General features: G+C 42.1%; 3 protein-coding genes across 9 annotated transcripts; 1 reads left to right on the top strand and 2 right to left on the bottom strand.

Annotated features, from left to right (window-relative positions):
* The first annotated feature begins 32629 nt into the window (after positions 1–32629).
* ZNRF2 (zinc and ring finger 2) lies at positions 32630–91523 on the top strand. The gene is made up of 5 exons (XM_063155540.1): positions 32630–33104; positions 63719–63814; positions 83561–83666; positions 84381–84458; positions 85576–91523. Exons 1-4 carry the CDS (start codon positions 32630–32632, stop codon positions 84436–84438), a joined length of 735 nt encoding a protein of 244 aa, XP_063011610.1. The 3' UTR covers positions 84439–84458; positions 85576–91523.
* A 7864-nt stretch (positions 91524–99387) lies between these two features.
* Positions 99388–124806, bottom strand: NOD1 (nucleotide binding oligomerization domain containing 1). Of its 7 annotated transcripts, none has more exons than XM_063155500.1 (12): positions 124690–124806; positions 117756–118094; positions 115731–115905; positions 112724–114533; positions 110616–110699; positions 109543–109626; positions 107919–108002; positions 106218–106301; positions 104106–104189; positions 103406–103489; positions 101265–101348; positions 99388–99856 (listed from the first exon to the last, which is right to left on the bottom strand). In XM_063155500.1, exons 2-12 carry the CDS (start codon positions 117969–117971, stop codon positions 99784–99786), a joined length of 2862 nt encoding a protein of 953 aa, XP_063011570.1. In that variant the 5' UTR covers positions 117972–118094; positions 124690–124806; the 3' UTR covers positions 99388–99783. The 7 variants fall into 7 exon arrangements, with proteins under 7 accessions (XP_063011570.1, XP_063011553.1, XP_063011580.1 ...); XM_063155483.1 differs by lacking the exon at positions 124690–124806 and adding an exon at positions 124552–124606; XM_063155510.1 differs by lacking the exon at positions 124690–124806 and adding an exon at positions 124459–124533.
* Positions 124807–125106: 300 nt separating this feature from the next.
* Positions 125107–135195, bottom strand: GGCT (gamma-glutamylcyclotransferase). Its single transcript, XM_063155461.1, has 4 exons — positions 135042–135195; positions 131726–131871; positions 128481–128616; positions 125107–126607 (listed from the first exon to the last, which is right to left on the bottom strand). Exons 1-4 carry the CDS (start codon positions 135162–135164, stop codon positions 126458–126460), a joined length of 555 nt encoding a protein of 184 aa, XP_063011531.1. The 5' UTR covers positions 135165–135195; the 3' UTR covers positions 125107–126457.
* Positions 135196–135715: the final 520 nt, after the last annotated feature.

The following is a 135715-nucleotide window of genomic DNA, read 5'->3' as shown; positions in this document are numbered from 1 at the left end:
CCAGCATTACAAAGCAGACCCTGATGCTGAAGTTTGCTGCAAGTGTTGTCTTGTGCAAACACATTGCTCTGTCAGAAGCAGAACAAATAGATATTTAATTCTTACAGATTTTTGTCCTTTTTCCCCTCATTTGCTTCTAGACATGCCCTTAACAACACTCCCAGCTTCCACCCAGGTCATCTGATAAAGTAACGAGGTCTGTGATGGCATCCTTTTTGAGTCCATGCACTGAAGGAAACTAGGATTACAGAGGGCTGATCTCTAAGTTGCTGTTTATGCATATGGTTTGCAATTTCACCACTTGTGGAGGAGGGGCAGGCTAAAAGGAAGGGTCAACACATGCAGTTTTGCACCACTGCAGAATCTGGTATGGTACAAAACAACATTGCAGACACAAAGGCTTTGCCTCAGAGACCAGAGGAGGAAAGGAGTTGTGTGCCAAATTGTCCTTTTTGATATCAATGACAAGCTTTGAAATCCTCTAATTTAAAACTACTTTGGCACATTTCTTTCTCTTTCTCAGGCTTGTTGGTGATGTTCAGTCTTGAATCCAACTCGCAGTTTGCTCCATCCCTGGCAACTACCGAGTTCCACCTGCATGCCAGCAATTGCACCTACTGTGGGCAAAAGGGTTTAGAGATCCAACTTGCCAAGTCGTACATTGTTCTAGTTCAGGGGCTATCCATTTTTATGAGCACTCACAGACTGTTTAGATTATTATTCTTAACTATGCAAGTTCCCAAATAGAAATATTATTACTTATATCCATCAAGTCTCTCACTAATTCAAATTCTGCCCTCTAACAAAAAAACCATAAAATGACTCCTAAGGGAGGAGGTTGCTTCTGAGTCACTGACAGAGCAGCTTGTTCCCTGTTCTCATGGGCTTCCCATGCATATCTGGCCTTATTACCCTCTCTTTCTGGTTTTATGAGTCCTCTCTTGGATTACAATCAGCTGCCAGAGTCCTGCAAGGTGGCAAGAAATGAACCGGAACATCTGGGTATTTCTCTTAGAGCTGCCAATCACTGTCACTGCTGAGTAAATGACCTGAATGGTGCTCATTCACACTGCCAAGCAGCACTGAACATGAGTTTGGGGCATCTTTCAGTAAAGAATTGTAAAATTATGTATCTGTCCTTATTTTTGTGTTTTGGAGGCTGTTGGTCTGAAGTGATTAGGCATTGGAGTGTGCATGTTATGATACAGCATGATAGCTAGCCATTCAGTGACCTAGCTAATGAGGAAAGATGATCTCACTCTGTTTACGAGAAGCAAAATTCTTCCTGCAGTGTCCAGATGGCAAAACAACTTGGTGTGTGGTAGCATTTCACTTCCCTGTGACTGGGTGAAATCCTGTGTGAAAAACAACCATCCTGAGCCTTAGCCCTGGAAATCCTCACATGTGCCACGCTCTCACCATAGAGGCAGAGCCTTTTGAGCCAAGAGCAGAACTTTGGCCTCACCTTTAAATGCAGTAGCCAGGCTTGGGATTGCCTGCAAAGGCAAGTTACATCCAAGAGCTTCTTGCTGCTGGAATATGAGGACCATGGTGGGCTGTGGTATTTTTAGGGACCCCCGTCAAAGGAAGGAAATTATGATTCTGACTCCATGTTCTTAGAAGGCTAATTAATTATTTTAATGTATTTATTTTATACTGTACTAAACTATACTAAAGAATAGAGAAAGAATACAGACATAAGGCTAAAAGATACTAATGAAAAACTCGTGACTCTCTCCAGAGCCTCAACACAGCTGGGCCATAACTGGCCAATAAGTAAAAATAATTCACATGAAACCAATGAACAATCACCTGTTGGTAAACAATGTCCAAACCACATTCCAAAGCAGCAAAACACAGGAGAAGCAAATGAGATAATATTGTTTTCCCTGTTTCTCTGAGGCTTCTCAGCTTCCCAGGAGAAGAATCCTGGTGAAGGGATTTTTCCAGAAAATATGATGGTGACAGTGCGCCACTGCTGCTGTGTGGCTTGCCATTCTCTTGTGACAGTGATGAGTGTCTCTAGTGAACATCACAGTTGCTCCCCATCTCAGATGAAGGCAAGAGCAGGCCTGACTAGACATGTTAGCATCACTGCTCACTTTCTGGCAAGCAGGACACTAACTGATTGTGACATGGGGAACAGCGAGATTGGGTTTGTAGTTTCTGCTTGTTTGTTTTATTGTTTAAGTTAAGAGAACTGTAATGAGATAAAGTACCCTCTAGGAAAAGCTAATTGGATTTGAATAGCTTAATTAATGGAGACAGTCACCTACATAACCCCCTTTTCCCCCCAAGTAATGGGGATCTGCAGTCTGCAAGGAGTAAAAATCAGCACAGTTTGTTATACAGCACTCGAGTATTGGTTAACAATGTTATTAATGGTTGGTGAGGAACTGGAAATAGTTTTTCTGTTCAGGTAGGACATACATATATTTCAATATCATGAGCCATACAGCAAAATATTCACCACCAAGAGGTGGTGATATATATTATATTATACCTCAGATTATATTCTGAAGTGTTTTTCTTTTCAAAAAAATACAACCCAGTTATAAATAAGAATTAAAATATGACAAAATGATGAACAACCAGCAGATATCTACTTCATGTTTGGAGTGCTGGTTAAAGGTCTTCATCTGAAATGAAAACATTTCCCATTTAACCTGAAGAAATTTTCTTATGATTACTGTTAATATTGATTAAGCTGATGAACTTGCAATTGTAGCATTCTTGGCCACAATTTAATGACAGTGAAAGGAGAACATTTGTGTCACATTCCTGCTGCCTGTTGGAGCAGGAAAAAGATATAATCCAGGAATGGTAGTAGAGCTGTGGCTGTTCTCTAAACTGTCACCTCCCATAGTCTTCAGGAATCACCTGAACCAGGCAATGCTTAGCTGATAGTAAATTTGGTAATGTCTTTCTCAGAGTAAATGGGGAATTTACAGAGAAGGAGCAGAATTTCCCCTCCCTCAGACTCCACAGGAAAGAGGTGTCAGGAAAGAAAGAGCATTGCTTTAGGCTGCTGGGAGGGAGGAGAGAACAATGATGGGATGGGACACACACTGTCTTGGGAGGGACTTCAGAGATGCTGGGATAAATAGGCTAAAATACACATTAATGGAGCGTACAGGCTGTTTGAAATATCCTTTCAGACTGCCTAAAGTATGGCCTGCCAGATTGGTACTTTGACGGACCAAGGGACGGAGTTAAGGTTGTAATACTGAAAATTCCAGTGCTCAGTCATGGTACTCCACACCATTTTCTCAATGTTAGGTGGGATGTTTCTAGCAAACACAACTCTTCTGTTTCAGTAGGGTTTTCCTTTAAAGTAGAACCACACTCTTAGCAGAAGTTCAACATACCCAGGACTTACCTTCTGTCCTGCTGGAAGGAAGCTTCAAGCTGTTGAGTCAGCTGGAATGTTCCTGCCTCCTGAGGTATCTCTGACTATCTCCATGATGAGGGATGGCTTCTCAGAGACTCAGAGACTCTCTGTTTTGGCACTTACATACTGCTGATTGTAGTGCTGACGGACTGCCTGATGAAATCAAGCATCTTAATTGTCTTGCAGGATTTAGAATTTTTAAGTGCTCAGTGCTTATACCCTCTGTGGAGGTCTCTTTGGAGATGAAGTTTATCAGTATCAGATTGCCTTTCAAGTGCAAAGTACAAAAAATGAGCTACTGTGCAGCAGTGTAAGAGAACATCTCTTCCCATTGTTTTCCCTTTGATTAAGAGACAAAGGAATCCATGGCTGAACTTCTGCCACTTGTTAGATGTCCTTTGGCTACCCTGCTAAACTGCGTGGAACACCATAATTTGATTTGCTTACTCTTTTTTTATTATTTTCCCTTTTTTTAGTCATAGTGGCCTAATAGTGAGAGGAAATATTTGAACCCTATTGTTCAGCAGATTTCTGGACATTTTAACAAATGCTTCATGAAAAGTCATACTGATATGGTGAGGTAATCAAGTGATCTTAATGTCACTCTAATATTTCAGATTTCTGCAAGTCTGTTGAAAGTGTATCCTTCTGAAAAGAAGCTCAGAATACCTTTAACCTATGTTACAGCTTTTTGAGCCACTAGGCACAGCTTCTAACATACATGATACCTAAGCTTGGCTCCTACTTCTCCTTTCCTTTTTTTTTTCCAAATCTTATTTGTTTTCACCCCTACATTTAATGCATTGAATGTCCTGAATATCCTTAACAGACTAAATATGTAAAAGGCCTTGTGCTCTTGAAGCATCCTGTCACAAAGGGATTTTCCTTAGAATACAAATGACACCTTCAAATTTGTCTTCTTTACGCCAATAAATATTCTAATGAGATCATTTGTGCCAAGAGCATTTTCTGTCCCCCAGTGTTAATCTCCTTGCAGGTCTCCTCAGGTCTTAGGAGCAATCAGGCCCATCATTGTTGATAATCAGTCACAGCTCCCCTGAACAAACATGGGCCCTTGGTCCACAAACCAATGCCAGGCTAATGAGGCAGCATGAGCAGGGCTTTTTTCCTTGACTGAGCTTTGGGAATGCAAATTCCCTTCTCGCCCTCCTTAAGCAATTTGGTTTTTGACAGATGTGGCAGGGAAACTCTGGCAAGATACAGCTCTCTTTAAAGCAGTACTTTTACTTTATCATGAGCATTTGCCTACAAGAATGCCCAGGTTTTGTGCTGCAAAGTGTAGTCATAAAAATGGACAGTCCATGCTGAGACAAGAGACCCAGTTGCACTGTACACAGAAAAGGGATTTAAGACATAAGTGGAGCATGAAGGGGCCAACCATCTGACCAGGAATTATACAGCGAGTTCCCAGCAGATGTCCATTTCCCAGACTTAAGAGAAAACCTTGGGAAGCAGAAGATAATGTAGTCAGGCCTTGGAGCCCTGTTGTCTAAGATGTCTGGAAAAAAAAATAGAGCTTTTCCCACAGCTTCACTCCAGGTACCTAACTCAGTAGGAACAGAACTCAGATTTTTATTAGTGCAGAGCCTTATGTTATGTCTGGTAAACAAATTTATACATCTTATTTTGCAAACCTACAGTCACAGAGATTAACAAAGTCCAGAAGTGACAAAAGTATTTAAATTAAACTCTTCCTAAGCAGCCACTAACTCTACTGCTTTCAAAATGAAATGTATAAAAGTATATACTTGACTATGTTTATGTACAAGAAGAGAGTCTGTGTCTGCAAAATGTCCATTTACATAACAGCCAACTCTTTTTCTGAGAACTCACATAGGGAAACTACTAAAATAAATCACAAAGTTAATTAATAATTCAGACATCTCATTTGTATGAATCCACTTCATAAAATATGTGCATGTGTGAAATGGAAGTCCACTGACCATAAAACAAAGCAAAAAGACATGAACTCACTGTGGAAGGAAAGCTATTTTTAGTCAAGTTTTAAAGAAGTGCATTCTATTCAAGGCTTCATATCATGCTCTATTAAATTATAAGAGTGAAAACAGGTTCTGATTTAAGAAGAGATAGCACAGCAAGATGCAACGTGTCAGAAATGTAATTGTGTACTGTGTGCTGATGTTCTGCTTGTCTTCAATTTGTTGGAGCTGACCAAACAGGGAAGATGATCATAGCCAGGAGAATCTTAACCCCCAAGAGTCCAATTCCACAGCTCTTACATACAGCAGCAATATTTCCCCCGTTGTGTAATCAACAGAGCAATTATTTAAAAATTCACAGGAAGTAAATCCCCCAAAGTACAATTTTAGTCACTGGGGCTGGAGGAGACAGCTATCTTTGAAAATTAGGCTATAAAGATTAAATTCACAAATAATATTGGCATCGCTAGGGTACCTCTCAGTGCCAAATGAACCCTGGGTGTCATGCAACTAAATGTGTATTGCAAATCTGGCTCCAAGTGCTCAGACCCATCCCCATCTTACCATGTTCCAGCACAATTGGTGGAATTCTCCAAGGAGCTTGACTTGTCCCTGAGACACTCATGACTTCTTTTGTGGCACAGCAACCTCTTCTAGTCCCTGTCCCACACAGTTCTTTACCTGTCAAGGTTGCCAAAATCTGACATACAGGCAGCTTGAGCAGAGGCAAAGAAACGTATGTTTAAATAAGAAAACTATTCTGGGGTTAAAATGCTATCTCCAACACAAGGTTTGACAGCCCTGATCATTTGAAGGAGAGAAAGGAAAGAGAGGTTTTGACTTCTGTAATCCAAAATGGCCTCTTACAACAAGAAGCCTCTTAGGCTTCTTACAACATCTCTGGAGAAAGGCAATGCCCAAGAAACAGAGGCTGCAATGACAAATGAGGGGTTACAGTGACCAAGCAGGGTTCAATCTGTGGTGATCCAGTCCAAAGTATTAATAAAACCTTATCATGTAGGAGAACATTCATTTTACCCAAATTTAGTCTTCTAAATACCAAGCATCTACACAAACCTTGATCCAAAGTTTGTTTCTATAGCCTGTGGAGCCCTGTCCACCACCAGGGGCAATTATCACATCCTAAAAAAGGAGTGTAAGTTTGGTGGGCTGAAAGGCTTTTCAAGTTAACCATTGACCAAGTGGAGGATGACAGCCTTTTCCTCCTTAGCCTCAGGACAGATTTGCATTCAGAAAACTACCTTTCTGACTAAGATTTATAATTCCAGCCTGTACCACAAGATAAACGCACATGTAGAGAAAAGAGAGTACATTGCAAAAGAGGCTTCCTTGCCCAGAGCTTTTCAAAACCACTTGAACCACAGTTTCTTCTCAAACTTCCCAGTTTTGATGAGATCCCCAGGTACCTCTGGAGTGAGGAAGGAGCAGCCTGTTCAAGACTATTCTTCCCTACAGACTCTGAGAAAGCACTCCTACAGTGACAGAAAAGGGACTTACTGAAACCCAGATGCCTTCATCCTTCTCTTGAGGTTCCTTCTTGTGCAGCAGGCAGGTGGCAGGAGGTTCCGGCTAGAATTTGCCATCAGAGGCTCCTCTGTGTCCTCTTCAAGGTTAATAACTGTTTGTGCCCACAAGCTGTACTGCTTTAGCCATTCCAGCACAAACACAAATGGGCACAGCTAACCTGAAGAGAACATTTAGGACATACATCTATACTGCCCTGAAAAGTACAGGAAAAATACCTAAAATTGCTTTTGAAGTTATTCCTGTGTCTCTTTTCACTGCCAAGTCAGAGAAACAATTCATTGGTTCCCTACTGACAGGACTTTTCTGATATTTCTGATTTTCTTCACTGATAAGTGACTTTTCATTGGAAAATAGATGCTCCTGGTGACTTCTGAGGGTGTTGCAGAAAACTGTTGGAAAACTAACAGGTCCTTAATATTTGTGTTCTTATGGTTATAATCAGGGTGAGGAGGACCAGGGAGAGGCCCTCACTATGCCAAACAACTCAGCAACTGTTCCACATTGTTCACAAATTAGGACATCTTGTATCTAGAGAGGAGTTGAATAATGGACTCATTAAGCTTCGATTCATAATGCTTTGCTCCTGTACTGCAGTGGTCAGGAATGGAACAATTCTGGAAAATTCAGCCAGAAGAGCCAGCATGTGGTTCCAAAGTACTCCTATTTACCAACACAACTATTCTGAATAGGTAGCAAATCCAAAGGCAACAGGAAAAATGGGAAGAGAGGGAAAAGAACTGAACATTTAACTTGATAAACATCTCAGGAGGCCTGCCTGAGATTAGAGATTGTTGAATACATGGGCTGCTTGGCAGTGTGCTTACGTCAACCCTTGCTTTTTTCCTAGGCTTTTCCTCTTAACCCATAATATGACAGGGCCGTATTTATTTGGTGTTGCCCACACAGCTTAAGGTCATTTGTTGATGGGTAAAAGTTAAAGAGGAAATCTCAATAAATGTCATTTGCAATCTGAGGGAGGGAATAACAAGAGTGACTCATTTTGAGAACACTGAGCTTTCTGAGCCAAGGTATCCATTTACCTGGAGGTCTGATGTAGCTCATCTTTGCTCCAGAATTTTGTCTGTGCTGGGCTCTGACTTGCAGAGTTCTAGGAAAATAAGTTGGAAGGAAAAACAGATCAGGTGGTTTTCCTCTCTTGCATTCATGCTGCCAAAGGGAAAGATAAGCAAAACCTGCAAAAACTCTCAGGAGACCTGTTTCCCTTCAAATTGCTCTATGCTTAGTATTGGTGTTTTTCTGCAAGTTGTCTGTTGCATATGAGTAGGTCATTTCATCACAAGCATGTATTTTACAAGCCATAAAACAAAATTTTTAGCTCCCTCAAAGTTCCTGCTGCTTGTCAAAAGCTTTGCTTTCCCTTTAAAATTGCTCACATGCTTTGAATGCAGAGTGCCCAGTGTCTGACTTTACAACTCCATTAGACACAGAGAGGGCAGATCAAGGGACATAATGGGGCAACAGATTGGCCAGCGTGTGTGCAGGGCTGGAATTGCCTGTTCCTGCCTCCTCTGGAAACAATGGAGGAGCAGAAGCAGCTGCTCTGCAGAGGAGATGAGGCGTGACATCTCCCTGGGAGCTCTGCCTGCCCAAGCACCCCTGGCCCTGCCATCCTGGCGAGGGCAGCCCAGCTCCAAGGGCTGCTTTGGGCTCTGGTCTGTTCCTGTCTGGCTGCCATTTGTTACCATTGCCCAGCATGGGCATCTTGCTCCAATCTGCTGCACTTCTCCAGCAGTTTGGAGCAAGCCTCACAGTGCTGGTTCTGACAGGAGCAGCAATGATGCTGGTGGGGTTGGGCACTGGACAACCTTGGAAAGTGAGTTTGGCCCTCAGTGTGTTACAAGAGGAAAACAAACAGCATAGAAAGCACCAAAGTGTGGCTGAAACAAAAAGACTTGCTAAAGACTTGTCTTTTTTCATGTCCCCAGAGGGACTTGCTGAGTTCATTGATTTTAATGGAGTTATTCCAGCCTACCTAGCTGAGATTACAGCCCATTAGATGATGTATTGCCATGTAACATTCCAGTGAGTGGTACAGTTTATTTTCCCATTTGTTGGTTCTGCCATCTGGCACGGCTTTCTTATATCCTTCTCCATTCACTATCCTCTGAAAATATATTTTGTGTTCTCTACAGACTGTCACTTTTCCCTTGCCAAATATTAGCTTCATGACTGAACACTTCTGGTTCCTTTTGAAATCACTTCACAACATCACTTTTTTTCCCCAACAATACCCTCAGGTGTCTATTATGAGATGCTGGATTTTGTTGCCAGGTGTACTATGAGTTAAAAGAATACAGCTCCAGTTTGGCAAACATTTGTGCAGCTTCACAGCTTTAATGGGTCCTGGTGACTATAAATAATAAAGGGAAACTAAATAATACACTACTTCTTGTAAGTCACATGTAGGTTGGCTCCATTTTGGAATTCACCTCCTGAGAGAAGAAGGTTTGCCTCCATTTTAGGACAGACAACTGTCCTGTCTGATGGCACAGGATCATCCTGTAGTGGATGAAAAGTCATGGATGTCACATACTCCAGAAGGACACATTTAAACTGTAAACTCTGTGATTGATACAGAACATGTTCTCCCAAAAAGGCTTGTGCTCAGCTACTGAGGGGTGAGATTTGGAATTTTCCTGCAAATATTCCCACATATAATTTCCTTTGACTGGATAGCTGCAAGAGGTTGTTCTAAGTATGAAAGAGTGCTGCTGAGCTCTTCTCTCTTTGAGACACACCTGAAGAAATGCAACCACAGGTACTGGTGGGTACCTGTCAGCTGATGCTTGGCAAACAGGAAAGGTGGGAAGCAGAAGCATTGGGGTGAAGCCTCGCAGTGCTGCTCTGACAGAAGGGTCAAGGCACAGCACAGGGGGTTACTCTGAGCCCTCAGCTCTCATGGAAGTGGGAAGTACTCAGCAATTCTTGGGTGGTCCTCAGAATCTCAGAATGTTTCAAAGCCAGGTCTTTTTTTTTTTTTTTTTTTTAGGACATTATGTATGGGCTGAACCACTCAGAATGGGTAAACAGCAATTTTAACATAAATTGTGAATATAATATTCAGGGGAGGTCACCTCTAAGAGCAAATAAAGCAGAACTTTTTCTGCCTTGGAGGGTGTCCTTTGGTTGAGTCTGTGTTTGTAAAATGATTAGAGAAAATGAGATATATTTAAAAACACCAGGAGCAGCAAGAACCAAACACAAGAGAAAACGTTTAAACACAAAGGCAGGGTGGCAGAAGGGCCATGCACAGAGCTCTTCTGCATTTCATTGCTGCTTCTTTCACACTTGCAAACACACCACTGAGAGATTAACTGAATGAAGTAAAAGCAAGGATGGAATGCAAAAAAGAAACTGTGATTCCCTAATAACTGACTGGCAAGCTGGTGTAGTGGGTCAGTGAATGCCATGAATCATTTGCAGACCAAGATCAGCGAGTAAAGGGGACACAGTCCATTTAGCTGGGCATCTGTGCAGGGCTTTGACTAACTGAAGCATTCAGAGCACCTTTGTTTCTTCTCTTCTCACTTATAACCTCTTTTCACCTCTGTTCCTTCCAGATAAAGCCAAGTACTTGTTAGTCTACCTTGCCTAGTTCTTACTTTGTTTCATCATGTTAATGGAGAAGCTGAATTTCAGTTTGTTTCACTTGTTTTTTACCAAGAGGAAATCACACCTAAGCATTTCTTATAACATATTTTGTTCCATTTCTTCCAAGTGCTGAACGTTTTATTGGGTGAAATAGAAAAAAAAATCTCATATTGGGAAAAATACGCATTGACTGGGGCTGTGCCTGACACTACTTCATATTTTGCCTCCATCTGATTGTAGCATCTTGTAATTGGAACACCTATGGAACTTGCAATCAAATTATTCTGGTGTACATGGAGTTCATATCCAAAGAGTCAGATATGGGCATCCCATAAACATAAATCAAATAAATCTGTAGAGCAGGAGAAATTTGTCTTATCAAGATATCCAGAGCTGTCTGAAATCTCTCCTAAAATCAAAGTGTCATGCATAGCAAGTAGCTTGGAGGAAGAGTAGCAATCAATACATCAGAGACAGACAAGAAATGGAAAACAGGGCTGTAAATTTAAGCATCCCTAATGCCACAATGCTTCTGAAGCAAGTTTGACACACCTCTCATGCTTTTACATGAGATACAGCTAAGTCATGGCCAAGATTTTCAAAATCCCCACTTGAATCTGCATTTCTGTCAGATCTAAGCTGACCAAGGTTGCTGTTACCTCTTGACTACCTGCCCCTCTGCCTCGTGACACTGATTGGATTTTTCACTTCTCCCTCGCACTGGCAAAAACTAATCCTGCAGTGAGTTGGAGAGGTAAACTGGAAGAAAGTGCTTCTTTTCCCCTCTGAACACCTCAGGAAATGATTTGCTTGTTTCTCCCCTTTAATTGGCTCTCTGTATGATCACACAAGAGAAGAGGAGAAAGAGAAGGAGAAGGAGAAGGAGAAGGAGAAGGAGAAGGAGAAGGAGAAGGAGAAGGAGAAGGAGAAGGAGAGGAGAGGAGAGGAGAGGAGAGGAGAGGAGAGGAGAGGAGAGGAGAGGAGAGGAGAGGAGAGGAGAGGAGAGGAGAGGAGAGGAGAGGAGAGGAGAGGAGAGGAGAGGAGAGGAGAGGAGAGGAGAGGAGAGGAGAGGAGAGGAGAGGAGAGGAGAGGATGCAAAAAAGGAGGAGGGCAATCCCACTTTAGGTCATATACTAAAGTGCTGTGGAATTGCAGCTTTAGGAACACAGCCCCACTCCCAGTCATGCATATTTGTGGATGAGGATGTTCCAAAAGGACTGCACATCCACTTTACTGCCGTGGCATATGTTTTCTTTGATACGGGGTTCTTGAAACACTGGGTCACCTTGAGTCGTGAGTTAACCATAGAGAACCACCATATTCTTTGGCATTTATACTTCCATTAAAGTACAAAAATTGTTCTTATCTCTCATGGCTGTTCAGGAAATGTTCCTAGTAGGTCCAAACTGTGCAGTGTTTCCTTTGTTCAGTCTAAAAATAGTCTGAAATTGTACTGATGAGATATAAACACTGCCCAGTTTGCTTGTTTCTATTTGGGCTTTGACTCAAAACCTTATTGACAACATTATAAATGTCAACATTTGATACATAATACATGAATACATTTTAGCAGATGGAGAGGAATAGAAATGAAGCCAAGATGCAGTTGAGGCTGGGCTTGGAATTGCTGGAAGGAGAAAGATGAAGAAAGGAGAGATGCCAAGAAGGAAGTAGAGCAGAAAGAGAAAAAGGAAGATGGGAAGGAAGGGAAGAGAAATCACTCCTACTGAATTTTGCTGAATCAAATACTAAAAGAGGGAAGGGATAATAAACAGTCCATTACTTCCTGCAGCAAAAGGTGAGCCTTTGCCTTTGTTCATTCTGCAAAGCTCTCTTTGAGACAAACAGGAGCTATGCAATGGACAGAAGGCAGTCTCCTTGTCCATACTCATACTACAGCCCATTCTCCTTATCCAGGGTGGACTTTGCTCTCTTCCACAGGATGAACAACGTACCCCCTTGGTCAGAGACAGCTCAAGTGAAACAGCCTGTTAACCACCAATTTTGGATTAGCAAGAGTAACCCACTGCCTAGAACCAACAGCTTATACCAATACTACAAACTGCACTAAGCTTCTGGATAAAAATAATGATCATTCTAGATTAAACAGATATGGAGTGCTACCATTCATCACTCAGTCTGTAAAAAAATTCAAACTATTTTAAAAGGCTAATTGCTGTGCAGCAGAAACACATGGCATAGGGATGAGCTGCCTGCAAAACAGTCATTGCAATCTGCCAATGCTAACTATACTTTTAGGGGCTAACAAAAAGATGCCAGAGGACAAGATGAGAAACAAGGTGAAAGTAAAAGGTAAACTTATGGTTTTGCATTCTGGGAACCAGTTACCAATAACTATTATCACTAGCTGTGCATCAAGCAGGCACAGAATGTGATTTTCAGAAACCCCTTCACATTTTCTAAAAAGGAGCTCTATGATCTTTCTCTTCTTTTTCCTATGTTGTTTCTGTACTGAATATTCACACTTCTTCTCTTAGAAAGACAGGTGATTTGTCCCAAAGTGTCTGCATTTAAAATATAAGTGTATTACTTCTGATGTTCATTATTCCCATGCTTTTCTTTCTCAAAATTTAAAACAACAGCAGCAGTGCAATACTAAGAGGAAATTTCCCTAGGAAAACAAGGAATCTTTTCTATTTTAGACCTTGGTAGCTCCATTTTCAGAGCCGATCAGTTTGTCTGCTTTCGGTCTCAGAATTGCTTTTCTAGCCTTCAGCAAGTGCAATGCACAAGTAAAAGTCTGACAAACTTGATTTATGTTAGGAAATAATTTTTCTGTTGTCATAGAAACCACTGCAAGACAATCCAGGCATGAGTAAAAAGTAACAATGAAAAGCAGGTTGCTGGTTTCACCAATGAATTTCTCTTCATTGCTGATGTCCCATCAGTAATTTCCTTGACCTCTAAGGCAAAAAGGGCAAAGAGATGGTATCCAGAAGATTGGCTGAGAGGAAAAATTTGCCTAGAGGGAGGCTTCATTGTCCTGAGACAGGCACATCTCAGCCCAGAAGAGGGTGTGCAGCCAGCCCAACTTCTCCTGCAAGGCTGCAACAGGGGAATGTTCTTTCCATTTGGGAGCAAAGCCAGACTAGAAATCCCTCAAGCCTCTTATAAAGATGTCCATGCCATGGTGGAATAATTTCCTTCTCTTATGCCATGGGTTTTCTTCCATCAGCAGGAATGAATCATATCCACATTTTAATGTTTGCACGGCTCTTGGCACCGTGTTATTCATAAACAATTTCTGCTTCAATAAGAGGAAGCATTCACCTGCACAGCAACAAAAACAAGGGAGTAAAAGCATCAATGAATGTTGAGGATCACGACATGCTCACGTAGAACCTCTGCACCCAGCCCAGCCCCAGTTTGTGTCAAGCCTGCCCACGAGCTCTGTGGCACAGCACAGGCAACTGCACCCTGCCCAACAGAAATGATCACTCCATGCCATTTTTGCTCTATGAGAGCACAGGACTGCGCACTGTGTACTACAACACCTACCCTCCACCATCAGGCACGTTAGGGGTGTTTATCCCCAAGATTTACAAGGGCAATGAGCATTGCTAACACTTGCCACTACAGCTGTCAGACTGACTTGACATTATTTCCCAAGGGAAATCTGTTTCTGCATCTGCTACTGTTGGTTCAGTTTACAACAGGCTTTCAGCTAAAGGGCTGTTGCTGTGCATCCCTGGCCTCACAAAAAGGCAGAAGGACAAAAGTATTACTGCAAAAAAACCAGAAAGCCTGCAACATTTTGTGCGGCCTTTGAGTTCCTTTAAGTAGAAAAGCCAGAGGATTTCAGTCCAGAATGCTCCACTCCCAGTATTAGTACTGGGAACAGTCCAAAAAGAGGAGGACATGGATAGATTGTAACTTTTTTTGCCTCTCATGCTGAGAAGTTGCAGTATGTCAATAATTAGAAAAGAGTTTTGTGAACCAATATTGCCACTTTTTCGGCTGGTACACTGTCCAGACAGTATTGTTTCTGTGTATTATTTATCATTTGAAAATATCTGCCAGACAATCTCTCAAAGTCCTTTCTGAGATGAAGCTTACTGGTATTAATTTTGCAAGTGTAAGAAACAGAGGCAGATCTAGCATTGGTTCTGATTCCTGATAAAGTGGAAGCGGATTTTAGCACTGAGTGTGCCATAGATTATGAAAAGGGAATTCTGAACTGGTATTTTCCAATGTTCTCTGTAATATGCATTCTTTCCATGCAGCATTCTTCTTCTTAATAAAGAAAAAAATACAGACTACAAGGGGCAGCAGGACAGATGAAATAAATATGCCTGATCTTATAAATGGGTATTAGTGGACATTTTTGACAGGGCTCGCTGAACCTTAGTTATAAGAATCTGAATAGAAAGCCTCATTTGCTCCTGGTCATTTGCTCATTGTAAATGACCATTTGCAATGTGGTCATTTGCTTCTTTTCTCGAGAGACACAAAAGTGCATGGAGGATGGAAAATAAAAAAGAATTCAGTTATTGTCATGGTTATTGTCACCAGATTATAAGAAATCTGCCACTTCTCCCGTATGTGCACATGTACATGTCTCTTTTTATGTTCACTGCCTGTCCACAGCTTGTCTCACACATGCATCTCGTTACGTCTCATTATCACATTTCATTCCCATGCTCTTTACAGTGCAAAACAAGTGTGCACTTGGTTATGAAAATGCTAGAGGGGGTTGAGGGCAGTTTTGCATGGGAGATGCTGTATTACCATGTCAATCACTGCTCCTTCTCTTTCCCAGTCTTTGCAGATGAATCCTGGATGAGCCTCAGCTGGGGCACCGGGGAAGCTGAGATTCAGAGAGCAGGTTCTCAGCCCAGGTCCCCTGGCATGTGGCTCACACACTGCTGTCAAACTTGCACTGAGAGGCCTGAAGGTCCCCTCCCACCATGCTGAACACCAAGTTTAGAGCTCATAAATTTATGGATGTAAATGTATGGGTTGCTGCAGGAAGATGGTCCTTCCCAGTTGAACTCTTTCACTCTAGGCCCACATATAACCCTTTTATTTTTATTTTTTTCCAGAGGGAAGGCTGTTGACTATTAACCAGCCTAGCTACCAAAAGGGCAGTAGGGTGTCAGAACCCAGGACATTCCTCTGGCTGCCCTGGAGGACTTGAGACTGTGGCAGGGGGCTCAGAGACCTTGGCACGGAGTCAAAGACACCTGTGCCTTTGATTTTAGCCCATGGAAACAATTACCAACTTTGTGTGAAGAGTTACAAGCCACAAGGGTTTGAATAGAATGGTAGTGAATTTATCACAGGGTGAGAATGTAGGTTTTAGAACGGGGGTTCAAGAGGCAAGATGGAGGAATCTGGGAGTGTCCTGTCCTTCTTCTTCTTGCCCTCCATCTTCTGCTGTGATGGTGACACTTTTGGGTTGTTTTAGAGACAAACTGTCTAACATAGGTGATAGGTAATGGAAAATTATTGTAAATAAAGTACATGTAGTTTTTAGTATAAAAAGTTAACACCACCCCAAGGCAGTCACTGTGCCTCAACCCAACCTGCCAGACAGACCTTAGTGGGTAAGAAAAAGATTGTATGAGATAAGAGAAAATAAACAACCTTGAGAACCAGAACTGAGCAATCTCGACTTCTTCCTCGATCGCGGGGCTGGGAAAAAGACTTTTTAATTCCTCGGGAGCCATTTCAGCAACACAAAATCCAGGAGTAGGGGAGGGACAGCACAGGCTTTTGCTGCAGCATTGTGCTATCCACCGGTGCTATGCCATTCCTAGCTGTCATCCAGGCTCCTGCTGCAGTTTGTCCCCTGTGAATGTGAGTACTGATGAACCTTCTGCTGCTGCTGCTGATCTGCTTCTCCTTTCTCTTGTGATGTGAGCTGTGTGTTTTGACCTGTGTTCAGCAGGGGATGCCATTGCACATCAGGACCCAAAGTCTCTTGGAGGAAGTTTTCTTTTCTTGGAGGCAGCAGGGCATGCAGAGGGACCATAGTGGGAAAGGATGTGGCATCTTCCCTAAGGGAGGGGAGTAGGAATGATTTGAGGCAGAACTGCAAAACAAAACCCATTCAACTAGAATAGCAAAGGCTGCTGAGCAACGGTGGCTGCTGTGACCTGAGCTGTGGGCATTGTGCTCAGCTGCATGAGCTGCACTCCCAGAAAAAAGTGACCCCTGGAAATAAGTGCTGAAGTCACCTGTGTGCTCCTCAGAAGGCACAGCCGGGACTGCTGCATCCTGGGGCAAATGTAGATCCAGCACATTCATCAGCTGTTGGTAGAGACTCTTACGGAGAGATGGCAGAGGAGAGTGGTTGTGGAGACGTGGAAGAGGAGAATGCCTGCACTAATAGGGGAGTAGCAGCAGCAGGCGGGTTGGTGGGAGAGAAGGTGTTGCATTTGCTGGGATATGGATATAAAACGCACAGCTGCCAAATCAAACCGTTCCCCCTGTTTGTTTCCTTTTTTCTTTTCTTTCTTTCTTTTTTTTTTTTTTTTTTTTTTTTTAAATTTTTATTTAACGAATAACCAGCGACTTAAAGAAAGATAATAGTATGCCCTCCTTTATATTCCGGAGCGTCCCCCTTCTTCGTGGTGTTTGGCAGCGCGCCCATCTCCAGCAGGCACTTTGAGATGCAGATTTTCCCTGAATAGGTGTGGCGGGGCTCTTTGTCCTCATGTCCCCACCTTCATTAGCGGCCCTGCTGCTCCTGGGGGGCCTCCTCAGCTATCACAGGCACCAGGGCCGGCCGAGGAGCGGAGCAGAAAAGGCTCCCTTCACACTGATTCATTACCATACAAATGAAGCAACACCCCAGCGATGCAGAGGGCGGTATCTGTCTAAACCATGCGTAAATAGCACACAAAACAATGATTACACTGCGCTTATGCTCCGGTTAAAATTCATCCTGGGTAGGCTGGATAAGGCATATCCATATAGGATAACACGGATTCGCTCTGGATCTGCAAATGGCTCATAGATATCTCTGGAGATAAGGGCACTGCCTGGGGCATGGGGGACCTGTCTGGGTAGGAACCTCTCAGCAAGCCGTGACAAGAAGACAGATGAGGAGAGGAGATGATTCCCGGTGTGTCTGCTGCCCTGGTCCAGGCTAAATGTTGAAAGATGAGACATCCGTGTATGAGACATCTGTGTGCGTCTGGCTCAGAGGCCACTCGTCCCACATAAATGGTGTTTGGAGGTTTGTGTCAAGCAAGAAGAGTCTCAATCATCAAAATTTGCTTTAGGTAGGAGAGGGAAATGCTGGGTAACTCGTGTGTTCAAGAACCAATAACCAAGCCTGGCTTTAAATTGCTGTTGGTGAAATATAATCTGACCTTGTGCTTAGTGAAAATAGTATATAAGGAACACTGTGAAAAGTCTCTTTTATATGAATATATTAATTCTGTAGCTTTATTGATGTGTGAATGGTAACACCATATAGAAAAAAAGTATTGCATGGTGAGAACACACTCCTGGATGAACATGAGATGGGATGTCATACGGTCAAGACAAGGAATTGTAAGGAAGAAAGATTGATTTCCTCAGGCCATTTGGGATATGTTCCCTCTCTGCTGGAAGTTACACACTTCTCCATCAAGACTGCTAATCTCTAAATTTCCTGAAGTTACTTAAACTTACACTTCTGAAATTGTAAATATCAGGGTCATGTTTGGGAGGAAATAAAAAGTGAAAACAGATCTGACAGCAAAGAGAGGTCAGGTCATAAATGGGGTTAATTAAAGAGCTGTCCATAGTCCAGAAACTGGGGAGCTCCTTGCCTGGGCTGTTGAAATCCAGCATTTCTGGACAAGGGCTTTCAGGAGGAAGAAGATATTGAGGCAAAGCCTGTAACCCTCCAACTGCCCTTACAGGTTTGCAGAAAACAGATCAGAGTGGGAAGAGCCATGTGTGCCTTTGGGGTCAAACCCCTCATACAGCTAAGGGACCATCACAGCCAGATGGTGATAACTTTGTACTGCCAGGAGAAATGGTGTCAGTCTCTCTGTGGACAACTTGTCAGTACTGAGGGCACAACCACTCCAGAGGGTGCTTGGACACTGGGACAGACTCCCCAGGGCAGTGGTCATGTCCCCAGGCCTGCCAGAGATCAAAGAGTGCTTGGACAACACTGTCAGGGACACGGTGGGACTGCTAGGGTGTCGTGTGTGGGGACAGGAGTTGGATTTGATGATCCTTGTGGGTTCCTTCCAACTCTGCATATTCTGTGATTCTGTGATCCCTGAGGATTCACTCAGGGCCCTAGCTGGATGCCATGCCCAAATGTGACAACAAATACACACCAGCTCATCCAAGTGTTTCCTTTGCACTACACTAGGCTGGGTTAGAACCCTAAATTCCTCTGCTATCAACAGTCACAGTGGCAACACAGGGAGCACCATTTTGCAAGAAAACCCTTTAAAATGAGGGTTTTCCAGTCATGGCCTGAGATGCATTGGAAACAAATGACGGAACAGCTTGGTTAGTATAAGGCTGAGAGCTGTGGGATACACCCACAGCAGCTCTGACACCAAACACAAATGATAACCAAAGTGCTTGTGCAGCTCTTCCACCTCTGTTTTCCTGCCCTCCTGTCTCACTGAAGGCACTAGGATGGAGATGGGGGATGGCATGAGAATGCAGCCCTGCAGTGAGGCTGCACAGGCTCTGGCTGGGTCTGCTGCTCACTTGAATTAGACCCAGAGTGCATTCAGATCCTGAGGGGCTAGAGCTGCACAATGTGGCTTGGGAAAAACTGGTTCATCAATTCCACCTCTTTTCTTGCCACTATCAAAAGATTTTTCTGGAAGCATTTTATAGTGCCTACCTACACCAACAGCCACACAGCACGCTGGATTTGTAACCATATAATTACACCTGCCAAAATAATATATTCTTGCCCTCTAAAGACCTGAACAGGTAGGTAATAAGCCCCTTTTTTAGCAAGTACTCTGAAAGGCCTTCAAAAGCACAGTCTGCTGTGGAGAAGAAGAGGAACAAATCACCCTTTCTATAACCTCTTTGATTTATGGAGGGGAGAAAACCCTTAAAATCCACCATGTTTCTTTGAAAACCAGCATAAGGCAATACTGTCTACAGAAATCTGCTTGATGTCCTTTCAGGTTCTCACTTTTCAGGCATATTTGCTGGTATGTGAAACACATATAAGCCTCTCAGTAACAGCTATGCTTTCAGATCTTTATTAACCAATAGAACTGGGAGACTGGCATATCCTCAGTCTGGAAGAGGAGGATAGGGAAAAGATCTTCTGAGCTCTGTGAAAAACTAAATTTGGAATCTAATTCAGGATTTCTTGCAAATGTTGATCAATTGACCTGCAGCTTGGATGTGAGCCATGGCTGTAGTCTCATTAGAGATTCCAGATTAATCATATGCCTGTCAAAGAGGCATCTTAGTGAGATTTTTCTGTGAAGACTATTGATGTAATTCCAGTTATGTTTAATTCTGGTAAATACAAGGACAGGTTTTTTAGCATGTGTGTTACAGAAAGAGGTGAAGAAGTATGTCAGGCTAGTTTAACCACAATTTCAGCACCAGTCTGGTTAGATCTGTTTCTAAATCAATCTAGCTCTGCTGCCTCTGTGACCAAACCACACACAGAAAGGCCTTAAAAACTGAAGTGATAAACCGCCAAGGAACAGCAGTTTTTAATGAAAACAAGGATGATAATTAATCTTCTACCAGTGGTCTGAATTGGCAGTCAGCTCAGTTGGTGAACTAATAAAGAGACTGACCAAATTCTTTACTGCCTGCCTGTGGGACAGATCAGCCTTGACAATGTTTCACCCTGCCTCTCTAAAATGGGGTAAAAGACTATTCAGGCAACAGGCAAAGCCATTTCCATTTGGCATCCTCCTCCTTTCTCATGAGTTTTCACCTACTGTTTATTAAGGAACTGTTCTATATAGATCTCCCCAACCCATTTGCCTCTGGACTCCCAGCTAATTCTGGTCTCATTACCTCTGTTTTGATGCCCACAAGGCTTTTGAATAAAAATTAATTTCTTACCTGAGAAAGCCCTAATACGTACCATACAGCAATATTAGCAAAAACCATTAGGTTCTGTACCATTTGATTTCTGGGATTTTTTGATTAATTGTGCAGCACTGACAGTAAATACATTTGGTTTATGTCAGCTGCTGATCAGAAAAAAAAATTATATATTTTCCCCTAGTACAGGTATATTTTCCCCTAGTACATATCTATAAATCACCAGGTGAATTCAAAAGTGGCTTCTTAGGCTGCTACAATCTCTACATGACAATGTATTTCTCTGACTTATTTCTTCAGAGATATCCTGCTGTATATGAACTTACAAGGTATTTTTGCAGAAATATTTATTGCATGTTCTGTGCTCCATGGCTCTCCTTAGCAGGTGAGCATTAATGACATGGGTTTTTTGTGACTGGGATTTGCATAAACTGGATACCCATGAGTTCCCTAAAAGTTCTGTGTTTCCAAAGCTCTTCTTATCACAAGGATATACTACAAAATATATTGACCTTGTGTGCTTATTAACATGCTTTTACTTACTGTTTGAGCTCCTTGCAATTTGTAATGTGCTTTATCCTGACAAAATGATAAAGAGGTAGGGAGTACAAAGGGAGGAACAGAATCAGCTAGAGACTAGACTGACTTATAAGTTGCCCAAATAATTAAGCCAGATAGCTGAAAAACAAGGGCAAGTTTTCTTCTGACCTATGCTGCTGCTCTTTAAGCATTGTACCCTCTTTCCCTTTGTTCCTTTTCTTCTGGGAAAATACACTGTCTTTCCAGTTTTCTTCCACTGGGAAGATATCCTTCATGTAAATAAGTTTTGATTTAACAATGTATTTTAAATAATTTTTAGCATCCTTATCCTTAAGCTCATCCTTATTCAGTTTGACTTTTTCTCTTCCCTTTGCAAAATGCCCTTCATAATAATGGAATTGCATTAACATTTCTCCTTCAGCCTCCACTGCAAATCGGGACCTGAACCAAAGCCCTGGTTTGAGCACTATTCGTAGAGGCACATCAGTTCAGGTGGGTTACAGCTGTTGAAACCTGCTCTGTAATACAGTCAGACAGAGCAAACTATCAGATCATCAAATATGATTATAAATGAAGTCTGAAGTCTGAAAGGATTCTGGAAAGAACCATTTTCAGATAAAGGCAAGGAGAATTACTCCAATTATAAGGAAGGAGCTAAAAAATGCTCCTGAGCTTCCTCAATTCTAGGGGTTTTACTGTATTTTCTAAAGCATTCTTTTCCTCTGTAGTCCCTGTCTAATACACCACACTGCATAAGTGTCACTGTGCATTTACATTTTTCTTTGTTGCTGAGGGCAGCCAGCTTGAATTAGAAGCTGTTCATGGCCAAATTCCAAAGAATTGGGATATTAACTTGTGTGTGGCAATGGATTAAAGCAGGGCTGTCCCAGCCCTTCTCCCAGCCTTGCAGGGAGGGTGGTGGTGGGTCACACAGCTGCTCCTGAGCTGTCTCTGCTCCTGACTGACATATTTTTTGCTTTCCTCTAACACGTCAAGCTGTCTGTATCCTTCTGTCAGCTCCAGGCAAGGATGGCAGCCTCTGAGATAAGGGCAGCATGATGAGGCAAGGTTGGTACTCGTGTCAGCCACCCCAGCTTGATCTGCTGCTGCATGGTCTGCACACTGCCAAAACTCTGTCATTCCTGTCTGCTGGGCAGCTACTGCTTGTAGAACCAACCTACTACTTTACAAAAGTTGTTATTTCACCCCAGACTGGGACTTGTGGAAGTCCTGAGTCACTGCAGGCCCCATGGAGGCTCTGTGACCTGGGCTGTGGGTGTAGCCCCACCCAAGTCACCCTGTTTGTATGAACAGGAGTGTTCCCTTCACTGAACCCCACTCCTAAACAGAAGGCAAAGGACCAAGTAGGGAATTTAATGTTAAGCACCAAATACTAAATTATTACAATTCCACCTAACTCGCTGTCTCCCCCCAGATATTTGAAATTCAAACAGATCGTGCTCTGCACAAAGCAAGCCAGCGCTCTCAGCTGGGAATGGATCTGTTATTGCCTAGTACCACACTGAAAAAACATTGATTTCCACACACTCTGAATGTTCCTAAAGGCTTAGGAACTCATGTCAGCTGACTGTGTTTGTACTGGATGCTCAATCACTGCACCAAATATGCTCTGCAAACTAGTCACCTTTATATGATAGTGGCACCTTCTTGAATGAATTGTTGCCACCAGATTTCATGGGTTTCCTTTGGCTTTTCTCAGGAGCAAAAAGGGAAAGAATGAATATGAACATGACATGATGACAGTAATACTGAAGTGATTTAATTCAATGTTATTAATATACATTTGGAATTTTTTCCCATGTTTTTCAATTTCCTCAGGGACATTTGCTGCATTCCTTTCTTGGCATTTCTTTCAGTCTTTCATTCTCTTTCCCTTTTTTCTTTCCTATTTCCATTGTCCCCTTCGTCTCCTTTTCCTTTACCTCTTCCTGTTCCTGTTCTTTTTCCTTGTTTTTCTTTTCTACTCTAGGCTATTATACATTTTTTGCTTTACTATTCTATTACTTTTTATTTCAAGAAAATTCCAGACGTGATACAGTTTTGCATGCTTTTGCTCCTAATAATAATTATGGGTCAATTTTCACACACTATAAATTTGGATGGATAAATTTGGTGCAATTCTACTGATATTGAGGGAATTTTAACTGACATCGGACTCCAACCTGACATTTTAATGATTGATTTGCATGGTCTCAGCTGCAAGACAATTTGTCTTAAGCCCCCATTAAATCAGAAAATGACTGTTTCTGACTGAATATGTCAATCATTCTAGCTTATCTAGTGAGAGATGCCACATGCTTTCTCCTGCTTTAGCCTTATTTTCTGACAGCTACTTATACTATTTACTGTCTAATTGGGTCTGCCAATCCTCCATGCACATCCCAATCTGTCCAGCCCAGACACAAAAGTCTGAAAACATTTCTAAAATCTGCATACTGTTGTTGATTACAAGATACAGGGGCAAAAAAAAAATGCAGCCTAGATGTGACAACATGGTTACTTCTGTATCATTATTTCCCAGAAAAAATAAAAAATTGCAAAAAACTGACAGAAGAAATTATGTCTGAGCACCTGGGCTGATTCTGATTATAATGGGAGGAAGGGTGCTATGTACAGGATAAAAGCCACATTTTCTTCTGAGGCTTTCACACTGGCAAGGCAGTGAGGGCTAAATCCTGCCAGTTGTTGCTTGCTGTGCTGTGTAGGAGGAGGAGGAGGAGGAAAGAGCTGCTCCCCAGGCAGTACCAGGAGATGCAGCTTGCTGGTGTGCCCCAGTGTGTGCCTGAAGGAACAGGATGCTCTCACACGCAGCAACTGCTGGAAGGGCAGACCCTGCTTTGCCTCCATGCAGAGAAACAAGAACTCCCCTGTGCTGGGTCCCACTGTGAAATCCTGCTCATCAACACCAGGATTCTCTCCATGAAGGATACATCTGCCAACCTCACAGCTGTGCCTTGCCAAACAGCACACCAGCATTTGGACTACAGTTTCTCTGTGGGGTTGGCAGAGCTCTGACATCCACCAGGACCTGATCCAGAGCTCATGGGATTTAATGGGGGAAAAAAAGTCCATTGATCTTGGTGGCTTTGGATCTGTCCTTTTGCTCGTCTCCTTTGATGATTTATACAACACTGACATGCATATTTCACTTCTAAAGCACACAGAGCACATGGTTTTAATCTCACCATTTCCCTGGTGACAGGGAAGGAGCTGTGTTGGCAGCTAAGACACTGAAAAACATTCATTATTCTGTATATTATTATTACTTTTTACTTCCCCATGGAAGGTAGAAATTACAATTAAAAAATCACAAATATTTTGTTTTACAATTTTTTTTTGCCCTTAAAGGCACAGTCAAATATTGTAAAGTGCAAACTTTTGTGTGTGCATAAAAATGATGAGAACGTTTTGTATTGAAGTGGAAGGTAAGAGAACATCAAGAACTAAAAGCCACTGAAAAATAAAAAAAAAAAAGCCCCTCTTCCCTAGAAACAGCTTAGAGAAGGAATCTTTCCAAAGTACCAGGAAATTCTCTTCTCAGGTTGGAAGGTGAGAACATTTCAATCTTGTGAAGTCTTTGTTTATAACATCAAGATTACTGGGCCACTGGCAGCAGTTTTCTATCAGTTATGCTGATCTGCACCAAGTCCTACAGTAGCAGTGGCTACAAAACAAACTTAAAGTATGTCACAACTCAAGATTGCTCCTGTCCACAAGAACAGTTTTCCAGAACAGCCAGGGCTTGCTATGTTGTCTGTCAGACCCAGTATCCCATGCATTTCCCCAAGGGATTCCCCCTCAGCACCCAAGTTCATGGAGACAGAGCAGCTCCTGCCCACAGAACAGACCCACCAACAGCCAGGCATTTTCATAAAAGGGATGCTTTGCTGTATTTTTAGATTTTTCATTCCTAACCCAACACCCTTTTCCTTCTTTGTTTCCTCACTGGCTAGTGCAATTTTTTCAGCACTAGATGTCAGTGTGGACTTGCAATACCAGACTGCTCTGTAAGTTTTCTTTAACAACAGAGGAATAATTGCTATCCAGAATGAATCCAAGCCTCTCCAGCCTCATTATATGCTTTCTACAAAACAGGTCTTTTTTTGCTGTTTAAACTCCATGTGGAAAGTGTAGAACTGCTTTCTGTCCTTGACTGGGATTAATATAGCTGTAAAAGGATCCTATCTAAATTGTGATCATATCATGACTGAGTTAAAGAGGCATTACCATGAGTCCAGAGGAATAGCTTTGTTTGGAAAATAATAAAGAAAAATAAATGGTTCTGAATTATCTTGATAATTTTGACCCTGCTAAGAAAGCATTGCACAGGTGGTCCATGGGGATGGTTAATCCTGCAACTGAGTACTCATCTCAAGCAAGAGCCTACTGAGTCTTTGCTTTCCTGCTGCCTAGAAAGATACTGCATCATCTGGAAGTGTTTTGCTACACCAGGCAGTTACAAAGACTGTTCTAACTTGCACTTGATTTACTATTTGCCTGGCATTTTCTGAATATTGAACTGAAATCAGCTTGGGGCAGAACAAGCAGCCAGGAAGCGTATGTTGGCTTTCTGAAGTGATGAAATTACTGGTTTCTACCACTCTTTGGAAAACATTTTGCTTCTTTAAGAAATTTAAGTCCCTCATTCCCTATGTTGTTATGGCAAGGCTGAGGAAGGTGGATGAACCCTGACTCCTCATTTTGCAAGTAGCAATCTAGAACAATACACAGCTCCTCTTGCTCATGGGGAAGTACAAACTGGGGAAAGGCAAAGCAGAGAGAGGAGGAAGTGGGTTCACAATTCTGATTTCTCATCTCTTACATTCATGGGTTTTGGCTTCTGTGGAGTGGATGTGAGCCAACACGGCAGATGGAGCCTTTTACACCACCCTCCTGCTTGGTTTCCAGCAGGCGTGATGCACAGGAGCCGGGGCAGAAAACGTTTCTGGCAGAGAGCACCGAGCTCTCTGACATCCTCCTGACCCAGTACTGCTGTAGCTGTGATCCAGCCTTCAGAAAAATCCACTCACATGCCTTTGTGTTCTTCACTGAGCATCAGCTAATGAAGGATTATCCTGATACATGCATTGGTGTGCCTAGCTTTTATTGGACTTGATGGTTGTTGCTGTCCCTGTGACTCCTGCTGCACAAAGTCACTGTGACACATGTGACTGCCCACATGTGACAGCTGTGCTTAACATTCCTATGTGTTTTTGTTTCTCATTATTAGGCTTATCAGTAGTAGACTGCAAGTAGAATATCAATTAATAATTCATATAAAATATTAGCAAATACTGTGCAAAAAATAAGGACAAAGGCATTTTTTCTTCTGGGCTCTGAGAAGTTAAGGTAATATTTGGTAGATAATAGAGAACCTGAGAGAATACAGATTGTACTTGGCAAATCTAATATCACGTGGCTTTACCACCTGCTCTCATTCCTACATTTTTGCTGTTATTTTTCTGTAATACTGTTTTCCATATACTTACCTCTTTCTCTAGATGTCTGGCATTCAAAGAATTAGTATCAATAATGAAAGATGTATCCTGTAAAGGAGCTTTGCCTGCAATCAGCTTCTGAAGACTGATTTACCTGTGCAATTCTCTCTGTGTCAGGACTTGAAGTGTCTTCCTTATTATTAACCATCATGAACTGCTCTAGATAAAGCTCTCTGTTAAGCCAGCTGCCTCTTTCTTTAGGTGCAGAAGGATTTTGTGGTCCCACCCTGCACAGAAAAACAAATTAGTGTAATTCAGGCATATACCTCGAAACACTACATTATTTTCCCCTGCCCAAGTAAAGGGAGTTTAAGGTGATCAATTCTCCTCCCCCAACTCCCAAATGCACACTCAGCTGGCATTGCTGGGTACTGACAGGAGATCTGAAAACAAGAGAGAGTAAACACGCTTCCCATCGGTTAGTTTGTCCTCCGCCCCCTCTCGGAAGTCACAGAAACAGAGAAATGAGCTGGATGGCACCTTTAGATGTCAGCTTCCTACCCCGGACTGGCATGCCCACAGATGTGTGCATCATGCCTTGCCCACATAAACATGCACCCATGTCACTTCATTGAGGAAATGGTGCAGATTCCTCCGGTGTGGAAATGCCCATAGCCTAAGCAGCTATTTGTCTTCTGTTGTTTCTTAAGCATGTAAAAAAATGGGGGTTGGGGGTGGGGCTGTAACTGCATGAAAGATCAGGAAACTACACAGAGAGGTGATAAATGCCAAGCTGATAACAACAAAAACCCCACCTACAAGTAAAACTAACACAGTTTATGGCAGAACCAGTAACAATACTGGCCTGATCACGTACCAAAAAGGTAAATTCATATGAATAGCATTTGGTATTGCCTCTGGTTACCTACATATGTACTCAGTGGCTATGATAATACAACTGTGAGTGTAGGACAGCATAGTAATTATTAGGGTGAATACCCTTTCCTATGAGAAATCTTGAACTGAAGTATATTTCCTAAAGTATTGCTTTACAGCATGTGGTAATGAAGTGCACAGCACAAATTGCCATTTTGTCAAGTATGTTATTTCCAAGTATTTCTTCCTGTACAAAATGGTCAATCAATAAGCCCAGCCAAAATGTCAGTTTATTTTCAAGATTAAGTTATCTTCTTTGTGCACATCAGTTTTCTCTATGGGCAACTCTAGAGTACAAAATACAGCACAATACAAACAAAATTGTTTGCAGTGTGATAGAAACTTCAGAAAAGCATAAACTTCAAACAAAAGATAGAAGGCTTTAAACAGAATTTTTATAAAGCAAGGGTGAACCTCCTTACCCTTGTGAGCATCACCACACATTTACAAAACAATTTTAGAAATCAAACCTTGAGTTTGACAAGCAGCTTGGTCTTTTTATTCCATGAAGATTGATCTCAACATGTTGCAGAACTGTTTTTCGTGTGTCAGTGCAAGCATGAGCCCAAATCTTCCTATGATTAACATCAATATGTGTAAAGAGTTATTTAATGCAAATAAAAGTCTAAATCTGGATAATGGGGTCTCCTGCATCTATTAAAACACCAGACACCAGCTGGAGCATCACTGACACCAAAATCTACCTAAAGGGATTCCTACAACAGCTTTATGTATTGTGTGTAGTCACACTGAGAGGGATTATATGGGACCTATTTCCCTCAGTAGACAGATGTGAACATAAAACATCTCATCTGCTGGATGGCCTACTCTAGCTGCAGATGTAAGGCATGTACATTTTACAGGTCTTATTTCAGGAGTACAAAACAGCTCTATTTTGCTTTCCATATGAGCAACTGAACACATCAGAAATCTCTATTTTCAGTTATCTGTGCAGAAGTGGTGTGCAGAGCTATTTCTTTCAAACAGATGAAATACACAGTAATATAAAAACTGCACTGACCTCTTCCAATCACAATGTGCAGTTCTAGCCTGGTACCTGCTCAGAAAATCTAGTTGGCTAAACCTTTTTAGAAGGTTTTAGCAGCCCATACTAGTTATTATAAAATTAAGCTGTATGTTATGAGGGTATGCCATTACTTTTCAAATCTTTCTCCTTTATAATAGAGTGTCTGATTGGCTCTGAGCAGAATGAAACTCTGTCTGGCTTTATTAGTTCAGGGTCAGATGCTTCTGTCAGTAATGAAACCTTGCTTAAATCCTTGTTTCAGTGTCCCTTTAAAAGCCATCAAAGAAGGGGGCAGGAGGGGAGAGGGGAAATTATCTGTCTGCATAGCTCACTGTCAAGCAAAATGCAGGCCCCTGTTCCATTTATCAGTACACATTTTCCAAAATGTGCAATATTATGAATTTGCACCTAATTTTGTATGCTTAGGGCACACCTGTCACCTGGTATGTTCAAGGAAACTGGTCAAGAATCAAGTTCATTATTTTCACGTGCTGATAGACAAAGTGGTGCAACCAGAACTGAGCAGGAGGTATGCAGCTTATAACAAAGAACAGTGAGGATATTTGCCTGTCTAAACCAGTTTTTTCCCACTATCCTGGACAAGGAACAAATAGTGCTTATTTAAGTATGACTATGATTTCCTAGATATGTTTCTACAGGAACAAAAGCAGCATTCACCCATATGGACCTACAGAAGTTAATTTTTGTATAACTATCTGCTTTTCCACTGAGTTCTTGAAATCTATAGAAGTACGGTCAGCAGCAGGATATTCTACTTTCTCTCTGCAATGCTTCCTCTCATCACTAGTGACTTTCTTTTGTAATTTACAAAGTTTTTATGCAAGCTACTTCTGGAGTGTAGTAATGAACAAATGGGAGTAGGTTACAGCACCAGATACTTGCCTCTACAAGACTAGACAGCTAATAGACATTCGTTAGAAGAAATGTTAGCTTGAAAACCTAACTGTACTGTTGCTTATATAAAGCAAATTTTCATATCTAGAAAAATTTCTATTCATTTTTTCAGAGAGACCAGGAAGAAATGAGGGGAGAAAACTGGCTCAAAGGCGTGGCATGCTTTTTTTCCTGAAGATGTGTTATTTGAGAGTTGTGCTGTGTTTAGTCTCACACTTGATAGTGAGAGAGCTGCAAATATGTCCTAGATGCAAAACAAAAACTGAAGCCTATCAAAAACGAAAAAAGAAAAAAAGAAAATCACATTGCACTGGGAGCAATCATGGTCTCTGAGAAGGGAACACAGGCTGTCCTGTTGTTGTGATTTCTTTTCCGTGAAATATCCTATGCTGTTAAATGTAACTTTCTGACTGTAAGACTGAGTAACTGGATGTCTTTTTTGTAAGGTTTTTTTTCCACCACAGGCTTCATAATTTAATCCTAAATTGAATAAAATATTATTCACAGTTAAATATGATCTGTATTTAATACCTGCTCAATTCTTAAATCCACTGTAAAAAAAAATACAGAAAGTGCTGTGATACTGTGTAGCAATGTGCTATTTTCAAAGTGCTGTTTATTTTAGCAGCTGAGCAGCTCTACTAACACTCAGTAGTGGAAATTTTAAAAACTCCATAAAACTCTGAGCATGCTCCCTGTAACCCTGCTCCAGTAGGGCTCAACATGCCACAGGCATTCTGTGAGCAGCAGAAATTATGAGTCATGTTTGCAACATCCTTTGCCCAAGCAGATTCCTGGAATCTAGCAGGATAGGAATTCCTACAGTAGCTTTCCTTTCTGTGGGAACATTAGAATCTCTGTCTTCTACATAACCACTTATTTTCTATACTGTTAATGTCTCTGAGAGATTTGGCCGAAGCTGGACAAGGATTTAAAAAGTAACCAGTGGTGGCAGAGCAGACAGCATATCCACACCGATTTTCCTTCTGCAGGGAATTGAACTAGAAAGTGCTCATGATTGATCTACTTTGGAGTATCTACCACTGCCAGCAGAGACTGCAGCTTATAATTCACAAGTGGGGATGACATAGCTTGGGACGGCAGATTATCGACCCCAGCTGTCTGCCCAGCACCCAGCACACAAAAGACTCTTCATGAGACAGCTGTGGAATCACCGCCTCTCACTGAAATGGGCAAACAGTTTACACCAGCATTCTCTAAATGGGGTTCAGAATATTCACAGAGTGTCTCAGCCATCCAGAAAAGTGGTGTTGCAAGGATGAGTTAGGGCTAGTACCTTCCTGTGCCACCCCCAACCATGGCACCTCTTCTCGCAGACCCAGCTGTGAGCTGCAGCGATGCCAGAATGTGATGCCACATGCAGTTGTAAGAGTCATGGCAAAAGGAGGTGGAACAGGAGGCCTTTCACATCTGAGAAGGAGCACCAAAGATGCCACAAGTGTAAATGTAATGCTTCATAATGCTTTGTATTTTAATTAAGGTTTGGATCAGTTTTATGGTATTAATTATAACATAGCTTGGATACTGTGCCACTGTGACATAGGAAGGAATGTAGATGGAATCCCTACTGAGATATTATGATGGAGAGTCCTGATGCACTGCTTCATGGTGACACAGTCTATTTTAGAGCAGACAAAAATCCATGAAACAAGCAGTTTTCCTCAGATGACCAACTGTAGGAATCATGTTTATATAAATTCAATGTATGTGACACTCAGTATCAAACAAGGTACAAAACAGTTTTATGTCTCTGAATGTTTTGTTATGATCAAACTGAGCCTGCTATCCACACAGGTATTATTCACTGGGATAAAATTTAGAGCTTAGTTAATCCCTGTGTAAAAAAAACGTGACTTTCAGTGAGTGACTGAGGTATACAGGATTTTCCTGTATCACCTGTGAACCAAAGATGTCAGAGATTTTCGTCCTTCTAGTCCTGCTTCCCGGTATGTCCATATGTCTCCTGGTACATCCAGGTTCTCGGAGGACACAGACTCGCAGCCAGCGGTCAGGGTCGGAAGTGGCCGACCCGGGAGGGCTCCCAAGGGCGGGGACGCGGCCCTTTCTTTCCCCGCTGTCCCGCCGAGCCGCGGCCCAGCCGGGCGGCCGGGAGCCGCCCCAGCCGCCGAGGTCGGGCATCCGGGCGTTTGCTGGAGCCGCAGTGCCGGAGAACCGAGCGGCGGCGGCGCGGCAGGAGGGCACGGGAGGGCACAGGAGGGCACCGCCGCTCCGCCACCGGGCCCTGCCCGCCCGCCGGGCCGCTCCCCTCCTTCACCTGCCGGGGCTCGGGCGGAGCGCGGACTCGGGGCCGCTCGCCTTCCGCCAGCGGCGGTCCGGCTCTGCTCTGCTGCCTGGGCGGCCCGCGGGACGCGGCTGCGGGCGAGCGCACAGCGAGCTTTCCTCGCGTGTGTGTGCGTGCTGCGTCCCGCCGGCGGCCCCGTCGCGGGCACTGTCCCTCCTGCCGAGGCGAGGGCGGCCCGAGGTCACGCGGGCCTCACCTGGCGCTGTCCCGCACCTTGCGGGAGGAGCGGCGCGGGAGGCGGGGCGAGCCGCCGGGCCCGGCCCGTTGCGCCGCCGCCGCCGCCGCCGGGGGCCGGTCTCCCGCTGGGCGCGGGGGGGGAGCCGAGGCGGCGGCCCCCGCCCGCCGTAACCGCTCCCCATCCCGCCCGCTGGTGCCGCCCCCAGCATGGCGACACGGTAGAGGAGCGGCTGCGCCGGGGCGACCGCCCCCTCCCGCCTCCTCGGCACGGGCACGGCGCGCCGCGGGTGAGCGAGCGGCCTCGGCGGCGCTGCTGCCGCCGGTGCCCCGCACAGGGCTCAGCGGCGGCGGACGAGGAGGAGGAGGAGGATGGCGGTGGCGGTCGCGGCGGCGGCGGGCACAGCAGCAGCAGCGGCGGCGGGACCGAGCGGCCGCGCGGCGGGAGCCAGCACCGTCCCGAGCAGCTCATGGTGGCGCCCCAGACCCGCCAGCAGCGGCCGCGCCGGGGCCGCCAGCTGAGCCGGATCCCGGCGGGCGGCTCTCCCCTCTCCACACCGACCCACCGAGCGACCCGTCCCCCTCCCCCGACGCTCCCTCTCCCCCCTCCCCGGCGCGACCCGCGCCTCGGATCGCCCCCGCCGGGGCCGGACTGCCACCACCCCCGGGCGCCGCGGGGAAGGCGGCGGCGGCGAAGGGCACCGGGCAGCGCCGGGCGGCGGCGGGACCATGGGCGCGAAGCAGAGCAGCCCCACCGCCGCCAATGGCCGCACCCGGGCGTACTCGGGCGGGGATCTGCCTTCCTCGAGCAGCAGCAGCAGCGGCGGCGCTAACGGGACCGGCGGGCGCTCGGCAGGCGGCGGCGGGCGCTACTCGCACCTGGCGGCGGCGCCTCACGCCGCTCCCGGCGGCGCGGCGGCCGCGGCGGCCGGAGGAGCGGCGGCGGCGGGGAGTGCCGCGGGGTCGGCACCCCGGAGCAGGTCCTTGGGGGGGGCCACGGCCTCCGGGGCCCGGGCGGCGCAGTCCGCCTTCAACATCCCCCACAGCAGCGGCCCCTACGGCTCGCAGGACTCGGTCAGCAGCACCCCGGAGGAGGGCGGCCGGGAGCGGCCCGCGGGGGGCGGCGGCGGCGGCGGCTCCTCCGGCGGGCCCCGGCTGGTGATCGGCTCGCTGCCCGCGCACCTCTCGCCGCACCTGTTCGGAGGTAAGGGGCACTGCCGGGGCGGGAGGGTTTGGCTGCCTGGCCCGGCACTGCGGGGCCGGGGGTGCGGGCGGTGGGATGGGGTGTGCAGGGTCTTTCCCCGGCTCCGAGGTGGGACGGATAGTGAATCATCACTCCAAGGTGGCGTCCCGGTTTGGAGACGGGGCTCTCGGCCGGTGTCTCCTATTGTTTGTAAGGAGAGCTGTGAACGGGGAGGTTAAAAATGAAACGAGCCCGGCGGCGGGGAGGAAGCGGAGCCTCTCCGGCCGGCGACTTTAGACTCTAATAGCTGTAATCAGTGCCTGTGTAAATACTCTTGCCTACTACTTACATAATTAGAATTTAATTGGATCATGTGTCTCCGCCGTTTATTCTAAAATCGGACCAAACCCCTCTTTAGGCACTGATTAATGTGTGGCTGATGCTTGTTCTTCTTTCTAAGTTCTCTGTTCAGAAAGTCGGTACAGAAAAAGAGAAGTTAAAGTGAGTTTCTTTGTTGGTGCACCCTCTAAGAGGTGAGCAGAGGCGGCTGGCTGTCCGTGCCGCTGGAGTCCGGGCTTGCAGCACCGGCACCCTGTAGCCTTGAGGATGGGCACATGAGCTCCTGAGGCAGGAGGAACACTCGGCTACACTCTAAAATAACCAGGGAGCTTGAGGCCCTTGAAGAAGCACAGTAAACGTGGAGCACGTTGCAGGTTTTTTGTCTGTCTTGCGCTACCGAGATTAATTGGGCTGTATAGGATGGGGTTTTACTGCCTGTATTTTTTGCCTTGAAGTTGGAAATCATCTTGTTCGTTGCCAGCTGCGTTCAGAATTGCTGGCTCCCTTAAGTACTGTTCACGCTAAAGGCTGTTCATATAGGTCAAACAACGAGCAAATTTGTTTATTGGATGTATTCTTCAACTGACATTTTTAATACACACATATATATATTTATAAATATATATACCTATACAAACTTAATACCCAAAGGTGTTTTTTTAGGGGATAAAAGAAGAGGCTAATGTAAAATTTCTGCATTTCTTTATTCTTATTAATCCATTTGTGAATACCATTTGTAGGAGGTCGGCTTTCTCGTTTTCTGTGATTCACCCAGCTTTTAGCCGAAGCAGAGCTGTGTGCAGCCTGACCCTCGCAGGGTACACGAGGTTTCTGTCACATGGCCTGCTGCTTCTGGCTTGGTGACCTCAAGTCAGCATAGCTGTTACTTCCTATATCTAAAACTGCCTCGTCCCAGCAGTTGAACATTAACAAAAAGCTGTCAAACTCTATTACAGTAAAATAATATTTTCTTCTAAGAAAGAAAACATAACTATTCTCATAGTACCGAGCTGGTAGATAGGATTGCTTTACAAGGTTACAAGGATGCTCATTACACCACCAAAGTACCTTGAGGGGGAAGAAGGTGCATGTGTTTTTCGTAGTGATGAAAGGATGTGCTGTCATGGAGTCCTGTACAGTTCATGCTAAGCACAAGGGAATCATTAGAATGTGTAGCCAGTTGTTGTTCAAAGGTGAAACTTTTTTTTCCTCTTCAGTGCTTAGACACTGTCCTGCAACTTGCTTTGGTGCCAGAAGGGAGTGAATTAAGTGTAAACGAAGTGATGAGGGTTAACCTTGGAATCTGTATTCAGATGCAGGAAGGTCTCTTCAGAATAACTCTGAATGTGATCTTACTTTTCTATGGCATGTACTCATTCTTTAATTGCTGTACTACACTGTATTTTTGTCCTTGGAGTGATGCAAAGCTTGTTGCTTTTACCAGTGCAGGAGGAGTGCCAGGAGGGGTACGCTGTCTTCATCTACTCACTAATGAATAAGGACTGCCATATGTTAGGAGTATAACTGGCAAGTTTCAAGAAACAGTAAGATTTTTAGTGAAGAAGCAAATAGATTCATAATATCTTGTGACTACATAAAGACAGTGGGTCTTAATGGGATGAATAACTGCTTAATCATAATACTGCAACACCTGTGAAGAAGGCCTCTCTTTTAGGCATTATTCTTTCTTTCAGTTTAAATATTTTGTGATGTTGATGATACATTATTCCACATCTCACTCAGTGTTGCCATCTTTTTCTAGTTGCATGCTTTTGTGTTTTCTTGATTCTTTGTAATAACTACATGGTTGAAAAAAGTAGCCCAACTGGACATCATACATTAATAGCATCAGCATTCTGAAAAATAACTTGAAGCATTGTTTTTGTCCTGATGGTAACTAGCTCAAGCTTGTCTAGGTGTGGTATCTGGCATTTATCTTGTGTATCTTGAGCATGCTTGAAGTCCCCTCCCTTGTTTTGTAACTTGCAAATTAGCTGAATTATTTATTTTTAACCTGAAAACTGCCAAAATTAATTGTGAGGATTAGCATAGCAATTCTGTGAAAATTAAAATAAAACAAGAAGAACAATAATACCTTCTGTAAGTTGAACCAAATCTCCACCTATCTATGTTTTTAGGAATACTGCTTGGCTTTGTCAGTCGGTGCCACGTGGGTGTTGCATTTGTTAAATTACTGTAATTAATTTGCCATTAGTGAATTACACTCTATTGTCACTTTTACTGAGCTGTTTTGCATGCTGAAGTAATGTATAAATATTAACCCCCTGATGTAACATGCTTAAATCTATACTAAGCTTGTTACTACACCATTTAAATGAGAATATAAAGGTTACGTTAATGTACTGGCGAGTGTGTTCAGTGACTGCCTGTGTTCCTTTAGTAGGAGCTGTGGCAGTAACAGCCTTTCTTGGCTGTGAAGGTCTCCTGTTCCCATCTGACCTCAGGCTAAGGCACTTTTGTGAACAACATACAGTGGAGTAAATGCTGCTGTGCAGCCTGGTCTCATCTCAGGGGGAGGTCAGTTCACTCAACAATCAGTGTCTTGGTCTCACAAAAGTACATATATATGTGTGTGTGTGTTTAACTTTGTGCTCTGAGCGTGCCTGAAGTAGGCTTAGGGCGTTAAGTAGAGTGAGACCCAAATTCCATAAGATCTTAGGGCACTCCCAGAGAGGCCAAACCTGTGCGCGACATTCAAGAGCTTTCTTGCAACACAGTGCCAAGTTCCAGCTTCCTTTAAGGTGATAACACTTATCGGGAGTTTTGACCAGTAGTTTCCCTGCTCTGTTCCTCAGTGAATGGGACTTCCCCTCTCCTCCAGCCCCAAAGTAAATATTCTTACCTTCTGTTATGTGTAGAAGAGTTGGCCCTGAGGAGGACCATGGGGCCAGATTCACATTAGTTTTCCCACTGTGTTTTTAGAGATTACATACTCCTCAGTACTGCAGCAAAGCTACCACTGTAGTTACAATGTAGCTTGTTTTTGTCAGTGATGCAATTGGTTCAGCTAAAAATGGACTTTTGGGATGGCCTCTGCTTTGGATAACTGCTGATGTGTTACTTCCATCACTTCAAGTGTTGACAGCTCCTTAGAACGCTCTTCATGTTTATGTTCCTGTTTCTGGGTGGTCATAACTGGGAGAATTCTTGGCAAAAACACCTAGTATAACTATCCTTCTGGTGTTCAAATTTGGGAATGTTGTTGTAAGACAACAATGCCTTTGAACTGTTTTTTCTTTTGTTCTGTCATTAAGAGTATCTTAGGGGGTAATATATTAAAATTCAGCTGAAGATAGCAGAAACTCAAACATATCGAGTTTTTAAAATTTTCACATCAGTTCTTCTTTCAAGATGATTGAGCAGAGACTGTTCAAGTATTATACAGAATCTCAGTTTGTGTTCTATATGGTCATATACAATTTTATATCATGTTTTTACAGATAGATTTTTAAATATATAGTGTTGTCAGATACAGCTGTTAACAGCCTTCATGCCTATGTCAAGATTGGGAATAATGATTTGGAGATAAGGTTGCATCTGTTCAACTCTATTAGGAGAAGGAAGTTTATGTTCTTCTTAAGCCAAATAATGATCAGACTTCTTTTATTAAGTGCTCTACAGTACAGGATTTATCACTAGCTACTGAATGTACATAACATGGGTAGAACCTTGTAGGTATATTATAGAAGCATCTATTTGTGATGATAGTACAAGTAGCATCTATTATAGTAGCATCTATTTGTGATAATAGTACAAGTAATGAATGAATTCTTCATTCTATAAATGAAAGTTTATGAAACCCTCAGATTATATCCTAAATTCCTAGTTGCATTGTGGGAAGCAGATAACAGTAGAAGAATGATGTGAATTTTCAGAAGAGTTTTTTAGATGTCTGTCAAACTGTCTAGAAGGCTTCATCTTGTTTTGTTTCCCATCAGATCTGTTTAGTTATAGGATACATTTGGATGTATTTTTGAGGTTCAAGTGTCTTTTGGTCACTTCTCTTCCCGTATGGCACAAGTACTATTGCTTTGAGAAATTATGACACTCTGAAACACTTCAGACCTAATGCTGCTCCCATTTTGCAAGCTAAAGGGCACTCTGAGGTCTTTGCCCCTGAATTGGGAGAAAGGTTGGGAAGTGTGTCTTGGAGCAGGGCTGTTGGGCTGGTGGGGGTAAGGAGTAGAGATGTTCAGCTGTATCATTGAGCTGACTCCAAAGAACAGCCACTTTTGCAGTCTCTGAAGACATGGGGGATTTTGTAAATGCATTAGCATCCCCTTTACCAAAACACAGATTGAAAAATCCATTGTGCTAGGAGAGCAGTCCAAGGATAAGTCTATTGATAATGAGCTTTAGAAGGTCTGTTCTGATGAGTTTGAAGAATCCAGTCCCTTTGCAGTCTCACTGTTCCAGTGTTTAGTTGGGCTGCTCTGTTCCTGTGTGCATTCAGTGGGCAATACACAGCTCCTGGTTTGGCAGCAAAGGTGTAAACCCTCCTTAGTCAAGGACAAGAAAAAGTAGCAAAAAGTCCAACACCACCAGCCACCTGCTCCAGCTCAGTCAAGAAAGTGCTTGTAGTCTCAAATGTTAAGTGTTTGGACAAAGTGAGCTAAAAGAAGAACTGTTTGAGTCTTCTGATGGCACTCATGAAGTCTCTGGGAGTCATCTTTCATTTCCTTCAGTTGGAAACAGGTCTCTGTGATGATGAGTATCTTGGGGCAGTGAAGTAAAGGCTGAGATGAGTGATAGGGGATCTTTGAAAGGCTCTTTTTTTTGAAGTGCTTTTATTTTTCCCTTTGTTCCCCTCTTCCTGCTTGGTCAACAGAAGGTTTTAGGAGAAGATAAATAATAAAAAATGGCAGCACTGCATTTGTGGGAGAAATGTAAATAGGGGAAACAGTCTAATTGTAATGGCATATATAAATATTTCTTTTGGCTATCAAGGTAGCGATAATACCTGATTGAACCTTTGCAGTGCCAGTTTAAACAAAGGCCTTCCTCTTATTTAATGTCTTCTGAATACCTATGCAAGCCTGATATTCTGACAGTGTCTCTCCTCATGTTCTGTCATATAATTGCAGGCTAGTCTCCAACAACCTCCCAAGTAATTTCTTTGTCTCATAAAGAAAGCCTTTTGTCACTGCTAGAAGCTCAAAACTATTTTTAAAACACATTGCCTATGCATCTGTTTGGGTAAGTTCTCCTCGCCTGTTCTTGCCAGCTGCTCATGGAAAACTTCATCATGCAAACGTTCTTGAATTGCTCTCTTAGCCTTGCAGGAAACTTTTAAGTTTTGAATAAAGTTGTGAAAAATTTGGGGTAGGTTTTCCTTGCTATTTGCGTGCAACCAATTTTATATTACTTTCAAGATTTTTCTGCAGTGTCTGCTGCCCATTAATGGCTTAATTAGTTTCAGGAGAGGTGTATGGTCATTTCAACAGATTGTGTTCATTTACTGTGGTAATGGAGCATGTTGTTCTTGCAGATGTTTAACCCATGAAAAGAAAGTGAGAAATCCTTGAGTGCTCTGAGTTTCTATTTTGGAGCATCTTTAAAGACATGCATCTTTCCAATCAAAAGAAAACAATTTGTGTAAAACTGCAACTACCTGAGTAAAACCAGAAATGCCTATCTTAAACATCTAGGAGAGTATTTTTTGCTGTCTGATATCTGGATAGATATTTCCTAAACAAGTGCCTATGTTCCCAAGACCACCTTTCCCTTGTAAATGATCATGGTGCCTTTCATGAGGATGTCTCTGTGTGCACCCAGAGGCTTTTGACCTCTGTTGTTTGGTAGGCTTCAAATCCCTGGTGCTTTCAAAAATGGGAGGGCAAGCCATAGAACAAATGAGGCTGGTTCTCCCTTTCACTCTGGACGTGCTTCTATTTTCTGCATGGAAATTGAATAGTACTGACCTGGAGAGATCAGGAAGCATGCAGGAAAATCTCCTAGGGCTCGAGGTGTCTGACTGCCTGCCAGACAGAGCACACAAGAGTGCTGTGTGGGATTTGACTGTTACCCCTCTGTTGTCTTCAGGAGCTGACCTAGCTGGGTGTTTTCTTGCTAGTCTGCTCTGTCTCAAAATCAGACCACCACAGCCTGTGCACAGTCCCCAAAGGGTGGGTGTGCTGCATACCATCAGGGATATTTTTAGTAGATTCTGTTTGCTGACTGACTTAGTGTGCTATAAATACAGAGTTCTCATCTGGCATGCACTTTGCGTGTCTTCTAGTAACTTATAATAAATTCACCTAAGAATAATGGCAAGGAGAAGCGAGCTGTTAGGATTTGTTTGGCTTTCCATACAAAGTGTCATTTATATAAAGCAATTATTTAGTAACATTTTAACTGTAAATGTCTTTTAAAACTAGTGGTATTCCAAAACACTTCCTAGTTGGGTTCTCATAATTAGTCCTTACGTCAGACTGATTTATACTGCGTTTTCATTATGGTTTTAAAAGTTGAAGGTGGACTTTTTAGGTATGGGAGGTTACTTGAGGATACTGTCAATACTAGTAAATTACAGGCTTTTTTATACCAATGCTAGCATATTCCATAAGGCTTATTCTCTGGTAAAAAAAATGAAAGTTATGACTCTCCTGGAATTTCTTTCCCCTGAAGTATAGATATATGTACAATTTCTTGAGTTAAAATATAGTTAGGGCACTTATAGGACTCAATGCAGAAAGGGAAGGATCCCATGTCCTCTTAAAATACAGATGCATTTGACTTTGAGTGTTGAATTTGACACAAAATTGAAGGATGGGTTCTTCCTTAGTTGTACTGAGAATAACCTGAATGTAGTTGTTCTGTATTGCTAAAATAAAAACTCTCATAGCATGCACTAACAGATGTGAAGTTTTCCATATACAGCAAAAGTCTGCTCAGAGGTGCTTTCTGCAGATTGCCTGAACACATAAGCAGTGTTTTGAGAATCTAAATTTTTTTTTTATAATGAAATCCAGACCAATCTGGTGATAGTCTTTCAGAAAACTTACAAACTAGATTGTCATGCTATCAAGAATCTTAGATAGTCCGCTGAAAAATTATGTTACTTTGAATCTTGATTTCCTGCAGCTATCAGAAGTTTTACTTATTGTAGAATGAAGAGTATCACTCCTTTATTCTTCAGTGTCAACATGGATAAAAGTTCCAGTTTGGGAAAAAAGAATCTTACTTCCCTTAAGAAAATGCTGTGGCCACTACTAAAAAGATCAGAGCATCGTCAAATAAATGTCAGAGGGACAATGGTGGACAATCTCCAGATCGTAAAGAACAATGACAGTAGTAAAATGTGGTTTTCTGTGGTCATTTAACTGCTTTGCTTTCACTATGAGGCAGTTCTCTTTCTTCCCAGTGTCTTGACTGCATCAGCAAGGATGACTGAAGTAGCCTAGATGCCAGACTTGAGAATTTGCTGTCCATTTTCTTGTGTCTGTCGTTAGGGAAGAATGAGTTTAAAATCACAGCCCTGTGTTCTAAATATTGGAAGGCATACTTTGCATGTGTATGAGTGGCTCAGGTCTCCAATAGTATCTTAGATTGGATAATGATGGTTCATCTTCAGAGCTGATTGTGATGAAGTTTTCTAAAAGGTGTGTGGCTGAGTTCAGGCGTGAGGCGCCCAAAAACAGGGTTATCTATGCAACTTTCCTTCTGATTTTTCAATGCTGTGATATTTTTTCAAACTCAGTTGTAGATTAGAGCTGGTTTATGAGTTTTAGGGTTTTTTCACTCTCTTAGCCATGTGGGTGTAGTTGTTAGAGGCAGTCAGATCAGTTTGGATAGATACTTGTTTTATTTTTATACTGGGAGTATTACTCAATGAATGGCAAGTAGGTGGGTTGCCTAAGTACAAAGCAGAGTAAAGATGACTTTTTTAATCAAACCTCTAGCTATCTATTAACAAATTACAATTCCAAAATAATAAAGCATAATTGTAAAACTATTTATATATTTTTAAAGTGCTGTGAAAAGAAATAAAATACCTTGTTTGCCCATGCAGCAGTGCTATAAAGCTGTTGCTGGCTGAAGAGAAATGATCTACTAAAACAGCACATGAATGAAAACACCATGAAATTCACATATGGAAATGGGCTGCATGCTATCAAAGAAACACTCTTTGAATATCTAATTCAGCTGTCCTAACATTTGCATACTAGATATCTAATATTCAAATACCAGATGACAAGTTCAGAGGCATTGCCTTGCTTTTTGAGGTCTGAAATACAGTTAAAATTAATTGAAGAGTAATGCATATTTGCTACAGCTCGGCTGTTGGATTGGTTTATATCCCAATGTGCCATATCTGTGCGTTTGTGTGTTTTTAAGTGATAACATTTTCAAAGACACATGATACTGAGCTTCTTCATAACCATAGATGTAAAAAAATGAAGTGCTAAAAATGTTATTGAAATAAAATACAGTACTGAAATAGCTTCTGGTTTGGAGGAAATACAAATGCCATTGCTAGAATAATAAACCGTGTACCAAAATAAACTGGTTTTCATGCACTTGATAAGACTGAGATCCAGTGACAGCATAGAACTAGGGAGTGGAGGAAATGTTCCTTGGAAATGTGGGGCTAGTTTTGCTGCAAACAAAGGGATAAGAAAGCTAATGCAAATAATGTGTTTTATATTGTGCAAGGGCGGGAATGGATGATGTGTTCAGTCCAGGTTATTCCCTTTGTGCCTCCACTTGGCCTCTGCAGTCACAAAGCACACAATTGTGTTCAGCTGATGAAGTCAGAGTATATTCATTTGATGAAGTTCAAATGATGAACACATTTGGAGCTGGAGGGCAAAAGTTCCTCCTAGTGGGTTGGGCTGGTGCATGTGACTTCTCTAGAGGTGTGCAACCTTTTACATATAGTTAATGATTGTGTGTTTTGCTTTAAAGCTTTGTTTACAAGAAATGTTTAAAAGCATTGTAAGCTTGGATCATGTAATTTCTTGACATTAAACCATTTAATATGTTGGGGAAATCCATTAATTTGTGAAAAGTGAGCTGGAATTAAACTCTCTGAAGAGAACTTGGATTGACGGCAATGTTGAGATTGTTCCTATCCACACAGATTTATGTGGTCATGGAGTGGTTGTCAAAAGCATTCTAATTCTTAAATTCTGGTCATTGTTGATTCTCTTTTAGGGATTGGCTAGCCATTAAGCAAGTTGCAGGGAAAGGCTACCATGTTACAACAAATATAAGGCAAGGCATACTTAGCATTGATAAAACTATTCAGGGTATAATTTTTGCCAGGAGTTAAAAGAAATAGCAGAAATTAATGTTTATTATTCTAAAAGCAAGAACCACAACAAGGGTCCTTGAAATCTTTTGCTCTGATGCTTAAACAAACAAGTTAAAAGGGCAAATATTTAGCAAGTTTTTATAAGAATTGTCTAGCCAGTGGTCAGAACTACAGCTTGCCAATACCCTTGTATTTTTCAAAGTGCTGTAAAATACTTTATTAAGATGCACTTCTAGGGACTCCTGTTTTTCATCATTGTTCCATCATGGATTTGCCCTATCTCTGGGCTGTTAAATGGCTATGTCCCCTGGCAGCCTAAAAGTTTGTTAGCTATTACATGCAAGCATTCTTTGAAATATGTTTAAAAACAAATGTTTGTATTCAACGTGTGCTGGCCCAGCACTATTCACAAAGATGCAGAATTAAAATGAGTGAAGAATTTAAGCACCCCAGGAAATGTTAGCCTCAAAAGAAATCATCTGGCGAGGCTGCCAAACTTGTAAGCAAGGGAGAAGGAAAGGTCTCTGTGGAATGGTGGTGTTTGTTGCATTCTTTCTTAGAGGGAATTGGGATGCAGGGATATGGATACTGATACTGTTGTCTTCCAGTCTCTTACACTATGGTCCTGTGACACTAAAGCTCTGTGTCACTTATTGAGAGCCTCCCCTTTTTTCTTCCTTTTACTGGCCCTTTTGCTGTTTTCTGTGTGGATGAGTCATCTTACTTGCAACACCTTTATTAGCAACTGTAGTGCCCCTGAAAAACAAAAATAAATATGCAGAAATACTGACTTAGCGGGATCTTAAAAATACTCACATTTAAAAAGAATATCAGTGTTTAAGTTTAGGGCTTGTTTCTTTGTTTTTCTTAAAAGACATAATATAGGGTATTATGTATAATTTAGATTTTAACTTTAATATCCTAATTTTATCTAGCAATTGTATATCAGTACTGTTAATGGAGGAATAACACTGAAGAGAAACCTACTGAAATAGATAATTAGTTCTGTATCAAAGAGAAGAGGCCATTTTGATTAAATTATTTATTTTAGGGTATCTATTCATAGATACCATAGGTTTTTTCTTGAATTCAAATTTTTCTAACTTGCGTTTCCCCAGACTTGAAAATTGTGATGTAGATTTTGCTTTTTGTTGGCAGTGTTTTGAAGCACATATGAGTTAAAACTGATTAAACTTGTTTCCTCAAAGAGCTAACCATGTAAATAGGCTGTACATCTAGCACAAGGCAATATAGCCTGGAATTTAAATGTCAGCATATTAAATTCTGATCCTATTGGTTTTCTGTTTATGCCTTAAGGATTTGTAAATATACAAAATTACACACTTATAATTTGATTTCAGACATGTGAAATTTCAGAAAGAAATAGGAAAAGAAGAAAAGCCTCAAGATAGGACCTTATTTTTCTTTTATTTTCCCTCCTGGTCTCTCTGACATACTAAGCTTCATGCTCCTTCAGGCAATGATGATAAATGTACTGGGTACAATGTGTTTAAGCTATTGGTACAGCTAAAACAGTTTGAGGACAGCTTTACTGCAGTCAGTGAGTCTTGCTTCTGCAGAACTTCTTGTTTGCTCACAAATCTACCTTGAAGGGCATAATCCCATTTGTCAGAAATTGTCATTTTAACTGACAAGGATTTCTTCCTCTGCTGAAGGGGAAGAAGCTCTTTCTGCAGTCTCAGTACTCATGTTCTTAAATTGTTACATTTGTAGCCCTCTGCAGAAACTCATCAATTGCAAGTAAATTTTAATGGTGCTTTCCTGACCCTGCAAGTCAGTGAATCCCATGGCAATTGAACCCTCTGACTGAGGATTACAAATATCACCGCAAATACTTGTACACAGAGACCTAAGTATAGAGGAAAGTTACTTTGCCAGCTATTTCAGTTGTTGTTGTAAGCAATACTTAAACATTGCTTTTTCCTTTCTCACTGTATGTTTTGAAAAATAATTATTAATTTAAAATTTTTCATGATGATATTTAGGTTATGCATGCAATAAGCTAAACTTTGTGCAAAAGAGCTTGTAAGGACAGATTTAATGCTAATGAGTGATGTGTGGGCTGAAGTCTCTCTGATGTTCATAGTACATGAGGAGACATTGGGGTTCCTACCAGCACTGGAATATGGGATCAGCTGAGTTTAACCCATTCCAAGCAGATTATTTTATTCTTTCTTAATTTCTTAGTGGAAAACCATCTAATTTCTCTGGTATTTTATTTTGACAACTAATTTTACTAATTTGTTGGAAAAATTCCTAATAAGCAAATTACTCCTAATGTTTTGCAACTGATTTCCCATTTTGAATGCAGAAATTTGCAATTGATGCATTTTTTTACAGATAGTTCTTTTCTCATTACAATCATGAAAGGCTCTTTTTTTTCCTTTCTAGTTGTACTTGACTCTTGCTGGCTATTAGCTACAATTTCAATGATGCATATAGCCTTGAAATGTAACTGAAAGGACATTTATTGCACTTAGTACCTCTCGATTTTTATTGCCTCTTACTTTGAATTAGGCTTGTAGAAAGCTCTAATTTGCTAGGTGTGTCTGACAAATAAGGACCAGGGTGGTAATGAAGAAGACAACATTTAACAATAAAGTAACTGTCTCTAAAAACATAGGTTGTTTGTTTCTGTCAGTGGCTGCCTGCCTGGTGAGATTCAGGAGGATTGATAAGAGAATTCATTGAAAACAGGCTTGTGTGTAGAGTTATCTGGTGTTACTGTTTGTGTTAGCTAGTAAACTTGAAGCTGCTGCTTCTTGTATAAACAAGAAAGCCAGCAGCAATTTCTCTTTAACACTGAAAGCAGCTGTTTGGGCTGTAAAAAACCTGTTTCCATAACACAGATGAAAGTGCCACTGTGACTGTTTATACAAACTGGCGCTCGTAGTGTATAAATAGAGGAGAATTTCAGGGTTTTTCTTACACTTGCATATACCTCAGCATCCTGGTACACAAACTAAAGTTTTTATCTTTCTGCCTTTAAGCCGTGAATCTCAGCCTGAGTAACAACTTAAAGGGCTTGATCCTGGCCTGGCTGCAGAAGACAGACCTCATGTATTAATACGTTCGTGTCATTCTTGTGGTATTTGGCTAACTGCACTTAATAACAGGATTACCAGAAGACCGGTAATCAGGATATAAATTGTTTGGGGTTAATAGGCGCTGTGTGGAGGCCAGGGAGAGCAGAAGGCATTGCCCCAGGCGGGTCCCTCCCGGGCAGGCCCGTTCAGCACCCGCGCCCTGGACAGCGCAGGCGGAGCCGCGGCCGCTCCCCTCGGGTGCTGCGGGGCTGGGGGCTCCTGGAGCCCGCCGGGGAACCGCAGCACAGCCCAGGAGCTGTACCTGCCCCTGGGCCCACAGCGTTATAGCTGGGCATGGGGGCTCCTGGAGCCTGCTAGGGAACCACAGCACAGCACATCACAGCACAGGAGCTGTACCTGCCCCTCGGCCCACCGCGTTGTAGCTGGGCATGGGGGCTCCTGGAGCCTGCTGGGGAACCACAGCACAGCGCAGGAGCTGTACCTGCCCTCGGCCCACCGCGTTGTAGCTGGGCATGGGGGCTCCTGGAGCCCGCCGGGGAACTACAGCACAGCCCAGGAGCTGTACCTGCCCCTCGGCCCACAGCGTTATAGCTGGGCATGGGGGCTCCTGGAGCCCGCTGGGGAACCACAGCACAGCACATCACAGCACAGGAGCTGTACCTGCCCCTCGGCCCACAGCGTTGTAGCTGGGCATGGGGGCTCCTGGAGCCTGCTGGGGAACCACAGCACAGGAGCTGTACCTGCCCCTCGGCCCACAGCGTTGTAGCTGGGCATGGGGGCACCTGGAGCCTGCTGGGGAACCACAGCACAGCGCAGGAGCTGTACCTGCCCTCGGCCCACCGCGTTGTAGCTGGGCCACGCAATCCCACTGAAAAGAGCAAGAGTTCCTGACAGACCCTCATTTGCCCCAGTGCCCTGTGGTGCAGAAAGCAGCTTTGACGGCCTCAAGGGTAGACCGGGTACACCTCCCTGGAAGGCTCTTAGTCGTTCTTTCCAAGTTTGACTCACCAGCCTGCAGCTGTTATTTTTTTTATCTACTTGTTCACTTTTATCTTATAAAATAGGTTTCTTGTCACACACTGCTAAACCAGCAGCTTCCTTGTTCTTAGTTTCATCTCTGTTGTTTGTTTTTCACGTGGTTAAAGGACTTTCTGGATCTAGTTCTCATTTTATGCTGAAAGTTTTGTTAGGCTTGTGGTTTCAACTGGACTTCCCTGCTTGGTTCCTCACAGTATGTGGAAGTGGAAAAGAAAAAGCAAATTATGCAGATCCTTGCTGTTCTCATGCTGTTTAACGCTCTGTGACACCAGTGTTTAAAAAGAAAGAAATGAAGTATTTGAACTTAACCTGGAGAAACCTCTGATATGTTTTGAGTTAGTTTTAGAAAGATGCCTTGAGCTGTAGGAGGCTCACTGAAAGATTAACCTTTAGAAATAATATTAGTTTTTCTTGACAAGAAGATAAAATCTACAAGGTGGTATTATGAAATATTTACTTTTGAAAAGGGATAGCTTTGTATTCAGTATTGCTGAGGTAACAAGACAAGATCTATCTTGTGTTTGGAAGAAAAAGAACAAAATGTGAATAATTAATTTCACTTAATGGCTTTCAAAGCCCAGATGGAAAACACAGTAATACTTTGATTCCTGTGTGAAAACAAGTTTTATAAATACTTTTGTGACCTTTTTTTCTTTCTTTTTACGACCCTGCTGCAGAGAGCTGTGTGGTTTGAATACTTTTTTAAAATATTGTTAAGTGCAGTTTATTTAAGGCAGTATGTGCTTTTTTTCCCTACTTGCTGTCATCTTTTTAGCAGTGTCTTGCAGGATTTGCATTAGGGGTGGAAATCTTTAATAAATATGAATTCCTTTTTATGCTGAAGATCTTTTGGTATACTGCTATATCATTTGAGTAGGTTCTATAAGAACATTGGCAGCTTTATTTGGTTTGCTACTAAACAAAAAAGGAACACACATGCATTTCTTGTACTCCCTAATGGAAGAAATAAGGTGAATTTCAAGAAGAAAAGAAAATAAACTTGTTTTGCTATTTCAATTGTTGGAGTGTATTTTCTAAATGTAAAATAGAAATCCATCACTAAACAAAATTAATACTAGAGTTTTATTAGTGTCTTGGAAAATATGTATTTCTAAATCACTTGTTGTCCCCAAGTTATGGGTAGCTTTGCTTTGTTTAGGTTGGGTTAGGGTTAGGTTGTTTAGGTTGGGCCCCTGCCATATATCTGGGAACAGTGACAAGTTGTTGGGTGATTTCCAGGGCTGCATTCTACCTTTCAATGTTATTTTTTTCCCCTCTTAATCCTGCTTCATTTGAGACACATGATTTTATTTATAAGTCCTGGGGTTTTACTGAAGTTGCATTCTGGAATTTCTTTCCCTGGTATTCTGATTTCTTACGTTTGCTATAAGAACAGTTTTTCCCCCTGAATAGTTACAGAAACATACAGAGATTGGACAGTGAATTAAATACTGTTTGTGTTTGCTTGCGTGGGGATGGAACCCACCATTTAGGTTAAATAAATTTCAAACCTTTTTTAACAGATTAGCCTGTGCAAGACAAGCTAGTAGTTTTATAAGTGTTTTCCTCTCCTTGATTAATTTTCAGTTTCTTTCTGTAAAACTGTCCCTGAGGGAATAGGAGTTGATAATACAAGTTGTCATAACTGGCACTTTAGAAGATGTTCCTGTATCTTTTGTAAATTGCTTGTGTACAAGCCATTAGCCTATGAAAAATAAGGCAGCTTTGTTGCTGTCCATATTAATACATTTGAGATCAGGATTTTTGTCTAAATTGGTTTTAAAGACTCTGATTTGTGTTCGCGTGTTCTTGCCAGAATACTAATAGATTAGAATGCTGTATTATTCTTTTAATATTTGGAACTGATTCCAGAAGCTGTTTTATTTTGTGGAAAGCACTGCCCCCAGCTTCATGACAAACCTGGCCAGGCCAAGAACAATGGGGTACTGCAGGAGTTATAATCCCACCTGTGTTGTAGATTAGTAATATGGGGAATTGACTCACATTCGGTTTTGTTTTTCTGAGGCTAGATCACCTGCTTCCCCTTGAAGCTGTCACTGTATGGCTCTAGAGTAACTAGGTGACAGTGTAACAAGATCAGTCTCTCTCAAGATTTAATGCAACCCATGTGAATTTTATTGCAGGTAGACACCTGGTAAATGAATTTTTATTTTTCTTTTGGAAGTTATTGTGTAGATGTTCAGTGCTGTGAACATCCTTCTTTAATTAAGATTTTAATTTGCACTGTTGTTTTTGAACATCTCTGATATCAATAATACTGTCCTATTTACACAATACCTAAGTAGGGCAATTTTCTTGGTTTTGACTTCTACCCACAAATGTATTCTCATGTATAAAAGAATTCTATTTTCATATATATAACATAACCCTTCCAACTGCATCTATTTTTTCCTCTTAGGCCAGCTTCTGGATAATTCTGATGCAGTTTTAACTAAGCACCAGTTTTACACCAGGAGCAGAATTTCAGTCTGTCCCACTATGTTCTCGGCAAAGTACCTGACAGAGACTGTACCAGTCTTCTGTTCACAGAACAAGTTCAGCATTCACTCATTTTGCAACCTGGAGCAGGAGAAACTCCCTGGAGGATTAGAGAGATGTTAGTTTTCTGTGGCATGCCCTGCAAGGATATCTTCCAGACCAGAAACTGCTATTGTAGGTTGCAGAATTAATAGAATAAATTGTACAATGTCTGCACAGTTCTGGAAAGAAGAGACACGAGATTAATGGTTTAAATGGCATTTGCACTGCCCAAAGCCAGGAATCATATTGAGTATTGCTACGTTTCAAGGGAAAAGTCCAATAAAAATGGGTTTCCCTTAGTGGCACATCTCTTGGTTTACTGATCTCTGATTTCATACAACTGCTGTAAAAGACAGGTATGGCAAGAGCTCCTCTAGAGAGGTTTTGTGGTGACTGGCAGGAATGCCAGCTTCCCTTAGGAGCTTTTAGTAAGTGTTCCCAAAAGTGGTAGTTAAAGGCAAGTTTTAAAAAAAGTTACTTGATAAACCCACAAAGCCTGGAGGTAGAGGCTGTCCTTTACATGCCTATGACTTCTCAGAAGTCTTAAATAGATAGAATTTGCTGTGGAAGAACTGGAACAAGTCTGTCTTTTCACCAGAGCTCGTGACTTACACCCTGGCTTAATCTCGCTATTCTGTGTGTGGCTGTACTGTGAAATTTATCACAGCTGCTCTTACACTAACCATTGTGAAGTGGACTTCTTGCCTTCTGAGGGCTTCTTCCACAATGAAAGGAGTGGAATTAAACTTGTGTCCATGTGGGAAACAGCTATTTTGACCTCTCCTAAAATCCAGAATAAGAAAGCCTTTTAGAAAACTGGAAACAGTTTAAGTATGAGAGAATTATATTTCAAGACTGTCATGGAGATTTTATTTCATAAGACATTGAAAGTACATCTCCTGTCTACTGAAACAGGTACTAGTGCTCCTCTTAGATAAAGGAGAAAATTTAATTTGAAAAAGAAAAGTGCCTATAAATTATGTTAAGTGTTAGAATTAACAATGTGATAATTCAGTGCCTGAACACTTAACAGTGTGAAATCTTTCTTACTTGGGCAATAGTTTGATTAAGTTAAAGTGCCTTTTGAGAACTATTGTTTCCTTCACAGACTATTTTGGAAAGTTAAAAATTTCAACCTAGAATGAAAGGCTTCTATGGGAAAACAGATACAAATCTGTGTCTCTAATTAGTTTGACGTTTGGGTAGTAGTTGTCCTAAGTAGTCTACCTCGGGGCTTTAGCTGTCCTAATGTGTGAGAGACACTAAAAAATAATTTGAGTGCCTCTCTGAAGAGAATTAAATCCCAGGTGTTGGGTTATTTGATGTGTATTATGGAATGCTTTTTTTCTAAAAGAAAGTTCCTTGCTGGTAAAGTATGCGTACAGTACACATTTTGGGCACATCTTTAATTTGCTTGTCTCTTGTAGCATGGAGTTTTTTTTAACTGTTTGGAGTTATGTTGTGGAAGGGTTTCTTCAGATGCCTCTTATTGGCCTTTCCCCTCTGGCTTCTGTTTTGATCTTCTTAATCTCCAAGTTGGCTAATACAGCAGAAAAAGAAGGTGAAGGGATGAATGTGTAAATAAGCTAGGAGTGCAGGCTCAAACTCAGGCATTTTTTATGCTGCAATCAAGAACTGTTCTAAAGAGCTTTTTAGTTCTTTCAAAACATGAAATTTTTTTCAATGAGCATTTTGTTATTTATGTTTAAACTATGCAGTCACTGGATTTAGGGACCCTGTGGTAGGGCCTGGCTAGCTCATTAGGTAAGATGCTGGTTAAGAAGGCATTGCTACATAGAAGGCAGAGCAAATTTATGTCACTGATTTACTTTTTCTGTGATCTTTGTCTCAATGTCATTGTGGCCAAATAGGCGTTTTTATAAAAGCTGACAGCTAGGGACTTGGGAGACTTGTTTGACTTTCTGTGTAAGGCAGGGCTAGTTTCTTACTGCCTTTCTCAAGTATAAAATGGAGACATTGCTCCCATTGTAACCATTGCTTGTTCTTGTCTATTTTGGAGTGTAAGCTCTCTGGAGGAGGGACTAATACATATTTGTGAACAAACATATTTTTAACACTTGGCATGCTGTGATTCTGATCTCATACAGACACTCCTGAAACAAGAATACTAACTGTGATTGCTCCTTAGTCACTCATAAGAAAGAGCAAACACAACAAAACAAAAAACACAAACCTCAACAACCTTTCTTTTTAAAGTAGAATTCATTAGCATGTTGCAGTTTAATGCTATCTCAGTTTTCAAACTCAAGACAGTGTCTGTTTTTTTTTTTATGAGTATTGCTTATGTATATCAAAGCACAGGTCATGATTTTCTCTGAACACTGAAGAAAAACCCCATACCTCTTAAGCAGGTGTAGGTTCTTTTACCTTTAGTAACCTTATGGATGAGTAAAGCAATGAAAACATGTAACACCCTAAGTGAAAGGTGTAATTAGATCAGTAAAAACATTTGAGTTACTGTGTCATTTTTTCAAACTGCTGAAAGGTCAAACTGTCATTCAATCTATTATTTCCAACTGCAGATCCCTGTTAAAATCTATTTAGAGTCTATGCTCTGTGTGTGTGTATGCATGCATATGTGCATCTTATTAGCATGATCTGGTTAATGTAAACAAGATGTTTCTCTTCTGCATGCAGATATTTAAAATGGGTAACTAACCAACTTTCTCAACAGTTTGAGTGTTAGACCAATGCAGCAAAAAAAAAAAAAAAAAAAGGAAATGCTGAGTAGCATTCCTTACCAGAGATATTTAAATGAGAGTGATACAGAAAATAGGAACAGTTTGTTCAAATGGTGTTGTCTTAGCTGTGAAGAAGCAAGAATTACATTTTCTGCCTTAGTTACTGTGGTAGCAGTGGTGTAACATATCATTTGAAAGTTTGGTTGGTTTGGGATTTATGGATGTTCTTAAAGATTTTGTAGAATATGTTATGCATGCTGTGTACTGTCATAATAGAGATAAAAGACTAAATATGGACAAATCTCTCATTGAGCTATTTAAAGCATGCAACTCAATAGCTTTTCTTCGCTTTTTACTGACAATAAACACTTGAGGGGGTTATATCTTTTTGACTTCAGTTCTGTCTTTTTCTGAACTAATAATGCATCTTCTTTACTGTTCCTCTTACTAGGCATTTTAGATGCTTTCTTCACAATGCTACATTCTCAAATGCTCTTAAAAGGTTCTGTCTTGGACATAGGAACTTTTGCAAAACTAGTGGTTGCATTACATAGATGTAATGCAGCATATTTTCCCAAAATACATTTTACCAAAATTTGTATGCTGCTTATGTTAAACACTTAAATTATGTTAATACTGAGGAATTTAATGGTTTCATTCCAGTGTACACTTTTGAACTTAACATTTTGTTACCACCCCTTGGATGTCTCTATATTTTGTAATATTCTCTTTAATTATCTTAAATGTCTGGTGTATTATGATCCAACACCCTAGTCTGGCCAATAGTCCATACATCAAGGTAAATATTTTCCAATTTGTAAGAATAAATGGGTCAATGTGGAGTGAACTTCTCTTAGCGTGACTTTTCCATTTAAAAACAAAAGGCTGCTTTATGATAAGCAGAGAATGTCCATGCTTTTAGATAAAAAGTTAATCCTTAAAGAAAATTCCTTTGTTCTGACAATGAATGGTATTTTTAAGCCAGACTTTTCTTATAAGTTCTGTTTTTATTCATGAGCCATACTCCTACTCTGGAAAAAATCAAGCCAAATGAACAAAAACCACAAAAAACCATCCCCAAAACCCTGAACAACCTCCCCCCAGCAAATTCAAATAACCAACCAACTAGCCCTCCTTACTCAACTCTCACCAATTTAAGTGAATAAAAGTAGATGAGTGCATTGGTTAGATATTTCCCTGCTGAATTGAGAAATGATGTCATCTATGGAGGACTGCTATTGTGGAGAGATAAAGGGGGAAAATACAGTGTATAATGATACAGGAAAATCTGCTGTCGTGCTTAAGTAATAAAAATTATTGTTGTGTGATGAAAGAATAGATGAAAAGCACAAGAAAACAAGTATGCTTTGAAACCTTTGTTCCTGGCTTTCTTGAAACTGTAATAGGTAAAATTTTCCTGTTATACTGAGTAATAAATGTAATAATAAGTACTTTTGGTATATAATTTAATGCTGCTGTCAAAAAATGAATCATTATTCTGTTTAGAATTAATATATAAATTCCTGGGAACATTCCACATAATAATTTAACATTTTACTTACATATATTCTTCCCAGATGTAATCTTTTTATTTTGTACTCTGACTTTTTTGTCATTGATTGGTTTTCCCCTTTTTTTTTGTTTTTGTCACTGCTACCTCTATTTCTGCAGGAACAAGTAGGTTATTGGTAAGTATTTCGACTAAATCAGACTTTACAAAGTTTTGCCTTAGTGAGGACCTCTTTTTTTTTTTTTTTTTTTTACCCTCACTTACTTTGGTAAAAACTTTGTAGACAACAGACTAATTGTCTGTAAATGCTGTGCTTTCTCAGGTCTCCATTATCGCCTTGTTTGTGTAGTAGAATAATAGTTCAGATTCTCCGAGAGACTTTGTCTTCTGCATGCTTTCAAGCAGCATCATTATCTGTGCTGTCTTCCAAGATGCTGCCTTCTCCTGGGGCTTGCTCCTTTGTTCCTGTCTGCTGCGTTTCAAGTGCAGTGTTTACTTTGTCTCTCCCATTTCTTTTTTTCGTGAGACCTCGTATGCATTTTGGCCAGTTTGCTCAGAAGACTTCTCTGCGTCCAACAAGATGCTCTGTTTCACGTGTTCGGTTTGGTCATCCTTGTCAACCATTATTCAGCCATTTTCACATCATTCCTCTTCCCTTTTAGCTATCATTAAATATATTCTCAGCATGGTATAGCCACCCTCTCCTCTCTTGTTGTCGTGCTTCGTGTAATTTTGATCAGATTTGTTGTGCTATACAGTACAAGTTTGGAAGATATTTACACCTGTGCATTTTGAAAAACTAGGGCTTGATTCTTCTGATCTTGGAGCAGCTCTTCCTACACTCCCTTTTCAATTATGTGGTTTCTAATGGAAAATTTTCTTTAACCCTGGTATGTTTTTGAATGTAGTATCTTTATTGACAGTGTGAAGTAAGGCAGGGGAGTGTAGACAAACTGGTTCCCTGCACTTAAAATTTTGTAGTTGATTTGCCAAATTACTCAGTTGCCCAAGCAGTGCCTTCTGACAACAGAACACATTTGACCTGTCTGTCTTCCTCCACTTGTGTTGTGAAATTATGAGTAGAAAGACCTTTTTCAGGTGTTTGAGAAAAATGTTGCTCCAGGCAGTAAGAGAAAATTGAGGGAGTAGCAAAATTCAAGAAGAAAGAAAAAAACTAAATGTATAGGTTCAGGAGAGACTGGGAATGAGAGAGAATTCTTCCTCTTTGAACTGCGGTCGGTGAGTTAAGAAGGAAAAAGCAATGGGAATATGGAGTATCTCTGAAGTAAGAGTTTTCAGGCATTTCATTTGCTTAAAAGTTTTCAGACTTCCAAGCTGGCCTGCAGTGGGTTGTTTGTCATCACAATTGAGCTAGACGAATGTCAGCAGGATGATCTTGCCTGCTGAGTGTAAATAAAATATATTTGTGCACTGAACCATTGATTGGGCTTTCTGGCTAGTTGCTTTCTGAAGAAGATAGGCTCAAAAACGTGTCCACCCTGGCTGAACTTCATATTCAGACAACATCTCAGCTCCACAATGTTTTCACCTGAGTGGCAAGTAGCTCCACTTGTGTAGAGAAGCCTCTGAAATGGTGATAGGCTTATTTTCTTCCCATACTCCTTATGCTACCCTGCTGGTGAGGCTAGAGGGGGACCTTGCTCCTGTCTCTGCTTGCAAAAGATCTGATGATGGAGAGAGAAGAAAAGTGTATTTCCTTTCTTGTCCTTGAGTTGGATTTTGAAGGGAGTCATCGCACCTACATGAAAAAGAGAAGTGTGTTTCCTTGGGTTCTCTCCCCTTCACCCTCCCTTGGGAACATACAATGGAAGTGAAAAATATTCCTCTGGGAAAAGTCTCATTGTTAAGGGGAGTTTTTTGGTTGCTAGTTGAAAATGTGCTTCTCGAGGGTTGTAAGCCAAAAGCTAAAATCTTCTGGGTTTAGGGTGTGGGTGGAGCCTTTTTTATATGAAAACCAAAGCTTGCTCCCAACCAGAGTTTATATTCACACTTGTCAGTCTTCAAATACTTCAGATCCATTGAGAGACTTGTGGTGTGGATCTGTGATGGGCAGGGTGTGAGTGTTTCAAATGCAGGTAATGAAGTACTTAGTTGAAGAGTGAATAAATGGCTTACAAGTGACTTGAAGAACTGTCCCTGTTGATGTGCTTGTCAGTTTGAAAGTGCAGTACTGTAGGACTTTGGATGGCAGAGACTTGAGCAGTCTCTCCTTTAGCTTGACCACAGATCCCTATGGATGATGGGGCTGGGGGGATAACACTGACCCCACAAAACAGGTGGAGCCAAAAAGGTCTTGTCTTTCTCCCTTTGTTGTGTGATTGCATTGATCTGAAATGTCACTCTTAAAAGGCTGTTCCTCTAATAACAGCTGTTCTTGTTGTTCTGTTTAAAGTTAATATCAAGCTTTCAACAGGTCTGCCTGTAATTTCATCTTCTGGTTTGCAAGATATATTAAAATTGAGCTTTTTTTTCTGTCTTAATGGTTGTGTTCATTCAGTTTCTAAAACTGTGCAGCTGTCAATTATAATCATCATTACATGATAATTTTACATTGGCATTAGACACCTGAATTGTGTAGTTGATAAAGGCTTTGTTTATGAGTCAGAAAATGTCTTATTCAATTGATCTTCTTCATTCTGTACTGCATTATTTTTCAGTGATTGCTACTGAAGATCTAACTTTGCCACTTACCAAGATGAAGGGAGCTGAAGAAGTTTGTAATAAAATTTTGTCTTTCATAACTTTTTGCTTAGGACATAAAGTATTATCCAAACATATAGTTTCTTATTATTCTGTGGACTCCTAAATTAAAATAGTTCAGATTTGTTTTTATTCCCCACTTTATATATATCCCCCTTTCCCACTGAGTTCTGTGAGACATTTAAATCAGAAAACACAAGAGAAAATCCCTTGTTTCCCTCAAGGAATTCACACATTTGTTTACTTCAGTGTTATGGCACAAAAGTGGGGAAGAAAACCCCACTAGATTATGAACCTGAAATCAGTAAGTGCTTATTTGTTCTTACTGTTTTCTAGAAGAGACAGAGCTTAGAATGTTTGTACTGTGTTCCTTATTTCTGTTTGATTTCATATTATCTCCCAAAGTGACAGGAGTATTTATTTCTTTTCACCTCCAGAAGTCTTTCCAGGTGGTGCTGTATTCTCCTGGCTTAGACAATTGACAACAGAAGGAAGGATGAAAGGTAGAGAACTAGGTGTGATTTTTTCATTGAGACATTTCTTAACAAAAAACTTAAGTCCATAAAATGTCAAACTTCCTCTGAGTAGCCATTTCTATTACCAGCTACAGCACCTAGAAATTTTCTTGTAGAAGGTTCCCTGGCAATTGCTAATGCTCTTTTTTCTTTTGCCTTCTAACTTAAAGACTTTTAAAAATGTTAGTTCTTTGTTCTTGAATTTAGTGTGAAATAATTTTCTTATTCTCTTTGATGGCTAGGGTAAACTTGCCAGGCAAGATCTCAGCTGTGTTAAAGCAATATGCTTTAGTGCACAAAGCTTCGTGGTTTTCTGTTTACAGAATTACTCATTCTCTTTTTCCATTTCAGCTGTCTGAGGAGAAGAGAGAATTCTGTGACCATGTGGCCATTACTGGACAGCTTTTTTTTTTTTTTTTTTTTTTAAACTACTTCAAGTTTTACAAATTAGTTTACAGAAGAAGGGAGTAATAGAATTTTATCTTGACCAGGACTGTTACTTCACCAAGAAGCTGAATGATTTCCATTTATTTTTCTGCTGCCCTTAAAATTTTACTTCACAGTCTTCTACACAGTTGAACAGAAAAAGGAAGAAGTGGAATAAGCAGAGGCATTATGCTTTGACTTGAAAATATTTATGCTATTTTGATGTATATTCTTATAAGTCAACTTAGAGAATTTGGTCTAGGTGAAAAAGTAGATGAATGCTGAAATAGTTGGGGAAAAAAGATCATACATCTGCTTTAGGAAAATAATTCAAATGAAATGTCATAGTGGTCTGCTTTGGGTTTGTTTTCAGTCAATTTCTTTTTTGGAGGCTGGGCACTTGAAAAAACGAAATAAAATGCTAAACTTATAAGCATTATGGAGGGAAAAAATTGCATTCATAATTTTTTAACAAGTTTAAAAAGTGCCAATAATGGATTAAAAAAAGACAGATAAGAGTTAATAAATGTGAGCAGAAATATAGCACTGTATATAAAAATGGACTGGCTAGCAATGGTTTTGCTGAAGATTTAGGGGTTGTTGTGAGACATGAGAGGAATGAGCCAATCACCTGTTGGTTTGTTTAAAATGTACCTACCTATATATACACCCATAAAAGAGATATCACTGTGTATAAATCTATATATTCTAACACCTACTGTAATGGAACAGTGTAATAGGGAAGTATTAATTTCTGCTTAGAACTTATGAAGTCTTAGCCTGAAATCTCTGCCCAGTTCTTGGCAGTGCACGATGGTAAGATTGGAGAGAGAACAAGAAGAGCAATAAAAGGTTTTGGCATCAAGGCCTGTGAGGAAACATCAGAGTAACCTGTTTGTTTTCAGACTAGGGGGAAAAGATAAAGGGTGCAGACTTCCCAGTGTCTATGTGTGTTTTATACTGAGCAGAGTTACTGACTGTTCTCCATGTCTACTGAACACATAAGAAGTAACCAACTCTTTTTTGTGTTGTATTGTTTCCTTTTTAGCATTATTATGCAGGCTTTCTTTGTATGATAGTGATTTTGCATACCACCCTCATACATCAAATTTACTGGATGTTATGTTTCCAGATTGTCTGTACTTCTTTTTTGAAGTACCAAAGAACATGTGTGAATATGTAAGTAACATTTGTCAGGCTTCTTATTCTCAAATACACTTTAGAAAAAGTGTGTGGATGCAAGGATTTCTCTTACGACTTCTTTAACTGCAAAACAAGGTAGATTTATCCATCTTATTTGAAAACACAAGGATACAAAGACTTAAAATAGTAATAGGCTGCATACTTTAAAAGAGCAGCTGCTCCCATTCTGCTTTTAGTTTGGCTTTGGCAGTGTTCCAGTTGATGTTTTCTGCTGAAAAGTTACTCTGATCAGGCTCATTCAGTCTTTTGTGTTGGTGCAGGTTTTATTTGTGCTTACTTCTTTCTACAACTGTTTAATATTTGTCTGAAAGGATCATCCACTCTTCTGTGCAAGTCTAATATGTTTCTTTATGTGCAATTCTGTGACACTCTGCCCTGTGTTTTCTGGAAGCTCTTAGCAGTTTTGTGGGTTTTTTTTCTGTTCCACAAAGTAGATATTCCGGAATAAGTGCCAGCATGATTTTGTAAAAATCTTAGCAGTCCGAGAGTTTGTTTTTCGTTGGGTGTTTATGTTTGCTCTGCTGTGCACTGATGTGAAACATAAGCAGCCTGATGTTTGCACAGCAAGGCAAACACAGTAAGGCATCGCTAAGAGCTTGAAATTGGTGCTGATGGAGTGAGTGGCCACCCATCAACCTGTCCCTGTGGGTAATTCCCAAGTCTGCCAGAGAGGAAAAGTGTGAGTTTGGTAGATTGATGTCAGAGAATATGGGATTTCTTAGCTAACTGGAGGTTCACGTGCAAAAGATGGCAGAGCTTGAAGAAAGTGATAAATTAAAGAGAGAATGAGACAGAATTCACCTCTGCTATGTCCTGATACTTAAGTAGGTTTAGTTATTTCAGATTTTCTCTGTCACCTTGGGATTTTTTAGTAGCTGTACTGCAACTTTCTGTTCTGCCTCTGTTTCTTGTAATTGTTATTTTTTTTCCCAGGATTTTGGTTTTGTTTTAAGTAATGTGTTACTTTCAGTGTTGTACTTAGGGTTGTGAAACTAGATGGTGGGAGCTTGTAAGAATTTGGCTCCGTGCCCTGCTAAGGATGCAGTTGCAAAAGTCAGCTAGAGGTATGTGTGCTTGCTCGGTTTTGGTGCTCAGTTTTTTAGTGCTGTACTTCTGTATGTAGGGAATGGGGTGAGAGATGGTCCTTCAGTGGATTTAGGGTGTGTCACAGCCCGAGCTCTCTACTGAGGGAGAAGGAACGACTTTGCAGTGATGTGCTGACAGTGATAACGCTGATGCAAAGGTGATAGTTGTTATCTGGGACAAAAATAAGGGATGCTCTGAAATCAACACCTTCCTAAGAGCTGGATTTTACCTAGAACTGTATGTTATCTGTTGTGCTGCCCTTGTAAAGAGGGTGAGAAAGTAGTTGATTGAGTTTCATACGTTTTTGAAAGACACTTCATGTGATGCTACCTCATCTGATAACTGCTTCCACTTTTTTGTCCAAATGTCTGTGAATTATCTACAAAACCCAGTAAAACAAGTCATGTAGAGAGCAAGTTATTTCTGACCCATTGCTGATTGTTAAAGTCATGTGAAATATTCTTTAAGTTATTGGAATTGTTCCTTGAAAAGACAGTAAAAACAAACATGGGCTATAAATGTTGTTATCCTGCTGGGCAGGGGTACAATAGAGTCTTTGTTCTTTCCCAGTACTTAATTGTAAACTGGGTCATGCTGATTTGAAGGTATTGCCTTCTGATTTGAGGAAAGGAAGAAAAAGATGAGCTTTTAAAGGACCTTCAACTGGCTTGTGGACAGTGTATGTTGTTTGCTTATTCATATTTTTCAAATACAGTTAGACTAAAGTAAATATTTTGTCTGTAGTCAAAGTAATTGTTCTTTGGGGTTACCAAAAGGAGTTGGCCATGGTAATTTCCTTCACACAAAACTTACACTATGCATCTCCTGGGGAAGATGGCTAAATCCAGGAGGTGGATTGCAGCTCAACATTGTAAAGGCATGAGAAATCAGATTTCACTTGTGTTTAAAGAATGTTTCAGCAAGTGCTGTGAGCCCAAGGCTCTTTTTCTGCTATTATGCTAGTCTCTGGCATACAGCTGACTGTGGTCACTGGAAAACCATATTTTTCACAAACACACCTTTTATTTTGGTCAGCTGAGTTGTTCCTTGGATCTTAGTTAAGTGTGATGTGCTCTGTTCTTCGGGTTCTTCAGTTCTGCACACTGAATAAAGCTACAACAGCCAGGTATCCCAGACTTGCTGTGTCAGTATATTTGTAGTTGTTTACCCATTACCTTCACATCCCCTCTGACACAGGGCAAGCCACAACAAAATGTATTGTTAAAATACTTACTATATTGCTAGAACACAAATTATTTACTAGGTATAAGGGCAGGTGCATGGTGGTAAAAGCATATTAATCTGAATACTCTGGGGGAGGATAACCTGAAATATTTTTCACTGCTGTCTATCTTGAAGCATGGTTTAAATTAAAGCAGTATTATTATTAAATTATCATTATTATTCACTCAAGTTCTCCCCAGTACTTTATTTGGATTAAAATATTTCCTCCAAGAATTCCTGGGATACATACCTTCTTAACACTGTTAACTTTAACAATAGTTCTAAGGACCTGTTGGTGGCTGTCCCTGCTCCCTGTCGCTCCCAATTACGTGTGCTCATGACTCTAGGGAATAAGCTAGAAGAGTTCTGTCCAGAAAGCAGAGAGAATTTGTTAATGACTGTCTCAGTGCTTAACTAGCCATGAAAATAAAAGTCAACTTGCTGTAATGCAAACACCCCCTTCTGTCACAGCAGGACTCGGTCTGAAGCATATAAGGAAGTTTGAGGCTTTTTCACATCAAACTGTGTTGTCAATTATGCCTTACAGAAGGTTATAAATGAGAATAATGCTTGGGTCTTAAATCTAGTCAAAACCTAGCAATCAGCAGCAGTAGGGTGATAAAGATTGAGAGAAAATTTACCCTGGGTCAGTTTTTGAAGAAACTTTTAACAGAACAGTAATGGGTGGTGGGCTTGGGTGTTTGGAAGGCTGAGTTAGTAATTTTTATTTTCATCATGTTGAGGTGTAGCCTGCTGTCCTGGTTTAGGGCAAATTTGAGAGAAAACCTCTGAAGGGGTTCCTCTGGAAAGCAGATTCAAGCAGCCTCTCCCCTAACTGGTTTGGGAAAACATTTCCTTGGAGAAAAGTGGAAAACCCCCTATTTATTTAACAGGCCAAGTGTTCACCAGCACAAAAAACAAACAATACTAAACCAAAAAACCTCTTGCTCCTCTGAAGAGATAATAAATTCAGAAAGTCCTCTTTGTGGGCTGCAGCTCAGCTCGCCCAGTCTGTTACCAGTCTCTCCGGCAGTGTCCTGGGCCTGGTGGGCCACAGGTGTGAGTGAGCTCCTGGTGTTTTTCTGGGTTCTTCAGTCCAGAGTATGTTTGAACAGTTCCAAGAAAAAAAAAAAAACCAAACAACACAGTCCAGGGAACTTCACTGCCTCAGCTAGCCAAAATCTAACTAAAAGCACAGGAGAGCTCTCTCTCACTGTCTGTTCTGCAGACAACACAGTCCAGGAGCAGGAATGTGGAGGAGTGAGTGCAGTATCTGAAAACAAACTCTGTGCTTCTTCTCTCCCCCTCTTTGCTGTCTGAACCAGTCTTAAAGGTGCAAAACTTATTTCTGGACTAAACAGACAAATGGGGATACAATTCAGCATCATGAAGTCACCCAGGACACCTGTGTGAAGGAGGCTACACAGTGGCTGAAAGGTCACTGATAAAGCTTTCAGCGAGTAAATGAATGCTTTCAGCTGTTCTTTTCCAAAATACATATTTGGCTGTGCTATGCTTATTGATCTGTTGTTTGTAAAAATGTGGGTTGAGGGAGGAGGAATAAAATCAAGAAGAGAAGAGCAGTGATCAAACTGAAGTGTAAGATTGACACAAAGAAATAGATATGACTAAAATTGAAAACTGGAAGAAGCAGAACTGTACTTTATCTCAGGAAGTGGTTTCTAGCACATGTTCAGCTGCTGCCCTGAGTTCCTTATGGTTGTTACTAGCTGTCCTTTGACTTGCTTCCTATGAGCTGCCCATAAGAGATACATAATTTTCTTGATAAGGAAAGTGCAGTACTTGTATCAAGTGCTAATGCTTCAGTTGCTTGATCTACATCTGGATAATAATTAACAGTAAAGATGAAAATTCTCAGGCATCAGTTATTTGAAAGTGCAGCATCAAGTTGCTTGTCATCCTTGACTGACTCGGTTTATTGTGGACTCCCAAGGTTAGAAGTACAGAAGCAAGAGGCAGCAAACTAAAACATGTGGGAGCAGGCCCAGATGGGAATGCTGGTGGAAGGTGCAGTGACCTTTTATACAGGCCTGCACCATTGCTCTTCACAGCATCAGAGAGAAAGTTGTGCCTTTGTGCTGAGAGTGGATGTAGATTTGATATTTTTGCTGAATGTTGTCCTATTGGACAATCTGCCTGTAGGTACACTCCTGAACAGCTACTATGCATCGAGATCCCTGCTGGTGGTTTTATTGTCTCTCATTTGTGTGTTAATTATTCAGCAGATCAAAATCAATCAGGCTCCTCTGTGGATTGTAAAAGTTGTCCACCTGATCTTGTCCTTTAACTGGAAGATGGCTGTCTTTGGCAGTGACATAAATTTAGGTATTAAGCACTTTTGTCATAGGCTGTGATGCAGTTGCATCACAATCCAGTGTCTTAATTATTCTTTACCCCATGTTGCCTGAGGCAGTGACCTCAAAAGCTAAACAAGGTTATGTTTGGCTAGGATGAGAACAGTTAAATGAATTCAGTGCTACAGGAAGTTTTAGTGATTCAGTAGGTGAGGCAACACCCCTGAGTTAATATTTTTCCAGGCTGGTAAAAGATGCTGCAGCTTGTATGACAAGATGTAAAACCAAGATCCTTGGTTGAAGTTTCAGTACAATTCCCAGTAAAAATGAACATGTTGATTCAGGATTCCTGCCCAAGTTCAAATTTTAATGGCTCTATCCTCTACACATTTGTAATTTGTTTTAGTGAAGTCATGTGATTCTCTTGCTCCTGCCCTAAACTGTTGTTAAATTAGTGTTCCAGAGGTGCTAACAATGTTTGCAATTGTCAACAAAATTATTTCCAGAAATAATGGTCCATTTTGAGATCTTTTGAAATCAAGGGAATATTATTTATGTAAGAAATGTCAGGGCAAAACTGAAAAGCCCCCAAGATTTCTTTTTTCTTTATTTTTATATATTTGCTACATGGTTGAGTATGCTCACACTTACATATTTTTATTTTCCATAGGATTCAAGTGCCCTGTATGTTCAAAATTTGTATCTTCTGACGAAATGGATTTACATCTTGTGATGTGTTTGACAAAACCAAGGATAACCTACAATGGTAAGAAAGAAGTAAGCTGATTAATTATTTATTCATTTTAAGCATTGGTGTGATAATAGTCCTTTACTTAATAAGATATTCTGGTAACTGGTTTGGTGGACTCATTAATTAGGTGGTTTTTTTGCTTGTAGTTTGTTTTCTAATTAATTCCGAAGAACTTGGTCTTTGTATACTGCATGCCAATATAATTTGTCCTGTGTCCTGCAAATATAAAATTATTCTTATTTGAATGTGTTTATTCCATTTTTTGACTACTGGTCAGTGTGTGTTTATTGTCCAGTGGAGATGTGTGTAGTTTACACCTCCTTTCATTTAATGACATCAGGTAGTGAGGTGGGTCAAGTGAGTCTCCTGGGGACTTTATTAAGGACTGTTACTTGACATGCTGTGCATTTGCACATTATTCAAGAAAATTACATTTTCTGGGAGGAACTAAAGAGCTTCTCCTTTTTCACTTGATTCCATATGTGATACTTCATGAAGACTGGCTATATGTTTTTGTTATTTTAATCAAACTGACCAATATTAAATGAATCACCTGTAGTGGCACTGGTTTTTTCCCCTACTACTAAGCTCTCCTTCTAGGCAAGCTTTAATGCAAGGCAAACAGGACTTTTGCCACTGAGATCAAACTTTTCTATCACTGTGGCTTAGGCTGACACTCAGTTCTACAGCAAGCACAAAAAAAAGGCTTGAGGAAACAAGGAATTAAAAAGTCTTAGTGAAATTTTAGTGCCTGCTTTGGCAGAAAATCTTACAGTGCATCTTCAATGAAATTACTGTTCACCATCAGATGTCAGAATAGAATGCAGTTAGAAAGAGAGGAGAGGGAGCTGGGCTTTTTTTGCAGGTGAACAGCAAGAAGCTGAAAGTTGGTGCTCACAAGTTACATCAGGTAAAAATCTGATTCAGTGTTAAGTAGAAATGTCACATAATGAGAGGGGTCAAGGCACTTGAAGAGGTTGTGCAACCTCCATCCTTGAGCAATTTAGTCTAACTTGGCCATGCTTTGAGTGAGGGGCTAGACCAGAAGACCACCAGACATCCCTTCCAACACAGGTTATTTACTAACTAAATAACCTGCAGTGTCACGGGCCCTTTGACCCTCCAGGTACCTTGCTGTTAGGCTATTCTACACTGGAATAGCCAGTGTAGAATAGAATTCCTTAATTCCATTTTATTGAAACAAGTCTTGAAGAATGGTTGGGCCCATCTTATTTTTTGGATACCATAATGCTGTCCAAAACTATTGGCTCTTAACTGCAGAAATAATTTGAAATAATATGCTTAGAGTAGCGAAATCCATTTGAAAGCACAGTACTTAGGAAAAGTAAATATTTCTTTTTTCTCCCGGTGTTACCACAAATGTATTTGAGAAGGTTGACTTCATCTAACAAAGAGTGCTTTTTTTCCTCTTTATTTTTCCTTCTTAAATTCAGGTCTGAGCATTTTCCAAGATAAGGTGTGTACTGAGAGATGTTGGACATTGGAGAGAAGAGAAGCACACTAGTCACCCCAGTCAGGGCAGGAAAATGCACTTGGGATCAGTTAGGGTGGAGCAGGAGGAGGCAGACTGGCAGAGAACAAGCTCTGGCACTAATCCACCTGATGGGGGGTGCACAAATTTGACTGAAATCCTTTTCCCCTGCTGCTTCCTACATGTACATATGAGTGCACTCAGCTGACTAACTTTTGTTTGAAGATATGGTAATTGTATAATGTAACCTCTCAGTATCATTTATGATGATTGTTTGAATCACAGTGGTGATATATTCTTATTCAGACTCCTTTTTCCATCTTGCATTGTTTCAGCTTACACACTACTGGTTGGTGCCCCTTTGGGCCATTTTGTTACCTTTGCACAGTTTTTTTAAGTCAACAGCTGAGCAGAAGAAAAACCTGTGAATGGCAGCTGAGGACATTCTGGATAATCTGCAGCAGGACAAAAGTGGTTGTGGGCAATGCAATAGGAGTTAACAGCAGCTTGTCATCTCTTGCCTTAGGAGTGTCTGCTGTACAGTGAGCCTCAGAAACTGATTCTAGGAAATGGTTATGTAAGTGTGAAATAAGGAAACTATCAAATTAGGTAAGCTGGTTTGAAAGAGATACGTAGAAGTATGGTCTCATTTTCATGCACACTTCAGAGAAGTGTGCATTGATCCTTGTGGCTCCAGTTGGTTAGTTCCTGGAGTCAGGGACTAAAGGTGAAATTATAGCCTGTAGCTGGCTATTTAAATTACTGCAGCATGAAGAAATTGAGGATATGGCTTCTCAGTTGTGCAGTGCTCAGTTGTTCCTTTGTGTTATAGTTGTGGTCCCTTTAATGGGGCTAATGAAAAAAATTAACTATCAGGTTGGTAACTTAATGCTGCCATGATTTCAGGCCCAGACCTGCATATGAATGTCTATATGCATGCATTTTTTTCTTGTCTGTTTTGCTGTTTGTCATCATGAGATCAGTGATGAATCGGCCTTTTTGCCATAGGCCAAGGGCATCTCAAGTTTTGTTTGAGAGAAGAAAAGATGCTGCTGTCAACTTTTGATACCTGCTTCCAAAATAGAAGGCATCTCTTTATGCTTTACTTTCTCATTGTTATCTTGGCCTCATGCCATATATACTAGAATAGAGCCAAGCAGGCATCATTTGCTTCTGTTGGTCACTGATATTTCCCAGTCCTATTATCAGTAAAAGGGAAAATATCTTTTTTTCTTCCTTTTTTTTTTTTCTCCTCACCTTCTTTTAGCTCTTAGTTTTGTGTTGCAAGGAGTTGAAGAGAGACTTAGACTTTGCAGGTGCAGAAGTATTTAGAGATTGAGCAGTTGGATTGAACTGTGCTTATGTCTAGTTCTGTTCTAGATGTCTTTCCTCATGGTACTGTAAATGTATTAGTTAGTTCTAAGAAACACCAGGGAGCAAATTGCATGTATTTTGTCATTCTGAGAAGCCAAACCTTTCTTTTTAAATATGAGTCTGAGGCATACAGTCTCCCCCAGAAAAATGTTACAAGACTGCTTAGCTGTGATTTGAAGTTTAAATAAATTAATGAGTCCTCCCAGCCAATCTCTAATTGCTTTCTGAGCTACCTTTGTGCATTGCATTTGGCAGTTGAAAGGGTCAGTGAACTGCAAACTTGGGCAGCTGTCTGATTTACATGTGTTTTCTGAAAGAGTGGTCACAAAATTGTCTCAGTTCTATGCTGGAAGTTGTGCTGATTTTCATATAAATATATCAGTACATTTTATTAGCCTTATTCTTTCAAAATCATGTGACTTGTCTGTGACAGAGATCCCATTGCTGACTGAATTAGGCATTTTAAAAGAGCTCTTTCTTTTTTTCTGTGGAACTTTGTTCCACATTCCTTAAACTACTTGTGGTGTTCACACATGAACCAATATCCAGGCATCTTTATACAAAAGCTGGTTAAATTAATGGTATTGTGCAGAAAATATCATGGTGCTTGGTGATGTTGTCTTCAAAAACCTTTCCTAGCAGTTAGCAAATGCTTGCTGAGTTGTTGAGAAGCCAGAGTAGGTCCCATGCACTGGCTAACCACAGGTTGCCAAAAATCAGTTTTTGAAGAAAGTGGGTTACTTGCTAGTTGACAGGGCTTGTGGTTTTTTTTTTTTTTTTTGGGTTTTTTTTTTTTTTTAAGACTGCTAAAATATTGTGTAGCCATACCTAATCGTTTGAGCTTCTCCAGAGTGTTAAATGAGGCTCCTTGCACCATCTTGTTCAAATTTGTCATGGTGACAAGCAGGGAGCCCTCTTAGGGACTGCTCTGTGAAAGGTTTTGCTTAAATTGTAGCCCCATGTTTTGGTCAGATACCGGCATTTATGTAAATTTCGTCAGTGCTTTGGAAGCAACTTACCTTGAACTCCCTGCTGATGATTACAGGTGCCTGGTAAAGTTTAGATTTTGAATATAATTATTGAGTTGTTGCAATATTAATACAGCTTTTTTCACTGGAAGATGTTCTATAAAAAGTTGAGGAGACACAAGAGAGACTTATGACTTTAGATGCTTTGCAACAAACGTACCCAGTACCTTCTGCTGAAACCCTGCACTTGATTCTGAAATAATTCTGGTTTTCATTTTTAAATTCTTGTGTTGTTTCTCAGCACACTTTGTAAGACTCCATTAGTTTTATTATGACTCGAGGGCCCCTGAGAGGGCAGGGACAGCAGCCTGGCCGCTGGCCAGATGGGGCAGCCAGTGACCCTGCAGGGCTGGGGAGAGCCAGTCAGCTCACTAGGCTGCTTGGCTGGGCCGGCGAGCTGGCCTGTCCTCTTTCAAAAGTTTTGATTGAATTAGCACATTCCTGTGGAATACTTTGGGTTTCATCAAGTCAGCACTTTCTGTTGGAATGGTGTTCTACTGGAAACTTTCTGAGCTGATCTCCTCAAAGCTGCTCGCTCAGGGGTGCTTCTGCTTTGACATCAGTGCTGCTCTTGCTCAGACTACTCTGCATTTAATTCACACGTGGCAGTGGGTCTGACTGTTGGCCAGCATATTTACTCAGGTTCATTTTAAGGGGAAAAGCTTTCACTAGTGTAATTTAGAGAGGAACAATGTTAAGACATCCAGTGCATGAACTGCTGAAGGTTTTTTCCTTACTTGAAGGAAGGACTTTGTAATTTTTCTATTTAAGTTACAATAAGTGAATTTTTTGGACCTGTCATTAAAAAACAGCTGGAGATCTGACATCACAGATAGCAGTGATTACAGATATGATTTTATATTAAGAGTTTATCCAATTTCTTTGAAATGGAGAATTACTGTGTGGAAAACTGTTATAGACAGAATATTAAAAATGAAAGTATGTGTACCAGAAGGAAAAACGGAGTGGAACTCAATGTGCTCTTCCTCTCTAGCAATGTACTTTATTTTCTGGGGTGTTTACATCACCAGGCACAAATAATGGAATGTTCCCATGCTGTCTAACCAAATTCACAAAATCACAGGATATTCTGAGTTGGAAGGTACACACAGTTGGATCATTGAGTCCAACTCCTAAGTGCATGAACCACACAGGGATGGAGCCCACAACCTTGGTGTTATTAGCACCGTGCTCTGACCAGCTGAGCTGATCTCAAACTGACTTGGGCCACAACAGTGCAATTGATTCAGATGAGCAACCATGCAAAGCAGGGTTTTGTTGTGATTTAAACACACTGATTTTTGTTCTAAATTGGTTTGAGGTGTTGGGTCAAGTTTTGTCTTGAGAGGAAAGCGTTTCTTGCTGGGGCTGCCATATGCTGAGGCCTGCATGTGAGCAGAATCTTGAGCTGGGATCTGTGTAAGCAATAATCCTTCTAGAGGAGTTGTCAGCTTTGAAATGATGGCCATAACATGCATTTTGATCAAAAGCAGAGACTTGGATACTGGCATGAGTCACCTAAAGGATTAAATAAAAATATTTTGGAAACATTCTTTGTGAATGGGGCTGACCTAATTTTTAGGTAAATTAAAGTTACAACCTTTGTTGATTGCTGCCTGTTTCAGCATCTTTGGGACAAGATAATTATGCCAGAACTTGTGGAGTTCATATTGCTGGATAGAAGGAAAGAAAAATAGTGCACCTTAACCTAATGTTTGAAGCACCAAAATGCATGATTCTGGTAGTCCTGCCCACTGCAGTGATTTGATTTGCTTGGTCACTTCTGTGCACCAAGGGAGAGTATTCAGCAGGGCTGATGCTCTCAGCTGTTTTGACCGCTGCACTCAAAACTTCTGGAATGAAAAGGATTATTAACTTCAAGTTAATTTCTCTGCCACAGTTCCTGAGATCATACCTTGAAAGACCTTGCAAAAGGGCATCTTGCCAGTCTGCCTGGAAAAGCTTAAGCCTTCCTCCTTGTCCTCATCCTTTAATAGGACTAGACTTTTAGCGGAGCAGTACAAAATAATGCTAAGGCAGATCAGTTATTTCATTCCACTTTATCCAAGGTGTAAAATTCTTCATAGAAGTTATTGATTCTGTAATTTTTAAAGCTTAACAAGATTCCTGGCTAAAAGTTTCTAGTTTCTTACTCTGCCCTAGGTGGTTCTGTGCTCTGTCCTCAGGGATGCTGGGGAGGCAGAAGAGCATAGTTTAAAAGGTAGTTTAACAGAACATGTAAAAAGACACTTACCCCCGTGCTTGCAGTTAAAATAGTGCTATTTACTCTTTCTTTTGATCTTGTGTTCTTGTGAACATCCTCCAGATTATGTAGGAGGTTCATTCAGTTTCCCCAATGCTTTAAAACTGTTTTCTTCAGTAGTTCTTGAAAATATAAAAAACTGTTGAACTTTGAGATTTTTTAAAGTGGTGACAGTAGAACATTATTATAGTAAATAAAATTTTCATCTCAGACATTTGCACAGATGTTCTTTTGTGAATTAATATAATACTGGCCCAGACTTCTCATAACTTGTCTTGCAAATCATTGTTAGATTTGAGGAGAGAAGAGCAATTATGTTTAAAGTAATGTTTGATTAAAATATATTGACTGGTTTGTACTTTCTCCCTTTAAGAATTGTTGATAATGTTTGGACAAGAGCAGGCTTTTACTGATGTTCACCAGTCTAAGCCAAAGATAGCTACTTATTCAAACCAGACTGCCAAGAGGAACAGTGGCAAACTTAATTTCTTCCTCCCTTTGTTCAATAAAGCTGTATTTCCTTCCCACCATCCCAAACCTCTCCTTCAGCAGTTTTTGGTGCCTCACAAAAGAGCATCACTGCAAAAGCAGCCTGTTACATTTCAAGTTTGTTGGGAAGGGAGGTAGTTCATCTCGAAGAGTAATGCTGATGAATGTCACTAAATAAGACCACACTGCAGTTCAACTTGTGCAACCTGTGCCTGCCTAAAGGGAGGAGGTGGGACCTGCTTCAGTGACCCCATTCCAGCCTCAGTCACTGGATGAACTGGGTCAGTCTCTTACAGTGTGGAGTTGCAGCACTTTTAGAAGCTGCAGTCTCTTATCTTTCCTCCACACCCACAAACTGTCAACCCTTTGCTATGGAGCCAGAAAAGTAAGCTGTGTGTTTGTATTGGTGTGGCTGTGAAGAAAGCTCATCAAATGGGAACACAGTGTAACTGACAGGGAAGTACTTTGAATGTCTGGAGCAGCAATTCCCAGAATTGCAGACTGCCCCATTTATCTCTGCAAGATATACTCATGGAGATGTAGTGGTGGTGGTTGAAGTATCAATATTGCTTCTTGTTTTACTTTGCACACAAGAGAAATGTGGGATATAGATTTGTAAAGAAGCTATGACAGCTCACTTTCATGGTTCAGGTTGGAGATGCTCAGTAGATCATGCTGGATTTTCTTTCTACTGTAATGAACTAAAGTGGATATGCTTTGATCCTGCTGGAGAAGGACACACTGCAGAGATCACACCTATTAATATCTTACACTTTTCTCTGATTTGTTGTGCATGTGACTTACTCTTCTAACAAACCTTTGGGGAGAAATATTTTTCCGCATACTTTTCCTTCAGCCCGGCCTAAATCTGCTAGACTGAACTTCCAGTGGCAAAGCCATGGCAAAATAGCTTCAATGTCACCTCATAGTTAATTCAGTTCTTGAGAGCAGGACAACATTTTTTTCTCAATACACTGGAATTGCCTGCCTTTAAATGCATACCTGTGCCATGGGAATATTGTGGATAAATACAGTAAAGCTTTTGACAGCTATAGAACAAGCCCACTTGTTTCTGGAAGAAACAGAGAAAATGGGATCATTCATGTGCTGAATAGCTCAAGTTATTTATTTTGCTCATATGCCGCTCCTTAACCCCAGACACCGCTGTTGCACTGACAGCGCTGCTGAAGTCAAAGGACAATTCTTGTCCTAGAAAATGACAGCCACACCTGTGAGCCGGGGAACATGTGCGGGTGCCGCGGGGAGGGAACGGCCAGGCGCTGCCGTGCGCTGCGCTCCCTTACATAATGGCAGCGCCGGGCCGGGGACAGCTCTGCCCGCCGTGCCGTGCCGTGCCGTGCTGCGATGTGCTCTGCCCGCCGTGCCGTGCCGTGCCGTGCCGCGATGTGCTCTGCCGTGCTGCGATGTGCTGTGCCGTGCTGTGCTGTGCCGTGCCGTGAGTGCGCGCCATGTGATGCGGGCAGACGGAGCTGCCTCCCTTGGCTCGCACTTAATCAGTCTTTAGCTGGAGAGGTCATTCAGAGGATGTCATAAATCGCGTCTGCAACTGCTGCAGTCTTGTGACTGCTGCGAACTCAGCTCCAGGGGAAATAATGCTCCGAGCTTTGCTGGCTTTCTGTGGTAATTCTGCAGTCTTTAAAGCTGATACCTCTAAAACCTTGAGATTTTACTCATTTGCTAGCAGCAGTCTTTTTCTTTTTTTTTTTTTTCTTTTTTTTAGTTGCCCTGTGGAGACAAACCTTGAAAATATCCCTTTTTTAATCATAGAAAATGGATTTCATTTGCTGGATTTTGAAATAATACTCTTGGAAATCATTAGGTCTTAAAAAATAAATACCAGAGTACATCTCACTGATCTATGTAGGAATTTCATGATATTTCTTTCCCTAAATTTCTCAGTTTTGTAGGAACTAATGCAGATTATTTGCAGATCAGGACTTTCTCCCCCCCTCTAAAGAAGTATGAAAGAATAAGCTACTCCTTCTGGCTCAGAAACTGCCCCAAGGGCAGATCAATTAGAAACTACTGCCTGAACTGTCATTTGTATTTTATTTTTTTTCTTCAGATTAAAATCTTGCTTTAAAACCTGCTGCCCTTTGATTACTTAAATAGTCCTGTGCTTCTGAGCTGCAGACTCAGCCTTTCAATGCACAAAAGAAGTCAATCCAGCTTTTGTAGGGGATTCCAGCGATAAAACAAGGCAAACTCTTCAGAAACAAGCTGGGTGAGAACACTGCTAGTGTGATAGAGTACTCTCACTTCTAAACTGGGGATTCTTATCACTGCTTACACTGGGGAAAGATTACCAGCTTCTAGTTTCTACTCTAGTTTCTAGTATTTTTAACAAAATCCAGTGATTCTAGAACAAGATGTAAAACACCTACTGACATAGGTACAAAATACTAGACTTGCCTATTCTGTCCTCCCTGGGGGAGCCTCTTTGCTCCCCAAAGTTTGCATGACTTTGTCTCACATGGCTATAGATTTGCTCAGCTTCAGAAATAACCCCAAGTTCTAACACACAGCTGAAACATGAGAAACTTCACTGGTGTTTAGTGCTGAATTATATTAACACTCATGAAACGTTGTTAAAACTTCCTCATAAAAACATCAACTTCCATTTTAACACTGAACTACCAGTTTATCTGTAATTTAAACTATTATCAGATTTTCATAATTTTGACCATGTTCCTCATGCCCTCCTTCCTTGTGTGAAGTTTAATTAGGTACTATTGATGTGTATTGTTAGGTATTTGATGGCCCCTGTGTAGCTAAGCAAGAATGTAGTATTTACTATTAATTTTTAGCCCATAAATAATGTTTATTTGTTTGGAATGAAGAGGTGGTGGAAGGAATTGTTTGGTTAACACTTACCTTTTTTTTCTTCTCCCAGTTCCAAGGAAGTCTATTTTAATCTATGGCTTTATTAGCTGAAATTGTCATAATGATGTTCAATAGTTTTGGAAACATCTAAATTGAAAAAAACAAGGAGAAGAGTAAAACATTAAATGGCTGTAGAAATACACAGCCAGATTATGGGCATGTAACTTGGAACAAATACTGGAGAAGTGTCTTTGGGGACGTTTGGTTTTTTAAACACATCTTCCATACTAACCTTTTTGTGTTGTTGTTTGTGAATTATCATGATTACTGAGTACTGTTGGAATTGTGCTTTTTTTTTATTTCACTTAGTCACTTTAAAATTTAAAGGAAGGTCTATTGATGGTTTGGGTTTTTTGGGTTTTGTTTTGTTTTGATTTTGGTTTTTGTTTGGGTTTTTTTTCATCCTCTTGCAATTCAATACCTACATACTCAGTATCTCACTGGGATAGTAATAACCTGTAGGTACCTGTTAGCACCAGAAATACTGTATCTCTATTCTTGCTGCAATAAATTAGAATACTGGCTAATGGGTTAGTGTGGAGTAGAAAAACTGAGATAACTTTGAAAACTCTGACTCAATATCTGATGTTATCAGAACCTTTGCATTCAGACATGTTTTGCATTCCATCTATATCACAAGGATAATTGCATTTAAAATAGCAATAGCTTGTAAAAAGGAGTCTGTCTGCTGCAAACAGAAAAGACAGACAAGTAAAAATTATGCAGTGATTTATATCCTTGTCCTGTGTATTAACACCAAAAGTTGTGTTAATCTGGAGAAGGCTGATCTGGAGCCTGCTGGGAAAAGTGCCTTCTAGGCCTAGCACCTGGCACTGGGGTTAATAAGCCAGACTTCATGCACACTGGGTGTTGGCACCAGTGTTTTCATTGTCTGTCGCTTGGTAATGCATCCTATCTTCCCTAAGTATAGTGTCTTAGTCACACACACCTGCTTTTTCTCCCCCCCCTCCTGTTTTACCTTAGGCTCATAGTTTCATCTTTCATGCCATGTCCCTGTGCACTCATTTTGCATCAGATCAAACCAAACTCCTCTGCTTGCAATGAGTCAGTTACTTGGCCAATGTTAAAAGACTGGAAAAAAGATTTGGCAAAACTTATTGTGCTTAGGGCACCTGCAGGAAGCCTGGAATAGGAACCTGAAGAAGGACAAAGTGAGCAAAACATGGAATCAAATCTTTCATCCAACTTCAAAACAAGTCACCATTAACTCATATTGCCCAGACTAATAGGATAGATAACTTCATCTGAGCTGCTTCTCTTCATTCCCTTTCTCTGCCTCTGTTGTTCCTGCCCTACCCTTTCCTTCTGTGACACTTTCTAATGTGCTTGTTTTATCTGTCGTGTGAGAGTTCTCATGCATTTCATTAGGTCAGTGTGTCCCCATCACACTCCTAGTTCATTGCAGACCATGAAGAATGAAACATCTTATTTGAAAATCTTTGCAATGCAATTTCTCTGGCTTCTGGCTGTAATTTCAGTGATGGTGACGACTGAAGATTCGCCATTTGGAAAACTTTTCTCTCCAATCTTTTAGATCTTCTGTTACGTTGGGGATAAAAGAAGCTGACCAAGCAAAAGGGATTTCCCAAACTCAGTGGGGATCTTTTAGAACTGCCACATCAACATCCTGCACTTGCGAGATCTTATCCAACTTAGATTTTTCCTTCAGCTTGATCAGACCGTCATCTTTTGTTGTTTCCTCTCCCACATCCGTGCTCTGCCTTACCTGCTAAGTTTTTAAGAACATTGTGATAGCATCCAGTCTTGATTTGCAAAAGTTGCTCATTTTAACAGACTTACAGCATCTGAGTGAAATATTCCTTCTGACTGTAAAGTTGTGGGAATAGACCTGTTTCTGCGCCGTATTTGGAAGGAATTCTTCACCCTTCACCTGACCACAGTGGTAGCTTTTCTTCATGAAATCATTAACTCAGATACTCAAGTGATTTACTACCAGAAGAACCTTATATAGATAAATATTCTTGGGGTTAAATGCCTTGGTGGGGTTGGGTTTTGGTTTTTTTGGGGTTTTTTTGGTTTGTTTTGTTTGTTGTTTTTTTGTTTTGGTTAATTGGTTGAGTGATTGGAATTTGTTTTGGTGTGTTTGGGTTTATGTTTTTTTGGGTTTCGGTTTTGGTGTTTTTTTACCTTTGGTAAAGAAGTTATCTGCTATGCAAGGCAAGCTGGAATTCAAGTCTCTCATTTTTCTTGAGTGTACCCTGCATGATAACCCTGCCTGTTGCTTAAGCAGAAACTGTATAGTTCACCCACCTTTGTACTGGATTTCTGGCCTGCAGTCTCAAGTTTTCAATAGACCTAAGGTGATTTTTCATCTGTCATAGCAGTTTCTTGGTACTGATATAGATTGCTGGGTATGCATAAGCAGCATTTAAATATTTTGCTTTGTTTTACTCCTGAACAAACAAAAATGATAAAAGATCTGCATGTGTGGATCTCACACTTCTATTCTTTCTTGCCTGCTTCTGTAAGTTACTTTCATCCCAGCTCCATTCTATCTCCAGCTCCCTGGAAGAAAGGATCCTCTCCAAATGCAGCAGACTCTGTCAGCAATACAATCTGGTTGCCTCTGGCCATTTAATCAACCACTCCTCCTTTTGTAGCATACTTGTGGTGCAAGATCCTTTTTGATGGTAAACTCAGCCTTGAGAAGTGTAAATCATTCTTCCCCGATGGAGCCAAGGAGGATGTATTCCCCAAGTGATCCTTTCTTTACCCTGTTTCCTAAGGTATCTTGTTTTGCTGCTGTTTTGTTTCTTGTGGGTTTGCCCCTTTACATGCTGCTTTTAACTCCTGACATTCAAGATTAACACTCGATAACCTGAGAGGTCATGTAATACCGGTGAAAACCCAAGAAAACAGCCTGAAGGCAGCTTCCTTATTCCATGTGCTGCTGTGAGCAGCTTTGTTTCAGGCAGCATGTGCTAGGGTTCACCGTTCATGGTGAGATTTCACATGGGGCACAAGTTTGCTATGGCTGCATTCAAGAATTTTTCACTCAATCACCTTCTGAGAAGACAAGATTTAAAGTATTGTCCCCCAGAAGCAATAGGAGATTGCTTCTGATAGGAGAGGGGTAAGCCTCAGGACAAAATACATCATGCCAAGGAAGATACTTCAAGAATTAGGTACCCCTTGGGTCATCCAAAAAACAAATAGATGTCAGCTCACTTGAAGTGACTTAGTACAAGACGGATAAGGCTGGCAAAAAGTCTTTTTACATCATGTTCTGGAGGACAAGACTGTTTATTTGTGGTTCAGTTATGAACAGGTGCAGCTCTTTGGCTGATACCTAAACTAAAATTTGGCAATTTTAAGACATAGTACTTACAAATGTGGTGAATGGAATTTATCTTTAGTAGTCAGTGCAACAGGAGAAAGGTATTTAACTATCTTGAGATTATTTAATGTCCAAAGGCATCTTAAACTGCAGGCAGACTGATTAAACAGACATTGGAAAGACTGAAGCAGAAGTTTTGGAGTAAATCAGATAATTGTATTGAGAGCAAATCTTGAATCACTATGGAAAGGCATAGTCACTAGCTGTAAGTCTCAAGATGGGAGGACAAGACATTTCATGGCCAGTTGGGCTAATAGAATTTATCTAGTATGAATACCTATTTCACCCCAACACTCTCTGTCAGCAGTGTAAAATTGGACTGTGAAAGCTGGTACACTGATAACAACAGCACAGGAATGGATGTGGATGCTTGGAAGTGAGGAGCTTTATTTCTCTGACTGCTTGGCCTTTTTTTGCAAAGTGTAACTTTTCAGTGGGAGCCCTGAGGTGCAAACTTGACTTTGTCTGCAAGCAAGAGACCTTAATTGGATATTGTATCAAACCTGTGTTATTTATACTTGGGATTTAAATTTTGGGTTTTATTGAACCATAACTTGTACTGGCACCCTGTATCATATAGCTCCAGCTGGGTTTCCCTTGTCACTGAAGCTAAATCTCTCTACAGAAGAACTCAGTTTTCTTCAGCATGCAAATCCTTCTGCCTTCTGTATTAATTAGCTACCTGGATACAATTCTGTTTAGGTAAACTACGACTACACAACACTGACTTTTTTACTCGTGTTCGCTTAAATGTATTTCTGTCACTACTGTTTCAGTTTTGTCTTTATCTCACCAGAAGTGTTTTTCTCTACCATAGACCCGATTGTTATCTGTCTGAACAGGAAGCATCTAGCTATTTCTCAGAATTTACTAAACTCAGAATGTCGCACAAAAATTTAAATCCAGTTCTTCAAATGTGGGTTAGCTAAGAAACAATGACACTTCTGTAGCCATCTCCTTCTATCTCAGCCTGGTGTTGCTACACAAGTATTGCCACTTAGGCCTAATTCTGCAAATATTTTTCTTGTGGTGTGACTTTCCCTTTGTTTTGCAAGCTCCCTCCTCTTTACTTTTGTGTTTTAAGAAGAGGGAGCACCAAAGACTATAGACAATGTGTGTGCAGGAAGTCTTTCATGATGGATATCTGTTTGTACATAGCTATCTCAGTCCTGGACCAACACTGAGCAACGTGAGAGAGATGGGGAAAACAAGGATAACACTTGGACTTTGAGTAGGAGATTGTAAAGGGCTGCAGTGTTGCAAGGGCTGAAGAGTGAGATGCTGAAAAACATCACCACACCGCCCAACCCAGCAATTCATCAAGCACTTTGTCAGTATGTGATGAAGGGTCACGTTTGTTGCAGCTTGTTAGCTTGCTTTGGAGAGGTTTAGTTCTTGTATATTGTGGCTGGGAAGGTATTTGTGGCTTGCTTAAGTTCTAGGTATTACCATATGAGTCATGCAGTGCTGTTTGGGGTGATTGTATGCACAAAAAGTTACCACCTGTGTTTGTTTGATTAGCACAAGGGTATTTGGTTTTTTTCAGCAGCATAGAAGGGAATTTGGATTTAAGTTATTGACATGCTCAACTTTGTAGTGTTGTGAATCCTGAAGACTGCTTAGCTGTGGTACAAGTTAAAATATTGGATGTTAAATATCTTCCCTTTTAAGTTTGATCCAGAGGAGGTGGCTTATACTAGAGCAAAGAGAAATCTTTCTAGTTAGAAATCCACTGCTTCTTCACTACCGTGCTGAGGGTAGTGAATTTCCACTTCTGGCTGTGAAAGCACAATCTTCATAGGTGAACTGAGCTAATGGCTTCAGCTCTGCCTTGCTCAATCTGCTGACTGACCCTGCAGCTGTGAAAGCTGAGTGGCAAAATAAGCATAAGCAGTGACAACTGAATTATGTTCCTCCTTCTGTTGGGAGCTCTGAGCACTTAAGAATCATCTTTCCTTCAGAGTGCCTTTCTGCCTCAACTTTTGAGCAGCAAAACCTTGGTTGACCTGGTCATCCAAGGATGATCCCTAGAGAATCAAGAGTATTCCTCTTGTGGCAGCCAGAATACTAAAAACCAGCTGTAATGTCAAAGAACTGCTGGCTCTCCTAGTGCTTAGGGTGCACTGGGAAGGACAGGTTTTGCTTGCAGTCAGTACCAGTTTGCAAAGCTCAGTCACTGAGCTACATGAGAAAAGCACTTCCTGTGCATAGTAGTTTTCCTTCCATTCCAGTGTCTACTTCTCCCAAGGACATTAACCCCCTATAAGAAGGCTGTCCATATTATTTGTATCAGATAGTTTAAAATATTTCTCTCTTCCTCCTTCCTCCAGTGCCTGATTTGCAGCAGAAAATGGAATGGGATGATGGAGGGCAGGAGGAGTAGTAGAAAATCCAGGTCTAGAGAGAACACATTTTAAGGAAAATGAGTGTGAAGAGGAGGAAAGCATAGTAAGAAACAGCCAGAAAGAAATGGAGAGGGAGAAAAACATATGTGACAGAAGCCATAAAGATTTAGTAAATTAAGTCAGCAACATTTAATAAGTGTGTAATCACATACACACATGCTTCCTGGCTGCTGAATAGTGAGGTACCTGTAGAAATGTGTAGGTCCTCCTTGACTCCTTGTGATATCAGCAAAATTGTAAATTTTGCAATATGAATGAATTCAAGCTCTACATGTGAACAAGTATATTGGTTTCTAGATGTCTAGAGCTCTGCATACTCCATTTAAAAGCAAGCAGAGACAGTCACTAGTACCTTACTAGGACAGTTTTTAGTCATCAGCTTCAAAACAGATACATGGTAATATGTACTATTTAATAAAGTTTCATCAATATTTTTAATGGCTGATGTTTAACCAATTTTAGTGTCAACGCTGTTCAAAAGGTATGTTTCAATTAAGTTTCAGTGGTCCTGAAAGGGTTGATCTTTGTGGTGTCCTTCACTAGTAAGCTACTTGTGATGGCAGCTTCCATAGATGTTTAAGGTTTTAAATATTAGAAAAAATACAGACATGTTCAAAAATTGTCAATCTGAATTGGGTCAAGGTGTTTCTAACTTAGTGTTCTGTTTCCAGTGAATGCCCAGAGTGAAGTAAAATACTGCAGCTGTAAAGTGATAGCTCCCAAAATATATTGACAGCTCCATGATTTGTGACTTCAAGTTTCTTGAGCCTAGGGCTATATCTGCCTGTGTTTTAAAAGGCAAAACAAAAAGCACCAGCACAGATTTTAATTACCTTATCCAGAAGGTATGCAGTGCGTACACTTTTGTAGTCCTCAGTTTAAAGACACTTTAATCACAGATATTGCCTATAATCCTAATCATCGCTGAGGTAGTGGCTTCCATAATTATTAGATGCCTTTTCAAAAGTTCTAAGAAAAGTTTTTAAATGCTAAAGTATGTGCAAAATTGCCAGAATGCCTGTTTTTAAATCCTCTACTACCTATTTTGCTATAAATGCAGAAATGCCACAGAATTTATTTTCCAGTCAAGATGAAAGCAGAAGCTTAGGAGGAAAAATTACTGACAACCCAAAGTTAAAACAGTAGTAACCAGGGATAGAGGAGAAGAGGAAGAAGTATTTGAGCAGACTCAGGAGGGAAATACCATGCTCTTTTGCAAGATTTCATCCTTAACACCAGTCTTTGGCTAGTGAGTACTCACTCAAGTAGCTGGGAAGGTGGAGGAGTGTTTACCTCCTATGAGGGCAGTGCACTTGGATGTGGGGGTGTGGTATTTGTCTATGTCCCCACATGTGGGTGAAATGGAAAAATGTGGCTTATTTTCTCTTCCCACTTTAATTTAGGTAATACACTGATATAAATGTTCTAATCATAAAATTGATGAAGTTTTAAGCTACTCCTTCTTTTGGTTTGTGTGTTTTGTTGTTGGTTTGGGTTTTTTAAGGGAAATTTTTTCAAATAAAATGTATCTGCTGAATCACTCTGCTGCAGGAAAAAGGTGAAAACAAAAAACCTCTTCAGACTGCAGTAGTTCTGTGCAAAATGATATACAGATTTTTCTGTAACAGGTATGTTTAAGTCATTGTTAAATGGCCCTTAAACTGACTTGCATCTGATACAAGCCAGTATGTTGGTGTAGGAGAGTGCAGAACAAATTCTGACCAGATCCAGGTCTAACTGGATTATTCTTTCCATTTTCTTTGTATGAGATTGATGATCCAAATCACCTAAAATGGTCAAAAGGTAGTCAGATCTAAGGTGTCATAAGTCTGTGAAGGATTGGTTTTGCTGTCATCACTCTACGTGTGTAATTAACTATAAGCTTAATTATATGGGTTTGGAGTATGTTAATGTGCAAGTTACACATGGGCATTTAGAGCAGTTGTTTTTTTGCACTCAGTATTTTATGCACAAGAGCCTTAGGTAGGATTCATGAGGTTTGCACAAGTAGGGAATGCTGATTCCTCATTATTCCGGAGGAAGAGGAGCATGGAGACCTGTTAACGCAGCCTCTCCTGCAGGGATGGCAGAGCTGCACCGCGTTTCTGAGTCTGGTCTGTGCCAGCAGCAGCTCCCCCTGGCCTGACTGGGCAGAGCCCAGTGTGTGCCTGGTGCCTCGTCCCAGTTGGAAAGCCTGGGGTGAAGCCAGGGAGGGCAGCACACTGTTTGCCAGGGACTTGTGCAGGAGGGCCAGTACTGGCAAAAGGGAGAGTACAGGAGTACTGGAGGGAAAATAAAAGGAGTGTCAGACACTTACGCCAGGGCTGGTGGGAGGTACAAATGTTTGAATTGGCATCACACCCTAATGTTAGCCAAAAGGTGCAGAACCTTGTTAAATTGCTCAGTGGGAGTTCAGACCCAAGCATTGTGCAGTCTGGGGAGTGCAGGATAAGCCAGACATGTACAATGGAGAACGATGGGAAAGCTGTTCACAGAAATGCTTTCTTTTATAAACTGTGTTTTTATCAGACAGCTTTTCAATTTCTCTTATCAAAGCTTGACTAAATGCTTCCCTCTTGAGAGTGCTTGAGGGAGTGAGAATGGGATTTAATTCACTAGAGGTATCTTAGTCCCATTTTGGTTTGGGTAGCAGCTGCTGATCTGATAAAGGGACTCTGTGGAAAAAGTTACTTTTATTAGGTATGCTCTGTATGTATGATACATGCTTGAATTATTAATGGTGCTGCTTCCTACAACCTAACTGTGAGAAGAGAACTGCTCACCGGAGTTCTTGTAAAGTTTTGCAAAGAGGTGGTCTGGGAGGATGAAGTCTGACAGCATCAGACAAAGATTGATATCTCTGTAGCCAGACAATGTCTGGAGAGTATTTGCCTCCTGGTCAGACATTAGAATACCTTTGTATTAAAAAACCCCAAGCAATCAAATACCAAAATCCAACCTCAAGGAAGTATTTATCCTTAGCACCCTCTTCTGGGCAAGAGTTACTAAAATATTTTCTATTGTTTTAAATTACATTGTCTCCCTAGTATTTCTAATCTTCTGAGAAGCTTACAGTTTCTGATTGAACAACAGGCGTTTACTGTGCCTAAAATACATTTTAAAATTTTCTTTGTTGTGGTGGATGTATATTGTTTATGTTTTTGTTTTGAATAGTTTTCTTTATAATAGTTCACTTCATGCAAGATATTTTTCACATCTCCATCATGGTGCTACGCACGTGGCATTATACAGGATTTTTAGAATAACCAATGCATGTAGTGGAGACTGAAATAAGCACTGCTTTAGAACCTCAAGCACCTGCAAGACAACTGACTGTCATTTAATGGAAACCATGTAGACCTAATTTCCTTTTACTTTCTTGCTGCCATGGTAGCTTTCTAGTAGTCTGTCATTCTCTGTATTTGGAATGCCAGTGGTGATGGAGCCACAGGAGAGAACAGCACAGATCTGCTGGTTTCTCAGTCATAGCTGCAAAAGGTACTCTCCATAAGCAATCACTCGAGGTGCCTTTTGGCAATGAAGAGGAAGCTTTTCTCTTGAAACCATGGAAACTTGAACATGTGGACTTACTTTGCCAAGGGTGCACCTTTCTGATCTGCCAGTTTGGTTGCTATGTGGTCGCTTGTTGGGAGTGCCCTGTGGAGTGTAAGGTTGTGTCTAACAGGGATTTCTAATCTGCATCTGGCAAACAGGGCCTTGTGATCTTCTGTTTGTGCTATGACTGAATTGTGCATCCCACATTCTGGCTAAGAGAAGTGTCCAAGAGAGAAGGTTTTTATTAAAAATAATATCTTTTCCCAGAAACTTCTTAGTGAAAGCCAACTCTTCTGCATTCCTAGTAATTTACTTTTTCCTCCTTTTTTCTCAGACTTGGTAATGCTGCAAAAAATTCAGTCTCCAGGACTCATTGGAGCTATACAGCAGTGACCTTTCCTTCATGGAAATCTCACATTCCTACAGTTGGCAGTTTCATACTTTACACTGAGAAAAAGGTGGATGGGATGTAGAACATGCTAGCGTGGTGAGAAGAAGTTGAAGGTGTGAAATATGAGTTACTAGCAAGGCTGGTAGAAGAAAGCCAGATGTATACAAGAGAGATGAGTAGGAGAGTAGAAAAATCAAATGACAGGCTAAGTGTTTAGAAGCTAGGAAGAGCTTTACCTAGTTGTTTACCTACAGTGCCTTGTCAGAGAAATGTTACATTCAGGCTTGAACTCAACTTCCAAGTTGAAAACTGAGCATGGGTTCTCATAATGAATCTTCAGTCAGTTGGTGTGTCACTGATCCTTGCCTTTCTGCAGGACAAAAAATACCTTCTTCTATGGCTGTCCATGATGTTCTGAATAAAGAACATTTTGCTTGTAGTAGTCTAATTCTTAACCCTTTCATTTGTGCTCTTTCCCCAGAGGATGTGCTGAGTAAAGACGCTGGGGAGTGTGCAATATGCCTGGAAGAGCTGCAGCAAGGAGATACTATAGCACGGCTGCCTTGCCTCTGCATATATCATAAAGGGCAAGTATTCCTTACTGGAATGGATGTAAAATTCACAAGGTTGCATTTATGGTAACTCTTCTTAAGGGGTGTTTAAAGATGTGCTTAAACTTAGTTGCTTTTTTGCATTTAAAAATAACAAAGAAACAGCAGTAGCAGCCTTAAAGTTGTTTTTTAAATTACATCTTTCTGCATCTATACCAAATGCATTTGAAGTTCATTTTCCATGCTACAAACTCCTCATTCTTGGAAAATCACCTGGATGAGGAAGGAATGTGTATCATGGCTGAGGAGTTAGGTCATGTGGGCTTAAGTTTGGTCAAATGCTAATAGAGTTGGGCAGAGAGGGGGGGAATTGGTTTTTTAACCTCTTTCATATTGTTTTTTCATAAGTGTCTGTACTTTACAGAAAGTAAAATGTCAGTGAATGATACAAGCAAGATGATGTTAGTAGCTAATTAACCTGTGTATGAAGTCTGTAATTTGTAAAATGTTTCCTTAGAAAATTTTAACACTTAAGAAATTTAGGTTTTCAACACTGTTTAATACCCAAGTATTACTGTGGTTTGGGGTTATTAATTTTTCCAGTGATGTGTGTATATGCATATACTTCTTTGTATAATATAAAATTCTACTAGTCATTGAAATGGAGAAACCAATTTATATTCATATCCTACTGCTAAATATTACTTGTATTCATGTCAATTGTTCTCATTTTTGTCATGTATCCAACAGCTGCATAGATGAATGGTTTGAAGTAAATAGATCTTGCCCTGAGCATCCATCAGATTAAGACAAGACTCATATTTTTAGGTAATGTTTATTTATGTTCCAACAATAAATATCTTGACTACCTGAAATCACTGTACTATTTCTTTTTAATTGTGAATTTACTACTGTGTCTCAGAATGACAATATTAATCAATAAGAATTGATGTATATTGCAATATAGGCAGAAGGTTTCTACATCCTTGCATGGCGTGGTCTTTGCAGTTTTAGTACTGGAAAGTGGCAAGTCAGTGTCAAGAAACCTTTAGCATTAACTTTCTAAGAGGATTTTTCCATAGAAATGAAACAAAATTAAAATTATACAATTACAAGTCATTTTGGATTGTTCTGTGAGTACTGGCACGTATTTCTGACAGAAGTCTTTTGGAATCATATGAAAAGTTTGAAACTAGGTATTTTCAAAACTACCTTAATGTTAATGCATTCCAGAATGTTTAAAGCATATAAATAAATGAAAAATGTTGACATGTTTCTATCCCATTTCACAGAAGTTTGCATTTTTCCAGCTTATGTTTTGTGTTAATGGTTGCAGATCTGCAATCTGTGTTAAAAGTTTAAAGATTTATTCTTTAGTTGACTGACTCAGAAACGTTAAGTTATATTAAATAATTGCCCCTAAGCATTGCAAAGCACACCAACAATCACAATTCTTAGAGAAATAGAGATATCTGAAATCCTATCTGGTAGCTGAGAGTTTGGTTTTGTTGTTCTGAAGGAAATTTTTTAAAAAATCAGAAGTATTCATGACTAGCATTTATTTGTGCATTTCTTTCATGTTGCTTCATGTGTCTGTGTTGTAGGGCTAGCAAAGAAAACCGCAAGGAAGATATCCTGCTACTGAGATAATTGTTTTGATCTCAGGGCAGCGTTAGCCAAAATTAATAACCAAACACATTTCCTATATTGCCCCCAGTCTCTGGTTGTGGCAGAAGGCTGCATGCTGTTCATGAACACCTGTGTCTCTGTGCATGCTCATGGCTGTCCAGCCTCATGTTAAATTCTATTTGCTTTTTCCACAGCAGGGATGGTGATAACTGGAGACTTAGGAAAAAAGGGGAGGAAAACTCAGTTGTTGTGCTCATGCTGTTTGAATGGTTTCTGTACTGAAATAATAGTATTTTCTCCTCTGCTTTTCCAACAGCTGCTTCCACTGATCAGAAAGCATAGGAGATGTGAGGTTCTCTTGCTGAACACAGCGTGCCTGGCTTGAGACTTAGTTCTTTGTGGCTGAAAAAGGCAAAGATGGACAGTGACACGGAGAAAGCATTGCAGACACCGTTACTTGACAGTAGTGCTCAGTATACCAAACACTCATGCAAAGGACACACAGGGATTTTGAAAATGCTGCACATCCTGTAACAATCGACTCCCCAGAGACATTACTGACACTGTTTTGTATCGAAGGCCAAAGTTCCAAATTTCAGCCCAACTTCTGGTTCTGTGAAGAAGCGAGTTATTGGACATGTTTCCTACTGCCTCCAGTGGGAGTGGAGACGTTTGATACGTGCTCTCTGAGACCCTTGCAGGGGAACGGCCCCAGATCGGAGTGGGAACGTTTTCACCTTCTCGTTGGCTGAAGAACAGTACATGGCAAACTAAATAAAATCTAACAGTGTGACCTTAATTTACTGAATTCACACCCTGTTTTACGTTCTTCACTTTTTTCAAGAACAGAAAACATAACCTGCTCTGTGTAGGAATACTGTATTTCAAAGTTTTGTAACTAAACCTTTGTCACAATGCAGTCCAAAGAGTAAAACCAAGACAGGTAACTAATTTATATTGATCAAGCTATAGAGATTGTTGAAATCTGCACATTGTATTGCTATTTAAGTAACTAAAACGTCTCTTTTATTGCTCATGAGTCAAAATGACAGAAAGAAATGCAGCAAAGCAAAATCTTACAGCTATGCAACTTTTTTTAAAATAGGAAAAAGAAATGAATTACCAATTTTAAGTGCTGCCAGTTAAGGTAATTTGTTTAACGGGTATTTTTTTAAAGATGTTTCAGGTAATTATTTTATTGTACTACTCTCATCTCCAGGCTGCCTCCTGAGGTGTAAATGAATAACTGCAAGTGTGGGCATGGGGAGAGGTTTTTATAGGCATGGGCGAGATTACATCGAGGTGGGATTTGTGTTTATTTTTCGAACATGCGCAAGTTCATGTTTCCTTGTTTGAATGTGTTTTTTGGTCGCAGGATCTGTAGTACATTGCATCTAAACCCTTGGTGTCTTCGTGTGGAGACCACCATTTGACAGTGTGGGTTTTCGTTTAGTTTGGGTTTTTTTCTATCTTTCTTTTTTTTTTTTTTTTTAAATTCATCTGCATTTGTTTAATTTATTATTATTTTACTGTATTATATTGGTATACCAGAGCTCCACAAAACACAGGTTGTCTCTGGGTGGATACACCAAGTAAAACTGTGGATATGTATTAGTTCCCACAAAGTATCACAGTTAAAATTGATTTTTTTTTTTTTTAAAGACAATGAACTGGAACAGATATCAGGGTTTAGAAGCATACTTTTTATATCGAGAATTAATTGTAGTAGTTTCTGAATTTCACAACACAGGGAAGAGTTTATGAATATTTATTAGCAACAGTATTCTTAGTGAGTTTCAATGGCTACAATAAGTTGCACAACACTTCAGACTTTTTCTTGTACATAAATAATTCTGGTTGGATTCTGGTTTTTTTTGTTTTGTTTGTTTGTTTTGTTTAAGTACACATTTCTCTCTGTTGCTGCTGTGATTTATATCAAAAAGGGCAAAGAACAGGAGCAACTACCGCTATCTGGAGAAGAAGTGCAGTTCATGTTCTTAAACTCTCTCATCTTGCTTGAATAGCAGTTCTTCCCTGGATAACATTTTCTCCTGAATGTTGCTCTGTAAAATGCCTTTGTTACGCTGCAAATCTAAAGGAGTCCAAACTAGATAATTGTCATAATTGCCAGTGCAGTTTCTCTACTTTTGGGCTTGCATCACTGGTTTCAGCTGAACCTGTAAGCTATGAGGCCCTGTTGAGTTCTCTTTTTCAGTGGGAGCAGAATCATTTTGTCACACATTCGATTCTGTAGTCACATCAAATGTACAGTCATTCCCTGTACAGAGTCCTTTTTTGACGAGAATATTTGTGTTGCCTTGTATTATCTTGGGGGAGGGAGGGAGGGAGGGGATGTGGAACTACAGCACCTGTGATACTCAAATAGTGGTGTTGCCTGCAGGCCCATTTTCCCAATGTTTTAAACTCCTGATATCTTCTGAAAGTAAAACTTTTCCATTTGCATTGATTTAATGTTTACTGTTGGCTTCATGCCTGCAGAAACTCACCTGTAGCCATGTAAAGGGGGTAGGTCGGTGTTTTGATGTCCTGTGCTCTGAGGTCATAGATAGTCTTTGGCTTGAGGGTTAAGTACGTAAATACAAGAAACATAAATCTGTGTACAACTTGAGCTCAGTTTTGGTAGTTCATACTTCTAGTTCACTTACTGTTTCCTCAAAACCCTTCATCTTCTGTATTCAGATGGAAGTAACTGATTTAAAGGCCCAGCAGTTGGGACTGTTGTCCCATGTTTAGGAACAGTGTTGGAAAAGCAGGTCACTAGCTATTGCACTGGTGAAGCTTTTGCAGGCAAGAGTCCATGGCTGCTTCCATCGGCACAGTAGAGCAGCAGTTCCCTAGATTATTTGAGGAACTGATACAAGGTCAGCTTTAGTTTGATGTTCTTGGTATCCATAAATCTCTTCTGAAAGACAATGGGAGGTTTTCTTGTATCAAAACCTGTAAGATAGACCAAGCCTGGAATGACCCTGGAAGCATGAGAGTGATGCTTGGGTTTGAAAACACCAGTGGAAACTCACCTAGGTACGCTTTCTGTCACCATCAGCTGGTGATGACCATGCTGTAGGCACAGCTCTAGTCACAGACAACACCTTAATTTTGAAAATGTCCTCACAGGGGTGTCAACTCATTGTGCTTCAGAAGGGAAAAATAAACACCAAACAAGTCCTGTGTCTCAAACAAGGAACACCACACTTGTCCACAAGAAGCAATAACTTCAATTTCGGTGCGATATGCTTCTTTGCCTGTAAATATCTTGAGATTGCCAATTCTGTGCTTTTCAGAGTATTTTCTGTCATCTGGCCTATATCTTCCCTAAGTATGTAAGGGTGTGAAATAATTCCCATACTCAGGTCTGCCATAAACATGCTGCTTGCCAGCAGGGGAAGAGTAGATTTGACACTGTCTTGAAATGTGCGATTTTTCTGAACTTGTAACATACCCATGTCTCTTCAGTAGCAGCTCGTGTTTTGAAGTTCATAGTGGAGGTGGCTGTGAGTTGGTTTGTATTTAACCATACCCCATACAATAACAAGGGAGTCAAGACTGCTGTCAGCACAGGGCACCCTTTGTCCTGGCACTTACAAGTCAGTATATCTATAATAATGCTTCCCTTTGGAAGGAGGTAGCTCATTTTCTTGCAGTGTGTACATTCAGCAATGAGTTGAGCAGGATGTAAAAGCAAAAATATGAAGCACACCACAAATTATTGGTATTTTAATTTTGGGAGGGATAAAGCCAAAAACAGATGGTCTTATTTGTAGTCAGGTTAGCTGTCATAATCAAGGGGAAGTGTACTGGGGTATTTTGGAAGGGAAAACATGTAGGGTATGTAGAAAAATGTGGGTGGATACTTGTGACCTTGGTTTTTTTCCCTGCTTCTCCTCTTATGATGTAAAGGGGGTTTATGACTGAATCTCAAGATTTATACATTTATCCTACTTCTTAATTTTAGGAGCACTGGGTTTTTAATTAAGCTTTGCTGAAAGGCTGGAGAGCTGGTACAACAGACTCCCAGGAAACTGAAATCTCAGCAAATATGGGAATATTGCTGAGTTGAAAAAAAAAATTGAAATTTTTCAATAAAAAAAAATTTTTATTGAAAAATGTGGATCTTTGGTATTTATGGAGGGATATGTCTAATATGCGAGATGTGCTGGAGAATGCTTTTAGTGCTCTGCCTTTTCTATGTGAGGGCTTTGGAAACTTGCTCCATTTCTTCCATGTTCCACCAAAAGCAAGGGACTTGGCACTTGGATGTTACTATCTCTCTTTGCAAATGGTGGCAAAACATTGCTTTTGATGCAGACAGTGATCTCTCTAAGTTTCTTGTAGCTTTTAGCTGTTTTCCTGTATTGAAGGAGTATTTGTGTGCAAAATTGGTACTAATTCTGCTGTGCTGTTGGGATTTTCCTGCTGAGAGACTACCACACACCTGGGAGTGCAGAAGTGCTACTATGGGATCTTCCAGCTCACCTTTGGTAGTGGAGGATTCTCTCTTTTTTTGATGAGTGCTATATTTGATGATTCACTTGCCACCCTTCCGAGCTTTAAAGTCATCATAGTATCTGTTTCTTCTCTGCCTAGCTGAAGATGAGATATATGTTAGGCCATATTCCTATATGAATAGGCTTTCCATTGGCATCAGCAAAAGTAATCTAAGAGGTTGTAACTGTAAGAGAAGGCTTCTTATGGATTTCCTACAATCCAGCCAAATGTGGTTTTATTCATGCAGTTCCTACCACTTTTTGTCATTCAAAACACTCTGCGTGAGAAATCCGCGACAGAACTATGTCCAGGATTTGTTTTCCTGAATGAAAAATCTGTGATGTTTCTGTTTCTCCACATAAGTAAGCTGCTTCTAAAATCAAGTTGGAGATGGTTTAGCTTGTTGGGGGTTAAAAAAACCAATCCAGTCCATACTCTCAAATTACATTTGGTTATCTTACTCCACAATTATAGGCTGGCTTTCCAAGCTGCTTGTGTTCTGTAAAGTCATGTCTCAGTTAGTACATCAGAGCTGATGATGGGATAAGCTGTAAAATGACCTCACTGTGGGGCATTATTAGTTGTTGAAGACTTGCTCAGGTAAACCACCATAGGAGTAACCTGCACCTGAAAAAGGAATATCCTGCACCATAAGAATATCCTGCACCTGAAAAAGGCTGGACTTGGTTCTGTCTTGGATTTAATAAGTTGCCAGTGTAAAGAAGTAGAAGGCAGCCAGCCCACTCACTGATCTTTCTGGCAGCTTTTAATCTATGTGTGTTTGTTTGAGAGACTTTTGCCCTTGGGTGTGCTTTGGCAAAGATTTTGCAACGATAAATAGGATTTGCTCGATTTTGGCAGAGTTTCAAGTGTAAGTAACCCGACGTTGCAAGAACATAATCTGTTGCTGAATCCTGTTCCTCTTGTTTTCTTTCAAATCTGTCCCTTTTAATGCTGATATGTTATATTTCATAGTAAACACTTCTCAACACAACTGGTCACAAGCTCTCAAGGTGTGAAATTCTAAGAGAAAGAGACATCAAAGCTTGATTCTATGCTCTTGTATATATTAAGATGAAGCTGGAATATTTGTTACCATACAGTGAAGAATTCTCCCCTAGCTGATATTGCCAAAGCACTATAACTTTCAAGGAAGAAGGGAGGTGGCTTAGCTGTAGAGGGGATGCTTTAGTGAGCTACATAAAAACTACTTGTAACAAATTTTAAGAGCTGCAGTGTGGCACTGAATGAGTGGTGATCCAGCGTTAACCTTTATCCCTTGATTACAAATCTCATTCTGGCTCTTCCCACCCTTTGGCAGATACCTGCTGGGAGGGAGCAGAGTGTGTACTCCCTTTTTTTTGTATGCCTCTTCCTACAGACCTAACCTTGCCCACGGTGAGTTAGAGGGAAGTCCATGCTTGCTTCTGAAATGCCACCTGTATGTTCAGTGGTAATGGACAAGATACCTTCCTTCATTACCCGGAGCAGAAATTGGAATGTAATTTGCAATGTCTAATGTAAATGTAAAATATATTTGTTTGTTTTGTTTTGTTTTGTTTTTTTTTTTTAATTGAGCAGTATGATTGCAAGTTGACTTAAGTTGTTCTAAGGTACTCTTTTCAGTGGTTTGCCAGTACATAATCACGAATGAAAATATTTTTTTATTGATTTTTAGGTTGTATGTTTAACATTCCATTCATGTAAAATATGTACAAATATATGTAATAAATCTTTTGAAGCACAGTTTTCCTCACACTTCCAGGTGATTTTTTTTTTTTTAAGTATTGGTGAAAGAGGCATTGCTGTGGGACAGAACTTCTGTATGTCTGAGCTGGAGCAGAGGAAGGAAAAGCAGTGCATGGTTTAGAGCCACAGCCAGAAAAGCAGCTTGGCATCTCACCTCTCTGCAGTCCTGCAGGTGGGAGTGCAATCCTCAGGCCCCCTCTGGCCCCTCTGAGTCCCTCTCACTCTTCACCTGTCCCACAAGCAGTGATGTGACAGGCTTGTATCCCTCTGGGCAGGGAAGGTCTCAGCAGACAAGAGCTGATGTAGCTGCTGTTTTGTGGGGGTGGCTGGAGGCTGGAGGTGAGATGTCTCTGGTTAATGCATCCTCTGTAGGTCTTCAGCAGACATAATGGCCTTCAAGGGTAGCATAAGTTAGAGCTGCCAGGTCAGTAGGTAGGGAAACTCATAGGTAGTTTCCAAATGAAAAAAAAAAAAAAGGAATATGGGGCAAAGATGGTAGCAAACAGCCTGTCTCATCACCTGGAGTCTGGGAACCCCCATCAGAGGATCAAGGTAACTTAATAGCTGCTCTTTCCTACAGTTTCCTCAAACCCAAATTCCACTTCAGCTTCCTCCCAAAACACTTCATGGTTGCCTCTTAAAAACTGATTCCATGACAGCATACCTGTGGCTGGGCAGTGCATGGATTTCTTTGTCCTGGATGGTTCCCAGCACTCTGGTCTGTTCTTAAACAGAACAGCTGGAAGGAGGCTACTGTAACAACCTCCTTCAGAGACAGGTTGTTGGAGGAGGGAATTTCTGCCCAGAGCCACTGTGGGTGTTAAATTTTTCCCCAGTGGAGCATCCTGACAAGGGCAGAGCACTGTGATGTGGACTGCCTGGAAACTTTCTCCCGGGGCTAGTGGCTGCAGCCCTGCAAGTCAGGTCACCTGCAGCAGGTAGCTGTGCATGTGAGAGACTTGGCTGGCTGAGTTACCCCTCCAAACCTTCCTGCCTGGCCTGCAGCAGCTGGGGAGCTGTAGCCCTTGTGCTGAATGTAAAGTGAGATGAGGACAGGAGCACAGCTGAGCCGTGTGGTTTCAGACAGTGTACGGGGTAAGTCTGCTGCAGGGAAGGTGTGATTTTACACCTCCCCCTACACCAGTTGGGAGTGGAGCTGTGGGAGCTCTGAGTAAAACCAAGTGCATTTCACCAAGGTTATGTGGATGATGTGGGAGAAAACGAAAGGAGTTCACTCTCCAGGCAGGAGATGCTTCTTGGGTGGTGCTCCCAGCCAGGGTGACTTGTGCAGGCTGATGGAATGTGATCCACGGACTGATGGCACAGATTCCCCCACGGCTGTGTTCACATCCTTGCTCCACTTTTGAGATAAGCCTTTTGGTGTGGCTGGGGGAAGCTGAACCCACTGCTAAAGCACAGTGACTTTTGGATCATCACAATTCTCTCTGTGGGAGATGAGAGTTCTAATGCATAAATTATTCAAGCCTGCACCCAGAAACAGTTGGATGCCATAACTGAGGAACATGTTCCTATCATTTCTTAGAGTAACTTTCTTTCCACCACCCCTCCCACTTCCCCAGCCCAGTTGTCTTCTGGAAAGCCTGAATTCCTTAGCTGCCGATCATTTCTGTGTTTTCCTGCTCAGTCCTGAGCTGTGTTATGGAAGCAATCGATAACTAGTTAGAGCCGAGTTTGGCTTTGCATCAGAAAAATCTGCAGGAAATCATTCCAGTTCAGTAGGTGAAGGATTTAATGTGTGAAATTTAAATTAGTGGCATCTGTTGGTATCACATCCTACCTTCCTGTGGCTGGGATATTAGACATGCCACCTTTGCCCCAAGTTGCTTGTCCTGTAGGATGAACTGGGATGCTGTGCTGGCCCCAGGGTGTTCCTGGGAATTGTCAGCAATAGACAGTGATGTTGTACACCTGTGTGTGTGTCTGGCCCTGCCACCGCACACTGTTGTTTGGTACAGCCAGTGGTCTGTGTCCACTTCAGGATGCTGTGTTGTTTTTAGCAGAAAGAGGGGAACAACACACACCTGGTAACAAAGACAGTGGGAAGGTGGGAAGAGTCTCCTGCAGCAGCAGGAGCTAAACAGGGAAATTCCTTCCCTGGTGTTATAGTGCCTTGTTCTGTAAGGTCTCATTCTCCTTCTGAGGCTATGACACCTGAGCAATGTCTGTGCCTGGGGGGAGTGTAGGCTGGAGCCTGCTGGTGTCTGCAAACATCCCTCAGCATGTTTGTTCACTAGAGGAGGCTCCCTGCTCCATCCCACCCTGCGGGGACAGGGATGCTGGTGTCCAAAAAGCAAAGCAAGGAGAGCACACTGCCCTTGAGGTGCTGTGCAGCTCATTCCTGCTGTCTCCTTGCTAGCCAGCCACTGGGAAACAAGGAGCCTCAGCAAAAGCCAAGTGAGATGGAGTTTTCCAGCCCTCATGTAATAAAGCATCTGTTTTCTGAGGGGGATGAGATCAGGGATGCATGGTTGCAGGGAGGAGGGTTTGACATAAATAAATAATTGCATAAAGCCCATCCTCAGCTGACGCAAGATGACTCACTCCTCGTAAAGGCAGGAGCACAGAGGAGGCAGATCTGAGGCGCAGGGACGCGGGCCCAGCCGAGCCCGCTGGAAATGGCAGGTGCTCTGTGCCTCCGCATTTGGCCCCTTGTCTTCGGAGTCATGCTTTGTGTTGAGCTCCTGCCCTACTTTCCTTTCTTCCTGTTTACAGATTGCTTTGTTTGAACACGCGTTTACATTTTAACAAAGCCCCCCCCCTCCCTTCCCTCCTAGCTGTTTCTGTAAGCCGGCTTCAAACAGGAGAAGAGGAAGCTGCCAGGCCTCTCCCCGAGCCCATCGGGCCCTGTCGCTGAGGGCCGTGAGCGCCGCGGGGCCGCTCCCTTCCCCTGCGGACCCGGGTGACTCCTCAAGGGAGCGGCCTTCCTCCTCACAAGTCACCCGGGCCGGGATTAACATCTGCTAAAGTCAGGATTAAAGCATCTGGCAGGTAATGGGAGCATGGAAGCTTGACGGCTTCATTTGCTCCAGTCCGTGAGGTCCAACTCTCCCGGCTTGCGAGGCTTTAGCAGCTAATTAAGTCTCTGCCTTCAGTGTACAAGGGGAATCCCCAGACAGGAGAGGCTGGACATAATTTAGTTCTTTGAAGGGGTTTGCTGCAGCTGGAGCTCTGGCTCCCTGCCCCACAGGAGCAAGGCGGACACTTGTGCAGCGACGGAAGTGTCCCTTCAGCGATGGAAGTGTCCCCTCAGCCGTGTCACCAGCCGCCACCTCCCGAGCCAGCTGCCTGCGTGGGGCTGGCATGGGCAAGCGTGGCACCTCTCTCAGACCAGCACTGCACAATGGGGCTGCGGGGAGCCCCCCTGTGTGTGGCAGGATTTATGTACTGCCACCCTAAAGGGCTGCTTGAGCCCTGCAGGTGCTGACCTCGAGTGGGTGAGGTGGCATCAGCACTGCCCAAAGCCTGCTGTTTTCCAGTGCATCACCCAGAGGCTCCCTGCCTGCAACAGGCACAGGACATTTCCTGCTTTCCCAGTATAAAGCAATGACTGTAGTTTTTGCCCCTGGCTAAGGCCAGTTTTTATCCCTTAACCCACCTGCTGTGACCTCTCATGCCCTGATGCTCCTGAAGCTGCTGTTTTCTCTGAAGCATCATCCCTGTTTTCACATCCTCCTGTGTACCTGAGGGCAGCTATTTCAAACTCTGCAGCTCTCATTTACTTCTGGGTGTGGAGAATGAATACTGGCTGACCTCAGCCCTGTTGAGATTCACAGGGGATTCCATCAGCAATTTCCCAGGATTGAAGAGGGACTCCCCTAGCACTTGTGACACTCCCTGCATCCTCTCACCTTTTCTTCCCACTCTGGCAAGTGAGGAAGGACTCGCCCCAGTAGCTCTGCTGTGTTTTCAGAAGGCTGACCTATCCCACAGAGCAACTGAGAGCCTCCAGCAAGCAAGGAGAAACCTCCTCCTGTGAGTAAATTTGGAGTCCCTGAGTGCAGCTGGCAGTTCCCAGCCTGGCCTCCATTTTCATCTAGCACAATCCTGCTGTTCTGTTTCTACCTACTAAAGCAGCAGTTGAGACCTTTGTGTACAGCTGCAGCTTGAAATTACTCGTTCCATCAGTTGAAAACACAGTAGTTTCTGCAGTGACCTCTCCTTCCTCGGGGCAAACCCATCCCTTGCTGCTGTTCACCTGGCTCTGATGCAGCCTGATTGCAGCCATTTGTACAGCTCTGCAGTGGGCTCCTGGTTTTGTCTGCTCACACAGGGTAAGGGAGCAGAATGAAGCTCCAGAAAAGCAGGCATGGGTATCTGTGGTGGCAAACAGCAGGTGTGCGTGTATAAGGCCTTGCAGACTGGATCCTGACTTGGCCTGACACAGCCCTGAGAAAGCCAACATCTCTTCATGAAAACAGAAGCCTGCAACAGCAAAAAATAACTTGTTTCCCTGCAAAAGAATCTACAGATTAGGTCTATTTTCCTGCATCTGTTTCAACAATCCCAACCATCTCAGCTTTAAGAATGACAACAGTGTCTCTCAAACAACCCTTTCTTGCACGTAGACACCTTGTCCAAGACTGACCAATTACCATGGGGTAACAACTTGTTACTGACCAATTGGAGATAGACACAGAAAGGTTTATAAAGCTTTACACAAAGGGATGTCAAAAATAAACCTTTTTTCACTCCTGAAAAGAGTGTGTCTCATCTCTCTGAAATGAGGTCAACAGCAACAGGAGTCTTGCTGTATTTTGGGCATCAATACCACTCCCTTGGCATGGAACAGCGGGACTGGGATCCTGCCCTGGTTGTGGTTGAAGAGCAAAGGCTGCATGGCCTTGCACCACCCTGCAAGTCATAAACTGAGGCCTGGCACCTGGAGACACGTGTGACAACAGTGAGCCACACCAGGCTCAGACAAACACCCTGTCCTGAGGACCTGGCAGTGTTCGACTGGAGCAGGACTGCACTGTGTCACAGCACGGCTTCCTTGAGGGCTGCAGCATCACCTGGCACCAGTAAACACACACAGCTTGCACCAGCCCAATACAAGTGGTGACACCTCCAGCCAGCAAGCCTTGCCCCCAGCAGCAGGAGGTGGAAATGAGAAGAGCTCCTGCAGTCAGTGGGGCAGGAGGACTCCAGGGTGCAGCACGGCTGCAGCACATCCCTGAGGCACCACTGTGCTTTCCCATGCTGCCCCTAAATGAACTGGCACCTTCTGCTGGAAGGCCCCTCATGGGCAGTGGCAGCTGTGAAAGGCCTCCTCCAGCTGTGGCAGCTCCTCTCTCTTGTCTGCAGCCAGAATTAGTTGGGGTGTCACTGTCCCATCTTGATGCAGCCAAGTGTCTGCTCCACAGGGCGTCAGCAAAGCCCGAGCACTTGCAGGCAGCTTGTTCTTTAAAAAGCTGTTTATTATCACAGTGGACGAGTGGAAAAACACTACACAGTGTACAGAGAAGGCTTCAGCAAATTACAAAAAAGTCTGAAAAAAGTTACAGTTGTCTCTGACTAAACAAGGCTCTCCCTGCAAGCTGCACAAGTGTTGCTCCAGTGCCCCTAACAAACAGGTTGGTAAGACTAGGAAGAGCCTCAGCCAGAAATGCTGTGCAGATAAACAAGGGATGTCCTGCTGCTCCCAGAGCAGCAACCAGTTTGCCCTGCATGGCTCCCAGAGCTGGGATGTGCCCTGTGAAGCAGACCCCCTGCTCTGGGGGAGCTGGGAGCGGGATGCTGTGAAACCCCTTGGTTTTGTTAAACCCAGAGTGAGCTGTGCTCACATCTTCAGTCCAGTCCAAACAAATGTTTGCTGCCCAAAATCACCTCTGGAAGGAGTGGCTGTGACTTGCACTGTCTCTGGCACTGTAATCTTGTTCAGTGCCAAACTCTGTCCTACATGGAGCTGGGCTTGATCCTGCCACACTTATCCTGAGGCTGCATTTAGCTGCTGCTGCAGCCCTGTAAATGCTGCGGTCTCTGAAAACACCCCCTGGATGCCCAGCTTGTAACAGCCAGGTATGGAACAAGATTTGCAACAGGGCTGAGCTTGTCACTACAAACAATGCCAAAGGCTACTCTAGCCCAAAAAAGGGGCAGATGTGACTGCACTGGAAAGTTTGAGGGATGCTATTTTAGTCAATTAGTGAAACAAGGACAGGAACTGTAGTTTTGAACGTATTTTCTACCTAGTAAATGAGCAAATAATTCTGTGATTAGAGCAAAGGAGGAGCACACTTCCTCAAACATAGGCAAATTACACCTCTGGTGAAGGCTGTTCCTTGCCACCAGTATCTTCTCCCTTCCATCAGAGCAGGCTGGCAAAACACACTCTGACAAGGTGCATGAGTCTCTGATTTGTTAAAGTCACTGAGAAGTCTTTAAAGGCTTTGCTTTGGCAGATGTTTTAGCAATTGAAATCCAGCTCATCTGTAACTGTGTGCCCTTCTGCTTCAGTAAACAAATGGCTCAGGTGCAGAAATCATTCAAGTTAGCTGAGTTCCCTCTGGCATGGTTGAAAAACCTCATCTGTCTCCCTGGGAAAAATCAGTGTTGATACCACAGGCACAGAGGAAAAGCCACTGAAAAATAACTAAGTTGGTTTTCTTCCTTTTTATCCTTTATAACTGCAGGCTTTGTGAGAAGCCCAGTGAATATTTGAAAATGTGTTAGGGAGCTGAAGGGTGTAGACAGAATTGAGGGCTAGGAAAGGTTTGCTACCACATAGGAAAGGGAGAAGCTCTGACCTACAAAGCAAGCACTTTCTTTGCTTCGTGGGGCAGATTTGGGAGATGAGGAGGTGAGGGTTCGTTGCTCTGGGATTTTAACTGGAGATTCTTCTTCCAACCTACCAAGGTTTTGTGGGTTTGTCAGCAACTGGAGAATTGTTTCTCAAAATTTGGGGGCGGGGGGTGGGGAATGGTAACATGGGAGAAGGAAGAAAAATGGCTCACACTTTTCCATTTTAGGTTTATAAACTCAAACTCTACCCCCTACACTGTGGGGTAGAGTTTGAGTTTATAAAGCTCCCAGAAAAAATAATCAAATATCCCACTCCTTTGCTAACTGATTTCTTTTAAAGCCTTTAAAGTTACACTCGCTAAGCAATAATCATGTGGGGGAGGATAATGTTTTCTTGCTGGTCCTTGTTATTACTACTGCCTCTTGCCTTGCTGTGTCCACTGATTCAAGCACAGACTAAAAGCTTTCCAGGCCAATCTCAATCCTCCTGTGTGCTTGCCTGTTGCTGGGAGAAGGGATTTCTACTTGACACAGTTGATTTTCAATCGTCCTTTCTCCCCACTGATGCTGGGCAACGTGACATTGGTGTAGTGCCACCAGCACGGAGCCTAGGCCAGGAGCCAAGGCAATGAACAGCCTGCTAATTAATTGTTCACATTTCTCTCCAGACCCCCTCCCAGAACAAACACTGTGGAAACAGGAGGCAGCTGTTTCTATGCAGCCCTCTGGAAATGTGAAGCAGAAGTGCTTTACTGCCCGTGTTATGGCTTTACCATAAAAAAATGTGATGGCAGCAAGGGCTTCTGGTTGCATGAAAGAAAATGGACTGGCTTTGATATGGGACAAAAAGATTACTGAAAATAATCTGAGCCTGATGCATCCGTTCCTACCCATCCAAAAAATCCCAACAACAAAAAAAAAGTAGTGTCTGTGATGTTGCCTGTAGTCAGTGGAGAAAGAGGGACCTAATTTCTAGGCAGGAAGAAGGAATTAATGTTCAAAACACCAAGCAACTACTATAGATACTGTTTCTGGTAAAGTTGTGTATATTCAGTTTCAGTTCTGAGGCAGGTAATTCTCAGAGCTGGTGGAGTTTGTGCATCTTGCACCCTTTCTTGTATATGCATACTTGTATGTCTTTATTTATGAATATAAATAAGTTAACAGATTATTTACATCACTGTACAGAATAGATCTAAACTCAGTTATCAAAATGGATACACCTGCCAGTGGATTTAGTCTGTTAACACTTTGCATTTCATCTTCAAAGCACCAAACAAACATTAATTATTTACCCAGACAGCTTCCCACTCACCAAAAGGATTAAAAATAACAGGCAGGGTAAGGGATGGAGCTGAGGGAGTGCTGTGTGTTCATAAAAAGGCAGCTCATTGTGTATCTCTCTCCTGCCACGAGCACTGTAGACTGATGCCTTTATAAACTCTGCAGTCCGAGTGTAGGAGTAGCCTTTGTTAACACCAACTTGGCAAAATGGGAAAATCCTCATTCAAAAGCAAATGATCCGCTCTTCATTTTCAAAAGCTTTGGCCTCCTCTTGGCTTATCAGGTTCCCATTCAAGCTGGAGGAGTACAACAAAAGGCATGTGAGTGAAAGTAAGGTAGTGACCATTTCCCATCATCTGTGTGCATCATCTTTGGTGCAGAGGTTTGAAATGTCACGTGGGCTGCATGCTTCTCAACTGGGAATGGGTGTTAGGCTGGATCCAGCACTGCTGTTCCCACTGCACATCCAAGGATCAAGGCTCCTCCCTCAGAAATAAAACCTGAACACACACCTGAACTCCAGTAACTGAACTTGGCATTGGAAACCAGCTGTTTGCATTTCAGCTTTGTCACAGAGTTGACAAAGGTTCTTACTGTGCAGTGGGCTGGTTTAAAGATATTTAAAGTCTCCAGAGCATTTTGTGTCTTCCATGACAACATGGTAAGAAAATTCTGTGAAGTACTCAAGCATTATTAATGTGAAATGACTGATGGCAAAATTTTCAATTCTGGCTACATAAAGATAATCTACATTGATACTTATACCCCTGAAAATGAGCAGCCTGGTTAAGTGCTGCTCTTGAAATGTTGAAATCCATTAAACCATGCAGATTTATGAAATTACTTGGGTTAATGAATGCCTCTGAACATTCAGGCCAGAACCAAAAGACAGATTTCAGTCTGAAGATTCAGAATGATCTGAGGGGAAGTTGATGCCTCTTCTGTAGACGAAAGCTGACAGTGGCTTTTGGAAAAAGTACCTCTTCCACATCTCCAGGGAACACACTAGTCAGACAGTGAGTCATTGTCTTTCTAAGCAAGAATTCAGTGTCCTTTCACTAAAACAAATACATATATTTAAAAATAAATTTCATGTTCAATAATAAAACAGCAGTGCTAAAACCAGCTCAGTTCTATTGACTCCTGAGCTCCCTGAGGTGAGGGAGGGAACGTGATATTTGGCTTTCTGCCTTAAATGTACACGTGTGACTATGTGATGCCCACCTAATCTACAACAAACAAATCCTACAAAAAGTTAATCTTCTTGTAGCTTAGCACTTCCAGTATGTTTGGAGCACCGCCCAAAAAAATCCAAGCACAAATGCTGTGAACCAGACTAGTAATGCTCACTAAAGGTAATCATCTCCTGCTTATTTGGCATTTAGGTCCTGAAAAGCATGGACATGTTCAGAAGTTAAAAAATATAAACAACAAGCAAAGCTGGGTCTATAAATTCAGGCCCTGATTCTGCAAATCAGTGGTACAGACAGATGTGAACCAAGAAAACTGCCTGACATTCATAACACACAAGGAAATGTTTCAATGGCAGTGGCTTTTTACATGTCTGAAATCCACAGCTGGAACTACAACCCCTGCCTCACATAAACTTGCTCTGAATTTTTTAGGCTGGGAAGTAGTAAGGCCAGTAGGGTTTTAAAGGGAAAGGAAGTTTACAAAGTGACCCTTTGAGAAAGGGACATTTACCAGATTTCTTGAATAGTCGTGTTCTCCTTGAGAGCTTCGCTGAGGCACTTCACCCCTTTGGCTGTAATTTGATTCTGGATAAGCCTGGAAAAAAAAAGCATTTCATGTCAATCTAACATGCAAACTAATTTGCAGCACATGCACAACCTGTGCTCAGCTTGACGTTAAGGAGCAAAGCTGTCTGCCACAAGAAAATGACTGTGATTTTATCTGTGAGAATGGTACACAGTATTGGTCAAATGTCCCACATGCACTTTCAGAAACAGAGCTCAGAGCATTAATCTTTTCCTTTCAATCTTGCATGTGGTTCCATTCTGGAGATTCTGAGCAATTTTAATTACACAGCTGACAAATTTCTGCTATGTTCACTAGTGGTATGAGATTGTGGTATTTAGACTGAGACAGACAAACTTCTCAGCTCTGCTTTCTTACTAAGAAGACTGTGAGATATTTTTAAGTGATGTACAGAAAATTCTGAGTACAGACCCTGTGTAGGCCTAGTGTTTTAGCAGTTATGATCCAGAAGCTGCCAAATATTCCAGTCTTGTTTATCAGACCAACAAGATCTTCGAAAAATAAAGCACTGATTCTGACTCTGGTATGAGCAGGTGCAAGTCCCAGTGAAGCCAACTTACCAGCTATAAATTATGTCTCATCTGAGCTTAGGAAAGGAAAAAGAACATACCTAAGATCCTCAGCAGTGAAACTGATGAAACAGTAGGTAACTCTTATCAACCACTGTAGACCATTCCATTAGCTAAAGATGAACAAAGGCCACTCATCTGCATGAGTATAAAAATACTCATCAGCCTAGCTTAATTCAGTACTCACCTTTCAGTCTACCATGGTGAGCCCCACAGCTGTACTATTCCCTGTGACTGGTTGCATGAAACCCTCGGGATTCAGGATGAGGTTGAAAATTGAAAATACACAATTGAACAATCTCTGAGGGAGGGAGGGAAGGAGGCATTCCCATTAAAGGAGTTTCTGCACTTGGAATCAAAACGCAAAGGGATCCAGTACAGTCTTTCTGCTACTGGAGAAAGACTTTAATTCAGCCTCAAGTTCAACTATCTATATAGGTTACCACTTTTGGAGGTATCCACTGGTGCAATCAACAAAGCAGGATATCAATTTGTCCACTGGCAGACACCCTTGGACAACACTGAGCCATGACAAAGACATTCATCTCGATTACTATGCCTGCTTTGGCTGGGGTAAGTTTTATTATGAATTCAACCCAAACTGCTCAGTGAATTATATCTGCAGCTGTGCACAAAGAAATCAAGCACTTCCCCCACTGTCTTTTCATTTTCAGGGTGATGGGCACCATAGCTTCTGCTGCTTTCAAAAGAGGCTGTGAGTACTTGGCACCCATGACAGCCAGCATGCTTCCTAAGGGGCTGGAACTAGGAATAATACAGGGAGTGTGCTGGAGTGTGGTCAGCCAAATCTTTTTAAAGCATACAAAGGGACTCCATGTCTGGTGTTCCCTTGATCACTTGAGATGAATGGATGGCTATTTTTTTTTTACAGCTCCCATCTGCCCAACACCATCCATTGGCAACCTCTGGATTAGAAAAGCCAATGCTGTGTTTTCTTAGAAGTGTAAGAAGTCTTACTGTGATTGCTAGAAATAATCCCTGGTTTCCTGGGGATTGATGCCTTGGAGATGAGTGTCATGCATCAGTGTATTGCTAGCTTGAAAAGCAAGCATCAGGCAAATGTGACATGTATCTGTCTGTCACCTAGGTTCTTGGTTGAAGAGTTACTTTCATAGCATGATAATAAACAGAAAGAATTGTAATAACCTTATTCTATTCTAGCTGTCTGCTTGGGGGTTTGGGTTTTCGTTTTTTTGAAACTTTTGATTTTGAGGCCAGTACTGTTCCCCTAATGAGAGACGAAATCAATCATTAGTTTGAAAGTTACCAGAAACAGCTTGAACTTTTCCCTGTATGGAAGCAGGTTCCAAATGCTAGACAGCAGCTTTATTAACTTCCCATTAGAACTGTCTACAAGCAGTCAGCTGCATCCAGACCATGCACAGAAGCTGTTACTGTGACCTACATAGACTTGGAAGGTGAAGCTTTAAGGTAGTGACTGCCAAAGAGCCTGTGCCACTGTGGAATGTAACTCACCATAAATGCACCAGTTTCTTGTTGACCTTCAGCATCTCTGCAAAACTCATTGCTGCCTCATCATCCAGCTCGTTTTTAGTCAACCTAAGTGGGAGAGAAAATGTCCACTTAGGATGTTGACATTATTTTTCAGCCCCCTTTTTTGCAGCTTTCTGTGACTTAGCTTTAGACAGCCAAAGGGGGATGTGCTGTTCCTGCCCTGAGCAATTTGTAAAGGCTGGACACAAAGAGATACTGAAGAGAAGCCCTGGAGGTAAAAGAGACAAGAGTATCAGATCTTTATTTCTCTGAGCAATGCTCTAGTGATACTTTCTCATGATGCTTTAGTGTCTAAAAGGTGAATGAGGTGTGGTGGGAAAAGGTACAGACAACACTGAAGAGGTGCAAAAACTGAGGACAGAGAACTTGACTTCATATGATGGAAAGGAGAGAAGGTGGGGAAAGCAAGATGGAGGGAGCAGAGTGAGGCATGACACTGGTCACTGGAATGTATCCCAAAGGACACGTGCTTCTGATCCATTACTCATGCCCACACTCTTCCAAAGGGATACCTTATAGCTTGCTGCTAGGGAAAGCAGAGGGAATGAGGGCAGGGAGAAGGAGCAGGGAGAGTAGGAAGGGCAATGGGATTGGAGGACATAAACCAGCATTTTGCTCTGGAAAAGGAAGCAAGGGAGAAAGAGACCACACTGTCAATTACCAGAATATCCTCACGGAGTTGTTGTGCTGCATGGCTTCAGCAATACTCTTGCCTCCCTCTGTTGTGATGCCATTGAATGCAAGACTGTGAAGTAAAGATACAAATGTCTAATAAGCAGAACCACTTGGCTCTCCCACTGCAAATACCAGGGAATATCCTGGATGATCTGCTTCCCAGATGTACAGCTCACCATTTGTGTGTTTTAAAGGCTCACATACTTCACAAACCACTTACAACTTTTACAAGTGAGAGCAGTTCACAGTCTGCAGCCTGAGTGAGGTCTATCAAACAGTCCACGAGGTTTGCTGTCAGTGAGTTGTGCTCTTGGGACTGACAGCAGAGTTGCACTCAGTAATTTTGAGAGTTGAGGCTCTTAACAAGGACAAAGAGTTGTGCTTAGCAGCACACAGGTTTTCACATGTGTTTGTCATCCCTGTACAAAGTGGAAACTTTGTCCTTTTAAGTCCTTCAGGCATCCAAATACTTCATTCTTCTACATACAACACCTTCTTTGTGTATGGAGAGATGAGCTTGTAAATGCTTTCCATTACAAACCACAAACATTCCTTAGTCTGCCCTCCATTCTTTGAAGAGACATTGGCAAAATCATCCAGTCAAAGTTATGTTCTGGGCTTTAGGAGTTCAGAAAGCATCTCCCCCCTTAAAATAATTCAAGGCCTCAAAAACTGTAGAAAGGGGAACCCAGTAGAGCAATAACACAAGTATGTATTGGCATGAGCCCCTCCTAGCTTCATCTTAAACTGGATATTCTCAGTCCATAATGCCTGGGCCTAAAAATGGCAAATAAAGTAAACTGATGTAGTAGGGATTATCTTCCCTTGGTCTTCACATAAAGCTACCACAGGTGCTTACTATGAATGCTAATCATGGAGCAAGATTAGCCACGAGCAAGTACACTGCAGAGCAGAGGATTCACCTTGCACAAATGCCAGCAAACCCAAGCTCGAGAGAACACAGTTACTCCTCTTTATTTCTGCAAATACATTCATCAGCACATTTGCTCTCATCTGAGAATCCCTGAGCTCTGATTCAAGTTCAAAATGTTTTCTTTCAAGTCTGATGCGTCTGGAAGGATTGTGCAATTATGGGAAGATGGCTATTTCAGATGGCTTTTAAGTTTAAATATATCTAGGTCACTGCACCTGTTCAGCTTTTAATTTTTAAGCTTGACTACCCACTTGCAGAAAAGAGGACAAGGCACCAGCTCTGAAATCCCTGGATCTGAAGTGGCAGCAATAAACTCTCCAGAGATCCCCAAACTCCCAGAGTATTTCTGAAGAAACTAGTGCCATGTGCCACCTTGTGGGGAAACTAAGGAGCCTTGCCTGCTCCCCTCACCCTGGAGGCCAGTGGAACTGGGAGACAAACATAAAGGGTCACCATGAACCCAGTGCTCCAGCTGTGTGGAGGGACTCCAAAACATCTTCAAATCTTTAAATCCCCAGCCAGCATTTGAAATTTTAGCAGGGAATGGGCTGTTTAACACGCTAGTTTCTGCTGTGCTTCCCACCTCACCTGTGTTATGGCTTCCAGAAGGCTGGTTTGAGATCCATCCCTGAACTCCAGTGAGGATGACATATCACTAGCACTGAATGTGTGGTGGTGCAGCTCCACTGGAGCACAGGATGAGCCCAAATGTAAGAATGTCCCAGCCCCTCATATTATGGCCTACAAAGCGCTTTGGTAAGAGCTGCTGCACTTTTTCAATAGATGCTGTTAATACTGAGCTCACTGGGAACCCAATTGTGTGACAGCTGGTGCCTCCTCCTGCTAATGCTCCCAGATCAAAATGGCATCCACTGACCATGTGCCTTCACAAATGCCAGACCTCTGTGCAGCATGAGGGCAGGAGGTGCACACAGAGGAAAGGATGCCAGTCATGTGGTATTTTTAACTTGCCTAAAAGCTGCACAGGGCGTTTTGACAGAGTCTGGCCTCTCGCTTGCACCAGGGACCTCTTGGCTGCACAGCAAAGGCTGCAATACCAGATGGCATTCCAAGCCAACCCTTGGTGGGAAGAGTGTCATTGCTTCACAGCAGGATGGAAAAGGCAGCACTGCACCAAGCTGCCTGGCTCTGCTGATGTTTTACCTCACGTTTGTTAACCTGGGGTGGTTCCTCAGGGCCTCTGCAAATGCCTTTGCTCCTTCATCTCCAACTTGATTACCCCACATCCTAGTGAAGAGAGGAGAACATGAGGTATCAGTTGTGCTGCCCTACTGACTCTTGGCAATGCATTCTCCCTGTTTCTCTCCCCTCCTTCCTGGTTACTTCCCAGCCTTTCAGGCTCGTGGGGAACCTGGCAGGTACCCTCCCCAGCGAGGCAGGTGTGTTCCACTGCCTGCACATGGCACCAGTAACCTCTGCTGACTCACCAGCACCCTCAGGCCACAGCACAGAGGCAGCTCTAGGAGACAGCCTGTGCGGCAGGAATCTTTAGGGATCACCTTGCTGCACACTGGTAAGAAATAGTATTTCCAAAGGCAAAACCATCCTTGATTACACAAAGGGTTATCATGGGAGAGAAGGTAACATGGTACAAGCTGGAGAGATTTGATCAGAAACTAGGAGTACCTGGTCAAATCCTTTCCATGCAGAGTAACCACTTTGAAAATTCACTCTGTATTAAAAGGTTTGAAACACACCTCTGCTGAGGTCTGTGTTGTTGGGTTTTTTACAGGGATCCTGGCTTGATGACTCAGAGCCACACTCAGCTTATGGGTAATTAGTTGACAGCTCTTTTAAAATCAATTGAGCTCTGTGGTATCTAAACATATGGACTTCCAGTAAGTTCCCCAGAATTTCCTTGTCCTCCAGAGCCAGTGCAGTTTGCTATTTCAACATTTCTGTTCAAGCTACCCTAAGTCCATTTGGAGTAATCATTTCCTCCACAGGAGAAAATAGGAGTCCTTCACTGAAATTACAGCAAGTACAGCACACCAGACCCAGCTATATGGAAGTGTGCAGGTTGCTCACTGTATTTGTGAAATGTTGTAGAACAACAAAATTAAAGGCCAAAAATCTGATTGTACACATCCAGTTTCTATGTCTCACAGCTACTGTGATTTTCACAATGGCCAAGCAGAGGTTTTAATTCCATGTATTCAAGTACTAAATTTTAAGAAATGTGTTCTCCTGTAGAGTGAAGAGAGAAACTGGGATTTGCCAGAAGAGGAAAAAATAAATAAAATAAATCAAACCTAGCACCTTTCCTGAGAAAAAGGGCAGGAACTAAAGGTTTGGAGTACATGCAGAGCTCTCTCCAGTAATAGCACTTAGGGACAGCCTAAGGGAAAAGGACGATGTGAATACCCTTTTATTGTCCCAGCTCACAACTTTATCAGCATGTGATGCAGAAGGTTTGACAGGTGTAACAGTGACACTCAATAACTAGATGCAGTGCCAACTGTCATAAAACCACACAGACTTAAAAATAACCAAGTATCTCTAAAGAAGTTGTGCTGCCATAAAGGAAGTGGCTAGCTCTATATACTGTCCTCTTGTTTGTTTGTTTCTCCTTTAAGATTCCTTCAGAACAGTGAAAAAGAAAAAAACAGATACCAAAATCCAAGCCAACATTGAGTGAACTGAAGAACAACAAAGCAGCATTTTCTTCCATGAAAAATGTGGCTATGCCTCTACACTTGTTTGTTCTAATGCTGTTGTTGAGGAGGGAAAGAACAGAAGGAGGAGAGAAGGCAATCATGAAAATATTGTAAATCCCCAATAAGGGATTTACAGGTGCCTGGCCAAGACCAAGCCCTAACTTCTGCTCTTTAGCACTGAACTTACCCAATTTCAAACATTGTCTTGCTCTTCTGGATGGCCTGGGCAAGGCACTTCCCTCCTTCGCTCGTTATTTTGTTTGCTCCTATTCTGCACAAAGTACAGAAATTGATGAGGTGCATCACTTACAACTGTGCAGCTATCAGAACACCAGCTCAGAAAGCCACACAAGTACTTAAGGCTAATTAACTCTGCAGGTTACCTGCAGTTATCAAAGATTAACCCAGAGTGAAAAAATACTCAGGTACTTGACCTTTGACTAAAAGACATAATTTTATGTTGTCTTTTGCATGTTTTGCATGTCAGCCCTCTAAATCAGAAGTACTGCAGTAGAGTCTTGGTTTGGTGCTCAGTATGATAGAAATGAGCTTTAGGAACTGAACCTCAGGGCAAGGACACTGGCCTTGTTTTTAATATAATTCATACAATCAGCAATTGCTACAGAGCTCATGAATTACATGCAGCATGTTTCATGATGCCACAGGGAACAGAATATTTCTTGACTGTGTGTTTCCAGAGCAGACTGCAGCTGATAGGCACAGACTGCAATAATTTCAAGTCTTTCTGTTGTAAGCACAGGCTCTAGGCAGTGGCACAGGTCAGTGCACCAGTCAGTCCCAGGCTGGACTTTTACACAAGGCCTCTTCTATTTTTGGCCTACATGGATATCAAATGGCTGGAGTTCAAGGGAGAGATAATTGCATATAGATTAATTTAAAGAACGGACCAAACCCCCAACCCTCCCCCCAAGCCACTACATTTACATAAAACTGTCTTGTTTGGCTGACTTTGGGCACATGAATGTGCACTCTATCTCAAAATAACCTCTAGGGTTACTATGTAGCCTGAATGCAACCATCCTTCAACAGTTTTTTTTTTTGTGAAAGCTACATTAAATAAGCAAAGCACTGTCAAAGCGCTGAAAAAACTAAGTGCGCCTGGGTTTCAAAATTCTGCAAAAATTTCAAGTAGGAAGGATATGGCCAGAGTGGGGTTTCAGACCAAGTCAGTGGTAGAACAAGGACTAGAACCCAGGATTCCCTGGCTGCCTGTTCCTACATTCCCTCCCAAAGCTGACATTGCTGCAGTTACCTCTGGTTTCTGCTATGGTCACAATTAAACCATTGGTTAATGATCTACCATTATGTCCAACCAATGTGCATGGCCAGACACTCTTATCTGGGGAAGTTCCAGGAATTAAAGGGAACAAGTCACCAGGTGAATTTGGGGAATTCCAGAGCTGAGGTATGACACCAGCACAGACCGACCCCAGTGGCCCATAAAAGGTCAGACACTAAAAAGCTTGGTACTGAATCCAAGGGAATTTGCCTGCTGGAAGCAGCAGCAAGGTCCATGCACAGCTTAAGCCTCGCTCAGGTGCTCAGATTGGATTTAGGTAAAGAACAAGTTTCATGCACTCCTTTAACTCACTACTGTATTCCAGAAAAGACTATGGATTCAAGAGTTTCACCTGCTGCCATCCACTGCTAGACTACTGCAAAGCAAATATACAACAACAACCTAAATGATATTTTATTTCAAATACATTTTTTTTCTTTTTTTCTACTCTTCCTCTCCTTTCAAGCTGCTTAATTAGGATAGTGTAGAAAGGAAAAAAAACCCAACATACTTAACATATTCCAGGCTTGAACACTCTTCAATTAATTTTGCAACATATTTGGCTCCAACATCAGTGATTTGGTTGTTGTATAAGCTTAAAGAAAAATCACATTGGTAAAAATAGGTTATTACTGCTGTTAAATATTTACAACCTGAATGTTTTATGATGCACACATAGCATCTATCTTTTCTGTGCAGCTTTGTACATATTCACAGTTGCTTGTGTTTCTATTTTGATATATAATTCATATTGTGATGGGCTAGATATAAAATATAAGGAGACCAGACTGCAAATCATGAATACTTACATATATTTTTTAAATAAATGGTCTCCACAAGCAAACAAAGTTTCCCTTTATTCCTGTGCTAGTACAGAAATAATATTGCCAGAAGATAAGTCAAAAGACAAAACACCATAATGTACTTTTGGTCTTTTAAAAGTCATAAAATCCCCTTGCAAATATTACTGAAGAGCAGATACCTGAGCAGTTGTACTTACATTAGGGCACTGGAGGAAAAAAGCTATTCTTGGTATTCATGTTTATCTTTCAAAAAGTCATTTTTATGTAGCTACTTAACCAAGAGCAGGAAGTCAGAGCTAACGTGCCTTCCAGCTTCAGCTTCATTAAGAACTAATTAAGCCCTTGAAAGAAATTGGTATCATGAACATGACACTGGAAACTGCATGTTGCTGACAGCAGTCTCTACCAAGCTGTATCTGCTTTGCATAGTTGAAATAAATCAGTTTACAGTGGAGAAAACAGCAGGCTATAACTACACATGCTCTCTTGCTTGCAGTCTATCCCTTCCACAGCAGAAGGCTTTCAGTATAAAAATTAGCAAGCAGGTTAACTGGTGGTGCACACTGTGCCACAGAAGGCTTTGATGCCAGCAGGAGGCTGTGAGGGAGAGGAGGCTGTGGTCCTTGTCCCAGTGAACTGTCACAGAATCATTTCTGACACAAAAAGCTGCTTTGCTGAAACAGTACTTTCCACCCCACCTCTGCTGTGTCAGTGCTGACAGCTTTAGAGTTTTATTTTCCAGTATCACTGCTCAGTGTTTTGCTCCCAGCTGGCTACATACCCCAAGAAAGACACAATTTGGTACTTGGAGAGTTCTTCATACAAGATCCTCACGCCGTGATCTGTGACCTGATTTACACTCAGCCTGGAAAGAAGGGAATGAAAAGTCTGAATCAATACATACTAGAAACGTTCATCACTTGTGAGTTAACAAATGTCTGGAGGCCTATGCATTTTCCTCTGATATTCTAACAGGTCCTTATGCCACATATTAAAAGCTGTTAAGGGAAATGTGAGCTCACATTCATGTGGCTCACTCCAAAACTGATAAAAATCAGAAAGCCCCAGATCTCCTAGGTAATGCTCTGGAAGCTGTCCACAGAACTGAGAACAATAAAATGTAGGAAGTCAGACTCCAGATAAACATCTCACCCTCCTTCTGTGCTTACTGTGATTCCAGGAAGAAAGTCTGCTTAACACCCTAGCAAAAGCAAGCTGTCCAAACTACTAATCTTGCAATCTTCTCTCTGAGTACATAGTGAAAGCCAGGCATCTTGAAAGTCACAACACATTCAGGCTTCACCAAATAAAGGTTGTGAAAAGCCCTGGCCAGAAAACAGAACTGCGCTCCCATGGGTGTGCTAGATGTTTCTAATTTTATTGCCCCAGCCAGACATGAAGCAAATCAATATCAGTCATTCACAGAACAAAAATGCTTCGTCTCACAGTTGTTTGGGGTGGGGTTTTAGTTGTTGTTGTTGTTTTGGGGGTTTTTTTGGAAACTTCTCAAGCTTTTTCACCTTATGGACAGGTTCAATGAAGCACTCCAGTTGCCATCAAGCACATTTTCTGGGTAAAGCTGTCCCTATGAAAACATTTTGACCACATTTAGTTTGCACACAAACTCAGTACCTGAGGATGTCCTGCTGAGAGTCCCTTATCACCAACAGCCACCCTAGCCTTTGCTAGTTAGCAACCTGGTCCCTTTGGAATGCAGCAGCACACAGGAGAAATCAGCCAATTTCTACAGATCAGGACAGCAGCCTGCTTCTTTGAAAGGGATAGTTAAGCTCTTGGAAACAACATTTCCTGACCTGCAGAAATTGCTCATTAGAAATAAAAGTTCCAACATCTGAAGATCCATAAAGGGATCCTAAAAGGGCAACCTAAAAGACTGTTTTGGTGTTAGGATCACACTGTGTATGGCATGATCACATGATAGGCATGAAGAATGAAAGGCTGGCCTTTGCTTCTTTGTTTTTTCTTACATACTTATGCATTTTCCCCAGGAGTTTCCTTATTGCTTTCTCCTGGGAGGTCAGTCAATTTGCAAATCACTGGGGAAAAAAACAGGAGTCACTGGCTTTGATTTATTCCTAGAGGAAAACAAGGCAAGGCACAGCCAAACAGGAAGAATAAAACCAGTTGTTAAAAAATATTCTCATGGGGCTGAAGGAGCTTTTAAAGAGATCCTGATTTACTGCACCTAAATGTTTGGACAAATAAGATATATCTACATGGTACAACCTCAAATGGCTGGAGGTGAAACAATCTGGCCTGTGATGTCAGACGTGGAGTTAGTTCTCCCTGTTCACACAAAGCCATGTCCTCCCTTCACAACACCTCAGGGGAAACACCACATCTGAAGGCACCAACTACATTCATTCATGGATGTATATGATAGTTTTTGTCCTATGAAAGCCAGACATTTGGACAAGATGCAAAAGCAAGAAATTCAGAGCTTCTGATCAAGGGTTATTGTGATTAGGAGGTCCTCCCTTACCCCTTATGATCAAGGGCAGAAATGGCCTCAGGCAATCTTCAGATAATGGAAGATTGTTTTGTTTCCTTTTTCCTTTAAGCACCTTCTCTCATAAAAATTCTCTTCTGAGACAAAACAATTTGAGATGGAGCTAACTAAATGTACAGGTTTAAACAGTCTGTGCTTCTAAGAACTTCTTTCCACCCTTTCCATTTTGGTTTCCAAATCCACAGCTTATCTCTGCTCCTGTGACTAAATGAACAAAGATTTCAGAAGATCTGAAACATTAATTTGCAGCAGCACTGATCCTCCTCTTTCTCCACTTGCGAGATCAATTCCTTCAGCCCACCGGTTTGTGGAATAAACGAAGAATACATAACAACCTGCTTACATACAGAGACCCCTACCTGATGACTGCAAGCTTGCTGAAACAAGGTTGCAGCTGCTTAATTCCATAGTCATTGATGTTGTTGTTGTCCAGATCCAGAGCCAGGCGCTTTCGGAAGTGGTGCAGAAGGAAGGAAATGGCGCTGCAGTCGGCAGAGCAGGCGTTGCAGTAGGCCAGCTTGATGTAGTTGGCGTGCATGCGGCGGGCTGCCATCCTCCCCACCTTCTCACTCTGCGTCTCGTACAGGCACCTCAACATCCACACAAAGTTGGGCTGCACCTGCACCTGGTTGTAGCTTTTCAGCCTGGACCGAGTGTAGCCTTTCAGGCGGGATTTCATGCTCTCCCCAAGGTATGTGATGAGTGTTTTTCTCTTCCTCTTAATGACCGCAGGTGAAACTAAATGTCTGAAGAGCTTCTGCCTGGGTCCAGAAAGCAGGCCACAAAGAAACATGTTGGTAAAATTAAAGTGTTCTTTATTTTGGAAAGGATCCTCCCCTGCTAGTTGTTTCTTCAGCCAGGGGATACGAAGGCAAGTAGGCTGGGCAGTCTCCATGGAAGAACATTCACTGAAAAACTCAAGTAACTCCTTGGTACCCACCTTCTCCTCCATAACCAAAAATAAAGCTGTGAAAAAAGACTGAAGGGTTAAGTGCAAGAACTCATAAGTGGCCTGACTGTCACAGCCACTGTAACCTTTAACTGTCCTGAGAAAGCCCAATTGCAAATCTTCTTCAGAGATATTTGCCGAAGAGACTTCCTCCTGCTCAAAGATAAAGGAAGAGTTCTCCATCCCTTTGTATGCCATTTTACCCAAAGCTAGAAGACTTTCCTTTCTTGACTTGAACATCTCTGCTTGGCTCCTGATATTGCCCTTCAGCAAACTTGTTTTCACTGCTCGGTTCAGGTGTACTTCAATCATGAGCAGAAATACATCTGTTAATGTAACAGAACTGTCTGGGAGCTCGTGGCCGTCAAACCACTGGCTGGAGTGGAAGTGCTCAAAGCATTTAAAGATAATCCAGCAAAATAAAGGCACTGAACACAAACTGCAGAGATTTGGGTTAGCTTCCAACTGGTTTGACACCAGTGCTCGTCGCTGCTCATCTTTGAAAAACATAGCTGTGTATTCCTTCAGGTTATTCCTGGAGAAACCACGGAGCAACACCTTCTTCCTAATGATGTTTTTTTGGATCTCAGTTCCTGTCCTGGCAGTAAGAATTTTCTTGGATCCCTTAAGAAGCTTTCCTCTGAGAAGGCTTACGAGCAGTGCCAGGGGGTGGATGGGTTCATTGGGTGAGCATACCTCAGGTACGCTGCTGAGATCAAAGCTGGAATAGATCTCATCAAAGCCATCAAAAGTGAAAAGAACTGTATGAGGGAACTGCAAGATGTGATGGAACACTTCTGCGGGGTCCTGGTCTGGGTAGCAATTATATTTGAAGAGCAGGTCTTTCAAACATATGGCTTCATCTTCCTTGAAGCAGCTAAACATCCTACACCGAAAACAGAAGAAAAACTTGGCCCCTATGTCCAACTCCTTCCTGGCCCAAAGGCTTTGTATCTTTTGCAGCAAGATGGATTTTCCAATTCCTGCATCACCGTAGACATAAACAGTCTCTCCATCTTCATTAATTAGCCCAACTGCATCATCAAAAAGGGCTTCTAATTGTCCCACCTGGCCAAGACTCTCATTGGTAAAACTGACCAGCTCCATAATACTGTTGGAGTAGATTTCTTCAAGCAGCATCTCCTCCTTCTGAGCGTACAGCATAAAAAACTTGGAGTCCCGTCCCAGTTCATGTCTGAGTTTCTGGCAATACCTGCTAACTAAAAAGACAGTGAACTATTATTAAAGAGACTATTATTTAAAAACCTATGTATACACTGACCCACCTCTTTGGGAACTCAGAGGGGGTTATAAACAAAAGTAATTCTAATGTGGAAAGGGTTCTTTGGCAGATTAATTCTATTTGTGCTGCCATCATCACCCACTTGGGAAATTCAGGTGCTAAAGAAAGGTCACATGTGAGCCACCACTTCCTGGAAGCCAGTAGTGATGCTGCATTGGTTTAAGGGGTTACTATCCTGCACCTGAGACTCAAAGCCAAACCCCTGATCTTTTGTCAAAGGCTGCTTAACTCTCTGCAAAGGCTTGTTGGAGTTGTTGGTCACTGATTTCACTGTACTTATATACTAACTGCAGTTGTATCAGGTAGGTGGCTATTCTTTCCTAACTTCTTTAGCCATTCATATTATTGCAAATAGAAGCCATGCATTTTAGAAACCTAGTACCAAGCAGCTCAAAGATTTTTTTAAGATGACAAAAACCCCACAAGAGAATCTCAGTTATTGCACAACGTTGGCCTGTGGTTTTCAACAGAAACTTTGCTTCAGATGAGGACAAAGTAATTCTTATATTTATGTAGTATGGAAAAACCTCTCTAGAGGAAATAATTACTGCATACTTAAAGTCTGATTTTTAGGGTTGCTAAAAATCATCATTTAGGATGACAATAATTCTGGTTGGAAGGGACTTCAGAAGGTCTAGTCCTACCCCCTGCTGAGAACGGGATATTTCTGACATCAGATGAGGTTACTCAGGGCTTTGTCTAATTGGATCTTGAAAACCCCCATGGAGACTGCACAGCCTCCCTGGGCAACCTGCCTCATTGCTTGACTGTCCTCATCATGAAATATTGTCTAGTCCATGGCCAAAACATCACAATGTTGCTAATAAATTGTAGTAGAGGCCTAGAAAATACTACAGCTGGCACAAGGTGGTTCTGCCATTGTGTTACATACCTACAACCAAATGCAGAAAGAGCCCAAGTTTAACAAAACAGGATGTAATTTATCAAAATCACCCTTGTGTTATACAGTGTGCCTTATAATTTGGCTAATTAATTTTGCCTTTTAATTTTCCCTGGCTGTGCCTGCCTAAACTTTTACTCTCCTGTCACTTGGTTGGAGCTTCCTACATAGCAGGGCACTTCTAAGGGAAGGGATAGAGATGCATGGCCTTACCTGGATCTGTATTTACCACAGGTTTACTACAAATATTCTCTGAAGGCTTGTACCCTATTTCATCCAGCCAAGGCTGAAGCTCATAGTAAGCATCAGTGACTTTCTGCAGGACATAGACGAAATATTCCGAAACTTCTTCTCCCTTGCTTTGAACCAAGTCTAGAATTTTGCGAACCTGAAGAAACACCACAGGAAGGATCATTGATACACAGCATTTTTATCACAATAATACCTGTCAGCTGCTTTAGGATCCTTTCTGGGCTGGACCAGGGGTTCAGAATCAAAGCTAGTGCTTCAGAAAGGTGAAATCAAAATCCAGCTCTGAATTGGAGCCACCACAAAACCCAAGTGCCATTTGTGTTTGAGTGCTGTGAGAGAGTTGGTTCTGCAAGTTAAGGTCTGAACTTGCAGCTCAATCACACTAACCAGAAACAAAATGGATAAATGCCAGTCCTCAATGGGGAAACCAAAGGATTTCCTCAGCTTGACTACACAATGTATTTTAAACCCTGTGCTGTTTAAAATGAAAATAGAGATGGTTTCTCAGTGCCCTGAATTCACCCTCTGTTTTGTAAATACTCTAGTCACATTTGGATTTACCTCAGGATCCAGCCAGGTTCAGAGCAGGATAGGCTGAATCCCTCCCTGGATCTTAACGCTGAGCCAAAACCCTACAACTTTTCCTTCCAACACAGCAACTCAATTCTCCAGGCTCCCTCTGTACAATGGCCCCTCTGCCTGCAGTTATTACCAAAACCAATGGCTACCAGGCAGTGGCTGGAGCAGCTCAGCACAAAGTGTCACCTCCACGGGCAAGGCAGAGGGTGATCTCTGTGCACCAGTACAAGGCAGTCCTAGTACAAAACTCTCTGCAAGACAGAGAAGTCATCTGGAGGCACATTTTGAATGTCAGGATCCCCTTGCTAGAAATGAATGAAGAATGCAGTTCTAAACCAGACAAAGGGTTTCCAGAGACTGTGGTCTCTTGTGAGCTTAAATCAGGGTGATGTACATGCAGCACAGCAAAGCATGGAACACTTTCTGACAACTTGTATGCTCTAAAAAGCAGTTTTATGCCTTCCAGAGAAGCTCCCACAGAGTCCACTTCACTTACACTACTGTGACCTGCTCTCTGTCTCTGCTTAGACTCCTGATGCATGGCCTCCCCCTCAGCTTTGCATACAACCATGCATATTATGCTGAACAATAAGAAATTGAGATAATCATACAGTGTGCATTTATTCAGCTTTGACCCTACACACAGTGTGAGCACTGTGTTACCATTTCAATATGCCAGAAAGAATGATTATTTTATGAAAATCTGCACTGTTGGTGAAGTCCAAGGTCTTTGAATTTTTTATGGTTTGCCTGCCCCTAACTGTGGCAGGGCTCTGAAGCTGCCTCATTGGTTGGTCTGGGAAACAATCTCCTCAGCTGTTTCAAGCTACCATGCAAAGACCAACTGTGTAAATGGTAATTTTCTCCTAATGAAGGGAATAATTCTTGCTACTGATGTCCAAAGATGAATTAAAACCCCAAATATGCCAGGATACATCAATTTTCCACAGAAACATTTACAAGGTACATACATCTTTAAATAGAAAGGAAGGTGTTCACACAGACAACAAACAATCATTAACTTCTAAAACAACATTTCATTTCTGTCTCTCCTACAGCAGGATGATCTATCCCACAGCATCCTAAAGCAGATTTTCCTTGCTATACTCTAACAACCATGTGGCCACATCTTTATCAGAGGACAAAGCCACAGCTGGGAGGGACAGAACAGCAATTATCACCCTGCTAAATTCCTACAGCTGCCAACGGGCATAACCAGCAGTGCCAGCTGAGCTGGAAAGGGATGTGCTGGAGATACTCATCCAGGAAGAACAGGGTGGGAAAACTCAAAAACAACAAAGATTAGAAAACACACTAGATGTAAAATTGTCAGATGAACCCTTAAAATCTGGTGATAAACTGAAAGTAACCAAGAACTTCACTGGCTAGAGAAAAAAACAATTTTACCTTATCTGGTTGAGTAGGAAACTGGACAACAATCTCTGCATCTTCAGCGGAGAAGTAGTCGTTCTTAATCAAGTTATCAATCAAGCACTGCGTGTTTCGGATCCTGCTGACCAGGAGCTCTCGGTGAACCTTCAGCAAAGCAATGAAGGACAGAGGGCTTGTTTCTGGAGGCTTTTTCACAGAAATGTCCACATTAGCACAAAGTTGGCCTTCCATCGTTGAGATACCAAGAAGCTGCTTCACCAAGCCTCATCTTTGAAAAACTGTCCATTTGTAGTGACAGGTCAGCTCAGATTTAACTTCAGGCAAACAGGAAATATGTCCTGCACATCACTGAGCCTGCAAAAAGTAATTGTAGAGAACCTCAGTTTAAACCTTACTCTATGCACATACATCCTTCAGTTAGACATCACAGAATACTCCCAAACTCTCTGTAGTATCATGGCCAACTTCTTAATAACGTTTCTTCCTTAGGTACTTTCATTTATTTGTTCAGGTTTTGAAAAATAAAATACCTACAACTGGCAGTCTCCCTTCTGTTACCAGTATTTTACTCTAGCTTGCCTCAAACACCATCACTGGCATCTGCTTAATTAATTGCCTGTTCCTAATGCATAATTTAATATTTTTATTAGTTTTTAATGTTTGAGTAGACTAAGCAGGGCATCTGTCCAAACATAATCTGGACAAGGAAATAAACAGAATAAAATTATACTTCATAGCAATTAATTTTGTAGGAGGAATTAATTTACAGTAGCAATTTACTCTGGTTTTTTTTTGCTACAACAAGAGACTGTAAGAAGAGCTGAAAATATAGTACCTGTCCCTGAAAGCAAGGCCTTGTGAACTCTGAGGCAGTTTTAGCTAAACTAGAAAAAAGAGTTTAGCTTCTAAGGATACAAGGTTCACCAACACCAGGAGGGATGCTATTTTGAAACCATACTCTTTAACATGAATGCTCTCTCCTTGTCTGCAAATACATACACAGTGTATGCCCTTGTTCTCCAAACCACCTCTTGGGAGCTCTTTTTAGATGCTCATTTATTCCTATTTTTTCTCAACAGGGCATAAAGCAAGAGGAATCAGGATCAGACTGCTCTCTGTTTTATTACTAAAGCAGGGCTTCTTGTAATTTTAGTTAGCGTGCCCACCATATAGTAGGCATGAAGTTATACTGAAATTACAATTCAACAGTAAGTTCATTTAGGTACTATTTAGGTACAAATTGCACATATGATTTCACATGCAGGAAGCTAATTTTTTGCCAAGATCTCAACTGAATCACCTCCACACAGACAGTGAGAATCTGCATGATCAACACAAAGGATTGACAACGCCCAGTAACAGTTAAAACATACTGTTGTTTCAGCAGGTCAAGGGATATCTGGAAGAATGTTCTTAGATTCTGATTACAGTCATATCAGTCACAAAACCAAAAGACAAAACCCTTCAAAAATTCTGTAAATGTGCCAACACTGCTGCTACAAAATTCTCAGTTTCCCAAGACATTTGCAATGATGGCAAACTTTCTCAAATGCTCCCCAGCACTCCCCAGTCAAGATATAACTGAGCCTTGCCAGTTCACAGATAATTCTAAATGACCTGCTACTGGAACAATCTCACTTCTATAGGTTTTCTACATCAGAAGCTGCTGTCTGCATCAGTGAAGCTTCCCCTGCTTGATGCTGGAGAAAGACACAGTTTATGCCACTGCATTTTAGTGATACTAACTATCTACAGTCAAACCAGCAGGGCAAACCAGCTTAGCCTCTCAGATTTCCCAACAGGTCCCAGCTTAGGGGGTCTGACCTGCATGAACACAGATAACTGCATTAAGAGTTGGGCTCTCCGAGGGCTGAGACCTGGCAAATCCCCAGCACAACTGTTCTGGGTCACAGCCAACTCCCAAAACGGCAAAACTGTTTCCAACAAACGGAATGTAACCAAGCAATCTGAATTTCTTACCACACCAGTAAGTGACTGCATCTACTCAGACAAATCAAGCTTTCATTACCCCATTCAGATGACCCACCCGAGGAAGTGGCTGATTTCTGAGTCACTCAGCTTTCCAGAAGCCACACTGGCACATCTCTTTGTTCAAGAAAGCTCATTCTGCAAATGAAGACTGAGCATGTTGAAAACATAATTTAGCCTTAAATATCTGTAGGCTTTAGTTAAAGAGATAGCATCATCTTAAAACGTGCAATTAAAATATTAACCCTACTCTTTCAAGATACTGCATCCACCCAACATTCCTTGCTTGCTTTGGCTATTCCAGGACCACGTTGTTCTAATGCATTTTCTTTCTTCCTAATTTGTAAGAAGAACTGAGACAAATATTCATAAAACCATAAGAACGAACCAACATGATGTCAAGTGTACAAAGCAAATTGAAGTATTTTTTTCACTATTTCAGTTCCACCTACAAAAAGCACAAGAAAGGAAAGAAGAAATACAGCAGCAGGACAGAACACAAAAAATATGGAATGACCAGAAGGTCTCAAAGATGCATCTGACTACATCCATTTCAGTACAAACCACGGCTGCTATTGGAAGGGGTGTGCATACAAATGCTGCAGGACAGAGCAGGCTCCCTTTCACACAGGGTGATCTGCAGGAGAATGGAGAAACAAGAAACCACGCAGAAAGATATATAAAGTGAGGCTAAAAGGAGAAAGAACAAAAATGCCAAGCAGGTATTGGCAGGACTGGCAATATGAATTCTGTGCATGATGAGGTACTCAGTGGTATCTTCAATGAAAATACTAAATTTAGTGCAAAACCCCACATCATCCAGTACTGGAGTACTTAGTACTTTTCATCAGTCCTTTTAAGTCAGAAAAAAATGGCAATTTCCACAATTCACAGACTAAGAAAATCCACACCAGATGAAGAGCAGAACACTAAATGGTGCTGAACAGAAAGACTTCCTGCTACATGTATTCATAGCAAAGTGTAACAGCTGTATGAAGAAACTTGACATATGTGATTCTGTTTCACTAGGGCTTTCTTTGTGCTGTTGGTGTTCTTTTGGCAGTGTTTTTAAAAACATGAGGCCAGTGTGTAACAACATGAGGTCTCCAGCTTATCTGCAAGCCCATCATCTCTCTTTCTGCAGAGTCCCAGCTTCCACAGTGCTTCAATATGATTTTTTCAGTGAGGGAACACAAAGTTGCTAACTCTCTTGTGGAAGGATCTGTCAGTTTCACAAAGCTAGGTTACACATCTGGTATGTTTAAAGGTAAATGCTTATGCAGCTTATAAACAGGCATTGAAAGCACTTCCTTACTAGAGTGCATACAGTGTTCCTTGCCTTATCTTGGGCCCTCCAGATGCTGGATTCAATTCCAGTGTAATTTGTGCGACTGCAGTTGCATCAGTCATGGGGATGCTGTTAGAAAAGACTGAGATACACATTAATGTGAGACACCTCAGGGTACTGCCTTCCATTTCTGAAAGGGAAAAAGTGAGTAAAATCATTTTTCTGAGAGACACCTTAAGGCTCTTATAAAGTTATGGACAAAACAGATCGCCTGTTCTAACAGCAACAGCTTGTGAACACATCTATTTGCAGAAATGAGCAAGAAAAAGGGAAAGACGTGCAAGCTTGACAGAGTAGCTGAAACAGCAGAGCACCTAAGGAGGAATGGAGACTGATAAGACAGATGACACCTGAATGAAGCAGGAGTCTAGAATGGGGAGACAACAGGAGAAAGACTCATGGGGAGAAGCTTCCTATCTGGGAACTGAATGCACTTCTGGTTCCTAAGAAGAAAAATTTAAAAAACCCAATTACTTACTGAAGAGGCTGCCAATGATGTTGGAGAGGAAATGCAGTTAGCCATTTTGAGGGCAGCAAAGTCCATCAGGTGAAAAAGGCAGGAAACAGACTAGAAGGAATTAAAAAGAACCCAAGAGCAGAATACCTCCCCACCAGCTAGCTGTAAAAGCCAAGAAAGGGAAGACAGGGTCTTGGCCAAATGAAATGCTGATGGGGACTGAAGCGATATGAGAAGCAACAGCAAGTGTGGCAATCAATGCCATCAAAAACCTGTGCCACTGAGAATAAAAAGAGGAAGCAAGATGGGGATCAGGCCAGGAATAAGGAGGGAAATGAAACAGGGAAATGAAATTTGTCATAGTAAGAGGTACAGTAAAAGCATCAGTACTTTCAGCAAGGTTTTGTACAATCCATGTCAATAAGCTGCAGTGAAGGCACTGGCACTTTATCTCGTGTCTCCTCTGAGTTCCCTCTGCTCTCAGCATTGTGCAAGCATATATTCATTTCTACTTTCCCTGGCCCTGCCCTCCTCACATCCTCTTTTTACTAAGATCTCCCAGCTCTTTCTTCTAACAAAACTGAGACGCCTGTTCCACTTCCAGTGCTGCAAGACCCCTGGCATCACAGAGTGTGCTGGTTTATTGCATCAAGGTCTTGTCAAAGGTAAATGCTGTAGATAAAGGGGCTGAAGGATCTTACAGAACAGCTAAAAAACATTTCTCCTTCTGGGTCAGCTAGGGAATTGAGTCCTTATTGAGCAGGCTGCTCCAAAGGAGACTGTGTAGAATGATGCAGTAAAGACAATACGAGGAGCAAATTAGTTAACAACTGTTAAAGCAACTAATTTGAGACCAATCTAGAATATTTCTGAAGAGCTGAAAACTCAGTCAATTCTACTTCTTCTGCAGTCCTGCTATCCTGACAAGAAGCTTCCCTCTAAATTGCCCGTGGAAAAAAGTCCTCTGCTACTACCTAATTTCCTGCAGCCAGCAGCTGGAGTATCTTCAGGATTGACACAGCACCTGGTAGTCAGTGGCAGGACAACAGTGAAGCACACAAACCTGGGCGCCAGCCCAGGGCTAGGGGAGTCCCCACTAGCACAGCCTTCTGTCCATAGCATTCAAAACACAATCACTCTGCAAGAGGTGGCTGTATGAAAACAATGCCCCATTTCACATGAAATGGAGCCCTATGCCTTTTGTGTCTCCAAGTCAGATTTGTTTCCTGAGAAAAGCTATTTTACAGTGCCAGTTACTCGCTACAGGGTCATTACAGCAAGAGAACTGGAAATTTTGGTATGCCTGGTAATCTGGACTCTGTCAGGCCAGCATAAATTCAACTTTTTGCTATCATTAGGAGAGACAGAAAAGGGATTGATTTTCCACATCTTATGTCATGCATGCAACAGCAGTCATTTACTATAATCAGTGAATAAAACACCTATTTCCACACAGCAGCTCTCACATTTAAAAGAACTTCAGCTACTTTACTTAGTTCAAGAACAGTAAAAAACATGCAGAGAACAGAGGCAAATGGGCACGTGTGCTACACAAAAAGTCTGCGTGTTTGATGAGAAGCAATGCAATGTATTCCCAAAGGTACTAAAAAATAGCCCTTTATTATTATAGCAAAAATGGTGCATTGGTAGAGCTTGTACAGAGTCTCCAGGCAGATCTTAAATTATTCTGTTTGTGTGAATTAAAGCATACTCATCACGCCCCACTTCACAATGTCTAACTATCATCAGTGATGCTACACATGTCAATAAATGCCCAGGGAGCCGTATGTTAACATCATGTTCCTGTAAATCCATTACAACTCGTGCTCTTGCATCGCTCTGGGGTCCCAGAAATCAGCATCTTTCAGTGGTTTTTCCTCCCTCCCTTCTCTCAGTCTCTTTTGACTGTATCATAAGCTTTTGTAAGCATCCCTAGTTATTTGAAGAGCAACAGATATAAAAGAACACAGAAGAAATTATTTCTGCCTCCATCTGGTAAAATGACAAGCTTTTCTTTAAAAGGCACAGGCTTTGACAGAAATATTCCCATCCCTCACAGGTTCTGTTCCTGCATATCTTAACAGAATCCTCTGTATAGAAATATAACTTTATATATAGTGTTTGGATGCATTAAGAAGCCCCTGTCAGGAAGACTTTATGAGGCTTCCTTGTAACTCCTTCCCGTTGGGAAAAGATCAATAAATAATGAGCCACTACTAGAAAGCAAAGAATCTTTCTCCAACCAGAGAAATCTTGGGGAATTTTTTTTTTTGTTAAGACACAGAGAAGGAGGGGGCAATTTACTGTGGTCTATAAACATAGAACTTTTCTATTATCATTTACTACTTTCACATTCAACAAGCAGTGAATCCTACACGGAAAGCTGCAGCTGATGGAATCACGGAACTGATGGAATCACGGCCAGGCCACGGGCACCATCCTGCCCTGCGAGCCGCTCCCGCCTCCTTCTCTTCCAGCTTCTTTCTGGTGAGGCGGGCAAAGCACCGGGGCCTAAGCGAGTGACCCGTGAGTCCGTGAGATGCCTGCATTGGGATCTGCGCTGCGGCTCTCGGGGCAGCAAAAGGCTCACTGCACCCCGCCACGGCCGCCAGGGCGGGACGGCAGCGATGGGAAGCGATGGGACCTCGCCGCCCTTCCCCAACAGCCCTCAGGAGCGCCACATGCCCGCCAGCATGGGGAGCACCATTTACGGCGGGCAGCGCCGCTGTGTTTGTAAGGAGGCGCTGTCCCCACGCCATGGAGCTGCGGGCGCTGCCGCCCGTCCCCGCTCCCGCTCCCCGTCAGGCAGCGCCGGCCGCCGGGCGGGACGGACCCTCCTGAGGAAACACCACGGAGCCCCGAAGTTTCCAGCTCAGGAGCGGCGCAGCCCCTTCCCCCCCACCTTGCAAGGCTTTCAGCCGTACCACAGAAACTTTGCTTCCCAGAAAGCCGACAGCGGGACCCGGCAGCCCTCCCCCAGCGGCCCGCCTGCGCCCCGGCCCTTCCCCGGCACTCACCGCGGCGGCGGAGGGACGGAGGCCGGGGAGGAGCCCACGGGCGCTTCCCTCACCCCCTCCCGCCCCACACACGGACTCTCCTCCCCGGCGGGAAGCGGCTCCTCCCCGCGCAGGAATGGCCCGAGGCTCCCTCCTCACCGGCATCGCATTGCCCTCCGCAGCCATCCCTCCTGCCCCGAGAGGTGCCCGGGTCCCCCGGCAGCGACCATTTCCCTCGGTCGAGCTCCCCCGTGCAAGGACACTCCAGAGTGCTTCATGCATAGTTTTGCGCTCCCTACTGACTGTACGTATATCCATTAAAACAGGCTTCAGCTGCATTCCCACATCACCAGTTTTTATTTACATCAGCAACGCACTCTGCACAGGGAGGTTCTGGAGTCTCCCTCTCCAGAGACATTCCAAACCCACCTGGACGTGTTCCTGTAGCATCTGCTCGAGGTGACCCTGCCTTGACAGGGTGTTGGACTGGATGTCTCCAGAGGTCCCTTCCAACTTTAACAATCTGTGGTTCTGTGATATTCTTGAGGGGTGCAGACTGAACAGGCGTGTCAGAGGTTTGGTAATCACAATTTTATTTACTCAAACTAGACAGTGCTAATATGGAAAGTACCATGTTTTACAGCAGTCACCGTGCCCAACTCTGGAAACAGGCATATTACATCAGGACAGCAGTTACATATACCTGGCAGAAGTTTATAGAAAAGATTTTATACAGAGAAGACATGGGCAGTCTCTTATTTTATCATTTATCTAAGCAGTCACACAGTGACATCAATTATATCTTACACCTCTCTGTACATCAAGAGAAAAAAATACACTGTAGAGAAGATAAGCCAAATCTCAGTGATTTGACATCTTCCATGTTGTCAATTTCTCCTCATCCCCCATAGACAAATTGCAGGGGTTGCACAGTACCATGAAAATAAATACTCTATATGTTACAAAAGCTTCCAGTTATGCATTGGATTGTCAAACTGTGGGGAGAAAAACAACAACAACAACAGAAAAAAAACCAACAAGAGGCCAAGTCTGTTCATTTAGGGTTTAAGAGACAAAAAACCCCACAGAATAAATGTGCTAGGACTCAAAGGAGGCTTTCTGATTTCACTGGACCAAGGCCTAGATAGGCAAACAAGCCAGTCAAAAAGGTAATTAAAAAAACTCCTTGGAAATATCACACTAAAATGAAATCTTTCAAAAACGCCTTGGTTATAGCTAACCAGTTCATCTATGACTTTCACTAGACATTGAAAGGAAGGAAGCTACGATGGTTTGAATGAGATGCTTTGCTGAATATTGTCTTCAGGCTCAGGCTGCCTTTTGGACTTACACTATAAAACATGGAAGGAGTTTAAAAAATGCTACTTTTTTATTAACTACAAAACAGGAACAGGAACTCTATAGCATCAGATAGGATGGGTTTGAAACCATTAAGAGAAGTAGCAGAGAGAAAGGTTTAGCCTTAGAGGTTTGAGTTTACTTTGCATCTAACAAATGTAGCCATGTACACGTATAACTCTTACAAACATATGACCTGATCCTGCAGCCCTTATTCCTCAGAAGGCAACAAGTGCCAAAACTCATGAAGATGGCCTTTTTCTTTTAAAAAGGTCAGCAAACTGGACATGAAGCACAAATTTACATGCAGCACTGCATGACAACTACAGAAAGATAATTTCTAAATCTGCAATGTACTTGCAGCATGTACTTCAGCATGTAGTCAAGCTATACATACAAAAAGAAGTTACCAATGTCAGTGTGTCTTCAAATTGCAAGTTATGTCTAATGGTTTACTGCAGATGCACAGCAAACTCATCTTTTCTTGATAAATAAAGAAACTGCTGATCAGCACAGTGAGGAGAAGTATCTAGATCAAGGTGAAAGGCCAAGCAAATGCAGAGGCATTCTATGCAGAATTTATTTTCTCTCCTTTAACAGCAGCTTCAATCTCTTCCATGATTGGCACCGGTCCTGCATAGTTATTAGTTTCAATAGCTTCTAATTTCTCCTGATAATCAGTGGGCAAGCCATTCTGTTTTGCACCCATGCAGATAACCTATAATTAAAATAGAAAAAAAAAAGCCTTCAGTAATAAAAAGGACAGACTCCTCCAAACAATCACTTGAGCAGGAGGAACCATTTAAGTTACCCAGAGAATTTATCTCAAATAGAGCTATTTGTACCTAAGGTTAGCCAAAGGCTTCTGGGAGACCAGAACAGCATGAACAAAATTACTCTGAAAAAGCTTTTAACTACCCCTGAGATTCTGATGGGTTACTGAAGCGCACAAGCCTCTCTAATTAAGCTGTTATTCAGTTATTCAGTTCTTTCTTCCAGACAGGATGATAACTTCAATAATATATGCTGCTTCTCACTCAGGTGTGACACTAAAGTTGGCTGAGAATTTAAAAAGTGGTTATTTTTAAAACTCAGCTGTCCAAAGGACAACAGTACAGGAATAGGAGAAACAGAGACTTAACTCAGTGAAAAAAGCACAGATTCCTTAGTTTGTTACTGCAGCTTTCCTTCCATGCATAAAATAAACTGAAGTATTGGTGCAGAGGAAAGATTGACAGTGAGAGGAGAAGGGGAAGTTGTAGGAACACAGCTTGAAGGAGACACCAGCAAGGCTGCATATAGAAATGAATATTCTAAATATGCTTTCATGCATTTAATGGCATGCATTTCAAGGATGAGGTATATAGAAAGAATGAATTTTGCCACAAAAAGTACATAACAGTAGATGGATGTAGCTCAATCACTGTGTGCTAATGCAGTCATCTTTTAAGTTTTTAGCTCTTCTGCCTGGTTAACTTAAAAAAAAAAAAAAAAGAAAAAGCTGGGGGCACAGGAGAAGAACAGAAATAACAACTGCTTCTGACAGGAGCAGGAGAGAATGATAAAGTTGCCAATAGTGGAGGTCTGCACTTTCAGCATACCAATGAGAGCTGACACACAGCAGCAGACTATGTATTAGCTCCCAGAAAAGCCCTAAAGAGCTGCCTTGCCACGAGGTGGGTTGGCAGGGAAGAGGTTTGTGGAAGAGAAAAGCCTGCTTTCTAAGCAAGCCCTCTCTTCAGCAGTCCCACAGCAGCTGGCCTTAGCTGTGCTCCTGGAAGTCAGCTCAGAGGAGTGAGTTCCTCAGTCTGGAGAAGGCAGCACACTTGGGATTTAACAGGCTCACTCCTGGTTTCTGCACTTCAGGTAGGAAAAGCCAGCTGCAGTGAGTCTGTACACATCACACACAGCCACACCAGCCCAGCTGGGCCTGCCCAGATCTCACAGGCTAAGCAGGTCAGGCCTGCTGCGTGACTGGATCATGTGTCTGTGCAGAGTCAGTGTTGCAGAACAGTGTTGCAACACTTGTGCCTCACCAGCCATCAAGGGGGAACCCTGCAGTGCTCTGCAATGCTGCTGCAGCCCTGTGATATACTGGTGATGTGTCTGGTAAAAGGTGACAGCTGCATCCTGCAGTGATAGCAAGTACTTCCCAAGATAGAAAGGATAATCCACCTCCTGGAAACTACAAGCCAGGTGCTGCATTTTCCCCACAGAACATTCCCTCTGTCCTTTCAGTGGAGTACATTAATTTTTCAAACAGAGAATTGCTGCACATATGTGAGCAACATCCTTCAGAAAACCTTGTGCCAATCACAGCTAATTCCCAAGTTAAATAGGGGATTCCTGTAAGGTATAACTACATCAAAAACCCCAAGCTGATTTAATAGGTCTGTAAGAGCTAGCAATGTCCTGTGAGCATCATTCCAGCAGTACATTGCACAAGGACTGCTATACCTTTACAGTAGTCATGCCTTCCACGCACTGTAATCAAAGTACTTATTAAATAGCACAGAAGTACTATTATAAACTATTATAAGCATTATAAACTTCTGTACACTCTTCCAAAATGAAAGTGCTGCAACACCTACCTTTTTATACTGTGGAGAAGGGGGACCAGAGACATAGTCCTTCATCTGGTAGCTTCGACAGGTCAGCACCTTTCCTGCTTGCGTGTGGACATTGACTTCTATAGGGACATAAATGCCATCCTCAACTCCCTCTTGCCTGTAAAACACATACATTCCTTTCATGTCAATTATCCAATCCACTTCAAACCAACCATGCAATAAACATATGGATTTATTACAACAGAATTCAAGGCAGGACACTGGTCAACGCTTTAATATACTTAAAGAAAAACAAATGAAGCAAAACATACTTCAGTGCTTTTTGTGCAAACTTGTTCCATATAAGAAAATATGTTTTTACAGAAACAGCATTCACTTTTATCATTTCAGCTCTGTAAGAAATGATGACTTGTGATTAACCTGCGAAGTCAGAAAGAGAATATTCCTAAACTAATTACTGTGGAAGACAGGTAGTCAGAAAGAGAAACACAAGCAAGATTATTAGAATTAATGAGCCAGACACATGTTCCTTAGCTGCCACTTAAATAAAGAAACAATTGCAAAGTTTTATCTTGTCCATTGCGTTACCTTTTAATAAGGGGAAACTTGCACAACTTGTGCAATGCACTTCCCAATGAATAATCTAAGACACCTTTTAACTTGCACAAGACATACAGAGCAGTAATGAGCTAGGTCGGGACAAAAAAGTATTTGGTGGTTTTTTTTTTCATTAGCAAAATTATGCTTCAAAAAACAAAGACTCAAAACCAAGCCTACTTATTGTCCTCAACCACTGGCATTTAGCCACCAATAAAAATTACAAGAAGTAGATGAGAAACTTAAGCAATACAAGAGACTGTATAGCACAATTAACTTCAGATGTACTTTAGCTACAAGTCATAACATGGTTTTTAGCCCTGCTTGTCCAATATAAATTTGACAACTCATCTTTTTCCCAAAGACTTGCTACCATTTCAAGTTATTTAATGTACAGAATGTGGGCCATGCTAGGCAAGTAACTAGGTTAAGTGCAAGTACAGACTGGAAGCTAACTGCAGATTCAAGGCCAGCAGACTAAAAATAGGTCAAGTGGTTGTGTGAGAGCAAGAAAACTGTTTAGTAACATCCATTGCTAGACTCTATGAGGCAAAGTCATTATTTAGTCTGTAACTTACAGATTTGTGAAGTACAGAGGACAAAAAACCTCATAGGAGTGGCTGAGACAGCAAAGAAAATTAATTTGAAGCCAAAGAGTTCTGCCATCTAGGTAAAAGGTTCCCTCCCATATTTGTTTTCTATATATTAAATTGTTTTGTTAGTGTTTTAGCTAGTTACATGCAGCCTCAATTACACATTCCCTCCTCTGCTTCTGAATAACAAAGCACAGACTACTTTAACCAGATTAAGAGGGGTAAAAATAAAAAAAAAAGCTGGGGCATTTTCTTTTTGGATACATGGTAATTTCAGGAAATAACTTAGTGGAGAACCTACAAATATATCAGCTTGCAGACAGGCAAAGCATCCCAAGACCTTCAGCAGGAGCACCTGCAAGCTCATTTGAGTGGGTTAGGAGCAATTCTTAGAAGAGCAGTGTTGACTATGATTATAAAAGCCAAGAACACATCCCATTTCTAGTTCTCCTCCATGGCATCAATGAGGCAAGTGGGAAAAAGTAATCTGTGGTGCTGGTGGTGTCCATGCTGCAGATTTTGGTGGTGTTACAGCACTCAAGTCTCTAGCACCTTAGCAAGCATTGAAATTTATCCCCTGCCAAACAAATACCAGGGGTCTGCAATCCTACACTATGTCAAGTGTAAACAGCGTGTAAACACTTATGGAAGTCAGAGTACAAAATACTGTCCCCATGGAGGGGAAACACAAAAGCAGATGCTGTCAGACAGGATCATCATACTTAGGAAGTTTATGCTTCAGGAAAGCATGGCAAATCAGGAGTTTTAAGTAAAGGTCAGCAGAAGGGTCAGGATGTTTAAGTGCTACTGTAAGCAAGAGCAGAGGAACTCAGGAGATAATGAAGAGGGGACATGTGAAGCTGTCCCCAAGCACAAGCATGCCAACTGGATGCCCATGCCCTCTTGCTTGAGGCTAACACTCCCAGCCAGGACAAGAGTGCTCAAGAGTGGCCATTACCATAAGGTGCTAACAGAACTTGGGCAACAGTTTCCCTTGTATTTCAGCTTCACCATAGGCAACAAAAAGCACATTGGAACCAAGTTTCACTGCCAGGATTTTAAGCACATATTTACACACTGGAATTGCAGCAGTACCAGAGGCAGGAGAACAGTATTGAGGTAGTGCTTTCATTGGGTTTATTATGCTCTGCTCCCTTGTTTTCATTAGCCCAGATTTCTGCTGGAATTGTCAGTGATGAACTGCTCTGCACAAACAATCCATGTGTACCAGAAGCACCATGCTGTGCAGGCACATCTCAAAAGCTGCACCAAGCACGTGGCAGCAGGCAAACTTCTGGAGATTACATTCTATGCCCTGTCTTAGACCCTGCAAGAAGTCATGCTATTCCTTGTTTTGTTTAACCAGGTGGTCTTTTAGACTTCAGCCTGGAAGCAACTTGCTCAGGGCTTCTTGAAGGTCTCTGAATGACCAGGCACAGCTAGAACATTCTACACCATCCATTGTAAAGGTGTAGGCAGGCTCTCCCATTCAAAGGGGGAAACTATAACACCCCAGCTCTCTGCTGGGATGCTCCTCAAGCTCACAAAAGTTTACATCCTTGGAAGAGAAGTGATGTCAGATAACTTCCTCAAAAGGTCCCTATGCCTGAATTAAAGATCTCTCTTCTGCAGTCTTGTCCTTATCCCTTCCTTTACTGCTACAAGTGGAGTCTACAGATGTAAACAGACAGACATTGGTGTCAGTCTCAAAGGAAATTCTCCCTAAAGTAATGGGAAAAACACCATAGGACAAATACAGATTTTAGAATCTTAAAAGAAACAGAAAATTGGGAAGACAGTTAAAAAAATAAAAGAAGCATGACCTGTTGACCTCAAATCAAGGTCCACAGATTGTTAAAATACCCCTAAAAGTAGCTTTAGCTTGAAAACAAAGCTGTTTTAATCGCAGAAGTGTCAGAAGTCAATACACATACTGTGAAATAGAATTCACATATTAAAATCAAAAGCATCTTCTTGATTCCAACGCACAGTTACCACACAGCTCTTTACCAAAAATTAACTAATTTTCAATCACTCTCTAAAGCAGTAGAAGACAGCAAAAGTTAAGTCACCTACTTATCCAGCGAACTCAGATTGCAAGTGTTCATTTTCCACACTATTCCCCACACTTCGTCTCCGGGGCTCTGAGCAATAGTAGCTGTACCTCCATGCCAGACAGAACTTGTCCTGCCTTGATGATGGCCAAACTCGAGCTTAAAATCCTGCAAATCAGAGCAAAGCAGAGAATCAATTTCCCCTGGAAGTTAGGGCTGTTGGCTATTGTTGACATGAAAGGGGCAGCCAAAGGACAGTAGTACACATGCAGTTGGAGACACAGGAGGAAGAACAGACAGGTGCCACTTACGTGGTGCCAAATCCTTTGCAGGTTTTTGTGACAAGACTTAAATGCTACTATGCATGATCCAGGAAAATAGTAAAGGTAAAGAAGTCCACAAGATGGTAAGCTTTGGGTCCTGTTCTCATGCACTAATAAGATTGCCCAATTACAAAACACTATCCCGTGTATTTTACAATGTTTTGTGCCATCTCATCACTGATCTGGAAGATTCTTGGGTATTTTTAAGTCAAGGCATATGTCTCAATAAGTGAGCTTATTCGGGTTTTTGTAAGTAGAAACATTATTTTAGGAAACAAATATCACTTTTTCTTACATGCAATATCAGTATATATGAAAAAGAGAAGAATGGGTTATTGAATGGTATCAATGTAATTTCTCACCTGATTCAATACACTCAGTATCCTCTCCTACTTATTAATCAATTTGTGGACCCTTCCCTAGCAGTACAGAAGGGAAACACTCCCTCCCCTCACAATCCAAACCAAGCTTTGAGGAAGACTACCTGCTTAACAACAACAAAAATAAACCCCAAACCTATGCAGCCCCACAGCTTTGTGTATTTCTTACAACCACCCTGTTGAACCTATGATTTTGTTTTGAAATGTACACATGTACACATTAATATTCCCTCTGAGACACATCACTCTCTTGTAATATGTCCTAATAGTTATAGGAAAAAGGTTGCAAAAGAAAAAAAAAAGGCACTTGGAGGCATACACACAGAGCACCTATCAATTTGTGTGTGTGCATAAGTGACAGCAGCCTGGCAAAGCCACAGTTTACTCCATCAACAGAGTCATCTTCCTGCCCCATAAAATGTCCCCTATTTCACCAATTTCACTAGAAAATGGTTTACTTAGATGCACCAAGTTACTTGCACAAAAGTCCACTTGAGTCACAGACTGAAGCTACAGATGAGGACAAGTAACTGCAGGGCAGCCCCAAGGAAATCCTGGATAGAATCAACTACTCTCACTACAGTCTCACTAAAAAAAAAAAAAGAAAAAAAAAAAGAAAAAAAAAAGAAAAAGGGGGGAAAACCCCCTCCAATTTTTACTTTATTCCTCCAGTTATATTTTCTTGGACCTGCACTGAATTGCTGCAAGGAGCTGCATAAAATGATCAGGCACCACCCAAAAACAGCAACAGAGATCCCACAGAAACAGCACAGTTCACTCTGGTTCTGAGAGCAGGAAACTCTTAAGTTACACCATGTGTGCAGCTGCATCAGGCACTGCTGGGAAGAGGGAAAAAACACAGTAGATAGATACTTTTTTGGGTCAAGAAATTGGTCTTTGGTCCTTCTAAATACCAGTGTAATACCCTTTCTGTGCTTGTTACACATCCCATTCTTAACAGCTTTTGGCTGAAGATTAACAAAGCTTTGAAAAGTAAAATTAGAGGGAAGTTTAGCTAAAGTTTAACTGAAATTTTTACTTTAGTTTAAGATCCAAAGCACTCTGTTTACAGGCTGTTTCTCCTTTTTTTTAAGCCCAAGTGGCACTATCACAAAGCAATTAATAGGAAATCAGGTCCAACCATCCTGCAGTCCCTCACTCCCCAGCATCAGTGATTTTCCAGCTAGAAGCAAAGGAGTGAAGCCACGTGGTGTCAGCAGGGAACACAGCAATGGGTCACAGGCCAGCTAGAGAAGGCAGCCAGCCTGCAGTGGGGCAAGAGGTGCTTACTGACTAACCTGGAAATCGACCTGAAGAAGCCTGCTTTTATTCCAAGATAAGCACACACTGCTAGTGCCTTTCTCCTTGCCTTCAGGGTCTGATCCTGCAAGGTTCAGCAGGAGGGGATCTCAGCATGTTCAGTGGAGGGGTAGCTGTAAGTTCCTCACACTTCACAGGAGCAGGCCTCAGCTGCCAGGTTGATAGTCCCAAGAGACACCAAGTATCTGACTATGGGGAGTTTATTATTGACAAGTTTTCTGAACTTCTTCATACACTCTAACATAGATAATTTCCAGCCAGTTACTCCAAGAGGACCTTCAAATCATCTTTAAGTGGTGTCAATTGATGCTCTGCTCTTCCAAGCATCCTTCTAGTTGCACAGATCTGTACATCAACAGCTTTAATGATCACAAGCTGGTGTTTCCAAGCCTACACTAAAGCCAAGCTGATACAATGGTATTTAATAAACCTGGCAGGGAGAGAACTGCCCTGTAGGGTGTATGAAGGTGTAAGCTGCAGATGTGCAGAGCTGGTGAAAGCTCCCATCTCCCATCACACAGTGCAGGCAGAGCTCCTCGCCTGTACCAGGGACATCTCCCCCTAGGCTGGTTTGCTCAAAGCCCCATCCAGCCTGGCACTGAACATTACCTGGGATGGGGCATCCACATCTTCTCTGGGCAACCTGCTCCAATGTCTCACCACCCTCACAGTAAAGAATTGCTTCCTGCTGCTTTACATTTCAAAGTCCGGAGTGCTTTACACGGGGCCATGGGTCATGGCTGGCAGCCAGGAAGGTTAAGTCCTGTCAGTTAACCCCCGAATGTTTGGGACTACCACAAACACTCCTTCTGCAGCAGGCCCTGGGTCAAGAAGCAGAGGATAGCCAGGGTTGGAAGGGACCTCCCGAGATCATCTGTCCAAGCCCTCCCGCCAAGGCAGGGTCACCTCGAGCAGGTGACACAGGAACGCGCCCAGGAGGGTTTGGAATGTCTCCAGAGTGGGAGACCCCAGAACCTCCCTGGGCAGCCTGTTCAGTGCTCTGCCTCTCTCGACATAAAGAAGTCACTCCTCACGCTGAGGCGAAACTTCCGTTTTAGTTTACGTCCATCGCTCCTTGTCCTGTCACGGTACACAACCCGGCACCATCATCTCGACGAGGACCCCCTGCCTGATCCGTGCTGGGGCCACCCCCGTGGGAGGGACGGACGGGCTACAGCTCCGGACCGCAGGCAGCCGCGGGGACGTGCGGCTCCTCGGGAGCCCTGGTGCTCCCTGCAGGAATGTCGGGCTCCCTGCAGGAATGTCGGGCTCCCTCAGCCCCCCCCGCGGCCCCGCCAGCCGCCCCCTCACGCACCTGCAGGCGCGCCAGGGCGCAGAGCGCGGCCGAGGGGTTGCGCAGCAGCAGCCGCTCCCGCAGCAGGTTGCTGCCGTACGCGTAGTACAGGAACCAGCAGCCGCTCTCGCCGCCCGGCTCCATCAGCCCGGCCCGGTACGGCCCGGCACGGCCCGGCCCCGCCGCTGCTTTAACGCCGCCCTCCCGCCTCGCCTTCCCCGCCGCTTCCGCCGCCACCCGGGAGCCGGCGCGGAGCGGGGCCGTGACGCAGAGCGGCGGCAGCAGAGCCCGGGCAAGGCCTCAGGCGGGCTCCCGGCGGGGCCGTGACGCGGCAGGAGCGCTCCGCCCCTCCATCCGTCCGTCCATCCTGCCATCCATCCGTCCGTCCATCCTGCCATCCATCCGTCCATCCAGCCCGGAGCCGGGAGCGGCGCTGGGCCGGAGCCCCCGCGGCTCTCAGGGCAGCGGGGCTGAGGGACACAAGCCCTGAGCTCGGGGGTTCAGTCTCCTCGTTCATCTGGCTTAGCTTGTAACACTGAAGTCTCGGTTTGAGCAGCATGGAAAAGAACCCAAGTTCTAGGAGAAAACTCTCACCTTTTTTCCCCCCCCCCCCCTTTTTTTTTGGGAGGGGGAGCAGTTTCTGGAGTTTGATTTGTTTGTTTTTCTGATGTTTTAGTTCTTTTGGGGTTTTGGTG

Source organism: Melospiza melodia, chromosome 1 (assembly GCF_035770615.1).
Source record: "Melospiza melodia melodia isolate bMelMel2 chromosome 1, bMelMel2.pri, whole genome shotgun sequence".
In the NCBI taxonomy this organism is placed as follows: domain Eukaryota; kingdom Metazoa; phylum Chordata; class Aves; order Passeriformes; family Passerellidae; genus Melospiza; species Melospiza melodia.
Note: the sequence above shows the minus strand (reverse complement) of the source record. Positions and strands in the feature narration are given on the sequence as shown.

Bases quoted from the DNA above. Each gene is read 5' to 3' on its own strand.
- ZNRF2 (XM_063155540.1), top strand. From the start codon at position 32,630: ATGGGCGCGAAGCAGAGCAGCCCCACCGCCGCCAATGGCCGCACCCGG. The intron at 63,815-83,560 runs GTAAGAAAGAAG...CTCTTTCCCCAG, and splicing joins ACCAAGGATAACCTACAATG to AGGATGTGCTGAGTAAAGAC. The intron at 83,667-84,380 runs GCAAGTATTCCT...TGTATCCAACAG, and splicing joins CTCTGCATATATCATAAAGG to CTGCATAGATGAATGGTTTG.
- NOD1 (XM_063155500.1), bottom strand. From the start codon at position 117,971: ATGGAAGGCCAACTTTGTGCTAATGTGGACATTTCTGTGAAAAAGCCT. The intron at 109,627-110,615 runs GTATGTAGCCAG...TTTTTCTTTAAG, and splicing joins CAAATTGTGTCTTTCTTGGG to CTTATACAACAACCAAATCA. The intron at 101,349-103,405 runs GTGAGTTACATT...TTTTTTTTCCAG, and splicing joins AAGAAACTGGTGCATTTATG to GCTTATCCAGAATCAAATTA.
- GGCT (XM_063155461.1), bottom strand. From the start codon at position 135,164: ATGGAGCCGGGCGGCGAGAGCGGCTGCTGGTTCCTGTACTACGCGTAC. The intron at 131,872-135,041 runs GTGCGTGAGGGG...TCTGATTTGCAG, and splicing joins GCGCCCTGGCGCGCCTGCAG to GATTTTAAGCTCGAGTTTGG. The intron at 128,617-131,725 runs GTAGGTGACTTA...TGTGTTTTACAG, and splicing joins AATCTGAGTTCGCTGGATAA to GCAAGAGGGAGTTGAGGATG.